Source organism: Podarcis pityusensis (assembly GCF_964106645.2).
Source record: "Podarcis pityusensis genome assembly, chromosome: 11".
Taxonomy (NCBI): Eukaryota; Metazoa; Chordata; class Lepidosauria; order Squamata; family Lacertidae; genus Podarcis; species Podarcis pityusensis.
Genome location: NC_138036.1, coordinates 62,465,981 through 62,577,818, shown reverse-complemented (window position 1 = coordinate 62,577,818; position 111,838 = coordinate 62,465,981). Strand labels below are relative to the sequence as shown.

At 44.2% G+C, this 111,838-nt stretch overlaps 2 protein-coding genes and 1 long non-coding RNA gene across 11 annotated transcripts; 1 reads left to right on the top strand and 2 right to left on the bottom strand.

The window, feature by feature from the left end:
* Positions 1 to 19,688: 19,688 nt before the first annotated feature.
* On the top strand, positions 19,689 to 92,699 carry SMC5 (structural maintenance of chromosomes 5). 5 transcript variants are annotated; one of them, XM_080972385.1, is made up of 25 exons: positions 19,689 to 19,888; positions 20,851 to 20,992; positions 30,543 to 30,595; positions 30,752 to 30,914; positions 31,911 to 32,045; positions 36,761 to 36,901; positions 38,829 to 38,990; positions 39,969 to 40,040; positions 40,982 to 41,237; positions 42,190 to 42,344; positions 45,959 to 46,072; positions 46,858 to 46,952; positions 47,296 to 47,428; positions 49,011 to 49,184; positions 49,524 to 49,693; positions 51,672 to 51,795; positions 52,290 to 52,412; positions 56,078 to 56,203; positions 59,007 to 59,102; positions 59,777 to 59,881; positions 60,695 to 60,814; positions 62,439 to 62,618; positions 62,699 to 62,794; positions 64,574 to 64,716; positions 88,035 to 92,699. In XM_080972385.1, the coding sequence occupies exons 1-24, from the start codon at positions 19,704 to 19,706 to the stop codon at positions 64,703 to 64,705; spliced, it is 3,252 nt and encodes a 1,083-aa protein (XP_080828511.1). In that variant the 5' UTR covers positions 19,689 to 19,703; the 3' UTR covers positions 64,706 to 64,716; positions 88,035 to 92,699. The 5 variants fall into 5 exon arrangements, with proteins under 5 accessions (XP_080828511.1, XP_080828512.1, XP_080828510.1 ...); XM_080972386.1 differs by lacking the exon at positions 88,035 to 92,699 and having other exon boundaries at positions 56,081 to 56,203; positions 64,574 to 65,459; XM_080972384.1 differs by lacking the exon at positions 88,035 to 92,699 and having other exon boundaries at positions 64,574 to 65,459.
* On the bottom strand, positions 85,190 to 110,309 carry KLF9 (KLF transcription factor 9). 2 transcript variants are annotated; one of them, XM_080973183.1, is made up of 2 exons: positions 109,230 to 110,300; positions 85,190 to 86,092 (listed from the first exon to the last, which is right to left on the bottom strand). In XM_080973183.1, the coding sequence occupies exons 1-2, from the start codon at positions 109,756 to 109,758 to the stop codon at positions 85,863 to 85,865; spliced, it is 759 nt and encodes a 252-aa protein (XP_080829309.1). In that variant the 5' UTR covers positions 109,759 to 110,300; the 3' UTR covers positions 85,190 to 85,862. The 2 variants fall into 2 exon arrangements, with proteins under 2 accessions (XP_080829309.1, XP_080829310.1); XM_080973184.1 differs by lacking the exon at positions 85,190 to 86,092 and adding an exon at positions 106,658 to 107,419 and having other exon boundaries at positions 109,230 to 110,309.
* On the bottom strand, positions 97,139 to 106,637 carry LOC308458344. Of its 4 annotated transcripts, none has more exons than XR_013977240.1 (5): positions 104,874 to 106,637; positions 104,327 to 104,407; positions 101,351 to 102,907; positions 97,781 to 97,857; positions 97,139 to 97,689 (listed from the first exon to the last, which is right to left on the bottom strand). It is a non-coding gene; the product is annotated as an uncharacterized lncRNA (long non-coding RNA). The 4 variants fall into 4 exon arrangements; XR_013977241.1 differs by having other exon boundaries at positions 104,942 to 106,637; XR_013977242.1 differs by having other exon boundaries at positions 104,962 to 106,637.
* Positions 110,310 to 111,838: the final 1,529 nt, after the last annotated feature.

Below are 111,838 nucleotides of genomic sequence, written 5' to 3'. Positions count from 1 at the left end.
AGTGACTAGAAGTGGCTAAAATATATTTTCAAACCTCACCCATGCACTGGTAACTTCCAGACCAGACTATTACAATAGGCTACTTTTGGAAAAAAATAATCTGGAAAATATAGCTAGCCCAGTGTGTGGCAGCTACTTTCTTAACTAGGGCTTGTTGCAATGAATACAGTCGTACCATGGAAGGAGAACAGAATCTGTTCCGGAAGTCCATTTGACTTCCAAAATGTTTGAAAACCAAAGCACGGCTTCTGAGAGGCTTCAGGAAGTTCCTGCAGCTCGTTGGACATTCGGCTTCCCAAAATAGTTCACAAACCAGAACAGTCACTTCCGGGTTTGCGGCATTCAGGAGCCAAAACATCTGAGAACTAAGCTGTTCCAAAACCAAGGTACGACTTACGTTTCAAGAACTTCACTGGCCTCCACTTGGTTTGCAGGTGTAATTCAAACTGTTGCTGTAAACTGTTGGGCGTTCTGGGAACACAAGACCAGCTATTCCTATATAAGTCTGCTTTCTGCGTGTTCCGAGACTGTAATGATCACTGCAGGGATTGGGTTTGGATTGGAAGGCTCTGATGAAGAATGAATAAATGGGGTGGAAGGAGGCACTAAATGGTGGGAACTTGGGTTAGAAAGGGGAAATTCATAGAATCATAGAATCATGGAGTTGGAAGAGACCACAAGGGCCATCGAGTCCAACCCCCTGCCAAGCAGGAAACGCCACCAGAGCACTCCTGACATATGGTTGTCAAGCCTCTGCTTAAAGACCTCCAAAGAAGGAGACTCCACCACACTCCTTGGCAGCAGATTCCACTGTTGAACAGCTCTTACTGTCAGGAAGTTCTTCCTAATGTTTAGGTGGAATCTTCTTTCTTGTAGTTTGGATCCATTGCTCCGTGTCCACTTCTCTGGAGCAGCAGAAAACAACCTTTCTCCCTCCTCTATGTGACATCCTTTTATATATTTGAACATGGCTATCATATCACCCCTTAACCTCCTCTTCTCCAGGCTCCCATTTCTTCCTCAACTTAAGCAACATCCAAAAGGGGAGCAGGAATGTTGGCTCTATTCCCCGCTTCCTGTGGAATGGGCTCAGTAGAATCTAGGGGGAGGCTTTGAGCAGTGGGAGGTGGGGGGGAAGCAGCAGCTGAGTAGGATGCAATATGGTGCCACCTTTACAGATGGAGCAGACACCCCACCCCAATGGAGTACAGGCAATTCTCGTTTTGCACGGGGGTTACATTCCGGACCCCCACACGCATCAGCAGGGCCCACATAAAGCCTTCCGCCCTTTTAGTAACATTTTAGAGTCACTTCTGGCTTGGGCGCCGTGAGCAATCATGCATCCATCGGCCACAGCATGTATGCATTTGCAATCCTGACATTCCCACAAGTAAGAATGCCACAACTTGTCTTTAAAAAGAACTTTTCAAACACCGTTATCACTTCCATCCCACTTACCTAGATGGAAGTAAGATCTGCTTGCTGCTTTTGGGGTGGGAGCCTGGGATGACTGAAGGCCCTGCTCTAATGGGAAACACGTAACATTTTAAGATCATACCTATTCCAGTGTAACCAGGAGAGTAACACAGCAAAGCTTCAGGATCTTCAACCTTTTCTGTTGCCAGCCATTTCAGAATTGATGGTGAAGAGAACTCCTTGCCCACACAGTTCAAAGTGAAGTGTTTCATTGCCTCAAGCCAACAAGACAGTTATTTACACAATATACATAGTTACAGGTAGGTAGCCGTGTTGGTCTGCCGTAGTTGAAACAAAATAAAAAAATTCGTTTCAGTAGCACCTTAGAGACCAACTAAGTTTGTTATTGGTATGAGCTTTATCTGAAGAAGTGTGCATGTACACGAAAGCTCATACCAATAACAAACTTAGTTGGTCTCTAAGGTGTTACAGGAAGGAATTTTTTTATTTTACTTCAACAATATACATATTTAGGAGATACTGGTGCATCATAGACTACAGACTAACTAAATAAGTACAGCAGAACTTTCCTAACTTTTCATGTTGGTGACATACTTTTTAGACATGCATCATTTCAAGCCACAGTAATTCAGTTTTACTAACAAACCAAAGGTTAAACTAACCCTTTTCCAGCCCCGGGAGGAACGTGGGGAGCATTCGCACAACACACCTACATTCTGCAGCCGACACAGTAAGGCGTCCTGACACAGTTTGGAAAGCTCTGAAGTGTTAGGATAAGATTTATTGCTTTATTGTTGTGGTCCGGCACACTTCCCTGCACCTCTGCAGGTCGTAAAGCAATTAGCAGAATTGCACAGCAGTTCGTGTAGAAAGGGCAGTAAAAGACGTCCCACACGTTTCTTCTTTCCTAGTAGCACTTTATTTGCTCAAAAATAGCATATTTACAGTCCATCTGATTCAAGTTGCATTTTGCGACCTGTCTCTCTCAGCAGCTGCGTAGCAAAGCTGCTTTCACTTTTCACTCAGCTCACAGCATTCCAAGCTGTTTTCGTCACGTCCTGGCTTACTTCCCTTGTAAGCGCCTCCTCTCAGCCTCGAGACACAGAAGGTTAACCCTTCACTACACCCAACACCCCCTCTTGTCTCGCGCCTGAGGGGAGAATCGACCTTTGGTCGTCCCAAACCCAGACCTTCACAAAACTCTCCATGTCTTTGGAAGGTGAGTGGCTTCGTGAACCCATCAGCTAGGTTCTTGGCAGAGGGACAGTACTTCAGCGCAACTAATCCCTCCTGAACACTCTGGCACACATTCCGAAAGCGAATGTCTAGGTGTTTCGTTCTGGCCTTGAACTGACCTGACTCTGCCAAACGCAGGCATGGTTGATTGTCCTCGAAAACACGTATTGGCAGACAATCCACTTCGCAGAGTTCCTGCACCAAGCAAGCATAGAACTCTACTTCTCTGCACATCTCTGAAAGAGCACTCAACTCAGCCTCAGTGGATGAGAGCGCTATCAGACTTTGCTTCTTGGACCTCCATCCAACTACTGAGTTCCCAAACTTCACCACTAGGCCAGACACAGACTTTCGATCCTCAAGATTAGCCCAATCCGAGTCCACAAAGCAAGTCAGTTTGACTTCTCCTTGTGCTGGCAACCTAAGACAAAAGTCTTTGGTCTCCTGCAAATATCTCAGAACTCTCTTGACGCCATTCCAGGCTTGCACACTAGGGTTTGATGCTTCCCTGCTGAGCAGATTGACAGCAAACGCTATATCAGGTCTGCTCCACTGGGACAAGTACAACAAACTCCCTAGAGCTGACTGAAACACTTCAGTATTTTCGAACGCAGCGCGTTCTGCTTGCTGGCTGTCCTTCACAAAACTAGTCTCCATAGGACTTCTTACTCCTGCACAATCACTCATCCTGAACTTCTGAAGCAGTTGCTCAATTTTACCTCTCTGGCTGAGCAAAAAACTTCCATCCTGTGCACGCTCAACATTGACACCTAGATAGGTTTTGACAGCACCAAGCTGTTTAAGCTTGAATCGTTTACCTAGCTCTTTGGCAAACTTCTCCGCCTGTTCATCTGTTTCTGAGACGAAAAGCACGTCATCAACCCAAATCAGCACCAGTTCCTGTGAGTCTCCTGATCCTCTAAAGAACAGGCAACTGTCAGCAAGACTCTTCCTGAAACCTAGCTTCTCCAAAGCTTCATTCAGGCACACGTTCCAGTTTCTAGCAGATTGACGTAATCCATAGATGGATTTGTGCAATCTCCACACAACATCCTGCCTTGAGTTCTCAAACCCCGGAGGAGGAATCATGTACAGCTCCTCCTGGAGATCTGAGTTAAGGTAGGCAACATCCACATCAAAGTGGTTTACCTTCCAGCCTCTCTGTGCCGCACAAGCTAAAAGCGTTCTCAGAGTCTCCGCTCGTGACGTTGGCGAATACACCTCCGTGAAGTGTATTCCCTTCCTCTGAGTAAATCCTCGAGCAACTAACCTGGCTTTATACTGCGGCTCTCCTGCGTCAGTGGGTTTCAAGCGGTAAACCCATCTGGAACTCACAGCCTGCTTCCCCGGTGGCAACTCTGTGAGTGAGAACACACCTAGATCTTTCATGGACTTCATCTCTTTGTCCATTGCTCTGTGCCACTTGCCTGCTTCTTCCTCAGGTAAACTCTGAATATCCTCGAAGGATTCAGGTTCACATCTTGCAGAACCTACCCAGACGCCTGAAGCGTCGTACCGATCAGGAGGCCTCCTTGTCCTCGCTGATCTCCAGTGTGACTCCTGGTGACCCTGCCGCTTCACTGGGTCCAGCTAAATCATCCTCAGTGTCTTCCCCCTCTGACCTGCTGCGCCTCTTGGGCCTTACAGCTGGTCCAGCAGGTGAAGAAGGCTCACTCTTTGGCTCAAACTTGACACTTGCCTGAGGAGGTGTTTTAGGTTCCCCCCTCTGAGGGATCCTGAGCTGTCCCTGCCTTGGACTCTGTCCCTCTGGACCATGGTCCCCAGCTCCAAGTTCCTCCTCCTCCTCGTCTGAGTCATAGAACTGCTGTGGAAGCACGTCTGGATTAGCGTGCAGACGTTTCCAACCAGCTTGCTCACAGAACTCAGCGCTATTGCTGATAACCAACCTAGACTGGTCTCCACTTGGGTACGCAAACCTCCAGGCCTTTGAGCCAGGCTCATACCCTACAAAGATCATCCTTTTAGATCTTGGCTCACCTTTCTTGCGTAGAGCCTTTGGAATAAGCACCCAAGTCTCGCAACCAAACACACGAAGGTAGTGTACCTTGGGCTGCCTTCCATGAAGTAAGAAATACGGTGTATTTCCTACACTAGAGTTGTACACTCTGTTCTCGGTATAGACCACATATCTCCAGGCCTCCGACCAAAACTTCTGGGGTAGCCCTGCGTCCCACAGGATCGCAGACACAGCTTCCTGCACCGTCCTGTTCTTTCTCTCTGCGACCCCATTCTGTTGCGGAGAGTAAGGAGCGGTCAGTCTGTGGCTAATCCCCTTCTCCCTAAAGAAATCCTGTAAAGCAGAACCAGTGAATTCAGCACCTCTGTCACTTTGAAAACCACGAACTTTGGTGGAAAAAGTTACCTCAACTGCGGTGATCCAATCCCTGATCATTTTAGCCGCCTCCCCTTTCGTTTTCAGAGAGAAGGTCCAAGCAGACCTTGAAAAATCATCAATCAAAAGCAAAGAATACTTCGAACCTCCCAGTGACTCAACAGACATGGGCCCACACAAATCTGCATGAATTAATTCAAAGGGTTTTGTGGTCTGCCTCTCTGACTTTGGATATGAGCATGTCACAACTTTCGCCTGTTTACATGCATTGCAATCCAGAAATTTGTCACAAACATTAAATTTGCACCCTTGTGTCAGCTCTGGCGCTTTCTGGAGAAATTTCCAATTTAAATGAGCGAAGCGTCTGTGCCAAATATGTAAACAACCATTGTGGGGCGCTACATTCACACATTGGCCCTTCGCATCTTCGGTGTCATCCTCTCCTGTGGAAAAAGGCACATTTACAGCAAACAAATTATCTTTAGACTGCACTGTGTACACGTGTTTCCCATCCTTGGAAAATTCACATTTGTCACCTGCAAAAGAAATTTGAAAATTATCAATCAATAGATCATGCACACTTAACAAACAGTTAGTTAAACCGGGCACTGCATAAGCTTTGACTTCATGCTTAAGGAAAGGACAAAAGAACAGTCCTGTTTCTGTGAGTCTTTTTCTGCTCCCATCTGCAAATGTAACATACTTCTCAGTTTTTACTGTCCTGCAATTCCTCAAAAGATCAGGAGATGGCACTAGCGAGTTTGAGGCACCAGAGTCTATGATTATAGTGAGAAATTCTTGTTGTTTACATTCCTGGGTCGCCAGGGCAACAATCTCCTCGCTACCCCCCTCCTTGGGGCTTCTGCAGATGTCCTCTCTGGTTGTCACGGCAACAGACTCCCCCCGGCAGGAAGACTTGCCCACGACCTTCACAGCTTCCGTAGATGCAACTCTCTTAGTTGCCATGGAGACTGGACTTGTCTCGGCGTTCCCACACAACTCTGAAGCGCTTATCTCTACTTGCTGCAGGTGGCTGACCTTGAAGCCTCTAGCCCTTTTCAGCTTCCCAGGCTCCGACTCACGACGTAAACAACTCTTGGCAGCTTTTGGAGAAAGAGGCTCTGAGCTTTCACTGCTCATAGCCCCCCCACTGCTCACGGGGTCTCCAGGACGTTTTCCTGCACCCCCTCTGAAGGGTAAAGGGCTCTCAACACTTGGCCTCTCTTCAGGCTTCTCACACAGACACGTTGCAGCATCCACACAGCTCCCAGGCTCAGCAAAAGCACAAGCAGCAGTGCTAGCAACAACAACAACAGCAACAGTCCCTTCGCCCCCCTGTGGGGGCTCACAGCACCTCCCAGCTGTGTATCGGCTATCAAGAATGTGGCCGGCGCCATCTTGCCTCTCCACTTCTCGGCCCTTGCTTCCCACTCCAGCTCCACAAGCTTCTTGGAGTGCTAGCCAAGCGGCCTCTGGCTTTCTTGCACCCAGGACAACAGGCACCAGATGAGCATCCACACTTTCTGCCAAAAAAGCAAGCACACGCTTCTCCACTTCATTTTGCTCTGCAGCCCTCTTAGCCTCTGCTTTCCCAGCTGCATTCTGTGTGGGGTGAATTACATTCCACAGCTGCTCCCCCACCAGCAAAAGCTCCACTTGAAAGCTCCACTGCAGCCAATTCTCCCAATTACTCCCATTGAGTCTCTCAAAGGGGATATTGAAACTCTCAAAGACTTGTCCCTGGGGCTGAGCCATTGCCTCCCTTCTGTTGGCTTTTCCCAAAGGTACTCACTCAGCCAAACTGGGCACTCCGGACGTCATGGCTCTTGGCTCCCACTCTCCCGTCAGCCTCCTCCGATCTGCCTCTTTGAAGTCTCCGGCAGTCGATCAAGCTGACGATCAGCAGATAAAACTTCAAAGCCCTTCCTCACACGCTTCACGTTGACCCATAACCATGTTAGGATAAGATTTATTGCTTTATTGTTGTGGTCCGGCACACTTCCCTGCACCTCTGCAGGTCGTAAAGCAATTAGCAGAATTGCACAGCAGTTCGTGTAGAAAGGGCAGTAAAAGACGTCCCACACGTTTCTTCTTTCCTAGTAGCACTTTATTTGCTCAAAAATAGCATATTTACAGTCCATCTGATTCAAGTTGCATTTTGCGACCTGTCTCTCTCAGCAGCTGCGTAGCAAAGCTGCTTTCACTTTTCACTCAGCTCACAGCATTCCAAGCTGTTTTCGTCACGTCCTGGCTTACTTCCCTTGTAAGCGCCTCCTCTCAGCCTCGAGACACAGAAGGTTAACCCTTCACTACACCCAACATGAAGTACAGTAACTTGGTCTTAAAAGGTTGTGGTAAAAATGGTAAAGAGACTCAAACTGGAAAGAGATCCATACAAAACTGCTGGATGCTGCTGGTTATATGTAAGACACACACACACACACACTTTGGGTAAGAAAGCGGGGGTGGGGGGATGAGTCATGCCAGAAGCCTGTGGCCTTGAGGTGTTTCAAGAGGCCCACCCCAGCTGGCGTCCTAACCCTGAACAGAAATCAGACATGGGGCAAGGCAACACAAGAGGCAAACCAAAGCATTCCATCAACGGTGTCTCTGAAAAATTTTACACATCACTTGGGGAGACAGGCAAACTAATATCAGTGTACTGGAAGAAGCAAAGATCACCAGTGTTGAAGCAATGGTTCTTAAACATCAACTTCGTTGGACCGGTCATGTTGTGCAGATGCTTGATTATCGTCTTCCAAAGCAACTACTCTATTCTGAACTTAAAAATGGAAAGCGCAATGCTGGTGGTCAACGAAAGAGGTTTAAAGACTGTCTCAAGGCAAATAATAATAATAATAATAATAATAATGTGCTCAATATATTACAGTATAAAATATACTACAGTATAAACACCAACAACTGGGAAACACTGGCCTGCGAGCGCTCCAGTTGGAGAACAGCCTTTAGCAAAGGTGTCATGGGCTTTGAAGACACTCGAACTCAGGACGCAAGGGAGAAACGTGCTAAGAGGAAGGCACACTTGGCAAATCCACACCGTGATCAACTTCTGTCCGGAAACCAATATCCCCACTGTGGAAGGACATGTGGATCCAGAATTGGCCTCCACAGCCACTTACAGACTCACTTTTGGAAAACATGTTTATGGAAGACAATCTTACTCAGCTACGAGTGATCACCGAGAAAGAACAAGAAGTGCAATTAACACCAACATTTAAATTGCACTAACAGAAATGAGGGAAACAGGGCTTATTCTGTAATGGTACCACAACTGCCTGGCCATCCCTCTCCTTTCTTTTAGATTGCAGGTGAAAACAATCTGGGAGAGGAGGACAAATGGTTCAAGGAAGTGATTTGTTACTTGGAATTAAATATATTTAGCACATTTTGTTAGTTGGTGTTCAGAAGCAGGAGAGAAGGCAACTCACACAATCAAACTCTCATTCTCCCATCTGTATCTCCCCTCTTATCTGTGTCTCAGGACAGAGAACTCTTGTAGTTGGAGAAGTGCAAGGGCACAATCTGTTGAGTGAGCTTGTAATCTATTTCCACAGCACTGAAATTGATGAATAAATAAATGCATTGCTTGATTGTAAAAAAACCACCCCAACCACTCAGGGTTGTTTACAAAAAAGATAAAACAATAAAACTATCACTAAGGAATATCAACAACGATAATTGAAGAAAATCCAAAAATTAAAATAAAAAACTGAAATTAGAATCCACTGGATCCTAGGACAGAGTAGTAAAAATTACATAAAATTACCTAACAACCATCTAAAAAAAGGGGGGGGGGGAAGGCAACAGCAGCTGCCATTGCCTAAACATTCAACTTTCCCTTCCGTTTGACCAATGCTCAGGATTGGGCTTAGAAGATGACAGCGGGCAAGTGGCCAAAGACAGTGTGAGAAAGGAATTGGGGTCCCCTTAGGGCAGGGGTCTGCAACCTTTAAGACAAAAAGAGCCACTTGGACCCGTTTCCGAAGGAAAAAAAACTGGGAGCCGCAAAACTCGTCATTATAAAAATAACTTTTTTGTCACTTTTTTATTATTTCTTTGTTTGACCCCTCAGAATTACTCCTCCTCATAAAAATAAACATTAAATTAACAAGTTACCTTTTTTGTGTGTGTGTTCTTCACTCCCCTTCAAAACAGTGACCAGCGTACATGCCCCTTACAATGTAGCGGGCGGGCGGGAAGGTGACGTCGGGATGGTGCGTGACTAACGCACGCACCGCCCCCATGCGACGTCACAGCCAGTACAGCGCCCGCCACAGTGGGGAGTGTCGGGGCGCACAATGCGCCTCCTCCCCTCGCTAGTATCCGCCCCAGAGCCGCAGCAAAGGTGTAAAAGAGCCACATGCGGCTCCGGAGCCGCGGGTTGCAGACCCCTGTCTTAGGGCAAGAAACCCTCCCTGGAGTTAGAAAATCAAAGTAATTATTGGCCATTTGCCAATCTCCCCTTCTCGTACAAGGTTTTTGAGCAAGTGGTTGCAGAGCAGATCCACAAGCTACTGAAAGAAACTGGTTTGCTAGATCAATTCCAGTCTGGGTTCGGCCTGGTTTTGGACAAGAAACTTCTTTGGTCACCTTGTATGATGACCTTTGTTAGGAGAGACAGGGTAAATAGGTCCTTGTAAATTCACAACCTCTCAGCAGCTTTTCATACCATCAACCATTGTATCCATCTGGAGCAGCTGTCCGAGTTAGCAACACGAGAATGGGCCTTTTCTGTGCTGGCTCCCCACTTGTGGAACGCTCTTTCCAGGGAGGCTCAGGCAAAATCATCCCTCTTCTCCAGGCCTTTGCCTAATTAAACAATCTGTGGGCTTTTAAACTGGAGGGTTGGGATTGTTTTTGTTTGTTACTATGGTATGTATTTTAATACTGTAATCCGCCCTATGATCCTCAGATGAAGGGCAGTATAGAAATTTAATAATAGTAATTATTCTGATCTTAGGTGAGACCTCTCAGAATCTTAAATTGAAGATGCTCCTGAGAAAATAGTTTCTGGGCTAGAATGTACATTGAAAGCAGTAGTGGGCCAAGACTTTGAGAGTTCCCTTGCCTCCTGCTTAGGTTTGTGCTACTGCAGCTAAAGTCGGACCCAGCATATACAGCAAGTGGGGAAAGGTCAGCCACAATGGGGAGGAGGAGCATGACTGCAGTGTGAGATGTTATAACTGCTGGCATGTGTCATCTTTTCTCATCCAGTCCCCCTAACAGTTTTGCTGCACTGCTGAGTTTTATAGTTTATTTTTTATTTATGTACTTCCTGCTATTTTGCCAAGGAATTCAAAGTTGTTTACAATTTAAAAATTTTAAAATACACACTCTCCCACACCAACCGACAATAAAGCAGTATTTGGTCAGGCAAATATTACTTATTTTCAGGAGCTGAAGGCAAGAACTTTAAGGTCTGGGCTCCTCTTAGTTCAAATGGTCATTTACTCATTTGCTGGTTCTGGGTGGCATCACTGGTCATGTCTCAACACCTATTCAAGAGAACAGTTCCTATCTCTTGTACTGCTTGACAAAAGGAGACTGGTAGGATACAGAGAACCATTACTGCAGCTTATATATAGTAAATCATTCAGTAAGCTGGTGGTCTATATCATCTTGCAACGAGGATTTTGCCTGGTCAGATGTAAAATGGTCAGGCTTCCAAGTCACCATCGTAACTTCAAAGGCCGATGCTCCAATCATAGGCTATCATGATATGATAGCCATGTTCAAATATATAAAAGGATGTCACATAGAGGAGGGAGAAAGGTTGTTTTCTGCTGCTCCTGAGAAGCGGACACGGAGCAATGGATCCAAACTACAAGAAAGAAGATTCCACCTAAACATTAGGAAGAACTTCCTGACAGTAAGAGCTGTTCGACAGTGGAATTTGCTGCCAAGGAGTGTGGTGGAGTCTCCTTCTTTGGAGGTCTTTAAGCAGAGGCTTGACAACCATATGTCAGGAGTGCTCTGATGGTGTTTCCTGCTTGGCAGGGGGTTGGACTCGATGGCCCTTGTGGTCTCTTCCAACTCCATGATTCTATGATTCTAGGCACCATTATCTGGAGTACTACTGAACTCAACAGGACTTACTTTTAAGTAGATAGATATACATAGGATTGTGCTGTAAGCTATGATATTTTGAATTAAGATGAAACAATGGAGTTTGTTTCAAAACCAGGTGAAGTGTCTAATGAATTATTTCTACTGAACTTCTTCCTTTTCTAAGTGCTTTTTCATTCCTATGTTATCTGCAATAAGCTTACAAAGAAAACTGAGAATTTCTTAAACTATGTGTTCATCAGCACAACTTGGTGAGCATCTTGGTCAAATACAGAAAATGTTTATGTGAATTTGGGCCTTTCCAATACATATCCATCCATTTATCCACTATTTCTAATGACTATCCTTTTGATCCTTGATATATTTTTCTATTGGTTTTGCTACAGCCATTCTCTGCACTAGTGACTTCTTTTCTTAACTAAATTAACTCAAATACATTTATAATAATAATAAAAAATAATTATAAATTATTATTTATACCCCGCCCATCTAGCTGGGTTTCCCCAGCCACTCTGGGCGGCTTCCAACAGAATATTAAAATACAATAGTCTATTAAACATTAAAAACTTCCTTAAACAGGACTGCCTTCAGATGTCTTCTAAAAGTCTGGTAGTTGTTTTTCTCTTTGACATCTGGTGGGAGGGTGTTCCACAGGGAGGGTGCCACTACCGAGAAGGCCCTCTGCCTGGTTCCCTGTAACTTGGCTTCTTGGAGCAAGGGAACCGCCAGAAGGCCCTTGGCACTGGACCTCAGTGTCTGGGCAGAATGATGGGGGTAGAGACACTCCTTCAGGTATACTGGACCGAGGCCATTTAGGGCTTTAAAGGTCAGCACCAACACTTTGAATTGTACTTGGAAATGTACTGGGAGCCAGTGTAGATCTTTCAAGACCGGTGTTATGTGGTCTTGGTGCCCGCTCCCAGTCACCAGTCTAGCTGCTGCATTCTGGATTAGTTGTGGTTTCCGGGTCACCTTCAAAGGTAGTCCCACATAGAGCGCATTGCAGTAGTCCAAGCAAGAGATAACTAGAGCATGCACCACTCTGGCGAGACAGTCTGCAGGCAGGTAGGGTCTCAGCCTGCATACCAGATGGAGCTGGTAGACAGCTGCCCTGGACACAGAATTGACCTGTGCCTCCATGGACAACTGTGAGTCCAGAATGACTCCCAGGCTGCGCACCTGGTCCTTTAAATATATAGAAAAGAAGAAAAAAGAAAAGAAGAAATACAAAAGAGAAAACAATACAATACAATATATAAACAATACAGAACACAACATTAACATTAACACATTAAACAAAAGCAAATAAAATTAAAGAAAGAAACACACATCATACCATCTCAATATCCTCTCTTTCATTCCCTTGTTTCATCGACCTCCTCTCACCTCCCTTTTTGTATTCCATTTCTATTAATTGTTTCAGCAAATCCTTTCCATCTTTCTCTATTTTGTCACGTAATTATCTTAACATATTTTAACCTTATTTTCCATTAATACTATAATACTTATTTATGCTTAATTCCTTAAGACATTTCTAAAGCCGTATAATTCCCTTCCAACATTTTTCTAACACTGATTAATTTTACATTATTTCCATATATAGATTTTAATGTTTTTCCAATATTCTTCCACCGTCTCTTCTCCCTGGTCTCGGGTTCTGCCAGTCATTTCCGTCAATTCCATATAGCCCATCAACCTGGTGATCTTCTGTCCGAGGCTCTTAACTCTTTTCCAGGTCCCTTCTGCAAGTCTTCTTCATATTTATACATGCACTTTACTTTGTCTTCTCCTGATCTTGTTCTTATTTTCCTTCCTTTGATGCTGAAAAGTAGGTCTCCGGGGAATTCCCATCTAGCAATGTTTTTATTCCTTCTCGACAAGTCGGCCAAATCTCCATAGTTAGAACTGAAATTCAAAAGATATTTCCAGGCATGTTTCAAAGTTCCTCCAAGTCTGGCAGTCCCCACAACTCCAGTCTCCTCCTGACCCAAGTCCAGGTCCCAAAGGTCAATAAACCCCTGCATGAGGGGATCTATCCAACTTTCTTTCTCCAGTCCAAGCGGGGCTCCAATCCTAAAAGTCTGACTTTCTCTAAATTCAGTCTTGGAAGGCATCAACTTATAATCATCAAATTGCAACTGTAAGGCTGGGGCTCTCTCCCTCTCCACTTGTGCCACTTTAGGTTCCACAGCAAAAACTTTCTCCCCCGCCTTCCCCTCAATTTGCCATGTCAAAATAGATCCCTGTATCGATTCCTGAATAATTTCTGTATTAATATTGACTTTTTGTGCCAAATTAGTCACTTTTTGTTCCAAGTTATCAATTTTTATAGTCCTCACATCCGTCTTCTTATGAAGCTGTTCCAGTGAATCATTAATCTTACAAAATGCAACCACTAAGGCTTCTTCTGTCAACATTCTTAACGGTCCAAGGTCAATCCCAGATTCTCACAGTTTTATCTTGCAGGTGGAAATTCCCCCAGCTCAGCTCTTGTAACAATTTCAAAGGCTTCCTCTAGGGGGAAACAATTTCTATTTGTATCAATCCTTTTAAGCACAGTTCAAACAATAAAGTGGGTTTCAATTTCCAGTTACTTTTACTCCTTTTTAAATGCAGAAGGAGACAATGGAAACAATGTATTTCTCTTCTTTAACCTACTGTCAGCAGACGATCTATTCACAGTCAATGAGCATATCCAAAACTTCAACCTTACTAGCAGCCCGTTTCCAGGTTCAGAGCGGTGGTAATTTGACTTTCTTCACTCTCTCCTGCAGGCTTACGCGATCTTAAAATTCCCCCCTCTTCTCCTGCTTCCAAGGGGGGTTTGATGATTTAACCAATGGAAGTTTAATCCTTTATGAAAGGCTTTCCAAGGCTTTAGCTTGCAGCCTCTTTGCTTCAATCTATTTACAAAAGGGGGAGGCGGACTTCCTGTTTGAAACCTCCCCGTTTCAGTGCCAAATTAAGACATTTAAGAGTCCAATTTTCCGTTCTACTCACGGGTAGTTGTTTTAAGATCAAATTGTCCACAGGAAAAAGTCAGCGCTCTCCGGCAACAGCAATGCGGCTTCAATCCGTGAAAGAAGCAGTCGATTCGAAGCACTGCGCCACTCACCCCACGTCGCTCCGGATCCCCGAAACCGGGTTTCCCTGAGAGTAGGGGAGGCGCAAAAGGTGCCAGCCGAATCCCACGTCCACAAGCGGCCAGACCCTAATTTCCACGGAGCGGATTCCTCCCGATCAGAGGAATTCCGCCATTGCTGGAGGCGCTAACAGTAGCTTTTTTCCGCACCTGGTCCTTCAGGGGCAGTTACCCCATTCAGGACCAGGGAGTCCTCCACACCTGCCCGCCTCCTGTCCCCCCAAAACAGTACTTCTGTCTTGTCAGGATTCAACCTCAGTTAGTCGCCATTCATCCGCCAACCGCCTCCAGACACTCACACAAGACCTTCACCGTGTTCACTGGTTTTGATTTGAAAGAGAGGTAGAGCTGGGTATCATCCGCATACTGATGAACACCCAGCCCAAACCCCCTGATGATGTTTCCCAGCGGCTGCATGTAGATATTGAAAAGCATGGGGGAGAGGACAGAACCCTGAGGCACCCCACAAGTGAGAGCCCAGGAGTCTGAACACTAACACTTTCTGAACACGGCCCAGGAGGAAGGAGCGGAACCACTGTAAGGGACGTGGGTGGCGCTGTGGGTTAAACCACAGAGCCTAGGATTTGCTGATCAGATCAGAAGGTCGGTGGTTCGAATCCTTGCGACAGGGTGAGCTCCCGTTGTTTGGTCCCTGCTCCTGCCAACCTAGCAGTTCGAAAGCATGTCAAAGTGCAAGTAGATAAATAGGTACCGCTCCGGCGGGAAGGTAAACGGCATTTCCATGCATTGCTCTGGTTCGCCAGAAGCGGCTTAGTCATGCTGGCCACATAACCCGGAAGCTGTACGCCGGCTCTCTTGGCCAATACAAGTGAGATCAGCGCCGCAACCCGAGAGTCAGTCACGACTGGAGCTAATGGTCAGGGGTCCCTTTACCTTTTTACCAATGTATAACAGTGCCCCCAGCCCTAGACAGTCCAGAAGGATGTTATGGTCGATAGTTTCAAAAACTGCTGAGAGATCCAGCAGAACTAGGAAACAGCTCTCACCTTTTTCCCTAGCCTGCCAGAGACCATCGTCCAGCGCGACCAAGACAGTTTCAGTGCCATGATGAGGCCTGAAACTGGAAGGGATCCAAATGGCCCGCTTCTTCCATGTGTGCCTGGAGTTGTTCAGCAACCACTCACTCAATCACCTTGCCCAAGAATGGAAGATTTGGGACTGGGTGATAGTTGGCCATATTGGCCGCATCTAAGGATGGTTTTTTAAGAAGCAGTTTGATAACCACCCCTTTCACTGGGTCTGGGAAAGCTCCCCCACAGAAGGAAGCATTCACTACCCTGCGAAGCCCATCACCCAGCCCTTCCCGGCTAGCTTTATAAGGCAAGGATCAAGGAGACAGGTAGTTGGTTTCACTTGTCCAAGCAGCCTGTCCACATCCTCTAGCACTCTCCTGCCCCGGCCCTGCTCCCACGGTGGAGTCTACCTCATCCCAAATCTGAGCGACTTTATCTGCAAAAAACTTTGCAAAATCATTGCAGGAGATCATGTGGCCCGTACTGGGCCCCAATGTAGCAGGTGGTTCCACTAAATTGCGAACCACCTGAAAGAGTCTCTTGTTGCTGTTTTCTGCAGATGCAATAGAGGCGGTGAAGAAAGTCTGCTTTGCTGTCGCTACTGCCACTTGGTAGGCTCGACACTGAGCTCTACCCTGTGTCTGGTCAGCTTCAGAATGAGTTATCCGCCACTGGCGCTCTAGCCGTCTCAGCGATTGTTTCATTGCCCTCAGATCCGTGGAAAACCACAGGGTTGTCTAGGCTCCATGCAATTGGAGAGGGCGCTTTGGAGCCAAACAGTCAATAGCCCTGGTGAACTCTACATTCCAGTGGGCCACCAGGGAATCAGCTGAAAGGCCATCAACATGGGATAAAGCATTTATATTTCTATGTCTGCCTTTGTGGACAGATAAAATATTCCAGTATCTTTTTTCCCCTCTGAACAAAATGGTATTTAAAATTAAGTCATAAATGTCTCATCAATAGACTTGTAAAATTCTCTTTCCTGTAATGAATATTATGCTGACCTCTGGTGGAGACTTCAAGAATATCTAGAATTCACAAGATTATAGGAATGTCTGCTGCTATGGAGTTAATAGAATGCAGATCAAAGGTCGAAAGGGGGCAGTTAGGAAACAGCAAGGGAAAAGAACTTGGGAGTGTGACAGTTGGAGAAGAATAAAAAACTGGATAAGAGAAAAAGAACAAAGGAGAGGGAGAAACACAGAAAAGAGGAAAACTGCAAGAACTTTCTATGACAGACTATAAAGTCAGTGATGAGTAACTGACACTGTTGTCACATGACAGTGGTTTGGGGCTGGGTTTATGTTGTTGCTTAGCTAGTTGTGTTAATTATTTTACTCTATTATTTTTATTTCTAAAATAGCATGTTGGGTTTTAACATTGTACACTGCCCTGTTATTTCATTATAGTGTGATACAGAAACACTTTAATATCAAGGGGTTAGGTATCTTAGTACAGTGGTGCCTCGCAAGACGAAATTAATTCGTTCCGCAAGTCTCTTCGTCTTGCGAGTTTTTCGTCTTACGATGCACGGTTTCCCATAGGAATGCATTGAAAATCAATTAATGCGTTCCTAGGGAAACCGCCTTCAGACCAGGTCCGGGGACAGTCTGTCCCCGGACCTCTTCTGAAGGCTGGGGGGGGGGGGACAAGGGCTTTTCTTCCCACCCCCAGCATTTTAAAAAACCCCGGGACAGCGGAGGACTTCTCCGCTGTCCGGGCGATCTTAAAATGCTGGCGGGCGGCATTTTAAAATCGCCCCGGGACAGCGGAGGACTTCTCCGCTGTCCGGGGCGATTTAAAAGCGCCTGGGAAGGCGGGCAGGGGGGACAAAGACTTTCGCCCCCCGCCCACCTTCAGAGGGTGTTCCCGCCCCCCGCCCCGCTTCGGAACAGCGTTCCGAAGTGGGGCGGCTGGGGCAGGTGTTCCCGCCCCCCCGCCCCGCTTCGGAACAGCGTTCCGAAGTGGGGCGGCTGGGGCAGGTGTTCCCGGCCCCCCCGCCCCGCTTCGGAACAGCGTTCCGAAGTGGGGCGGCTGGGGCAGGTGTTCCCGCCCCCCCGCCCCGCTTCGGAACAGCGTTCCGAAGTGGGGCGGCTGGGGCAGGTGTTCCCGCCCCGCTTCGGAACAGCGTTCCGAAGTGGGGCGGCTGGGGCAGGTGTTCCCCCGCCCCCCGCCCCGCTTCGGAACAGCGTTCCGAAGTGGGGCGGCTGGGGCAGGTGTTCCCCCGCCCCCCGCCCCGCTTCGGAACAGCGTTCCGAAGTGGGGCGGCTGGGGCAGGTGTTCCCGCCCCCCGCCCCGCTTCGGAACAGCGTTCCGAAGTGGGGCGGCTGGGGCAGGTGTTCCCACCCCCCCGCCCCGCTTCGGAGCACCGGGAGAAGCGATCTCCCCGCAGCCCCTTGCTTCAGAAGAGGTCCGGGGGCAGCGGGGAAGAAGTGCTGCGCTTCCCGCTGCCCCCGGACCTCTTTTGAAGCAAGGGGCTGCGGGGAGATCGCTTCTCCCCGCAAACCCTTGCTTCAAAAGAGGTCCGGGGACAGCGCGAAGCGCTTCCCGCTGCCCCCGGACCTCTTTTGAAGCAAGGGGCTGCGGGGAGATCGCTGTCCCCGGACCTCTTTTGAAGCAAGGGGCGGTGGGGAGAAGCGATCTCCCCGCAGCCCCTTGCTTCAAAAGAGGTCCGGGGGCAGCGGGAAGCGCTTCCCGCTGTCCCCGGACCTGGGGCTGCGGGGAGATCGCTTCTCCCCGCCGCCCCTTGCTTCAAAAGAGAAGACCCGCTGTCCCCGGGGCAAGCTTCGTTTTGCGAAGCAAGCCCATAGGGAAATTCGTCTTGCGAGGCAACTCCAAAACCTTTCGTTTTGCGAGTTTTTCGTCTCGCGAGGCGTTCGTCTTGCGGGGTACCACTGTACCATTTAAAAAATCCTTTCATAAAGGTGTTACACTGCAATACAGTCGTAACTTGGAAGTTGAATGGAATCTGTTCTGGATCACTTCCAGGTTTGCAGCATTTGGGAGCCAAAACTTCCCAAGTTCCAGGGCATTCGGGATCCAAAGTATGACTACCAACTTTCAAAGACATCCACTTTGAGGACAAAGAACCGGGGGGCAGAAATAGGCAGATTCAAATACAGACAAAGCATGTTTTATTCCAGCAAAAATGTAAGCCACATTCCCTACTAATCTAGGACTCTCTATTCTAGTCCCAAAGTTTGTTTTTGTGTGTGTGGCATTTGCATTTCTTTTCCCCTTTGTTTCAAGTGACTGCTGCCTTAAAATGATTTAATGGGTCATTCCATACCAAGTGATCTGATATGGTCAGATATATCTTGTGTCATTCAATTTTCTTAATATTTTGTATACTTTTTGAATGCTCAAAACTAAGTTAAAATCTAAAATGTTAATTTTTAAAATCTCATTTTTTTAGTTATGAGGGTTTGAAATTTCAAAAAAATTGACAGTTTTGGCCTTCAAAACTAAAAATACCAATCTCATTGTATTTTTCATGGGCTTAAAATATGTCATATGATGGACCTGCTTTAATTTCAAAGTTAAATTCTAAAATGTAATTTTATTTAGAAGTATAAATAATATTAACATTTCCCAAAAATATTATTTAATTATTTCTAAGAGGTGCCTGATCTAGAGGTGTCAATGAGATCACAATTAGAAAAAAATACTTCGTACATACATGTCTGCATTGTTGAGTTCTACTTAGAATAAATGGGTCTTCTTGGAGTAGAATTTAACAGAATAAACAAGACTTCAAACTTCAATTACTTCAGACATTAGAAAATTATTCAATTAAAAATTATCTGAAGGGGAAGCTAGTTCCTGGATCCAAGCAAGGATTCACCTTGTCAAGAGAGACAGAGAGGTCATGGCCCTCTCAGAAGGAGCCCTTCAGGCGCCGAAGGGAGAAGCAGGGCTTCCTGGGGCCCCGCGGGGAGCCCCTCCGCCGAGCCCGGAGGAAGCCGGAGCCCGAGAGCCCTCCCGGGACGGGGCCTCGTCTTGGCGCCGCGCCAAAGGCGCCCCTCCTTCTGCACACGTCACACGACGGGCGCGACCGCTTCCCGCCGAGTCACGCGCAGCCCGAGCCCGCACCCGGCCGCCTACTATTGGCCCTCTGTGACGTCGCGCAGAGAGGCTCTTTACATATCATGCCCCGCCCCGTCGCTCCCCACCCAATGAAAACGTCCGCTTCCGCCGGCCCGCCCCGTGGAATTGACCCCATTGACTGCCCCCCCCGTGCGCATGGCCGCTCTTTCTCAGCCAACGGAAATGCTCCCGAGGCAGAATGTCGTCCCCGCCAATGACGCGCGTTCCCAAGCCGACGTAGAGCCGCGGCGACCAATGGGAAGCGGGCGCGCGCCGCCGGCTGGCTAAATCTTCGCAGCGCCCGAGCGCCGGGAGCGGCGGCAAAATGGCGACGCCCGCGAAGCGCCGAGCGAAGAGCCCTGAGGAGGAATCGGAAGGCGGGAGCCCGGGCAGCGGCCGCCTGCGCCGCTGGAGGCGAAGAACGGCCCCGCTGGCCGCGCTGGCCCCGCCGGAGGCCGAGCCGCCCTTCGTGGAGGGCTCCATCCTCAAGATCTACATGGAGAACTTCCTGTGAGCGCGGCGCGCGCGGGGCGGGAGGATCGGGGCCTCGTGGGCGGGGCTTCCCCGCGAGGGGCGGGGCTCGTGGGCGCCGCGAGGGGGCAGCCCCCCCCCGGAGGACCCCCGTCCTGACCAGGCGGCAGCGGGAGACGCGGGGGCCTCCAGCGCCTGCCTCCCAAATGGCCCTCCGGGACCCCCCCCCTCTCCCGTCTCGGCTGCAGGGAGGGCGGGAGCCCCGAGCGGGCGGGGAAGTCTCTTTCCGCGCTACTTGGTTCGTGGATCTTCGACTCGAGGCCCAACAGCACAACTTCGCACGTGGAGACTTAGAAGAAACCCGCAGCGCCCCCCCCCGGAACTCAGCGGAGCGGCGCTCGGGACCTCCCTGCTGGGCCCCGGGGGGGGGGGCTGACCAGCCTCAGCAAAGGCCCGCTGCCCCTCCGGCTCGCGAGGAGACCCTCCATGGGCTCCGGGGAGGCGCAGGCAACCCGGTGGCACAGCGGACTGGGAAAGGTCTAAAGGTCCATCGAGGGAAAGGGAATATACAGAGGCTCAATATTAGCAAGGTTTCTGGTCCCTCCTAGAACTCCACTTCTGTGAATATCTTTTTGCCTTCCATGTCCGATGCTGCTGTTTTCTGAAAGACCCTGGTTATCTGGCAAAATTACATTTTGTAATTCTGTTGTCTAGTCACAGGCTATGTTGAATTAATGCCACATTCCAATCTCTGTCAACCCAGAGTTCTTACATTAGTTTTGATTTCAAAATTCATCAGTGTATAGAATATGGGGTCTGCAGATATTTACTCCTAATATATTCATGGGGGGGGTGGTAAAACACGAAGGACTGTGATAGTTTTGAAAAACATTGGCAAACTAAATATAATGAACTGGTGTTATAATAATCTGCATTTGATTATTCAGATTCCTTGATTTCCCGCTTTCTAAACATTAAATTATAATGGCATTGCCTTTCAGTACTTACGATTCCTGTGTGGTGCTTCCAGGACCCCATCTAAACATGATAGTTGGAGCTAATGGAACAGGTAAATCAAGTATCGTATGTGCCTTATGCCTGGGATTGGCTGGAAAACCTTCCTTCATAGGACGAGCAGACAAGGTGAGGATAACTCTTTGCAATCTTATAGAATGGTATTCTTATGGTAATATGTTTAAAGTGTGGTAACAGCTTAAAGACTGTTTAATATGTTGGATGAAAAATAGAGGGCAGACTTTTGTAGAAAATGCATTGGGCTCTTTTCTCAATTTGACTTCCATATTTTGTGTGTGTGTTAAGATACCTTTCTTTTCTAAAGCTTTGATATACTCTGGTGATTTTTATGTACTGCAGCACCCTGGAGAATGAATATAAAATTGCTTACTAATTTTGTGTGCAGCATACAGCACATAGGGAGCTGATGGTTGATATTGAGACGAAAGGTTTCTCCTGATTTTCAGTGAGCTATCCCAAAAGACTGCAGTTAAGCCTAGAGACGATTCTAGCAATAGTGTAACTAAATAGGAACAACAATTAAGCCGACTACATGCCATAGTTTAGAACATAATACAAATACGCTCACATTTTTAAGGAAAGGTAGTTCAGAGCCAGGAAGAATATGCAGGGCTATCCTTATAGGCCTATACCATCTTAGAATGTATTTGGTGGGTCACTTGTTTGAAAGATCTTTGTGGGAAAGGTACTCTGCTCTGGGAAAGGCAACATAGTAGGGAGGAACTAGCCTAGAATGTATTCTGAGTTTAGAGGCCCATGAATGTCAATATCATATGTCCTTCCTGGATATTTTAATTGACTCTAAGACAGGGGTCCCCAAACTTTTTAAACAGACACTGTTGGGGCCAGACTATAATTTGAAAAAAATATGAACAAATTCCTATGCACACTGCACATATTTTATTTGTTGTGCACAAAAAACAGGAAAACCAATACAATATTTAAAATAAAGAATGATTTTAATCAGCATAAACTTATAAGCATTTCAGTGAGAAGTATGGGTCTGCTTTTGCCTAATGAGATGGTCAATATTGCTAATGCGCATTCCTACAACCCAGCCTACACATGGATCTCCCTCACCCCCATGGCCCAGTCTACATGCAGGCCTTCCATGCCCCCATCCCCACAACCCAGCCTATACACGTTTCCCTAACCCCCTTCCCCACGACCCAGCCTATGCATGTGCTTCCCTAATCCAGATCCCCACGACCCAGCCCGCACTCGTGTCTCCTTAAGCCCCATCCTCATGACCCAACTTGCCTGCGCGTCTCCCTACCCCCCGATCCTCATGGCGCAGCCTGCCCATGTGTCGCCCGTCCCCACGACTCCAAACTCACTGCTGGGGGGGGCCAGCTGCAGGGCTGGGCCACCCCTCCTCTGGAAGGCGCCGTTGACGAAGACACCGTTCTTGCCCAGGCAGTGCAGGTAGAAGTGGGGCGCGTGGAAGGTGAGCTCGAGGTGGTGGCGCAAGAGGATGCTGGAGCAGCCCATGTTCATGTCCACAGCACTCTGCGACGAGTTGTACCTGATTGTCATTGTCGCCTGGTGCATCACAAACTCCACATCGCTGCCCTGTAGGCGCACCAGAGCTGACAGCATGGCCAGGGTGAGGCGGCGCTCTCTCTGGCCGTGGGTGGCTCTCCTGCTCCTCACCATCCCGGACTCCTGCAGGGGGCTTTCCCCTCTCCCCAAGGCAGGGATCCCCTCCCTCTTCTGTTTGGCTGTGGTGGCTGGGCTGGGCTTCCCCTGAGGGGAGGAGTGAGCAGAAGAGGTGCTGCTGCTGCTTAAAGAAACAGGCACCGCCCGCCTGCCCTGTATGTCTGGCAGCAGTAGCAAGAGCGAGCAAGCACGGTGTTTCCACCCACTTGAACTGGAACCATTTCCCCCCACTTTTTTTTTTGCAAAAGGCAGCCTTGCAGTTCAGTGCTCTGCCGCTGCTGTTGTTTCTGCTCGCTGGCAGGGGAGAAAAGGCTGTGGTCTTGCTGCCCCACCAGCCCACCCCTCCTGCTCCTACTGCAGGGCAATGGGGCTGCGGCTCTTCAGCAGCAGAGGCATAGCCCGGCTTTGCCTGCCTGGGCACGAGGACTGAGCCATGTGGCGGGGCAAGATGGCTTGCATGAGTCTCGGGGCACACAAGCAGCCAGCGGGGAGCACTGCCGGCGGGAGTCTTGCTTGCTGCTGCCGCTGCCACTGTCGTCTTGCCCCCCAGCGGCGCTTGGCGTTTTCCAGCACGCTGATGGCTTCTCGACGTCACTAGTGACTGCTGCCTCCTCCTCCACCACCATCAACACCCTTCCCTTCTTTTTTCTTCCTTCCTCCTCTTTCTACGGGTGGCGGAGATGGGGAACATGCTCAGTCAGTCCCTGCACGGTGAGGCTTCTGCGGCTTCCGATTGGCTGCAGGAGCGGAAGCCACGGAAGCCTCGCTGCGCACTGAGGTAAATGCGGCGAGGCGTTTCTGTTGAAAAGAATGTGCGCGTACGAACGTTCTTTTCAAGGAAATGCCATGCTGTGCTGGGCTTACCTCAGTGCGCGGGGACTACTCAGTCAGTCCCCACGCGCTGAAGGGGCATTTCGGCTGGTGGGCTGGATTTATGAGCCTGTAGGGCCACATCCAGCCTGTGGACCATAGTTTGGGGACCCCTGCTCTAAGCCGTGGGAAGACCTGTGGGTTAATTTGAAATGTATTGCCATCTTTCCATTTAATTCATGGTACCCAGAGATTTCCCTCAAGTTTCTTGTCTTCTTTTATGTCAGTTCTGCACCTAGTGAGAGTACTCCTGCTACAGTTGCTTCAAAGCAGTTGCTGAGATCTGTGGATCTGAAGGGAAGCCCACCCTCTTGTGTCATCAGCTAGGATGGGTGGGGAGCCTGAGACTCACATGCCCCAGGCCCTTACCCCCTTTGTGGATCTTCATATAATGATTTCCCCCTCTGCATCTCTTTCGTAGCTCTATTTTTATAAGTCCTTTATCCATAATTCAAATTTATAGTAATTTTTTTACTGAATTATAAACTTTCCCCATTCTTTGTTTAAGTCAGTCTCTTCCTGGTTTCTAATTCTTCCTGCATGCCATCTTGGCATAGTTCATCAGTTTTATCTGCCACTCTTCCTTGGTCAGAGTTGTGCCATCTTTCCATCTCTGGGCTAACAGCATCCATACTGCCATGGTTGCGTACATGAATAATTTCGTTTGCTCCTTTGGGATCTCTGGACCTAAAATACCTAAAAGAAAAGCTTCTGGTTTCTTAGAAAAAGTTATTTTCAACATTTCCCCCAATTCATTATATATCATTTCCCAGAAATCTTTTATCATCTTACATGACTGTCAGGACTGGTCGTTGTCCTCTTCAGATCACCACACAAACGCTTCTTGCTCTTTTATAAAACTTTTTATTGTGTATTAACAAAACAATCTTATAAACGGTTCTTAACTATTATTCCTCAGAGTCACTTATTTCAGATACCTTCTGAGCTCTGCTTCTCCATGACCAGCCACTCTCAAAATGGCGAAGGCGCCCTTCCCTTCGCTTTCCTGCTCTTTTTTCTAACCTCCTGGCTAGAGCTGGCCTGTATCTCCCCTCCTCCGAATCTGAGCTAGAACTTAACCCTTGCCTTTCCTGTGAACAGCCGGTCCCTCCCTGTTGTTCCTCTTGCTCTCTTCTGTTAGATTCACTGCTCTCCTTCCCCCCTTGGGGAATGCTTTCTCCCTCTGAGAAACTGGAAACTTCTAACTCTTCCCTGACATCACCCCCTCCCCTAAGCCCCCCTTCCTCCTCCTCGCTCTCCTCTGTTTCTGAAGGACCGAACCCTATGAACTCCTCTTCCTCGCTATCTGTCTCTTCAAAAATTTTTTGAAGATGCCAGTTATGGGGTTTTGGCTTGTGGGGATATTTTCTATGAAATTCTCTCTGCAATTCTGGAACGTTAATTTTTTCTGCTGGTTCCCATGAGTTCTCAGATTCATCTAACCCTTTCCATGCAACCAAATACTGTAATTTCCTCCTACTTATTCTCGAATCTAATATCTCTTCCACTTCGGTCTCCTCTTCCCCCATCATGGTGGGAAAAGGAGGTGGTTCCCTTGAACTTTGATACTTATGCGCTGGTACAAACACTGACAATAAAGATCTATGAAATACAGGGTGTATTCTCATATTTTCAGGTAAATGAAGCTTGAAAGTGACTGGGTTAATTTGAGCCTTTACTTGGAAAGGTCCCAATCTCCTTGGTTCTAGCTTTTTACACCTCCCTCGTATTGGTAGTCCCTTGGTAGACAGCCATACCCAGCTCCCTACTTGGATTTCTTCCCCAACTCGCCGGTGCCTGTCTGCAGCTTTCTTGTAAGCCTCTTTAGCTTCTTCCAAATCCTCTTTCAATATCTCATGAATGCACCTCAACTCCTCTATCATTTGTTCTGCTGCTGGTACTGCTAACTGCTCCTCTTGACCTGGGAATGCCCTTGGGTGCAAGCCATAGTTTGCCACAAATGGGGCTCTGCCCGTAGATACATGCATTGCATTATTATACGCAAACTCTGCTAGACTCAACTTCTCTAACCACCCGCTCTGCTGATAACCAGCATAACACCTCAGATATTGTTGTAGTGTTGCATTCGTTCTTTCAGCTTCCCCATTGGTTTGCGGGTGTCTCGCCGACGTGAGGCTTAGCTCCACATCTAGTAACTGCATTAACCTCCTCCAAAATTGTGATGTAAATTGGGCCCCTCTATCTGAAATGATTTGTGATGGCATACCATGCAACCTAAAAATATTATCTAAAAACATCTTTGCAGTTTCCTGTGCGGTCGGAATTTTGGTACATGGTATGAAATGTGCCATCTTGCTTAGCATGTCAACCACCACAAAGATCACTGTTTGCCTATGCGATGACGGTAGATCCGTTATAAAATCCATAGACACCACATCCCAAGGCCTTCCCGGCGTGGGCATAGGTTGCAACAACCCTGCGGGAGCTGCTCTGGGTGCCTTGGCTCGTTGGCATACTTCACAACCTCTTACATATTGTGTTACTTCCTTCCTCAACTTTGGCCACCAGAACTGCCGCGTGATCTGATACAGGGTCTTTTCTCTACCAAAATGTCCTGCAGTCGGGTTATCATGATGTTGCCTCAACACTTTACCTCTTAATTCACCTGCAGGTACATACAGCACCCCTCTCCTGTACAACAATCCATCTTTTTCTTTGAAACCTTCCTCTTCCCCTCTACCTTTTCTCAGTTCCTCCATTTTCTTTTGTGCAAACTCATCTGTTACTGTCAATCGCTGGAATTACCTGCCGTCCACTACTACGGCTGCACACCCCCACTGATCCGATCTCAGCATTTCTCGCAACTTGGGAGGTGCTTCCCCTTCCATATACTCAGGTTTGCGTGATAGTGCGTCTGCACGAACGTTTTGATGTCCAGGTATGTACTCAATCCTAAAATTAAACCCAGCAAAAAACTCTGCCCACCTAATTTGCCTTTGGTTTAGCTGTCTAGCAGTTCTCCAATACTCTAAATTCTTATGATCTGTTTGTACCACCACCTGATGTGACGCCCCTTCCAAAAAATGTCTCCACATTTTAAAGGCAGCATGCACAGCTAAAAGTTCCTTATCAAATATGGTGTAGTTTTGTTCTGATTGATTTAATTTTCTAGAGTAGAATGCACAGGGTCTCCAGTCCCCTTCCTTGTCCTGTTGCAGCAGAATGGCCCCAATAGCCCTATCAGAGGCATCAGTTTCTACCTTTATACGCTTACTTGGATCTAGGTGCATAAGATATTTTTCTGAAGCAAACACCGCCTTTAATTTATCAAAGGCCTTCTGTGCTTCCTCAGACCATCTGAATGGCCCCTTGCCTCTTAGACAATCAGTCAGTGGCGTTGTGATTTTGGAGTAATTACCTATGAATTTACGATAGAAATTATCAAATCCTAAAAACCTCTGTAGATCTTTCTTAGTTTTAGGTGCCTCCCATTCCACCACTGCCTGAACTTTACTGGGGTCCATGTGCACCCCTTTGTGGGAAATGCAATATCCCAGGAACTCCACCTTTTGTGTGTCGAACTTATACTTCTCTAACTTCACATATAACCTGTTGGTCCTCAATCTCTCTAACACCTGTGTGACATGTTCTACGTGCTCCTCCATACTTTCACTATATATTAAGAGGTCATCTAAATAAGAGACACAGAACTGATCCAGTATACCTGCCAAGACGTGATTGATGAAGGTTTGAAATACCCCTGAGCCATTTTGCAAGCCAAAAGGCATTACCAAGAATTCAAATGCACCATACTTAGTACAAAAACTGGTTTTCCACTCATCCCCTTCTCTGACCCTTATCAGATTATATGCTCCTCATAGATCAAGCTTGGTAAAGACTTTGGCTGACCTTACTCTCTCTAAGAGGTCATCTGTACGTGGCAGTGGGCACACGTGAGGCTTCATTTGACTGTTAAGGATTCTGAAGTCACATACTAATCTTGGTGCCCCTTCCTTCCCTTTCTTTTTGACAAAAAAGACGGGAGCACCCCCAGAGGCTGTGGACTCTCTAATAAAACCTCTCTGCAAATTCTTTTGCAGGAACTCCCTCAATGCTGCAGATTCTACTTCCGACATGGCATATATCTTGCTTGGTGGCAACTGTGCCCCAGGGACTAGATCTATCTTGCAATCATAGGGCCTATGTGGTGGAAGTTTATCCGCTTCTTTTTCACAAAAAACATCCTGATAAGCCATATATTGTGATGGAATCTCACTTTCATTCCCTATCAACTTCCCTTCTACCTCTGTTCCCATTACTTCCACCGAGATTTTTCCCTTTTGCCCCAAACAATGTGTCATACAATATATCGAACCAAAAACTAAAGACCTTTGATGCCAGGCAATCACCGGATTATGACGATTGAGCCAACTCATGCCCAGCACCATCGGGTGCCCAGCTAGTTTGGTCACATGAAATGCCCTGGTCTCTGAGTGATGACCCATATCCATTCTCATTGGTGGAGTCTCATAGGTCACTTCTCCTGAAAGTAGCGGTCTGCCGTCGATTGTTTTCACTCGCAGTGGGAAACTTAAAGGTAACAAAGTGATTTTGTGTTCCTGTACCAATTTCTGGTCTATGAAATCTGCTGACGCTCCTGAGTCTAACAACGCCTCTACCTGGACGCTGTGTCCATTGGGTAGTTGTAGTTGCACCTTCACCGTTAGTCCTGGAATAGGTGGTTCCGCGTGAGAGCCTTCTATTGCTTCTCCACCCGGCTGCAAGCTCCCATTTCCAGCCGGGGACATTCGTTTCCCTGATGCAATTCCTTCGGGCAATTGTCTTCTCTCATGTCTGCTCCAGATAGAGACTCCCATCCTTTACGATTGTGACATTGTTGTGCTAGATGCCCTGGTTTTCCACAGACAAAGCAACGCCTCGTGTCTCTTCCTTTCCCTGCATTTCCTCTTACCATGGAAGAGGTAGTAACTGGGAGGGGTCTGGCTGCTCCTAATTCAATGGGCTCTGGCCGCTCTCGTTCTGGCACGTTGCCCGCTCTGCTCTCTGTACTTTCAATAATATTGTTTTCCTGCCACCGTGGTCGCCATTGTTCCTTCTTTTCACTAGCCCTCCGTTCCACGCGTAGGCTCAATTGCAGGCACGTTCGGACCAGAGAGTCCAAGGAACTAGGTTCTGGCATTTGGGCCAATTGGTCTAAAATCTCATTATTCAATCCTTCCCTAAAAAGGGCTGCAACTGTTGGGGAATTCAGATCCCATTTTAATTTCTGCACCAGCAAACTAAAGTTGGACCAATAAACTCCCACAGTGTCTTTTCCTTGTCTCATTCTCAACAGCTGCCTAGCTGTGGTTGTTTCATGCGCAGGGTCTAAGAAAATCGTGTCTAGATACTGCAGAAAAATTTGTAGATTTCCTAGGGCGGCATCCCTTCGAGATATTAGGGGTATAACACAGTCCTTAGCCCTCCCTTCCAAGAAATTAATCACATAAGCAACCTTCTCTTGCTCAGATTGAAATTCTTTATCCTTTATCTCAATTATGTAAGAAATTTCTGTCCTGAAAGCCATGTATTCAGAGCTTTCTCCCTTGAAGCGACGCGGACGTACAGTAAATGTTTTACTCACTCTGTCTCCCCGCGTCGCTTGCAACAGGGTTCTATGTTCTCCCAGTGCTGCCGATAGTATATCGACTTGACTTTTCAACTGTAAATTCTGTTGCCATAAGTCCTGTAATGTTAGCTGGAGTGCTGGGGTTTCTTCTCCTTGCCCAACTGGTGCCACAGCTCCCTCCATTTTGGCTTCTCCTTCTTTACTTATAGTGAAGAGGCACAGAGCAGAAGGTATTCTGTCAGGCCTGGTCGTTGTCCTCTTCAGATCACCACACAAACGCTTCTTGTTCTTTTATAAAACTTTTTATTGTGTATTAACAAAACAATCTTATAAACAGTTCTTAACTATTAGTCCTCAGAGTCACTTCTTTCAGATACCTTCTGAGCTCTGCTTCTCCGTGACCAGCCACCCTCAAAATGGCGAAGGCGCCCTTCCCTTCGCTTTCCTGCTCTTTTTTCTAACCTCCTGGCCAGAGCTGGCCTGTATCTCCCCTCCTCCGAATCTGAGCTAGAACTTAACCCTTGCCTTTCCTGTGAACAGCCGGTCCCTCCCTGTTGTTCCTCTTGCTCCCTTCTATTAGATTCACTGCTCCTTTTCCCCCCTTGGGGAATGCTTTCTCCCTCTGAGAAACTGGAAACTTCTAACTCTTCCCTGACAATGACCACCATATGTAATAAAACGTGCCCTTTCTCTATTTATATTTCCAACATGTTTTAGACTTTGATTTATACATTTTAGCTAATTTATTAGGAGTTAAGTACCAACAATACATTATTTTCATATAATTTTCTTTCAGGCTGTAAATTTTAATTCTATTGTCCTTAATCTTTCCCATGCTGCTAATTCAGTGATACAACCAAAATCCTTCACCCAGTGAATCGTAACCGTTTTGACCTGTTCGTCTTTCGTTTGCCAGTCTAATAGAAGTTCATACATTTTAGAAATTAACTTACCGGTAGTTTTATTTTCTAACAGTTCCCTTTCGAACTGGGAGGTTTTGTTTAGAAAACCATTCTTTTTATCCATCTTAAACACTTCATTGGGTTGATATTGCAACCAATCGGTTACTAATTCTCTTATGTCTTCAAACCTCCTTAACTTTAACTCTTGATCTACTTCTGTTAATGATTCTTTATATGTTGGCCAGTCATTTCTCATATTTCTTTTTTTCCACCAATATTGCTTCAAGAGGAGAGAGCCATCATGGTGTTTTATCTTCTAATAATTTTTTATATTTATCCCATACTTCATACATCGGTTTCCTTATAACATGATTCAAAAAAGCTTTATGAACTTTAACCTTAAGTTAAGCGTGTCAACCAAATCTATTATTGCGTCGTTCAAGATCTAATATGCAGCTGTTTCCCAATGATATCCATTCCTTTAACCAGCAAAGAGAAGACGCTTCAAAATATAATCTCATATATCCGGCAGGGAGAATTCGCCTCTTTCTTTAGCATCTATCAGTAATTAATATTTTATTCTTGGTTTCTTCCCCTGCCAGATAAATCTAGTAATATTTGTTTATTTTAATTTTAGGTTGGTCACTATGTGAAGCGGGGTACTAACAAAGCAGTTGTTGAAATTGAGGTGTGAGTAACAATCTTGTTTCTGTTTCTGTTTGGTCTAAATGTTTTAAATAAGTTATCTTACTGGCTTTTTTGCAGGGAGAAGCTGCCACATACCAGATTTTTAACCAGCATTTCATGGCTGGTTTTTTAAAAAACACTTTCCCTTCTCTTTCTTAGGTTTAAGAAACCATCCAAACTTGTTATCACACGGGAAATGTCTGTATCAAACAACCAGTCTGCTTGGTTTATTAATAAGAAACCGTCCACTCTCAAAATGGTAGAAGATCAAATTGCAGCCTTAAATATCCAAGTAGGCAATCTGTGCCAATTTCTTCCACAGGTATGTAGTAATTTTTATGAGAGTGTATTGTTCTCTCTTCATTTTAAATTCTAAAGGATCGTATGCTAAGGGAAGAGCAAAATTATTGTGGTAAAGTAAAATTAATGTCAGAGATGCAGAAAATACATATGGATTTGAACATGGCTTTTGTTTGATGCAGTGATGAAAAAATTCTAGTTCTTTATGATCATGTACAACTCATCAGAATTGTTTCAGACATTTAAATAAATGATTTTGCTTTATTTGTCTACTTCCTTGAAGTGATAGAGCCCTAAAATCAGCATCTGTGCCTTCAAGAATTATTCTTTGAAATTCTGCAGGACAAAAATTGTGGGTATAATCTTGTGCTCTGTAAGGGTGGGAAATACACAGAGGTGTATTGCAGTCTTCCCTCTGAACAACTTGCCTCTGTTGTTCTTCTGAACTTTATGAGACCTGAGAAGGCCATTCGGTGGCAGTTGAAGCTGTCTTTGCCTCTTGCATACAGAATTCTGTTACTAGCTTTTCTCCAAGTTCTTGTGCACACATTCAGCCCAGAAGTAGTGGTGGGTGGAGAGTTGGCAACAGGTTGCTGCTGGTTAGATGCTAAAGGATTTTCTCTGTTACCAAAATCCCCTGCCTGAGTGAAAAATGTGCTCACACCAGGGGAGGAAGGTGCTTGTAATTAAGAAGCTTTAGTAATAGTACAATTGATACAGTGGTACCTCTGGTTACGTACTTAATTCATTCCGGAGGTCCGTTCTTAACCTGAAGTACCACTTTAGCTAATGGGGCCTCCTGCTGCTGCCGCGCTGCCGGAGCCCAATTTCTGTTCTCATCCTGAAGCAAAGTTCTTAACCCAAGGTACTATTTCTGGGTTAGTGGAGTCTGTAACCTGAAGCGTATGTAACCTGAGGTACCACTGTATTTTACATTGGTCTGAAAAGTACCTTTTGCTACAAAGTGTATTACATTATTACACAAAGCACCATAGGTATTTGGATTCTTGCTTTGCAGGACAAAGTTGGAGAATTTGCAAAATTATCCAAGGTTGAACTACTTGAAGCCACAGAGAAATCTGTTGGTCCTCCAGAAATGTACAAATATCACTGTGATCTGAAAAACTTTAGACAGCGAGAGCGAGAACTAGAGGTACGTGGCTGATATTTATGAGAAAGTTTTTCTCACTCTTTTTTACTTTTAAAATAAATTCACAACAGTTTTACTGTTCTAAGAGGAGAATGTGATAGCAGAAGGCCCCTTCCTTAGGACCAGAGGTTAGGGGTGCTGCTTTCTGATTTTAGTCAGAGCAAAGGTGCTATTTTTGAATTGGCAGCCCAGTCCATGCTAAACATGGAGATGCAGATACTATCTTGCCCATCCTGCTTTTTCATTCCTTGCTACTATTATTTATAATTTGCTTACCAAGGTTCTTATTTCTCATCTCTCTTTCTCTTGAATTTCATATGTCCTGCTTTTCTATCTCTTCTTAGAAGAACAGACTGGAGCTTCAGTTTTAGAAACTGACTAAATAGGAATTATACTTCCTTTTGGAACTGGCTGTGTTGATATTTCAATAAATTTGTTTGGGTTTCTGTGTCCCCTTTATCTAATCAGTGTGGCAGAAATCCATGGTAACTGCAAGAGACAGTTTGAGCAGAAGTCTGAGCAGCAGCCAGCACAGCTGAGAGCAGGGAGAGGCATTTGGGATTTTTACATCTGTTTGTTGGTTTATTTTATAAAATTTATATACTGCTTGATGGGGGGGACCCCCACAAAGTAGTTTACACAAAGATAAGACAGAGAAAAATTCACAAGCATACTTTAAAACATACAAAAGTTAAAATACAAAAACATATTAAAATTACCTCAGCTTTCTAGGCATCTGGGTAGGCTTGTCTAAACAAGAATGTCTTTAGCAGGTGCCAAAAAGAGTACAGTGAAGGAGCCTTCTTGATCTCAGTAGGCAGGGAGTTCCAAAGTGCAGGTGCTGCCACATTACCAATGTGGAATGGCTATTGGGTGTTATGTAGCACCTGTAGTAGTCCTAGTTCTGCCAATTGAAGAGGTCAAGTGGGCACATGTGGGGTAAGGTAATCTCGTAGGTAAACTGTTCCCCTAATATAGTAGAGGCAAACTTTCCCATTTGGCTTGCCAGATTATTTTGGCCAAACCATGCCCAACTTGCCCAACACCTGAGCTCATATATGATGTCAGGTGTGTGGCAGGTAAAGTTGCAGCTAGGCCAAAGGGTCTATGCTTGCAAAGCCTTATGCATGGCATTTTGCAGCCATCAACAACCAGCCAGTCAGCAGAGCTTGCACATTGCTTGGCACCAGGCTTTGGAAATGCCAGCCACCAAATGTCCACTCTTGGGGCTTGCACGGTGCTGTGCTTTTGCCTGCGCAGGTCACCTGCTATAACTGTCATGTGAGGAGATTGACAAGGTGGCAGTCCCACCCACTTGTCAAACTTGGCCCACAGCAGGTGGGGGAGATAAGGATCTGACTCACTGCCTTTCTGGAAGAACTTCCTTTTTGATTTTTAACATATTTTCTTGCTTCTCTGAATTAGTGACTTTTATTCCTGTAATTATTTATCACCTACAAAACATCTGAAATGTTAGGAGAACTGTAGAGATTAAAAGGTGAGACAGTCCCTGTTACAATCCAATAAACTTAGCAGTAAAGAAAACAGAACACAGAGGGAGGAAAGCACTGGAGCAGCTGCTCTTCCTGGCCCCATCTGTTAGCTAGATCTGTTAGCTCTTGCTCTGTTCTTCCTGCCAGACAGACAGTACAGCCTTCTTATGGCCTCTGGTATCCTGGCTGGTGGCAGAGGTATATTACAGCCCAGTCCTATGCATGTCTACTCAGAAGTATGTCCCATGGAGTTCATTGGAACTTCCTCCCATGTAAATGGGTATGGATTTCAGCTTCACTGGCAGGCAGAGCAATCCTATACTCCAGTGTGGGGAGGATGAGGCAATTTACACCCCCACTAAACCAACAACTGCCTTTTTTAAAAAAAGGTTTTTTTAATTAAAAATTTTCTTGGGTAACATAAGTACATAAAGCGTCTCTGCTTTCAGTTCAGTCCTTTCTACAGATCAGTTATATTCAACATGAGACAGTAATGGTTTAGACAATATAAGGTTGGGGGAGATGGGGGGGAGAAAAGGGGGGTAGTAAACTTCCCTTCTTTTACATATGTATGTGCCAGGGTTTTGTGTCAGCATCACGTGGGTAGGTTTTCTTTCTGTTCATTTCTTGGTTGTCATGGGCAGTGAAGGGGACTGGGGGGCCCAGGGCCTGGTTGGTTGCCTTCAGCTGACTGCAGTGAGTTTTGTTTGCATGTTTCAGGGGGAGGGGTTGTTGGGTCAAACTAGCCATGTTGATTCGAATGCTGTCGGTGGGTTCTTGTTGTCTTGTTGGGCTGTGTATGTAATAAAGGGGAGCCATACTGAGGTGAAGGCATTCTCTTTTGCTTATCCCCACTCTAGTTTGAATTTGTTGGTTAGCTTTTCTAGTGTTATGATGCTCCTGGCTGCTGAGAGTAGGTGGCTTATGAGTTTTTTGTGGTGTGAGAGTGCATTATTGTCTTGGAAAATATTCAATAGGTTCAGTTCTGGGGTGGCTTCTAGTGGCTGTTAAGTCCCCAAAAATATGCAAATTAACTTATGTTCAAAAGGGTTGGGCTTGGGGGCAATCCCATTACATGTGGAGGTATGTGCCTGTAGAGTTGCAACCTCTCCAGCATTTTGGTGAGGTTCTTGGGTGTATAAGCGCCATCTTTTGTAGTGTTAGGTACTATCTATCGATAAGCTTCAATGTGAGCTTCTTTCTTTTAGCTGAGATGGATTTAAAGGGAGGTTTAGACCAGTTTAGTCCATTGGGTTGGTTTTTTTTTTAACCCTATGTTGTGCTCCCATTGCTTTTTGATTGAGATGATGTGTGTGAGATTCTGGAGTAGTATTTTGTATATTGTGGATACCCTCCTCTTGCCATGTCCCTTTACTGTAAGGAGGTTTTTGAAGGTGGTCAAGGGCCTAGTAGTTGCTGCTTTTACTGCCGGGTTATTTAAGAAGGACCAACAATGGCCTTATCCTATGTTTTCAGCCTGGGAGGGTAGGGGAAAACAAAGCTTGAAAAATCCCCAAATGGTTTTAAAATGGCAGATACAGCTACTTAATAGAAACACTGTTAAAGTCTACCAGTCATGGCCAGTGTGCTAATGTTGCACACTGATGTCAGCTAGAAGGAGAAGACAATGCACTCAGGCTGACAGACACCCCAATTATGCCCTCCTATCCCCAGCACCAAAGCTGCCGGATATGATTATCCCATAGCACCATCCAGTGTGTGATCCTCAATGACAAATTTATGGAGACACCAGGCATCACTGCATGTTGTTTAGTTTTTCTACCTCCTAAGTGCTCGCATGAATTGCTTTTAAGTAGAACAGCTGCCAGCTACAAATGGATTGGTTCTTCCACGAGCCAGCATGTTGTTTTTGGATGCCCTGGCAACCCAAGGGATCTTTCTTTTAGCCTACCCCCTGCCTAATATGTAGGCTTCTCAGCAGCACCTCTTGCCTCCCTTTCTACCCTCTGCTAACTGAGTGCTTCGTACATCCAGGAAGCAGCATTGATGAACTTGAGATACCTGCCCCATCCCCATTCCCAATCTGAGTGATCAGGCAGTGGTTGGGCCCCCAGCCTCCCTTTCTCACCACTGGGTCTCTTTCTGAGGCCAGCTGAAGCCAAGTCAGTCTGGGGTTCCCTTCTAATTTGCCTTCTAATATGCCTCAGCTCAAAATCAAAAGTCTCATTTGTGCAGCATCTGGGATGGAATGGATCTTGAAAGTGAAAGACACTTGCAGGGCTGCAAGTGTCCCTGCTGCTGGCATGGCGGGTACAATTCCAGTGGCATCTCGGAAGTTCCAGGGGCATCTTTGGCTTTCACTGTATCCTACAGCTTCTCATCTGCAGATTTCAAGTACAGTATAGGATTGCTCACTGAGGTTGTTAGATATACTGTATTTTGCTGGTGAAATAGTCGTATTGTGTAACTGAAATGTTGTTTTAGGTTTATTGTTTGATTAGTCATTTATGAGTAGTTCAAACTACTTTATTTAGTGATTGAATTATTGTGTGTATATAGATTCTGATATTTTTGTATTTATTGGTATGTACTTTTGGTTAGCCACTTTGCCTAGCTTTAGAAAAGAAAATTGGGGTACAAATATTTAAATGAAATTTATATACTTAGTGTTACATTGTCTTGATTGTTAACGAGGTTCAGGCTAACCAGGGTTCATGCTTTAACAATTTTCTGACCTGATTCTCTGGTTTCAAGTCCTTCTCAAGTGGGAACATTGTGCTGACAGAAATGTTAAAGTCCCAGTTGTTTTGTCTACACTGTTCATTTATCTACTGGTTCTTATAGCTGAATTATGAACCACGTTTGATTCCATATTAGGAAAAGGAAATGCATAGTTTAAATATTCAGCAACAGCAGCAGATATCACTGGAACAGAATCATAGTTAAATGCTGTGGAATACCTCTTTGCTACCCTGCTATCTCCCATTTGCAAGGATTGAGAGGACCTAATGCAAAGCATATAACATTTCATTGTTTCTTGATAGATTAGATTACTACTGATACCAAACCTTCATTTTGTATATGGGCTTCTGACTTGCACTCTGACAAGTAAGATCCATTTTCCATTAGAGAAGTGAGGTGCTAATTTGATAGAAATACTAATTCTTGTGTGTTTGAGTTTCAAATAGGGCACATCACAATTACAAAACAAGTTACTTTTTTAAATTGAACCAACTGAATAACTTGAAATACGTATTCTGACAGAATTCATGTAAAGAGAAACATAGCAACCTAGAGAAAATGAAGCAAACAAATGAAAGGTATAAACAAGATGTGGAGCGATACCATGAACATAAACGCCATCTGGATTTAATTGCAATGCTTGAGAGAAAAAGGCCCTGGGTGGTAAGTTCTTTTTTCTTTTCTTTTAGACTTTTGGGGAAAAACAAAAACAAATGTAATGTAACAAGTGTACTTGAATGAATTGTAGAAGTGGATAGAAATAGAAGAGGAAAACAAATAAATCACAATTATTATAAAGATGACAAGATGAATTGCATTTTACATTATTTCTTTATTACTGTTATTAATATCTTTGCCATTCAAGATACAGATCTTTCCAAGGCAGCGTACAAGTAACATCAGTAGCGTATTAAGAAATCTTTAAACAGCAATAGAACAAAAAACCCAGTCAGATTTGCAAAGGCCATAGAATGTATATATTCTTTAAATTTATATAATAACCTCTTTAAGGATTTGTCTTCAAAAGTCTAGCTGCTTTTCCTAGGAGAGCATTCAGGGCTATTTGTTTGCTGTAATTCTGTAGGAGTGCAGAAAAGGCTAAGAAGGAACTATTGGATGCGGAATTGATATTTCTGAAAATCTCCCATCTTTCCCCCCACCCACACGCTTTTTAAAGAATGCTTGTAGCCACTGGGCTAGTTTGTAGCCATTGGGTTGAAAACTAGTGGACAGTGGCCTAGATCAGAGAGGGAGGACCTGGGGTCCTCCTCCACATGTTACAGATTCCTATTTCCATGACTGAAGTCTTCCAAAGTGAGAATCCAAAGATCAACTGAGTAGCTACAGGATATTTAAATTGAGGGTTCAGGACTTATCTCAAGGACTGCCTCTTCCCACATGAGCGACCTGGACCTTGCAACCAACATCTGAGGCCCTTTTTCATGGGCCCCCTCCATGTGAGGTCCAGAGGGTGGCAAGACAGTGTTTGTGGACCCACCCAGTGTTTGTGGACTACTCTTTCCAGGGAGGTGCCTTCATCATACATCTTTAGCTGCCAGGTGGAAATGTTCCTTTTCAACCAGGCCTTGGGCTGATTAACATTCTAGGTTCTTTTAAATGTGCTTATGGGAGGAGAGGTTATGGGTTTGTTCTTGCTTTTTGTGTTCTTATTTTGTATTTTTATGCTGTGAACTGCCCTGAGTTCTTCAGACAAATGCTGCATACAACCCCACCTCCTATAGAAGAGGTGAAATAGTCACTATGAGTGGCAGAGGCAGCATAAGTCCACTTCAGTAGCTTGGAGTACTCCAGACTGTGTATCAAGCACATCTGAGCACAACCCCGAGGTGCTCTTGCTGCATAGTCTTTTGTTGGCCCAGGAGGTCTTAAACCTACAGACATGTCTGGACATAGCAATCCTGACAAAGACACAATTATTTCTCTTATTGTACCCGCCAGTAGTTAGTCTAGCTGTGAGCCATACTAGTGCCATACTAGGACATTATGGTGATACATTTTTATAGCATTCCCCACACCACACACTATCCTCAATTAGAATAAAAGAACAAAATAGAAATTTAAAAGTTAGGCTAGGTATAAGGAACCTGTTGCCCTCTGGATGATGATAGACATCAGCTCCCATCAGCCACAGCCCATATTGCTAGTGGTCAGGGAAAGTGGGAGTTGTAATTCTGCAACAAGTGGAGGGCCACAGGCTCCCATTCCATGAGATAGACCTGCCCTCCTTAAGCATAGATGGACAGATGTCAAAGTAGTTGCCTGGAACTATTCACCAACTCCAATCCATCTAACAGGGACATGTTTGCATTTCATGACAGGTTAAATGGTGAACAAAGCAGAAACTTCAGACGACTTGTTTGGGCTATCGAGCACAGAGATGTAATGTCCTCACAGGCAACATCAGGGCCTGTTCATTCAGACTGCTGCCTCCTCCATTTTACATGTTATATAATTTCTTAGTGGTTTATAATTGTAAGCCACATTGGGTGCCTTGGCAGAAAGGTGGTATATGAATGCATTGAATAAATAATGTAAATTAATAAATCTGTTTGCTTGCATTCCTTCCTAGGTATATGAAGATGTCCGCAAGCAATATGAACAGGTGAAACAAAACAGAGATCGTCAAAAGGAGGAATTAAATGTACTAAGAAAATCACAATCTCCCATGACACATCAGATCCAAGAGGCTGAGAAGCAGTGTGCAAGTCTGAATAACAAAATCCAAGAGAAAGTATGTATTTAAGAGTTCCTTTGTAAGTCTCATGGACATACAAGTAGTTTAGACATGTAGCTGAAGGTACCCTATGTAATGTAAAACGAAAACACTTTTAATGAGCAAAGAATTAGAAAGGAGTCAGTGGAGTAGAATCAGAACAGAAAGTTCTACATAGTCTAGCTTCCTGACACCATCTAAATCACAGTATGCCTCACAAAGAAGGCAGTGCAATGTCTAAGGACATCCTAACTTGCTATTTCACCTGGGGATAACTTGCAGTCCAAAATTAGGTCTTCAGAGCTTGGGCTCTGTCAGGGCCTGGCTGGGGTTCTGGCTTTTTATTGGAATTCATTGAATTTTTCCAATTCAGAGTCCATGAAGTCAGTGCCTTAAGCTGGAGAACCTGAAATGCAGCAAAGAGAGAAATAATGTCTCTCTTGATCTATCAAAGGCAAAGGCCAAACTCCTAGTATTTATGCTGAGATTGGCCAGCCCAGAGACTTCATATTACCTGCCAATAGCAGGGCCTGATTTTGTATACTCCTATTCCCTTCAGCACCTGAAGTAGATGAACATATAGAGAGCCCAGGACCAACCACTGAGGTAGGTCTCATCTTCAGACTGAGGTTCTTCGTTCAAGCTGCAGAGCTCATAATGAGTGTGGCCAAACATCATTCCCCTATCCATCCACCCACCCACCCATAGGGAGTGGTTTGAGTTTCATTGATCTGTAGCCAGCCTTCGGTGCCTTTATATCAAATCTCAAAAGTTGATTCCATAAAGCTGCAGTTATTTAAACTGCCAACTATATACTTGTTAACGGTAGTGTGTTCAGCCTTTAATTAAGAGGCAACGATTGTTCTCCAGAAATAGTTGTTACAATATGCAGTTTAATCCATGGTGTAGTAGAAAAGTCGCCTGTCCATACTGCCTTAGATTCTTTTATTACAGTTACAGCTGATTTCTAACTTTAAAAATGCTTTTGGTATATAGGCTGCAGCTATCAGAGAAACATCTCAGAAATGTAAACAGCATCAAGATGCTTTGGAGTCAAAAGACAAAGAAGTAAGTTTTGTACTGTATTATATTTTGCATTTAACTCTCTCTAAAACTTTAGGGACGCGGGTGGCGCTGTGGGTTAAACCACAGAGCCTAGGGCTTGCTGATCAGAAGGTCCGCGGTTCGAATCCCCGCGATGGGGTGAGCTCCCGTTGCTCAGTCCCTGCTCCTGCCAACCTAGCAGTTCAAAAGCATGTCAAAGTGCAAGTAGATAAATAGGTACTGCTCCGGCGGGAAGGTAAACGGCGTTTCAGTGTGCTGTTCTGGTTCGCCAGAAGCGGCTCAGTCATGCTGGCCACATGACCCGGAAGCTATATGCCGGCTCCCTCGGCCAATAAAGCAAGATCGAGTGCCGCAACCCCAGAGTCGGTCACGACTGGACCTAATGGTCAGGGGTCCCTTTACCCGTTACCTTAAAACTTTAGTAATTTGAACCCATTGCGTTTTTCCCATGTGCTGATTTTATAACGTTTAATTTTCTGACAGAGGCATTCATTTTATTCCAAAAGCGTAAATGCCAATATTGAGGATTCTGTAATAGTGACCCCTGCCTTTCTTACTTGCTTAGATTCTAGCATATTTCCAGGTAAATAGTTGCAGTCATTAGCGTCATTTGCTTCTATAGCACTTTAGATATAAAAGGTCATGACCTTGTAAAACATTATGTAGACCAGCAAGTAGGCATCCCAGAATTGGAAAGTGCAGGTAACCTATGATCAGCAATGCAAGCCAATTGGATTTTGTATGATCCTGTTTTGCTTCCAAGCTAATAGGCCAGGGGTCACCCAAGTTTGGTACTAGAGAGAATGATAATGGCTGGTGGGTTTTTGGGTTTTTTTAGATAATAAATAACTTCCATGTTATCTTAGCTAGAATATTCTTACTTTTGTAAAAACTTCTTTTTGTTATTGGCATGCTTGAGAAATGCTTGTGTGTGTGTTTTTTAGATTGAGAGAATTATGCAGGCAATGAGGATGAAGGAGGAGGTAGAAATGGACCGACAGAAGAGAATACAAAACACTCGTAAGATGATAGAAGACTGGAATAATGAGCTAAGAAATACAGACAGTCCTGAGAATATTCAACCTCAGATGGATTCAATTAATGCTGAGCTTAACCATTTGCAGGAAGAGAAACTAAATATTGGTGGTGAATTAAATCATCTGACAGGAGAAAAGGAGAACTTGCTAAAGGAAAAAGATGGTAAATGGGCTTAACTCTGTGCTTGCTGTTAGTACTGCAGTAAGCCCACAACTTACATGGGGGTTACGTTCTGGGGATTGCGCCTGAAGCCAAAATCATGCATAGTCAAAATACATTGGGTTCAGTGGCAGGTGGGATTGCTAACGTCTTTTTCCCCCAGATGCCCATCCCTTTTTATTTACTTAATTATTTTTGCCAAGTGGTAAAGCTGAATTTCACAATAGGAAATTGGCTTTGATAACTGACAACCAACCCAAATCCCCAGCCCTGAAGATATCAATTCCCATTGACTTTCTTTGTTAACATGACAGAGAAGGGGTCGGAAGCAAATGTTCTCAATAGGCTCTTTGGATCCTAGCCTTAGTTAGGTGTGTTCAAACATACCCCCTCCCAGGACTCCCCACCCCCCAGGCAACTCCTAAAGCTGTATGTTGATGCTGATCCTGAAATTCTTCCAGTTTTGGTGAATGGTGTCTGGAGCCGGCTTAGAAGCTCCACTGTACATGTGGGCCTCTTGTATAATGCTCTGAATCCTGGCCCAGATTTCCAGCGAGGATTTATTCTAGTATGGCAGGGAATTCAGCAGCTGAATTCAGACTGGATGCTTTAACAAAATTCCACTTAGCTTTCTCCATGGGCTGCTTGCAAAGATTGGAAAGTATATGCTAGGAATTCAGCTTTGCATTGTGATTTCTGCTCGCCCTCCAGAACAATCTCTCCTCTCCTCCTCCTGCATGCTGTTCTGTGCGGTTGCAAGAGGGAGCAGGGAAAGCCTGATTGCGCTAGTGGAAGTTCTTGCATGCGCTTCTGCTAGCAGAAGCAGTTAGTTGGATATGCGTCAAGGGTCTAGCTATGGGTATTTTGTGCAAGACAGCTCTTCCCTCTATAGTGGCTGTAGTTGTGATCATGAAGCCCTGTGAACATGGCTCCTAAAGCTGTCTCAAAATTACAGGAGTAATGAATGGCATTGTGCAGTTTGAGAATATGATGAAGATGAAGGAAGAGAAGCTCAAAAGGAGATTTCAAGACACACACATTGCTCTTACGTGGCTAAGAGAAAACAGAAACCGGTTCAAAAGAGAAGTCTGTGATCCCATGATGCTTGCAGTAAGCTGATTTGCCTGACTATTGTGTGACTTAGTCATCACTAAAATGTAATACCACTACTGCTTATAAAACTATAATCCATTGTTTTAATGTGAATAGTCGAGCTTGGCATACAGGTACCTTTATGTATTGAATTAAGTCTGTGGTGTGAATCTTGCCTTCTGCGAAAGTACAGAATACAGTCGTACCTTGGCTCCTGAATGCCTTGGGAGTCGAATGTTCCGGCTCCCAAATGATTGAAAACCAGAAGTGAGTGTTCCAGTTTTCGAACGTTCTTTCGAAAGCTGAACGTCTGACGGGGCTTCCGCTGCTTCCAGTTCAATCTTTGGAACTTTGGAAGTCGAACGGATTTCTGGAACGGATTCTATTCAACTTGAGGCTTTGTATTTTGAAAAGTATGTATTACGTAGTTCATACCATGAACTAACAAAGACATGTGACCAGCATATTAAAGTTAAAAGGTCCAGGGTGAGTCCCCACTCTTGCTGGGCTGCTCCAAGAAAGTCCCCCCGCCTCACCCTTTCCTAGTCTTGCCATCAGTGAGCTTTAAGAGCCTTCCAGAAAAGCAGTGCCTTGTTAAAGGATGGGAAAGTTATCATACAGCTTGTGGGGCCTTTAACACCTTCATTTCTAAAGCTAATTCTGGATCATATAATCAGATCTAATCACTTATTTTGAATGGGTTGTTTCAAACTGCTTCTGACAATAACCTTTTTGACAAAGTGCAGTATTTTTATCATTTTCAGTTAGTTTCATTTTGAAGTTACATGGTGGTTATTAGGTCAAACGACACCACTTCCAAACTTCGGCTGGCTCCCCCAGGGTGGGAAGTATGGGGGGCAGACTTACTGCATTTTCTCATTCTCTCCCCAGACCCATTGGTTGCAATGGAGAGAGGGAAATTAGTTGTACCAGCTTTAGGCTGGTAATGAGGAGGACCCCAGCAAAGGAAAGCAGGCCTCCAGAACACTCATTTTGGAGAATAATGCTGGCTGCCACCAGGGAAACAGCACCGCAGGGACATGCCCTTCTATGTGGAGCCTTCCCCTGCAGATAGAGAGATACTTGACCTCAGTCCTAACCATCTGACCTGCCGGCAGATAGGAGGAGGAGGGCTAATTTATTTATACCTCACCTTTTTCTGAGATGGGTTACAGATAAAAACAAGAACTATGAAAATGTGGGGGGGCGGGGCAGGGAATGTTAATAGAATAGAAGCTATATACATATGTGTAAGATTGTGGCTGGATCTAGACACGTCAAAGAAGTGTTTTACTTAAACGTACCCTAAACTCATACAGGGAAATCTGGTTGGGAAAGACGGGACTCCACAGCGCCCTCTGGTGTCACATCGTTATATTGCATATACAATACATATAAAACACTTTTTCTTTACCACTCTAGCTGAGTCCTAGGATTACTCTGTCCATCCATCAAAAGTAAATTTACTTATTAAAAAGCATGCTGCTCAATAAATTTCATTTTAAGAGGTTTTCATAAAAACAATAAAAATTCATCAGCAACATTCAGTAAAACTTGATAAAAGTGTGCATCACGAATAAAGCTTAGCATTGTACAAAACAAAGACAGTTTTTCAGAATCTAGGAAAACATTGGTGAACATGTTTTAAGAGGCTGACTTACTACAGTCTCCACTAGGGCTGGGCGATAACTGTTTTTCAGTACTGCAGTATAACACCAGTTAAACATCATGATATGTCAATATATCACAGCATCTGAAATAAGGAAGGGGCTATGCAGAGGTGAATAGGACAGTGTCTTGGCAACTGCTACTACTTAAGGGTTGGGCTTGGCTACCAAGTGGTGGCATTCAGGACAATCCAAAATACAGTGATGCACCATAGTGAATACAAATAATCTGGGACTCCCAGATGGCAGGCAGGCCTGCTAGGCGGCAGAAGCAGCAGCAGCCTGGCGGTGGCAGAATCAACAACTGGGGGGCGGGCAGAAGCAGTGGCAGCCTGGCAGCAGTGGCACAATAAGCAGCCTGCAAAGCCCTGCCATGACGGTGGGTGCTGGCGGCAGCCTGCGAGGCCTTGTGGTGACAGCAGTAGTGGTGGCCTGCAAGGCCTTGCAGCAGTGGCAAAAACGACGCCTGCCTGCAAAGCCTTGTCATGACGTTGGCAGTAGCGGTGGCCTGTGAGGCCTTCCCATGGTGTCAGGAGACAGTGGCGGAAGCAGGGGTGACCTGTAAGTGACTATGATTCATTGTCGGGGTTTGGATTGTCCTGAATGCCATCATTTGGTAGCCAAGCCCAAAACCAAAAGTCCTGTTGGGATGCATTTTGGCTTGCCTGCTGATGAAACAAACTGTATGTATAATGTTGTCGTTTATCCATTTTAGACCTCTTTAAGTAGTAGCAGTTGCCTGGACATTGTCTTGTTCGCCTCTGTATAGTTCCATCCTTATTTCAGACATTGTGGTAGTTGCAGTGTTGAGCTGGTGATTCTGTGAGGTTTAGCTGTTGATGACATTTCAACATTTAGCTGGTGAGTTATCGTGATACTGAAAACCAGATATTGCCTAGCCATTACACACATTGTGATTTGTGATATATTGCCAGCTCAGATATTATGAAACAGTTATCACGATGTGAACTTCAGACCTGTTTTGGACAATATATTGATATATCACCCAGCCCTAGTCTCCACCTCATGGATTGTGTGAGGAACGGTATTCTGGAGGTTGGGTTCTATCCACAAGAAGCCCTGCTTCTGCATTGTCAACAAGTGACAATCTACTGGTTGTGGAACCACCAGCCATGTCTCCTTGGAAGTTTTTAAGATCAGCCTGCTCTGTACTAGGGGAGGCAGTCTGCTAGGTGCCCTGGTGTCAAGTTGTTCAGGGCTTTCAATACCAACAACATCAACCTTGAAATTGGCTCTGCAGCTAATAGGCAGCTAGTGCAGATCTTTCCACACTGTTAAAATATATGCAAAGCTGGGTGTCCCACTAAGCACCCTAGCACCTGCATTTTGCACCAGTTATAGGAACAAGGCATAAGGTGGCCCACACACAGTGTGTTACAGTAGTCTAATCTTGAGGTTACCCTCAAGAAAAAGTCCTCATTTGGGCTCCTCCCACATCACCTGGGACTTACTAAGTTTCCAGGGTGCATCCGGATGGCACCATACTGCAGCATCTCCTCTCCCAGGAAGATAACGACAGGGCCACAGTGTTACCACCAACATATGAATTAAGGTACTTCTAGAATAATTAGCCACAGCATAATGAGTATTGAGCCATTTTAAAGAATAGAGCACATTTTATTTTATTTCTTGATGCCCATTTAATGTAAGTCATACTTGAAATATATAATTTCATTATAAGTCATTTAAAACACACTACACCAACGATGAAAAAAGAAGTAAGCTTCATTGCATTCAGTGGGACTTGCTCCCAGATATTTGTGCACAGGATTTGAAGCCTCAGTCAAATATCCGTCCTTAACTACATTTGGAAATGTACTTGCCGTTTATTTAGAACCCAAGTATTATCTTACTGGCTCCTTTGCCTTCATGCACATTTTATTGTTCTTTTTCTACTAATTTCAGCCACCGTTTGTAATTGTTGGATTTTTTTTTTCTGCACAGATCAATATGAAAGATCATAAGCATGCTAAATATGTAGAAAATCACATTTCATCCAACGACTTGAGGGCCTTTGTCTTTGAAAGCCAAGAAGATATGGAAATCTTTCTAAGAGAGGCAAGGACCAATTCCTACATTAAAAACAGATTGGTATTGAAGTCCAGACAACAAAAAGCCTAATAAGTAGGCTCTTGATTGCGTCTCTCTCACCACACTGGTAGCATGAAGCACTGCTCATTTTTCTTTTCTCCAGTGCATTTCCAGCCGCCAACTAAGAGAAGCACATGAAATGTTATATTTTTTAGAAGTCACCTTGTTGAGCGAAAGAGGGAAAAACCTGCTCTACTGTTGCCTGATAACAGTGACTATATGAAGATTCAGTTTCTTTATTCTTCTGATACAAAGTTAATGGGGGCTAGGCTTTTTGGAAAATTCACTTAATAAACAGGGTACAGATAATTCAAAAAAGAAAAGTCTGGCACTTCTTAACCCTGTCCTTAATTGATTGAAATGGCTTTCAGATAAGGAGTTGTAAAAGGTAAAGGGACCCCTGACCATTAGGTCCAGTTGCGACCGACTCGGTTGTGGCGCTTTATTGGCCGAGGGAGCCGGCGTACAGCTTCCAGGTTATGTGGCCAGCATGACTAAGCAGCGCACGGAAACACCGTTTACCTTCCCGCCGGAGCAGTACCTATTTATCTACTTGCACTTTGACGTGCTTTCAAACCACTAGGTTGGCAGGAGATGAGGAGTTGTAGGTGGTTCTGAATTAAAGATCCTCTGAAATACTCTCTAATGTTACTATTGTTACCTACTCAAGAGAACTGTTAAAAAGCTCAGTTCAAACATTTGTCTTAAGGCAGCTAAGAGTGTTCTCTTGGCATTGATGCAATCTTGTTTAGGTGCGTGATGTTCAAAGGCTCAGAGTGAATGCTGTGTGTGCACCAAGTGAATCTTATGCTGAAAGCAGACCTTGGAAACCAGTTGAAGAACTGTTGTAAGTTTTAAGCTATTTATCTTAAAACCCTACATTATAATAATGGGTATAAGTTATTGTGTGAAAGCAATTGTGCCGTGACCTAGCTGTTTTCACCACAATGCCCAGCATACTGAATCAAATTAATTTAGCTGATTAAATAAGCATTTACTATTTGCTCAATTTTGCCTGTCGTAAGCTTGCAGAATTTGGCTTTTGATGTTACAGAATCTTAATATTTAACCTCAGTTAAAATATGATTGCTCATATTTATTCATTTCTCCAACACTCTTGCTCTGAGAATTGATTATTCATCTTACTAATTGGGGGGGATTTATTTAACTGCCTCTCTTGCCTTCTTCAGCCGGTATGGAGTTTTCTCTTACTTGAGAGAGTTGTTTGATGCTCCCCACCCTGTGATGAATTACCTGTGTGATAAATATCGCATTCATGAGGTCCCTGTCGGCACAGAGAAAACCAGAAATATGATCGAAAGGGTGAGGCATGTTGACTAAGAGAGATAGAAATCTGTAGTGTTTAGAAAGACTCTTGGTGTGATGCTGCCGCCTTTCCCTTAGAAGCAAGCAACACCAGATCAGGAGGCCATGAACTTGTCATACTTTATATAAGCACATTAGCAAAGCACAGTAGCAACAAGCAGCTAAGAAAAGCACATACAATCAAATTACACCTCTCCTATGTGCTGTTCCTCTGTGTCAAGATGGGTGGTCAGTCTTTTTGCCCCATTGGCAGAGATGAGTTGGGTTTCTTCGAACACTGAAAGTCATATCTGTTCTTTGTTTCCCAGCAGCAGTGGAGAGAAAGTGGTGCTTGATTTTTTGGGGTGATGGTTCTGTAGAAGTCACCAGCCAGATTATTAGCTGGGATTAGAAGGTCTAAGCACAATATACTGATTCTGGCTGAACTGAATACCAGTTAATTTATGGGCTCAATTCAGAGAGTTTGACTTGACCTATAAAGCCTTATGTGGTTCAGGATCCCAGTTCCAAAGATACCTCTCCTCACGTGACCCAGCCTGGAGGGAGATGTAGAGGGGGTGTTCTTCAGGGGTGTTTACTCTCCACCCCACCCCCATTTGTGGAATCTAGTCTTTTAGTGGTTAAGTCAGTCTCTATTGTGTTGTTCATCTTCGACTATTTAGTGTATTGTTGGATAAACATTTTGATATTTTGTGTTAAATATATTTTAAACTTGACTTATAACTGTACTTACCTGTATGTATTTTTCTTGTAAAGTTGTTTTGAGACTTTTTAATATATAAAGCAACTAACAAATGCAAATAATAATAAATACTGTGCTTAAATTTATAATCTGCTTTCCTATCAATTGGATCTCAACTGGCTTACAATAAAATATAAAACAGATAAAGTATCCTAAAAACAATCGTCTTAAAACCACCTGTACACACGCAAAACACAAGCTAAAAAAGTGGAAACGGCAGCAGTTAAGACATCACTTCATTTCTACCTCACATAAAGTTCAGCTCCCAAAGTCTTAGAAGGCCAGTAGTCCCCGTCCCCCCCAGTCGCTTTAAAGTTCAGGCCTGGTGAGCTGCCCTTAATTTGAAGGGAGGAAACAAAGGAGCCTCCTATCTTGCACTCCCAGTCAGAAGAGGTCTTAAAATGTGCTGAGATAGAAAGCTTTCTTTCTGGGAGCTGTATGTGGCTGTCCCACATCATTGGTTCCTGAGCCCTGGGGAGCCCCAGGTTACTCATGGTGCAAGGGGAGAGGGTAAGGCTTCCATCCAGCCACAGTGCACCAACATATCTCAAGTAATGATCACAGTCTGTAGTTTCTGCTTTTCACTTTATTTCCCTCTCGCATTGCTGCCTGCAACTCCACTTCCGCTATCCCGCTGCCATGTGTATGTATTCATGCCAATTTAGGATAACACTGCATGCATCTGATGCGAGTGACTGTAATCCACTAAAATGTATGCTGTAATAAATTTGCTACAAATTATTTGAATTTTTTGTTGCAATAGACTAACATTCGGGATGTTAATAGCTATCCCTCTGGAGTTGATATAATTGTAGTGTGGTAATTTTGTGTGTGCAGGTCATAAAAGAAACCAAACTGAGAAGCATCTACACAGCAGAAGAAAGATATGTGGTAAAATTGTCTTTTTACACAAATCAGACCATTACCAGTAATACATCACTGAAGCCGGCACAGTTCCTTACTGTCACAGTGGATGCAGACGAAAGAAGGCAGTTGGAAAATCAACAGAAGGTAAGCTGATTTATCGTGATGGTTTAGGAAAACAGCAGTTCATGATTTGAAATGTTGGGACTTATTAATCCTGTAAAGTCTTTGGTCAGCAATTTTGGCTGGTGTTTTATATCTGTTTTTCACCACATTTAACACTAAAGCTACAATTTGAAAGTCACTTTCAAAAATATCACAAGAATATTTGCACCTGAACTTTAAAATGCTGTGCACCTTCTTAATGTAATTAACACTGTTAGCATTTGGGGGGGGGGCAGGGAATACTCCCTGTTTTTAAAATGGTTGCCTGTGCACTATGAACACATTATACAATGGGATTTTCTTCTGCACTTTTTACTTTAGGAAATTGCAAGGCAGCTGGAGTTGCTGGATTCTAAAATGGCTTCTCTCTCTAAACAACAAAAACGTCTGGAACGCAGAGATAATGACCTCAGACAACAGAAAAAGTTGCTATTGGATAGAAAAAACAAAAGGAAGCAATTGGAATCAAAAATTAGTATGAAAAGTGACAGGTATAGCTATTTTATATATTTATTATGTAGAGAAACAGCACTCAGAAAACTGAGCCAAACCTGTATCAGAACTGCTTTGATAGTCCATTGATGATCATGGAGCCATTTAAATGATTAGGAAAACCTGTCATCCTTCTGCTGAGTACTGTGAACTTCTGACTATGATAAAATGGATATGAGAGATCAAGTTGGAAATAGGGGATTAATGATTTACAAGTCCAGTTAATCTTTCCACTCTTTTTAAAAGACTTTAAAAAGGCAAATAGAAATGTCATTAGAATGTACATAATATTTTGTTTATATTATGTATTTTATATTTTATTTATATTCATATTCATATTTTTGCCCTTTAAGTCCTTAGTCCCCCTCGGTTTTTCTTACTTTGCTTACTTGCAGGGTTTGGACAGTTCCGTTCCCTTTGCCCTAAACTTTGTTCTCTTTGCTACACTGTTACCAGGGGGCAACCGCATAAGCGCATACTTGCATGTGCATTGTACGGTTTGTAATTTAAACATCAGCTGTAAAAAAGAAGGCAGTATGGACAATCAAATTTAATTACTTGGCTTATGAAAGTTCTATAAATATTGCATTGCCGGGGGTTGGATTAGATGGCCCCGGGGTCACTTCCAATCCTACAGTTCTATGATTCTATTAAATTGTGGGGAAAGTAAGGAAAGGTATGTGCTGAGAATTTGAAGTTCTGTGTGTGCCTCTTAAAAAATTGTTGGGTGATTTTTCTGTAAGTTAATGTCCACATACTTGCCGAATTACCCATTGGTGCTTAAAAACATGGAAGAAGAATACTTAGGCAGGATTCAGCTAAATGTAAGCACTTTCAAATCTATTTGATTTTAAATTGGAAGTGTTCGGCATATTCTTAGATTTTCCCATTGAAATCAGTGGCTTAGATCCAAAGGTGATCTTGTGCAAGTGGAAGGTACATCGACTCCTGTGAAGGGCTCACCCTCAGCTTCCACCAATTCCCCCTGCAGCCCCAGACATTTTTTCTGTGCTGATCTGGAGGTTCCGTTAACCCCCAAGAGCGGCTTTCCAGGTCCTGCCGTAGGGAAATGGAAATGGAAGAGAGCATCCTGCAAACATAATTCCACTTGCAGACCTTTGCGTCCAGACAAGAGGATTTAAAAATGCTATAGGTAAAGGGACCCCTGACCATTAGGTCCAGTCGTGACCGACTCTGGGGTTGTGGTGCTCATCTCGCTTTATTGGCTGAGGGAGCTGGCATACAGCTTCCGGGTCATGTGGCCAGCATGACTAAGCCGCTTCTGGCGAACCAGAGCAGCGCACGGAAATGCTGTTTACCTTCCCGCCAGAGCGGTACCTATTTATTTACTTGCACTTTGACGTGCTTTTGAACTGCTAGGTTGGCAGGAGCTGGGACCGAACAACGGGAGCTCACCCTGTTGCGGGGATTCAAGCCACTGACCTTCTGATCGGCAAGTCCTAGTCTCTGTGGTTTAACCCACAGCGCCACCCGCATCCCCCCCCCCCCAAAAAATAATCCTATACTTTGGCTGTATAAATAACTTCTTTGGTGTTCATAGAACCTGCTATCCCTTTGGTGGGCAATTTGCGTAACATGACAGCTAGGATTTCAGGCCTGACCCCAAAAATGGTTAAGAGTTGACAGAATTGAGCTTGAAGAATTGAGCTAATGATGACAGGCATCCCTGTTTTCCCCTGTGCTTGTTAATGTCAGTCAGGACAGAGCTTGTTAATTGAATGATGGGGCAGATGTGTTTTAGAGGCACTATTGAAAATTAGGTTTTTATTTATTGTGAAAGCTTTGTAGACTTTACTCTCTTAAGTTCTTCAGCTTGCACAGGATAGTCTGATTTTCTGTACTTTGAAAGGCAGTTATCATGCCTCCTCATTAAAACATAAATCTAGCCTTCATAGGGTTGAACTAGGAATTTTGTAGTAATTCAAACAGCATTGCCCATAAATCTTCCTTGCACAGTTTGAGACAAATGGAACAAGATGGCGTCAACTTGGAAGAAGCGTCTGAGCAAGCGAATATTGCAGTAAAACAAATTAACACTGAAAAAGTAAAACTCGTCACAGAATTTATGCAACTAATAAAGGTAAACACACATCTCTCAAAGGCTGCTGTTGGTACTGTTGGCGTTTTATGAATTTATTCAAATAATGATGAACTCCTCCCTTCCCCAAAACGAAGACCTAATTGATAGATGTATTGAACATTTTATTTCTCAATTGCTTGTCACCTAGAGGAGTCCAGTTAACATCAATGTTGTTATGAGCCTGATGCATGACAGTGCAAATGTTCCAAAGGAATAAATAGTCTACAAAAATGCCCACTCATAAGTATATTACAAGGTGAAGGGTGGGATATAAATTTTAATAATACATAAATAAATAATAAAAAGTGCTTTGCACTATCATTCTGGCAGGTTGGAATGAATTGTTACTCACCTGGGAAAAGCAAACTTTATTCTCAGTTGCCAAGTGTTTGATCAAACAGAAGAGGCATTGCATCTGGATAAACACCAGATTGAAGAATAATAAATGCTTTTCTTTTTAGCAAAATCTTCTAAATGATGCTTGTTTTCCACAGAGTTGTGTGACCTTGAACAAACAGAAAACAGATTTGGTTCTACAGAACATGAAAGCAGCTTTCCACAAGAGCAGACTTGAGGCTGAATATAAAGCCTGCGCTGTCCAGCTACGAGCTGCAGAGGTAAGACCTGCACTCTCACACTTGTTGAATGAGCTTGAAAACCTACTTTTACATATGGAATGCCGTTTAGGGGATGGGCCATTGTCCTGTGTGAGAGGACATGCTCTTCCTGCAAAAGGTCCCTCTCTGAAACGCTTGGAGAGCTTTTGCCAATGGGTGTCCCCAATATTTGCCAGGAGGGATCAGTGGTCTTACTTGCTGCAGGACAGCTTCCTTGTTCATGAGTATATTCAATCAAGATGTGCAAAATAATATGAAAAGGCACAATGCTTACCTAGGGCACCAGCATTTCACATCCTTTTTACACACCCTGACAGATAGGGAGAGCAATTTCCCTGATAGTTTCCCTTACCTGCTAAAGGAAGCCTATCCTTGAGTTTTGAGGACTGCAAATGCAGGTAAATAGAGCATCATTAATAGCAGCAATTAACTTCTTTTGTTAGTGAACTGTGCTGATGGTCTTTAAAAAAGGCTTTGTACAAGCAGTGGCAGACAGGCAAAATCCAATTGAGCCTTTTTCTGTGGGAGACAAATGCTGCATATGTGGGTTCTGTCAGCACAGTGATTCATTAAGAAAAGTAAAACATTATCTCTTAGATTAGAATATGTTTTCCTTGCTAACATGCATGAACATTTAAAAATGACACATGCACATTAGCAGATTTTATGTGCTTTTCTTGTTCAGTATAGCACCTTAGATCAAGAACTCTAATATTTATCTTAAGCAATTTTGGTTATTTAATTTTCTTAATGAATGTGAGAGGCAAATATGTGTTTATGACCCATATGGAACAGTAGGGAGGATTGTTAGCCCCATCTGCTCGTCAGATAATTGGCACAGCCACCTCTGTGTTTGACAACTGTTTTGAGAGAGACTTGATAATTGTCTTGTTTGGATTAATTGATTTTTATTTTATTTTTTGGAACATGTACCGTGGCACATTTGGGGAGAAAAATCCACCAAGTACTGTTCAGAACATACATTGCAGTATTTATTTTAGAATGAATTTTAAGAACACAACAATCATGTTTTCCTTCTGTGTTATTTTTCATAATTAAAAGTTTTGGAATACTGTTAGAGTGGCAATCTTTTCAGCTCAGTTCTGCATGGAAGTGTTAGTCACTGGCTACTATTTTTCAGTAGACTCCCATCCTTTTACTCCTAATGGCGTCAAATAAAGCATATGAGGAAATACCAATACTCTGCCAAATATCTCTTTCTGAACAGGCAGAAAGAATAATTATCCTAAAGACTAAGTTTATCATTATTATTTTAGATAGTCCAGCATGGTGCATGTTTTACCCTTCAGAAAATTGTTCTTTTGGCAGATAAGAGAATTTCTCTGCCCCTGTTTCACTAGGAGCAGCTCACAGGGAGGGGGCTGCATGTGCCCGAGCTCCTGCCAGCAGCATCTCTAGTGCGAAGGGCGAGGCAGAACTCCTGCCAGAGTGTCCTCACAGCACTTACTGACTCCTGATTTCCTCTGTAACAAGAATGGTATACTGAAGTCTGGTAGCTACCATAGTGCATTGTTTGTTGGTTTGTTTGTAGCATTAATACCAGACGTAGCTAACCTGAGATCGTCTAGACTCCAGCTCCCATCAGCCCCAGGCAGCGTTGCCAGTGAGCAGAGAGGATGGGACATCTGGAGAGACAAACGTATTAATAACTCCCGATTTGTAACCTGCTTTTCAGCCCAAAAAGTCTTCCAGAGGGGCTTTTGGGAATCCATAATTATACAATCCCTGCCCTTGGGCTTACAACCTAAAAGTCATGACACAAAAGGAAACATGATTGGGAGGGAAGAGGAAAAAAGCAAACTCGGGCACTATTTCTTAGTTACGTATTTGATTCACTCCCAACAATCGAAACAACTTCTGAGAAGTGGCTGAACCTTGATGTTGTCCTTGACTGTTTGGAGCCTAGCAGAGTTCTGGCAGTGTCTCATCAGTTCCTCCATGACCTGAATGGCCCCTCCCCCCCCCCCCCAGCTGATGGCCCTGCTGCCATTATTCACAGCAGAGTTCTGGCGGCTCAGCCAAGCTGCTGGTAAAAGCAGGAGCAAGTGGGGAAAGGGAAGATGGCAGCTCCTCTTGCTGTGAGCTGCTTCCTAACCCTTGAAGCTTGGGCATTTTTCTCTCTCCTGTGATTCTGAAATGCCTTCTGTGGATGAATATGTTGCCGTACAGAGATTAATAGATCAGACTGGTCTGTGCCTTTAGGTTTATTGATTTATCTATGGCATTCATAGCCCACCTTTCCTCCATTGTTTTCTTCTACTCCATTTTATCCTTGCAACAGCCCTGTGAGGTTAGGCTGAGACACAGCGAGTGGCTCAAGGCCACCCAGGGAGCTTCATGGACTCTTTGGCCACTACACCCCACTGGCTCACTTTCTCACAGATGAGAGATAGCAAGGGGGGAAAGGAGGGGAAGAAAAGTAAGCAAACGCCGTGCCAATGCCTGAAGTTCCTGGATATTCAGATCAGATGGTACTTGTGGCAAATTGGCCAGCTCTCTTGGAGTACACACAACAGCCGTCTTTCCCCAGCCCAGGGTGGGGATCAGCACGGGTTTCCCTATTGCTTTGCCATCCTAGGGTGGCTGCTCTTGGAGTCTGGCATTCGCTTTGGCAGCTCCCTGCAGCTGCTGTTTCTCTGGTCAGCAGGCGGGTCCCGGCTAGTCTTCCTCTCGCTTCTCTTCCTAGGAGGCTGCAATGGCAGCCTCCCTCACAGCGCTTGCTGTCTTGGCCTGGGGCAGAAGTCTTCGCCTTGGCCTGGCACTTCACTCCCTGAGCAACTTGCCAGCGACCACACACTGTGCAATGATTGTGTGCTATGAAACTGTAGCAGCCGCTGAAGTCCTAGGCCAGGACACCCTGGGCTGTGTGCGTATGCGTGAAATAAATAAACGCTGGAAATCCAAATAGATGTGTTTTCCTCCATTGAGATGGGTCTAGATTTTATCTTGTGGAAAAAGTTTGTGTGAGAAACAGCTTTGTGGACCAATTCACACAATTATTTTTAGGTTGTGAGATGTAGGTTGAATAACACTTGCAGGTGTTGAAAAATTATTTAAGGGTTTTATCTACAGTGCTACAGATGATGTATTTACTTAAGGCATTTTGTGCCCCACTCTTTAACCAAAAAGGGTCCTAGAATGGCTTACAAAAATCAGTCGTAGGACTGTCCCTTTTCTCAGGGTGAAAAGGCCCACCACACAAGGAAAAATGAAGTGCAGGAGGGAAAGAGCAAACTCAAGCGCAAGGTCTTCAAGGTCCTCTTCTTCTGTGCTGATTCTGGCTGCCCAGGCACACTTTCCTCCCTCAGAGCCGATCTGGGAGCAGAGCAGTGGACTCTGGCGGAGCAAGCCAGGAAGACAGATCCTGCCAGACAGTTCTTCCCTCAGACTTCTGTCTTGATGGCAGCTGCAGACTCCACAGGGATGAGCTGGATGGAGCTGCCCTCCCTTCCACACCCGGCTGGTGTCCTCCCTGGGCCCTTTCTACTTGTGGCTCCATTTTTAGTTTTTCAGAGTAATTATTTATTTATTGAATTTATAGCCTGCCCTTCCTCCCAAATTCTGAAGGCCTTGCTTTGGTCAACGTTTTGCTGAGTTTTTCATGAAAATAATAATACTGCCTCCCCCCCTTCTGTCTATTACAGCAGCAGCTTTTGGAGCTGGATGAAAGGAGACGTGCCCTCTTGGAGAACTGTAAAGGTTTAATGAGGAAAGCTATGCAAGCTTGCAACCTTCGTCCAGATCAAAGTATTCCAGAACATTTCAGCAACGTAAGTGCCACAACAAAGGACTGACACACAGGCACACACACAACTAAACCCCAGGCGGAGCCATCTTTTGTTGATGGAAACTGTTGCACAATCACATAGGGCCATTTTTGCTCTGTTCCGAAAGTGCCTGTTTCCTGGCCTTTATCTTTTAGAACAGTTCAAGAAAATGAATAGGAAAATGTTTTCAAAGTCATCAGTACACCTCATATTACCATATATTTGAAGACACTTCAAAAACTTATTTTCTAAAAAAATTATTTTTATTGAGTTTTACATAATCAATTTGAATTCAAACATTATACATCAACATCATCATTTAGGATTCCCTGAATCCTTCGACTCCCCTCCGCCCTTCCATGGTTACCATTATCAATCTCTTTCCCCCCTCCGACTGTCTCCCTTATTTTCTCTATTTGTTTAACAAAGAGTCCATTTTTACCATAGGTCTTTGTATATTACAAGCATTACTCAAATCCTGCCAAAGTTTTTAGTTGTTTACAGTGTTCTCTTAAGTACAGTCATACCTCGGGTTGAATGTGCTTCAGGTTCAGCACTTTCGGGTTGCACTCCGCGGCAACCCGGAAGTAACGGAGCGTGTTACTTCCGGGTTTCGCCGCATGTGCAGACGCTCAAAATGACATCATGCGTGGAAGCGGCAAAACGTGACCCGCGCACGCACCGTCACGTCTTACGTTCCATTCAGGATGCAAATGGGGCTCCGGAACGGATCCTGTTTGCATCCCGAGGTACCACTGTACATTGTAAATTTTCCCCATTCTTCTTAAAGTTCTTCTCTTCCTGGTTTCTGATTTTCCCAGTCATTTTCGCCGTTTCGGCGTAGTCCATCATCTTCATCAGCCATTCGTCTCTGGTCGGAACTTTATCGTCTTTCCATCTCTGGGCCGGTAATATTCGCACTGCTGTCGTCGCGTACATGATTAGTCGTTTCTGCTCCTTTGGAATCTCTGCACTTAAAAGACCTAGTAGAAAAGCCTCAGGTTTTCCCCCAAATGTTATTTTAAACATTTTTTTTAACTCATTGTAAATATTTCCCAGAATGCTCCTGTTATCTTGCACGTTCACCACATATGGTAGAACGTGCCTCCTTCTCCTTACATTTCCAACAAACATTTGAAGCAGTTCTATACATCTTTGCTAATTTTACAGGTGTTAAATACCACTGATCCATCATTTTCATGTAATTCTCCTTCCAACGCACAGCACACTGTAAATTTTAAATCCTCCCTGACACTTCAAAATTTTGATCCAATAGAGAACTTTATCTAGGTTTGTAACACTGAATGTTTAACTTGGTGAGCAAATTAAGACATGGCAAGGCATAAAGAGGTAACCCTGGGCAAAGCAGAGCCTTGGGTGCCTTGGCTTGTAGAAACCTTTCCCCCTCCCCACTCCCTGCATGCTGTCAGGTAACATAGCATATTTAATTGCATGAAATATTGCCATAATAGATTTCTAATACAGTTTAGTATATAGTATTGCATGATTATAAATTCATTAATAATTATAAATACTGATTGCCTATTTAATGAATCACGTTCATTATTATTAATCAGTGTATATACATTAACTATTGTACAGTGGAACCTCAGTTTTTGAACGTAATCTGTTCCAGAAGACCATTCGACTTCCGAAACGTTCAAAAACCAAAAAATGAAAGCAGAAGCCTCAATACAATAGGGAAACTCAAAACTGAAGACGCGTAGCACATTTGGCTTCCGAAAACCGAAGCAGTTACTTCCGGGTTTTCAGCATTTGGAAGCCGAAATGTACAATGATGGAGGCATTTAGGTTTGATTGTACCAGAATAAATATTTTACAATCTCAGAAAATTTTGGATCATCATTATATCTATAAATATTAGTTACAGTTAAAATAAAGAGCATAGTATCAATCATTGATGTAATTCCCAACAAGGCTTCCTTTATTATAATGATTTATTTTATTTATTAAACAGAATTTATGTACTGCTTAATTTCCAAAAAGTTTATGCGAAACAATATAGACTGCACTAGTTACTAGTTCCCAGGCCCAATTCAAAGTGCTGGATTTAACCTATAAAGCCTTAACAGTTCAGCAGTGCAATACCTCAAGGAACGGCTCTCCCCATATCAACCTACCAGGACCCTGAGATCACCCTCTGTGGCCTTTGTTTGTGTGCCTCCTCCACAATAGGTCCAGAGGGTGGCAACATGAGAACGGAGCCTTTTCTGCAGTGGCTCCCCATTTGTGGAATGCTCTCCCCAGGGAGGTTCAGCTGCCACCTTTATCATACAACTTTCGGCGCCAGGCGGAAACATTCCTCTTTAACCAGGCCTTTGGCTGGTTAACATCAAATACCCTTTTAAAATGTGTTGTGGAGGGGAGGGGTTATTGGGTTGTTGCAGACCTTAGAACACTCCAGGCAGCCTTTGGAAGGCACAGCCCATAGAATGCTTGCTGCTACTCCTGCTACCGGTGTGGCTGCATAAGGAGCTTACAGATGAGCTGAGAATTAAGGGCGTGTATAAGAAATGGAAGAAAGGGGAAATCACAAGTAGCCAACAGTTGTAGGGGGAAGGTCAGGCTGGCTAAAGCGCAGAATGAGTTCAGGCTTGTAAGAGAGGTCAAAAAGAATAATAAAAGGTTTCTTTGGCTATGTCCAAAGCAAGAGGAAGAACAAGCAAGTGGTAGGTCCTTTGCGTGGAGAAGACAGAGAATACATATGAAGGAACAATTTCTATTCAAATCCTAATCGAGGTTTTTGCAGGGTTGTTGGCATTGATACCAAGGTCCTTTCTTTTAGGCATTCCTTGCTCTTCCAAACACACTGGATGAAATTGACGCTTTGCTGAATGAGGAGAAATCAAGAGCTTCCTGTTTCACAGGCCTCAGCGCTTCAGTATGTATCCCCAGTATTTAACTCCCACACTGTACTACGTTGCTTAGTAATAACAACAATAATAAGCTAAGCAGCAGGAACAATGTGTTGTCAAATGCCATATTCTGAATCTATTAGAATTCTAAATAGCCTTTTTTCTCAGAGACCACTGTGTTCTGGGCTGCTTCTGATTTTTTAAAAAGAGGAAAGAAAAAAACAGCGATTGCAGGGGGAGGGCGGAGAGAATTAGCTTTGGCTCAAAGTACAGTTGATGATAATGATAAGACTGGTTTGGTTAATGCCCCTTGGTCTCTGGTGATGTACTGTGGGGAGCTGAGGAAAGGCGGAATCATTCACCTCTCCACCCTCATGCTCCCTTTGCACCTAAAAGGCAGGCCCTGCACCCTCCCATTTGTATATTTGATGGAGGCCAATCCAGTTTTAAATAAACAGCTGTGCTGCTATTGAATATTTGAGGTTCTCCCAGTTAGAAGTGCAGTGTGGCCTCATATTCTTTTCACTTGAGCTAGAAATGTATTTTGTATTGTGAATGTGTAACCAGGTTCCGTGTCTGTTTTCTATTTCAACAAGCAATGGGCTTTGTAGTTTTCTTTCTTTGGATTTGGATTGTAAAACGTCTGTATTGTCCACTTGGAAAATGTCACCTCTTAAAGAGAGTCATGTCTTCCTGCCAGGTTGTTGAGGAATGTAACAAAAGGACAGAAGAAATAGCAGAGATGACAGTGGAGCTGGAGGAGAAGAAAAAAGAATTGGATGACTATAGGCAGAATATTTCACAGGTATTATGTGTATTGGTTATTATTGCCATTATCCATAAGGCATTATAATATAGGGGAATGTATAAATAGCTGTTGGCCTTCTAATAAATCATCATAATAAGTACAGTCTACAAATCCATCCTTGCAAGAGGTATATGAATGGCAGTGGTACACGGAGGCAAGGAACTCACAAGCCGAGTACACACAGCCGCCGGCAGGTTCAGCCAGCTGGAGCACAGGACTAAGGACTTGTGGAACGCCCACACCCACACCCCCCACTGCCATAGCATGGCAGCACAGTCCTAGCACCCATCCATGGTAACATGGATAGCACATGGCATCCAGTCGCCACTGAGTAGCTTCCATGTGCAGTGGGGTGGCTTCATGCACATCAGCAGGTCTGTGTGGCCAATGGGAGTGAGGTTGGGAGGAGCATACTTTGTGTTTGACCTGCACAGGGGCTTTCAGCAACCAAGACAACTTGATCAGAATATCCATTCATGCACACCCTGCACATGCTGGCATTCAGTGCACAGGTCTGGTGTCAACACAGCACAGCCTCTGCCTGGCGCTCTTGTTTTCCACAGGGGGAGGACAACTGGCAGTGTAGCCTCCCCTCTTCATTTCCTCCACCCCCACCCCCAGTCCCTGGATCACAACTGGCGCAGCACATTGGTGCACATGCACCTTCTAACCCATATGTCAGATGGTGTTTAGGGACACCATTAATAAATAGCATATTTAAAACTTTAACCTCCTGATTGCTGCAGTACAAAGATGTGTATCTGCTGTAAAATTGCTCCTCTTAACATGAGTGTTTTTTTTTCTTTTTAGGCTAAGGAAAAGTGGCTAAACCCTTTGAAACAGCTAGTTGAGCAAATTAATGAAAAGTTCAGCGGCTTTTTTAGTTCCATGCAGTGTGCCGGGGAAGTGGACCTACATACAGAAAACGAGGTATGATTATCAGTGTTACATTTTGTCTAAGACTGAGAGGAAATCTCTCCATCTGGATATCTGAATCTTCACACCTATATTAAAGAATAAGGAAGTTGTTTTCTCATATTGTCACTTTTGAAACAGTTCTTAGAAGGTAGTAGCAGGCTTTCTTGGAAAGTATAAACTGTTTTGTTTCGAGACTGGCATTAACAATAATGTTTTATACCAAACCCTGCCAAGCAGTTCTATAAGTTTTATTTAAGTGTTTTCAGTTTGAAGCATCTAAACACTCCAAATGCATAAAAAGTAGTTCCCAGTGCTCTGCACGAGGAGCTGAGACCTTGAGTGGGTTTGTTTAGATGAAAGGGGCAGAACAGGCTCACTTTGGAGTCGCCCCAGAGAACACATTTGGCAATGCTTGGTTTGGAATGAGCATATGTAGGAGACCTTGTGTAGGATACAACTGAGAAGGAGAAAGCAGACCATCAACTCAGACCAGAAAACAGCAGGGGCAGTTTGACCGCAGTAGTCTTCCTTTCTCGCTTGCACTCCTATGGGGGTAAGTGAAGTGCTGTGTTTTGGGAGTCCCCTGTGGGGAGGTAAAGCCTGCCTTCTGGCCCGAGTCTCACTAATGGAAATCCCTGCAACCACATAGAAATGCATTACACATGCACACAAACCGTGTGTGTGTGTGTTAGCCCTGCACCCACCACCTTCCGTGTATCGTAATTGGCAAGTATTTTGCTAGTCACAATTTAGCAGTTGGGGAGCAGAAGGGAAGTGCCTGTTTGCTATTACAAAATGTTAGTGCTGGTTTGTGCTGCTGTGTGAGCACAGCCTTTGGCTTCCAAATGGTCTGGAAAAGATGTTGTGCAAGTGCCCCTTCCTGCCTGTTGAGTGGAAAAGCAGTCCCTTCCATAACAGGAGTATTGTCTTAAGGCTCAGTTTGACACTGCTGCAAGTGTGCTTGTGTTTTTTCATGCTAGTACTGGAGCATAGTTGGGATTGGGTTGTCAGATAAAGCTGAAACAAGACTCCGGTCCATGATTTAGTTAGTTTGGGGGGGGGGGAGTTGGTATTAATTGTGATTTGGTATGCTGTCTGAATGACAAACCATAGTTACATCTACCATATTTCTCTGCCTCCTGGAGACAGGAATAAATGTATGGCACTGAGTGCCAAGAAGATGGGAAATGAAAGCAAATAAGCTTTGATTTGATGTGATAGCAGCATTTTCTCTCTTTGATTTATTGTTCATGACTATGTGCCAACTTAGGGACATGGGTGGCACTGTAGGTTAAACCACAGAGCCTAGGACTTGCCGATCAGAAGGTCGGCGGTTCGAATCCCCGCAACAGGATGAGCTCCCGTTGCTCGGTCCCTGCTCCCGCCAACCTAGCAGTTCGAAAGCACGTCAAAGTGCAAGTAGATAAATAGGTACCGCTCTGGCGGGAAGGTGACCGGTGTTTCCATGCGCTGCTCTGGTTCGCCAGAAGCGGCTTAGTCATGCTGGCCACATGACCTGGAAGTGAGATGAGCGCCACAACCCCAGAGTCGGTCACGGCTGGACCTAATGGTCAGGGGTCCCTTTACCTTATGTGCCAACTTGCAGATCTCTTACACTGCTATCCTGTTATGACAGGAGGAATATGACAAATACGGGATTCGGATTAGAGTCAAGTTTCGCAGTAGCACCCAACTTCACGAACTGACTCCACACCATCAGAGTGGAGGGGAGAGAAGTGTTTCGACGATGCTGTACCTGATGGCTTTGCAGGAACTCAACAGATGCCCCTTCAGAGTGGTGGATGAAATAAATCAGGTACATATGCCAGCACATGAAAGGGTATACTGTATTCATTAGCAGGAGAGAAAATGTTAACATGTTTATTTCTTTTGCAGGGAATGGACCCAGTTAATGAAAGGAGAGTCTTTGATGTGGTGGTTGAAACGGCTTGCAAAGCGAGCACTTCTCAGTACTTCCTTATTACACCAAAGGTGCGTACTTATGTGGGTGCTATGTGTGACAGAGTAGTGATACTCTGAGTAGACCCATGAAAATCAGTTGCCTTAAAGTACGTCTGAGTATGACTTAGTTGGCTATCACTCTACGTTATTTACAATTCTTTATTCAAACAACAACAACAACAATTTATTATTTATACCCCACCCATCTGGCTGGGTTTCCCCAGCCACTCTGGGCGGCTTCCAACTGAATATTAAAAATAGAATCAAACACTAAAAACTTCCTAAACAGGGCTGCCTTCAGATGTCTTCTAAAAGTCAGGTAGTTGTTTATTTCCTTGACATCTGATGGGAGGGCGTTCCACAGAGCAGGCACCACCACCGAGAAGGCCCTCTGCCTGGTTCCCTGTAACCTCACTTCTTGCAGTGAGGGAACCGCCAGGCCCTCAAAGTTGGACCTCTGTGTCTGGGCTGAACGATGTGGGTATAACCTTCAGGTATACTGGGCCAAGGCCGTTTAGGGCTTTAAAGGTCAGCACCAACACTTTGAATTGTGCTCGGAAACATACTGGGAACCAATGTAGGTGTTTCAGGACCAGTGTTATATGGTCTCGGCTGCCACTCCCAGTCACTAGTCTAGCTGCCGCATTCTGGATTAATTGCAGTTTCTGGGTCACCTTCAAAGTAGCCTCACATAGAGCACATTGCAGTAGTTCAAGCGGGAGATAACTAGAGCATGCACCACTCTGGTAAGACAGTCTGCGGGCAGGGAGGGTCTCAGCCTGTGTACCAGATGGAGCTGGTAGACAGCTGCCCTGGACACAGAATTGACCTGCACCTCCATGGACAGCTGGGAGTCCAAAATGACTCCCAGGCTGCGCACCTGGTCATTCAGGGGCACAGTTACCCCATTCAGGACCAGGGAGGAGTCCACACCAGCCCGCCCCCTGTCCCCCCAAAACAGTACTTCTGTCTTATCAGGGTTCAACCTCAATCTGTTAGCCGCCATCCATCCTCCAATCGCCTCCAGACACTCACACAGGACCTTCAATAACTTCCCTGATTCTGATTTGAAAAAGAGGTAGAGCTGGGTATCATCCGCATACTGATGAACACCCAGCCCAAACCCCCTGATGATGCATAATATTGATGGGAACATTTTCTAGAACATCTAAAACCTGTTTTAAATCAGTCTATTCATTGACATCCCAAGTGCAATCCAGTGCATAGGTATGGTTTTATAAAATCCTTTATGCTTGGGGATTTTCATACTGGAAGCAGCATCATAACCCTTTGATTGCTTCTGTTCTTTGAGACTTGTAGGCAGCTCTGATTTAATTCCATCTCTTTATAATATCAAATAAAGGAGGTTGAAGCAGGCCCTCCAATTTTGGCCCTGGCCCCATGGAATTTCCTCCTGAGGGGGATCCTAACCCTACAAATATTAAGGGGGAAAGTTAGTATTTTCATTTAGGCAAGCATTTAATTATGCTGGACTAGGATCCAGAGATTCTCTTCCTTTGGCAGAGGGAGTTTGCCTATGGAAGGACTTCTTTTGATAAAAAGGAAACCTTTGGCTCCAACCCATTGTGATTATTATGTTTTAAGGTCTGAAACGTTAAAATGCAGTGTTAATATATAACTACCAAAATGCATATGTGCCAAAAAGGAGAAAGTAAAATAGCATTTTGTTCCTGAGAAACGGACTATGGCTGATGTGGAAAGTACTGGTGTATATTGACTAAGAAACAAATGTGATTGGCAATGGACAGACTCTTTGTAATGGAGCCTTCTTTCTTGATTTGTTGACAGCTCCTGCAGAACCTCACTTATGCACAGAGGATGTCGGTGCTGTTGGTCTACAATGGATCTTCTATGCTAGAATCGAACAAATTCAGCCTGAAGTGCTTCCATAGGAGACGGCTGCGATTTCTGTGTTCATAAAGGTCTTCCAGGTGCCTTTTGAAACTTGATCAAAAGTAGTTGGAAAAGTCCAAATAACTTTTATTTATTTTTATTTTATTTATTTACTTAAATGCACAACTCTCTTGAAGAGACTTACATGAGTATAGTGTATACGTCCTTCTACCTTACAGGTCATTGTCCTCTGCAAGCACTTTTAATACTGGCCACCTTTCAGCCTGCTTTGGGAGTGAATTTGTGAGGGAAACACCCATGTAGTCTTTCACAGCTTTGTAGCTTTGCTGTATTTAAATTCTTTTTATATGTCTTTTAAATGTTCAGACATAGCTTTGGCAGTTTTTGGTGAACTGGTAAAGATTTCACCAAATTTGTTCAGCAGGAAAATATAACTGTTTTCACTGCCCATGGTTTTGAGCTAAAAGAGACTATGCAAGCTTTTTAAAGATGTGATGTATGGAATTAATGCAAAATGCTCAACTATAAAAGTACTTCACAATTGCTGCTAAGGTACTATCTTAATTTAATTGTGCTGTGGGAGAGGATGAGAGGTTTCAGACACTTGCCAAGAATATAAAATATCCAGTGTGGTTTTTTTCTTTGTCTAATCATAAACTATTTGTTTAATTGGTGGTTCTCATTTTGTACAATGAACTATACTTAAAAGATGGGATGTGCTTAAATTTTAACCCTGTAAACCTTTTTATGTAAAAAAAAAAATCTTCTGGAAAAAAGCTACCAAACTATTTTTTGTATAATAAATTTATATTGGAAATGATTCATTACATCTTTGCTACTTGAATCATTGTGCATGACTAAACTAGGAAACTTAACTCAATATTTATATTCTTTAAATATGAGAAAAATGCAAATAAAACTACCATGATACTCATGTTCAAAATGGGATGAGAAACATTTTCAGTTGTTTGTTATTATCTTGGTCAGCAGATTTCCTCAGACATTAATTTTGTCTTTGTGAAAATGAGATGTAAAGTTTGTCCAAGACAAACAAAACTGGAAAGGGTGGAATAAGTTTGTCATTCCCAGTCTGTGATCCTTGGAAGGCTGTCTCTGGGATCATAGGATATATTAGAGCTCCCTTTCTGACACAAGATGAAAATCTGGTGCCCACTCTGGGCTGCCGCAAGAATATCTGATGGCCTGGCCCTGCCAGTGTTAGTCAGGCTGAAGGGGGTGTTCTGAGAATGTCAGGGGTGGGCTTTGGAAATAGCTTGGATCCAAAGTCCTCCTCCCCTGGCATCACCACTTAATGCCCCCCCCCCCCGAATAGATTTAGTTCAGTTCGGGTTATTATTTCTAGTAGGCGGGAAGGTACTTGAAACAACAAAACAAACGTCAATGGAGAGCCTGGCCAGGCTCTGGAAAAGGCAGCTGAATCACCTTCCGTTCTCCCCACCCTTACGTGAGGGGGTCAGCCAAATTGGATACAGTCATACTTCTCACTTTTTTGGGTACTATTGTTTTTAATCCCACTACACAAACAAGAATGACAACAACCCATATTTTGCTGGATCTCTCAGTGGCCTTTGATACCATCGACCATAACATCATTCTGGACCGTTTTGAGGGGCTGGGAGCTGGGGACACTGTTATATAGTGGTTCTGCTCCTTCTGCCTCCAGAAAGTGGTGTTCAGACCCCTGGGCTCTCACTTGTGGGGTGCCTCAGGGTTTTGTTCTCTCCCCCATGCTTTTCAACATCTACATGCAGCCGCTGGGAGAGATCATCAGGGGGTTTGGGCTGGGTGTCTTCAGAAGACATCTGAAGGCAGCCCTGTTTAGGGAAGTTTTTAATGTTTGCTGTTTTATCCTATTTTTAATATCCTGCTGGAGGCTGCCCAGAGTGACTGAGGAGGCCCGGCCAGATGGGTGGTGTACAAGTAAATAATAATAATAATAATAATAATAATAATAATAAATTTTTAAATTATTATTTATACCCCCTCTACTTAAAAACAGAGATGCTGGAACCACAGGGATGCCCAATGTTTCGTTTACATAGAGACTGCCAGTGTGCCTTACTTTGCTAACTATGTTTTTCTGCAGCTCGGCAAATGTATAAAACTTACAAAACTAAAAAGATTAATGTGTTGATAGGAAAGAGGGAGGTTGTTCTTTTCCCCCTCCTGATGCTGCAGGTATAGCTCTTCAAAGTACTTTGATTTCCATGGCAAAAACCAAACAGTGACCTTTGAGTAGGGGAGGCCATGCTTTTCTCCACTGTCCTGATTTTGAGAATTCTTCTGTCAACATTGGTACAATGGGCAACATTAGCTGTTGCTTTCATCACTTCCCTTAACTTGGAAGCCTCAAAAACACTTGTTAGTAGTATGTATACAGTATGAGTCGTTGCAAAGCACAGTGGGTACCTTTGCAACAGAGCTTTGCAACAGTGTTCTTTGCAACTACAGAGCTCGTCTTTGGGGAAAAGCTACTGCTGAGACCAAAATCCTAACCAAATGGTATGCCTTACAGAAAAAACAAGCTCCAGATCATCACATGCACCACCAGAGGCCACTATAATACACAGTAATGAACTGCTGTGTGGCTGTTTCACCATGCGGGTGATGAGAAGTGCTTGAGAAGGGGGAATACATCTTCCACTTTATATTTGAGTGGGATGTTTGTGTCCCTTCTCAAAATAGTTTTGAGCCACACTGTTACCCCACAGTCCAGAAGTCCCTTGGTAAGCTGTGTAGCATGCAGAATAGTAATATGGATGAAGGGTGCCTGCATGAAACAGCCAGGAAAAAAGAAGAAACAGGCATTGGAGATGGAGAGAGAGTAAGTTCAGCCCGGACTCTGAGGTCCAGCGCCGAGGGCCTTCTGGCAGTTCCTTCACTGCGAGAAGCGAAGTTACTGGGAACCAGGCAGAGGGCCTTCTCGGTGGTGGCGCCCGCCCTGTGGAATGCCCTCCTATCAGATGTCAAGGAAATAAACAACTATCTGACTTTTAGAAGACATTTGAAATAAACAACTCTCTGACTTTTAGAAGGCAGCCCTGTTGAGGGAAGTTTTTAATGTTTGTTGTTATTGTTGTTTTATTATTGTTATTGGTGTTCTGTTGAGAGCTGCCCAGAGTGCCTGGGGAAATCCAGCCAAATGGGCGGGGTATAAATAATGTGTTGTTTTTGTTAGTATTGTTGTTGTTACTGTTGTTATTGTTATTACTGCTGCCACCGCAGAATTGCATATAAGGGGTCAGCTGGCTGTCTTCAATTTTTGATCCTAGTGCAGAGACTGAGTTAACTTTCTGTTTAGAATAAATAACATTCTCCCACACCCCCATTACAAACATTTTGTGGCTGGTGCCCACTGGTCAAAAAAGGCTGGCAACCCATGTGCTTAAGAGCCCCAGCCAAAATGGTCAATGGTCAGGAAGGATGGGGACAAAGGCTTTTGTATTTGGGGAGCAGAGTTTATTGGGAGGAATGTGCTTGGGACTTGGTGTTTTGCAGTCACACTATTTCCCCCCCAACAAACCTTTACTCTTGGAGTGCAAAACAAAAGAAGCTCAGACTTGTCACATCTGCTGTCACATCTGCTTTCCACGTTTGGAAAGAGTTTGTTTTACAGTGGTACCTTGGTTTTTGAACAGCTTAGTTCTTCAACTACTTGGAACCCAAACACTTCAAACCCAGAAATGAGTGTTCCGGTTTTGGAACTTTTTTTGGAAGCCGAACATGCTCCAGTTTGACTGCACACTTCCATTCTGAGCGTGCGCCGTGGCCCCAGTAGTGGCTGCCGCACTTCCTTCCCTTCCCTTTCCTCTGCTGGGAAGCGCCTCTTTCCTCAGTGCAAAGTGGAGTTGGGCGGCTCCTCGGAATGTAAGTGACTCCGAAGTAGGGAGACTTGGAAGTTGGTGACTTTTCCCCAGCGCGCAGAGAGACGGTGTTTGGGGGGGGAGCGTGTGGTGGGGGAACTATGCTGGGCAGGTTGACCTTCCCACCCCCTCACCTTCCCTCCCCCATCCCAAGCCCGACCCCAAGCAAGATCCAGGCGAGCCAGCGCAGGCGCTGCATTCACAAGCTTGCACTGCACGCAGGCTCCAGGCCACCCGGCTGAGCGGCTGGGGGCACAGCCTGGGGCTGCCGCTTTGTAATGTTGCCCAAAGAGGAGACAGAAGCCCAGGTGAATGGGGAGTGTGAGCAGATGCTGGAAAACATGCAGGGGAGAAAAAGAGAGAGGGGGGCTGGCTTGGGCAGGGGAAGAGAACTTTTTTTTTTTTTTTAAACAATTTATTGGGTTTTACAATAGAAATAAACATAATAAACAATATAACATTTGTCTTAACATAATTTCACATTTTCTTTGGACTTCCTCACATCTCCCGCTCCCACTTTCCTCGTTATAACATTTTGTCAGCAATTTATCATCTTATTTACATTCTTATATCCCTTCTATGTTTCATAATCTTATAGTTCTCAAAAGGAGTTAAATTTTCACAATCTTACTTATTTTCTTAAAAACCTCTAAATTTAGTGGTGCTCAGTTATTTTGGTCTAGCATCTTATTTAGCATTCACTCAAATTACAATGTTTTTGTAAATAATTCTTAAATTTCTTCCAGTCCTCCTCAATCCTCTCTTCTCCCAGGTCACGAATTCTGCCGGTCATTTCAGCCAGTTCCATGTAGTCTATCAGTTGCATCTGCCATTCTTCCAGTGTGGGTAGATCTTGAGTTTTCCAGTGTTTTGCGAGAAGTATCCTTGCTGCTGTTGTTGCATACATAAAAAATGTCTGGTCCTTCTTTACCACCCCTTGGCCGACAATACCCAAAAGGAAAGCCTCTGGTTTCTTAGTGAAGGTATATTTAAATACCTTTTTCAATTCATTATAAATCATTTCCCAGAACGCCTTCACTTTAGGGCAAGTCCACCAGAGGTGGAAGAACGTTCCCTCACACTCTTTACATTTCCAACACTTATTATCAGACAGGTGGTAAATTTTTGCAAGTTTGACTGGGGTCATATACCATCTATAAATCATTTTCATTACATTTTCTTTCAAAGCGTTACATGCAGTAAATTTCAATCCATTACTCCACAACCTTTCCCAGTCCTCAAACATGATATTATACCCAATGTCCTGTGCCCACCTTATCATAGCCGATTTAACCGTTTCATCTTGTGTATTCCATTTTAACAGCAAGTTATACATCCTTGAAAGTACCTTAATCTTTGGTTCTAACAATTCTGTTTCTAGTTTCGATTTCTCCACCTGGAACCCTAGTTTCTTATCATTTTTAAAAACTTCTTTAATCTGAGCGTAATGTAACCAGTCTCGCACTTTGTCTTTCATTTTCTCCAAACTCTGCAATTTCCAATTATCTCCATCCTTTTCTAGTATTTCCCAATATTTTGGCCATTTAGCCTCCATATTGGGTCTTTTTCGGGCCTTAGCTTCCAAAGGTGAAAGCCACCTTGGTGTTTTATTTTCCAGCAAGTCTTTATATTTTGTCCAGACATTAAACAGTGATTTTCTGACAATATGGTTCTTAAAGGCCTTATTTGCTTTAACCTTGTCATACCATAAATATGCATGCCATCCAAAAGCATTGTTGAACCCTTCCAGATCTAACACATCAGTGTCTTCAAGAAGTAGCCAGTCTTTTAGCCAGCAGAACGCTGCGGCTTCATAATACAACTTTAGGTCTGGCAGGGCAAAGCCCCCTCTTTGTTTTGCGTCAGTTAGTATCTTAAACTTAATTCTGGGCTTTTTGCCCTGCCAGACAAACTTAGAAATATCTCTCTGCCACTTCTGAAAGCACTCCTTTTTGTCCAAAACCTGAAGTGTTTGAAATAAAAACAACATCCTTGGCAATACATTCATCTTGATAGCAGCAATTCGGCCTAACAAAGAAAGTTTCAATTTTGACCAACTATCTAAGTCTCTCTTAATTTCTGTCCAGCATTTTTCATAGTTGTCCTTAAATAGACTTAGATTTTTTGCTGTTATGTTTACCCCTAGGTATTTTACTTTTTTAACCACATTAAGTTCCGTCTCATTCTGAAACCGTTCTGACTCTGTATCATTCAAATTTTTCCCCAAGACCTTAGTTTTCTGTTTATTTAATTTAAATCCAGCCACCCGACCAAAGTCATTAATCAATTGTAATACTCTTTTCGTACTAGGCTCTGGCTTCTGCAGGGTCAAAACCAGGTCATCTGCAAAAGCTTTTAATTTGTATTGTTTCTGTCCGACCTGAATTCCTTCCACCAACCGATCCCCTCTAATCATGTTCAATAGCACTTCCAGAACCGAAATGAATAACAAAGGGGAGATAGGGCAACCTTGTCGTGTCCCTTTTTCAATTTTGAACTCTTCTGTAACCACATTATTAACTATCAATTTAGCTTTCTGTTCTGAATATATCGCCTCAATCCCATTCTCAAAACCCCGTCCCACTCCCATCTCTTTTAAATTTCCCATCATAAATTTCCAGGAGATATTGTCAAAGGCCTTCTCCGCATCTATAAAAATTAGAACTGCTTTTGTATTTATATCTGTTTGCAAAAGTTCCAAAATGTCAATAATGTTCCTTGTATTAGCAAACAGATGTCTACCTGGGAGAAAGCCGGCCTGGTCCTTATGAATTACTTCATTTAAAACTTTTTTAAATCTACTTGCCAAAATGTCTGCAAATATTTTGTAATCCACATTTAGAAGGGAGATGGGACGGTAGTTCTTAAGTTGTGTCTTTTCAGCTTCCGACTTTGGTATTAATGTGATAAACGCTTCCTTCCACGACTCCGGTGCCCTCTTCCCCTCCATAATTTCATTGCTGACCTCCATCAAAGGTTGTATCAAATAGTCTTTTAATGTCTTATAGTACTTGGAAGTCAGCCCATCTGGCCCTGGAGATTTGCCGAGTTGCATGTTCTGAATGGCTTGTTCAATCTCCTGTCGTGTTATTTTAGAATTCAGGATTGTCCTATTTTCTTGTGACAATTTAGATAGTCCATTTCTTGCCAAAAATTGTTTAATCTCAACTTCGTCTTGCGGCCCTTGGGTGTATAGTTTTTTGAAGTATCTCTGGAAACACTTTCTAATGTCCACTGGATTCTGAATGTTTTTTCCATCAACCTCTAAGTTTGTTACCGTATTTAATCTTTGTCTTCTCTTCAACTGCCAGGCTAGCAGTTTTCCACATTTATTCGCCGACTCAAACGTTTTTTGTTTCATTAATTTAACCTTCCATTCGATTTCCTGATTTATCAGTTTAGAATATTGTGTTTGATAAAGTTTAATTTCTCTCAGAGTTGGCTGTGACTTCGGATTCACTCTTAATTTCTTCTCTAATTCTTTTATTTTATCCAAGATCTTATCTTTTTTCTCATTTTGTGTTCTTTTCTTTACTGCATTCTGTTGTATCAAGAATCCCCTCATTACAGCTTTGCTTGCGTCCCAGACGATTCTTTTTTCCACCGTAGTATTCATATTTATCTCAAAATAATCCTTCAAAACTTTTTGGGCCTTCTTAGTAATTTCCTGATCTCTGAACAAATTGTCATTCATCTTCCATCTAAAGGATCCAGTTGGTAGTAATGTCATATCCATCTTTACTGCATTATGGTCGGAACAGGTCTTTGGGCAGATTTCCACTTTTCTGACCTTAGGTGCCAGGCCTCTAGAAATCCATATTTGGTCGATTCTTGTCCAGGTCAGTTGGGCTTCAGAAAAGAATGTTCCCTCTCTTCCTAGTGGGTTCTTTGTCCTCCAAACATCAATCAAATCCATATTGTCTATCATTTCAAAAAAGGTTTTAGGTAGTCTGCCGTCTTTTGTAACATTTTGACTTTGTGACTTGTCCATGTTAGTTGATACGACCCCATTCGTATCTCCCATCATTATGATGTTGTTGTAGTCCAGATAATCCAGCATTGTCTCCTGCAGCTTCTTGTAAAATTCCGATTTCCCTTCATTAGGTGCATAGATTCCTAATATCAACAGTTTCTCTCCTTGATATTGTATCTCAATAGCCAAAATTCTTCCATGTTCATCTTTAAATAAGAATTTGGGTGACAGGCTCTCTTTTGCATATATCACCACGCCTCTCTTCTTGACTTTATCCGACGATACAAATTCCTGGCCCAATCTTTTATTTATTAACACTTTTCTGTGGAGCCTCGTCACATGTGTTTCTTGTAGACAGATAATGCCCAATTGTTCTTTTTTTAGTATGTGAAATATTTTCTTCCTTTTTTCCGGAATGTTACAACCATTAATATTCCAACTCAGCAATTGCAGAGACATCCTGAATTAATCTGGTTATTTCTCCAGGGGTGGTATCTTCTCTGGATCTTCAGGTTCCCCAGGTGCTGGTGTTGATGCTGGCGTTGCCCCAGGCCCAGAAGGTAATTCAATTCCTTTTTGAAGGTCCTCTCCGTGTGTAGCCAAAAATTTGTCTCTCTCTTCCAATGTTCTAATTTTGACCTTTCTCCCTCTAAAGGTAAAAGATATTCCTTGGGGAAATTCCCACCTAAATGGAATTGCGTTGCTCCTTAGTAGTTTAGCAAGTTCAGAGTAGGCGGCTCTAAGATCCAACAGCTGTCTTGGAATATCTTTGTAAATTTCAATTCTTCTATCCAAAACCTCCAGTGACTTTCCGTAGTGTAGGCCCAAAATCTTGTCCCTTTCCTCCTTTGATCTCAATGTTATCAGACAGTCTCTGGGCCTCTCCTTCTTTGTGAATCTTCCAAGTCTGAAAGCTGACACAATTTTAAGATCCTTTTCTTCCAAATTCCAGAACTTGGAGAATTCTTTGGTCAAAAACTCAGTTAGATTTCCTCCTTCTGCCTCTTGTAGTGATCTAATCCTCAAATTATTCTCACGATTTCGCAGTTCTATCATAGAAAGATAAATCTGATGTTCCCCAACTTGTTTGGTGAATGGTCTTACCTCTTGCTCTAAATTTTCCAATTTTTGTCTGGTATCCTCAGCCAATTTCCGATTTTCTGCTGAGGCCTCCGTTAACTGTCCAATTGCTTGTGTATTCTGTACCACTTGTATAGTTAATTTATTTAGACATTCTGTATTTTTGTCAATCTTTGCTGATTGCACATCTACTTTCTTGTCCAAAGCTTCCAATTTTTCAAAGATTTTGTCTAGAACAGAAACAGATGCTCCTGAGGCCATATCTTCCAATTGTAACTGCTCTGCTTCACCCTCTCCCTCTTTTGCCTATGACAAGGCAACTTCTTCAACTTCTACTTCTGAGGGCAAAGTAGGTACAGATGATCTGCGTGTCTGCGAGGCTGAGGTTAGAGTTGTTAAAGTTGTTTGTCTAACTCTCCCTCTTTTTCTTGTGCCACTCATTCCAACGTTATCTATCAGTCAAGGTCACACTGAGTTATTCCCATGGGAATAGAAAGGCCCAGAGCAAGCAAACAACAAGGGAATCGAAAGTAAATGTAAATGTAAAGTCACTGTTTTAATCCAATCCTCTAGAGGGAGCTTAAAATGTCTTTCAGAGTCTAATTTAGTATCCAAGAACCTTCAGATACAAATGTTTAGCAGAGTTGATAAATAGTCACTTTGTTACAGACAGTGCTTATTTGTCTCCAAAAAGAATGTTTCAAATTTAAAAGGTCTCAATACCCTCAGATTGTTGCAAGTTCCAATATACAATATCCAAATCTGCAGTACTGACAGCTCAATCTCTCAATGCTCAGGCAGCTCCGGACCCTGGGTTTCACCTTTTAATTGTAATCCAATAAAAGGAGGAAAGTCAAGTGCAAGTAATAATTCCAAATCTTTAACTTAGAGTCTTTACTTTAGGTTGCAAGTTCAGTGGATGCTTAGATCTGTAAAGTTTAAAATCTCTTTCTTTCAGCCTCCACTCCTTCAACTAGTTGCTTTTTTCAAGTTCAATGGCAGCGGAAGACGGACTTCCTGTTTCCACGTCTCTCCGCTTTCAACCAAGTTCAAGCAAATTGAGATTTTTCATTTAAAGTCTCTAATTTCAAGTGATTCAGTCTTTACTCACGAATAAGTTGCTTTTCGTCCGAATCCAAATTTTGACAGGAAAAGGGATCAGCGCTCACCGGCAGCAGCAGCGCGGCTTCGCTCCGCAGACTGTGAAACAGCTCTCAGCGCCGCAACCCCCCTCCACGCTCCGGAGCCCCTTACGGGGTTCCTTCAGCGTTTGGAGGGTCGCTTAAGGCGCCCACCGAGCCTCAAGACCACAGGCTCTTGCTGCCTGTGGTTTTCCGAAGTGGGTCTCCGCTTCGCCGTAGCGGACGACCCGTTGTCTGTGGAGCCTCCTCTCCCGTTCAGAAGAGGACCGCCATTGCCGTTCGCGCCGCCCCCGGAAGTTCTGCAGGGGAAGAGAACTTTTGCCTCCCTTTCCTTCCCTCCCGCTTAAACTCCCCTCTCCTGCATCCAGTTAGCCACCTCCTTCTCCATGCGCGCTCCTCGCCCCTCCAGTTTGAGTGTTTACACACACACACACACACTTAAACTCCCCCCTCCCACCTGACCCTCAAATGGCAATGGGTAGATCACTGTTAGTTTTGATCCTGGGTAGTAGATTCCAGCCTGGTTTCTTGCTTTCATTTTATGGATCAATGGTCTCATTACATAGTAAAATTCATGTTAAATTGCTGTCTTAGGGGTTGTTTTTAAAAGTCTGGAACAGATTAATCCATTTTGTATTACTTTCTATGGGAAAGCACGCTTTGGTTTTAGAACGCTTTGGTTTTAGAACAGACTTCAGAATGAATTAAGTTTGAAAACCAAGGTACCACTGTAATTTCAGCTAATACCGGATTCTGCAGCTCACCTCAGGGGACTAGGTGATGCTAAGATTTTTAACTGGTTCTGTGGCAATTGTACTGGCTTCTCAGCCCAATTCAAGATAAGACACATTGGCCTCTAAATCCCTTGTTCCTCTTGGAGACTTCCCATCACCCTGCCCTTCCCCCTTCTATATTTTAAAATCATGGGGAGAGACCCTACTTAGGGATTATTCAGTGAACCAAGTTAAATCTCATAAAAGGCCATTTTGAGGTCTATCCCAAAGCTCTGTAACTTATTTCCGAGTGAAATTCTACTTCGTCCTTAGAAGATTCTTGCTTTTTTACAGCATGAGGTGTTTTTGGAGGAGAGAGGTTGTAACCCTATGCAGTGTTGCATAAGATCACTCCCGACTGACTGCTGTGGAGCTTACTTCTGAGTAAGCATGCAGCAGATCAGTCTGAAGATGACAACGGTGAGGTAGATAGACTGCTGACCTCAAGTTGTTGTGAATGGTGGTTGCTGTTGATTTTCTAGCTGCTACGAGTTGAGATGCTTGCTCCTTCTGCATTTATTGCAAGGATTATATTTATTGTTAGGTTCCATGACTGTCTGTATGGGTAAGCCTCCTGGTTTCTAAAGAGAGAAGGCACAGCAACAAATTCTTAAACAAACAAACATTGAGGTCTGCCAAGGAACACTGGGAAAGGAAAGGGAGCAGAACAGCTTTTCATTACTTTAAATAAGCAATTCTGGTGAAACCTTATACAAAATATGCAAATGGTTATTTTATCACAGACATTTAGGCAATGAGGAATGTTCAAGTTTTGCCAGTAACTTACAGTTAACTAAAGTACAGCTTATTTTAGCACTGTGTTTTTGAGGATGCTTGCATTATAGGTAAAGGTAAAGGGACCCCTGACCATTAGGTCCAGTTGTGGCCGACTCTGGGGTTGCGGCGCTCATCTCGCTTTACTGGCCGAGGGAGCCAGTGTACAGCTTCCAGGTCATGTGGCCAGCCTGACTAAGCCGCTTCTGGTGAACCAGAGCAACGCACAGAAACGCCGTTTACCTTCCCGCCGGAGCGGTACCTACCGGTATTTATCTACTTGCACTTTGACATGCTTTAGAACTGCTAGGTTGGCAGGAGCAGGGACCGAGCAATGGGAGCTCACCCCGTCACGGGGATTCGAACCGCCAACCTTCTGATCAGCAAGTCCTAGGCTCTGTGGTTTAACCCACAGCGCCACCTGCGTCCCTGTGCTGGCATTATAGTAGCAAATAAATTAACAGACGCTCCCACAGTGCCCACCTTTATTCATTAGTTGTATCTTGTGGTCTCTCTTCCTTCAGCAGCATGCCTGCAAAAGCAAACATTTCCTCTGTGCCTAACAACTCTGCCGAGGTGGGTGGTGGTTTGCATTCTGACTTCCCCTGACACAGGCAGACAAAAATAAATCAAAAAATATCCTGCTAGGTCACCTGCTAAGGTATCTTCCTTATTTCCAGTGATGTAAACATTCAGTGCATAAACCTGTTTCATCTAGGGGAAGTGTCCAGCTACAGCTCCATGTTCCCTGATGGTCCTCCTTGATGTCCGAGATCAGGCAAGACGGTTGGAAACACAACACAGCCCAGGACAGATGGAGGCGCTGAGCAGGGTGGGCTGTGATGATGAGCGCTTCTTCAGAAGCTATGGAAAGCATCTTGTTCTTTCTGATGGGTCAACAAGGTGCTTTTGAAGGGGCAACATTAGCAATGTCCTTCTGGGCCACTAGATATAACTTTGCCACAGTTGAGCAGCTGTGGATCTTAGACACTTACTTGCCAGCATAAGCACCTTCTAGGTTTAAGCCTTTGTCATTTTGGAGAAGTTGACCTTCAAATGCTTCTTCAGTTTTAGTTATTTCAAACTTTCAATACATTACAAATTAAACACGTGCTCAACCCTTTCAAATATCTAATCTTAAAATATATATAAAATTCACCGTTATCTGCTAACCTTTAAGGTTGGTTTACGCATTCTGTGTTCATAACTTGACTCCTCCTCCCTGATTACAGTACTTGCAGCTGAACATGCAAATTAACTCCATGGCATCTAAGGTGGTGATGGGGGCAGGGGCTGGAAAAATACTCTGCCTGATCTGTGATGCTTGTTCACACTTGCTTGGTCTGTGATTCACACTTGCAAATCACCAGTTAATGCTGTAATAATTAGATAATTAACATGATGTATGAACCATTCCCTAAATAATTTGGCTCCGATTTGGACCAAAAGTTGTATTTTAAACTTCAAGCAAACCAGACCTTTCAAACAAACAAACAAACAAACAAACAAACAAACAAACATAGCCAAATGGTTGCAAACACACATGGAAAAATGGTTTAATAATGAATTAAATACGTGTTTTTCAGAATGAAATATTTGTCTCTAGCCAGAAGTGCCCCGAGAGTCTTCTGGCATATTAAAGACAAACATACTTACTGTAGAATTTACTTTCATAGACCTACTTTTAGAGACCAGCTTGTCAAATATGTTGACTGATGCGTATGACACATACATTCACAAGGGTACCCAAGAGCTTAAAGGTCATGAAATAGAAGAGGTGCAGTAGGTCTGCGGCTTTTCTTTAATCATTGTAAACCTATTGGTTGCCTGCATTTCATAAACGTCATACACTTGATGGGTACTTTATACCTTTTGATTATGTCAGAATGCTCAATTGAACTCAATGGGACTTATTTCTAAACATACTTGTGTAAGATTGAGCGGTAAATCTATTCGTCCAAGGTGTTAAACACGTTAGAATCATTGGGACGCAAGAGCCTGCTGGATGAGGCCAGTGGCTCCCCTGGTCCAGCCTCCTGTTCTCACTGTGGCCAATCAGATGCCTGCGGGAGAGCAGGGCCTGAGCGCAAGAGCAAATCTCTGTCCTTGTGAATCCCAGCAACTGGTACTGAGATGCAGGCTGGATGACAGTGAATGGAAAACAACCATCCTCTTTTAACGCCATTCAAGTCCATGGTTATCAGTACGTCTTGGGGGAGCAAATTGCATAGTTCGGCTACAGAATATGCCGCATGAAGGAGGATTCCTTTTGCCTGTTGAGAGGGTTTGCCTGCCTTAAGCCATTTATTCCTGCACCAGGCTGGCTGCATGCCTTTCATCATGACTACTACATATAATAACTCAATTTGAGTTTTGTGAGTACAGCACAAAAGTTGCATCCCATGTTGTGTTACCTCAGTAGTGAAGCAACATGTTCTTCACAGCCTCTATCAACCAGTAACTTCCATGGATAGGAAGCCGGAAACTCTGCTATAAAATGGGGGTGGGAAACCTCTGCTCCTCCTGATCCTGTTGAACTCCCAACTCCCATCGGCTTCAACCAGCAGGTCCAATGGTTAGGGGAGCTGTAGTCCTCTGACATCTGAAGGGCCATGGGTTCCCCACCCCTCAAGTTCTTGTCACAGCAGTTTATATCTGATTCTCCTCTTCTTGTGTTAGTACTGAGCATAATTTGATTAAGAGAAAACAAGAACCCTAACTTGACCCAGGAGTGAAAAATTAAGTCAATGAAAAATTATTCCTAAGGGAAGTTTTTTAACAGTTAGTAAAAAATATATGCATCATTAAGCAGATAAACTGAACTTTGTTGATTGGAAGTCAGTTTAAGGAATTGTCTAGCCAACAACCTGATGCTCAAGTTTACATAGTGTCCCCCCCCCCCTTTCTCTTCAAAAGCTTGCATTCATTTGTATTTGGTCGTCTAATCTCTTTATGTCAAATTAGAAGTGAACCTTTGATTTCCATTTCCTTTCAATATAACCACATACAAATTTTATAGGTATAGTTCTCACCCAGGTTGCCTGATGAATGGGCTTAAATTTTGCCGTTGGGTGTTTTTGCGAGACTGAAGTAGTTGTGAATGATGTACACACTATATGTTTAAGGCAAATTTTCCCTCCAAAGAATCCTGGGAAGTGTAGTTTACCCCTCACAGCACTACAATTCCCAGCACCCTTAAAAAGGATGGGATGTGCTTTAAATGTTTGGTGCGTACTCAGCCTTGCTATATACAAACAACGACTGCTGATTTGCAAGATTGCTCACCATCTTGCCAAAATAAAAACCCATTAATCCAGACAGAGTAAAGGGCTCATCTTTGTATATAATCACCCGTTTTGTTAGACCAAATGGCAAGAAACAGACAAAGACCATTTCAACCTGCACAAAGCAATGGTGATTGCCTCTTTCAACCCATTCAGCTTCAAAGTGGTAATAGCATCTAGATGGGGTTGTCTTTTCTGAAAGGATGGTATCTGCAGCTTGAGTTGTAGGACAATCCAGCAGCTGAGACTGATGGACCAGCTGCAGCCTCTCCTGGGCAAAGGCAGCCTGGCCAGTTGTCCATGGCCTAGCAAAATAGACATGGCCATAATTTCAAGGTGTTCCCTGCAGCCTTCATTTGAAGACTGTTGAGAACCAGAATCTTCTGCTGGTGCAAAATGTGGCTGCTTGGATATTGACTGCAACTAGTCAGGAAAATATCTCATAACTATCTCTCCTTTCCTAGTTTTTGCAGAGCCACTAATCCTACTTAACAAGGAAAACCCTCTCTTTGAAGCACTGTCAGAGGACAGTTTGAAGGAGTGTCTGGTGCAGTCCAAAGGGCAGCCGTGGCCTTGACGGTGCCCATCAACGAAATATAGGGGGAAACAGACAGAGCAGGTGCCAGGCTCACCAGACCACCTCCCCTGTGAGCATGAGACATTGTGCAGAATTTTTCAGCTTTCAAATGCCAAAAACAAGGGGTGGTAAAAAGTTGCAACATGACTTGGGAACTCAAAATATATTTTAGTTAAATTAATATAAATTAGTTTTGCTGGTTAAGTAAAATGTGTGCAAAATTGCATATTTTATTTTATATAGCATTAATATTGTGTAGTGGTATTTAGCATTAGCTGACATTTTCTTAAGGCAAAATTAAATTCTTTGGTTTTCCTAAAGCAGTTTATGTGCTTCTTCATCAGACATAGACTTACCAAAATAAATGTTGTCCAATCACAAAAATAATAGATTTGAATTCCTCACACCCAAAAACATATTTTAAGACCCTTCACTGAAGAAATTTGCAAAATTTAAGTTTCACCCCCTAAAATGACACACTCTGGTAACACAATGTATTTCTATTTAAATTGTAGCAATAATATCTAAATTCGCATCTATACATATCAATCCGCATATGCAAATCTATGTCCATTTTTTGTGATGCTTACATGGCCAGCCAGGTGCCCTGCAGGTTTCCAAGCACAATTCAAAGCCTGAGGGGCAGCCAAGGCGGTTCCCTTCAGGTGTTCTGGACCACAATGTTCATCCTTCCTAACCACTAGGTATGCTGGCTGGGGCTGGGGGGAGGGGGCCATCTTGGCTGTACCTCTAGGACTTCAAAGTCCTCTATGACTTGGAGCCTTCAGAGGAAAGGTGGATCAGCAGCTGGAGAAAAAGCGGGCCCAGTTTGTGGCATGGCCTCCCCACAAAGACTTCCATGGCACCCTTGCTACTGTTGGGCTTCAGGGGGCAGGTTAAATTTTTGCCTAGGCGGTTCAGTTGAGAGGCAGTGTGGTGTAGTGGTTGGTACTGGACTAATTACTACAGGGAGATCAGGCTTCAAATCCCCACTCAGGCATAAAGCCGACACTAAATTCTGTGCAGTCATTCATGGATGCAAATCATTCCAAGTAACATGTTTGTTTTTATTTGTTTTATTTTTTATTATTGGACAATTTATATATACATATGTACAAAAAACACCTATGACTACTTTTTTCTTTTTTACAATTTCATGTGATTTACAAAAACAGGACAGGAAAATAACTTAGAAAGGATACGAATACTGTACAAAAATAAAATGGATTAAACTTGTAAAGGTTGGTATTTTACAGTGTTACAGATTGTTAATCTGTAGTAAAACAGCATTTGAAGAGTATGTCCGGTTTGGTGCATACTGGGCTAAGTCCATCAGCAAACAGAAAAGAGACCTGTATATAAGTCATCAAAATTGTTCACAAAAGATGTTGTATAGCTATAGTTTTAAAGCCATGGCTTCTCTAGAATGGTCTTTCTGAAGTGAGGAGAGGAGCCATCTTCACGTCAGCACTCCTAAGAATTTCCAGAGTAACGTGGCAAATGATGTTCCCAGAAAACTTGATCTTTCGTTCTTCTCAACACCTGCAAAAGTCTCTTCCTAAACTCCCTTTTGTTAAGAACCAATAATAACTGATTTTACTGCATTGTCAAGTTTGACCATGAAATTTACTGCTTGCTTTTACACCGAGAGAGACAAACTTTTCCTATTTTTCATTTAATTTTGTTAGTGGTTAATAAACTTTGGGTAGCTTCTGAGGTTACTTTTGGAAGACTCCTAAGAAGCAAGACTTGCACCCCAATGCGAAGCATATTCAATTGGAATCAAGTCCCGTGGATTTCAGTGAAACTCGCTTTCAAGTGTGTTGAGAAGCACAGCTGAAGAAGCAGGCCTCTGCTTCCGACTCTGAGGCTTGCCATGTGTGGGCCTTTTCTGGGGCATGAGCAGGTTCAATTACCTTTCTCACAAACCATTCTCATGCATATTTGGGTCTACATACGCTTGTCAGCAATCACAGGGCCAGAAACTCTTATTACTGCTTCTCTGCAGCAAGTGGGAGAAGGAATAATTTGCAAGGAAGAAACAGGACAGCAGGTCCCTAATCCTGCCCACTGATTTCCTCTCTAAGCCACCACACCCTAGTTTCCCCCACGTGGCTTGAGGAGGAAAGAAAGCGGTATGGGGGTTAAAGAGAAATCTTTGCAAATTATCTTTTTCTCTTGAATCACGGCAAAGAAGCAGAATCCTCAACTCTAAAACATGTGGATCCACCCTTTTATGACCTTCTCATGCACACCCATATCTGCTCAAAGTAACACAGGAAGCATTCCCACGTCCATCTGTGGTCCAAGGACTGGTACAAATTATGGCCCTGCTTGATGTGGGGGTGGCAACTGCTCCCCCTCAGTGCAGCCACGGTGGCTCTTTGTGGTGCCTGGGTTGTCTGTTAGCAAAAACTGAAATGTTGCTTGTTGCTGCTCAACACACTTCAGTGCAGATGCTGTGGTGACAAAACCCTTCACCTGCAAGTCAGACAACCAACCCACCACAAACTGGTGGCCACACTGACAGCTGCCACCAATAAGCTGTCATGCATACGTCACTGCAGTGACAATGAAGGGCTTCACAATTTTTAAAAATATAGATGGAAGATCTATTAAGAGAACAAACCTAAATTTAAGATTATACATTCCACGGTAGGCTTAGCACCCAAGAATGTTTTTTTTAAGAAAGAACATAATTCACATGTTGGTTTTGTTTTAAAACATATTATGCCTAAAAGCTGTGCGAAATTACATTTTAGGGCACAGCAGATGCATCATTAGACCCTGCTTGGCTGATGTGGTTAAGGCAATGCCATTTCTGTAACCTACACATAGGAGCAATGGGAGGAATTCAGCACAGAGCTAAGCTCCGTCTGCACAAGCCTATCTGCCTCTTGCACCTGCCTGCCAGCTTCTCGGGGGGCTCCCCTGAACCAATGCAGGGCCCACAGGGGGAGCAGAGGGGAGCAGGGAAGTCCACGGGTGGACTTCTGCTGGCAGGACTACTTAGCTGAATGCAGGCCAATGCTCAGCCACCATAGACTTGCCAACTCAAGGGTCCAGACTATAATCTTCCTGGTGGGCTATGTAGTGTGAGATCAAGGAAATGAACCCACACCCGTCAGAAAAAGAGGCAAGTGCCCTAATCACTCTGCAGCCACACGACAGTTTCTCATGTGCCTAAGCGACCTGATCATTTGTCAAGGAGGGGATGTTCATGTGCCTGTGGCTTTGCAGTCAAGGTGAAATAACAGCATTCAGCATCCAGGCGCTACTTCGCTAATACTGCATTTGTCCTACCTCAGAGCAACAGCAGACAGTTCTAGTGACTGCTGAAGGAGTAGGACTAACTGAGAGCAGAGGCTCTTGAGAACTGGTCTTGGCTAGAAGGGGAGGTTGGCTGGAATAATCCCATGTTGTGAGTGGCTGGCCTAGCGCATGATCCTCACCCCCATCAAACAAGGCAGCATTAACAGTACTGGAAAAGCAGAATACTTTTTACACTAGAGCGATAGAAATAGCCAGGCTACCTGTTTTTATAAGGAAGAACAAACATCCCTATGATTTATTTTGGACACCAGAAATTAATTTTGGTTTATCGTAAAATAAAACGTTTCAAAAAGCTGAAACGGAGGTAGAAAGTGTGCTTGGTTTCCTGACATGTCTTCACTGAAGAAAACTCATCCCTTTTTGCTTTTGAAATCCCATAGATTGTTCAAGTGCCCCTAACACCTTTACTTAGAAGCCATTCACTTCGCATAGACAAGAGTTTGTTTGTTTTTTTTATATAATGAACCACACAGGTTAAAAATGCTAGATGCATACTGAGTTCTAAGTGCTGGAAGCCACGGACGATTGTAGAATACTCTACTCTCTGAGATGTTTGTTTATTTTTATTTTTTTCTAGGAAGCTAGCTTTTTATCAGGTGAAACAAGAAGATTCTGCCATTGCAGGTGTACTTTACAAGAGTTGTATGTACAGATTCTTTACAAAGATGGGGCAAATTGATCCCAGTATAATTCCACTGGCTGCAGGGTGATTATGTCAGGGATGAATCTGGCCCTAGATAGGACAGTTGCACCTCTCTCTCCTTGCGAAGGAGGAGTAAAGAACATAGAACCAGTAGAATGTTTCTGGGTAGCGGGGAAAGTCTGTAAACATAATTCTCCACCATTACAAGAGATGGGGGAGGGAAAGTTCATGCTTTAACATTGACGAAGATGGCGGCTTGGCTAGATGCAAGGGGTTCTCCCAAGGACGCTTTCACTCCTGTTTTCAAAGAGCAAGCCTTAGCATTAACGGACGAAATATTGCCATTATCATTCAATGTATCAAGCCTAACACACAGGGTAAGATCACAAGGTACATAGTGGCAGAGTTCATGTCCTAAGAAATATTTTGACATACCCCCTGTGTGGTAGGTTCAATTACCTCGTTGTTGTTGTTGGTTTGTTTGTTTTCTTCTCATATTCTGTACAACAGCTGCAATTTATGAAAAGGTAGAAGTCTCTTGGAAAGTGGTTTTAAAAAACCCAACAAGTCTTCATTGTCTTGTCTCTGTTAGCATAGAGAATGTTGTGTAAGGAGAGAGAGAAAGTTTTGTTCCCTCCAGAAATGCACACAGTTCCCACTGGCTGACAGGAATCTGGCAACTGGATGAAGAAAATGCACCTTTCAGAGAGAGGGAGACATAAGGAAAAAACCTTTACAAAAGTGGTAGCTTATAAGGATGGTAGCTGCTGCTTATGCATCCATTCCAATGAAACGCAGCAGAATAAAGCACTGTTAGTGGTATTTATAGAGTACAGTACGGTACATCGTTTTCAGATGAAAGTCAGCTAGAAGTGGGGGCACTGCTGTTAGTCTCATACCTCTCCCACATTCTCTACAATGACTTTTTCACAAATATACCCAAATGGCAAATGAAGAGCAGAGCCACAGAAACACATGATACAAGCTTATATCTTCTTTTCCTTTTTGCTTAGTCATTGGTTTGTATGCATGATTTCACTCAAAAAAAGAGCAACATATAATCAAAAGTGTAGCTCATTTTTTAAAAAAAAACAACAACCTGGATATACAGAACAGTTCTTCTTCAGTATAAATTTCACCTCCTTGTTTGTACATCAATCAGCTAATAAGAGCAACAGATGTAATGGTTTTTTTCTTAACAGTCTTGAACAGGATGGACCACTGAGAGAGACACACACAGAGAGAAGTGAATCTTCTTCTAAAACATGTGCTATGGAGTTGGGTTTCTGTTCTGTTTCCTTTACTTGAGAAATACTTAAGTGAGCTGGAAAGTGGTTGTACTAAACTTTTTTTGTCGTTTTTGTTTTCATTTAAATACAAGCAGCATTACATTAGTCAACAAAACATGCCCATGACACAGCAATCACAAAGAGCTTGGAATCACTACTGTGGTGTCACAGGTCAAACCACCAGTCAGACATATATACACCAGTGTCAATTATTTAAACTACAAAAAGAAAAGTTGCATTATTTCTGCTGACCCCCCCCCAACGCCCACCCAGCAGTGACTGATTTAAGACTGTTGTTGGTAGCATAGCAGGGTGGAGAGGATGAAAATGTTAATCTTCCGGCTACATGTGCTTTAAAAATGCAAGTAGGGGAATATTTCTGTACACTGGCGGACGTATTTGTGCTGATCAGTTATGCCTTTCTCGACAATGGTTGTCTCCCCACCCCCCACCCCCATTGTAGTCTGTTATTCAAAAGGAGGCAGAGCTGGCCTTTTTAGATCGCTTGATCATGCTGGGGTGGAACTCAGTGTGGCGACGCGCATGCTTTGTCAGGTGGTCGCTCCTCATGAACCGCTTCTCACAGAGGGGGCACCGGAACTGCTTCTCCCCAGTGTGGGTTCGGTAGTGTCGCGTCAACTCATCAGAGCGGGAGAACTTTTTAAGGCAATCGGGCCATGTGCAAGGGAACGGTCGCTCACCTGCGGGAAGGGAAAGAAGAAACAAAGCAGTTAAAGGAAGCAAATTATGATAACTAAGGCTGGTTGTTTAAATCCTAGCATTTGATTCCTTAGAAGAAGTGCAGGGAACCTTTGGCTCTTGCCCAAGATGTTGCTCAGCTACAACTCCCATTAGCCCCAGCAAGCATGGCCAACGGCCAAGGATGCTGGGAGCTGTAGTTCAGTAACACCTGCAGGGTCAAAGGTTCCCCCACACCTGGCTTAGAAGGTCATCCGATATATTTGAGTATTTCAGCACAAGCAATACTTTGAGGATGCTCCATTAAGGTAAGTAGGTGCTGTGAACAAAATAAGTTCGGTACCTCACAAATTATTGCACTATCACTGCAAAAAGTGTAGCAGGAATCAAAAGCCTGAACTGCAATAAACCCCAACAATGGCACCTCCAGTTAAAATACGACTGAGAGACATGGAACAGCTGCTTTGCCTGGCCAAGAGGCCACACAGCCCTATTCTGCACTGAGTTCCAAACTGTCACGCCAAGAGATGTATCCCACTCTCTCACTATCTTAAGCTGCTGAGCAGCTACTTGTATCAGATATTAAAAATATGACCTCTACCACAGGGCCACAGCTTCTCTCATCCGCACTCAGATCCATAGCATTTCATTTCCAACACAGTACTAAGAGATACCCAAAGTGATTATCTCGTACTACAATTGGGCAACGCTATCCTATACAGGTCGGTGGGAGATCCCACAGTGGAGGAGCCATCACATCCTAAGCTCTGCCAGGCTCAGGGTTGGTGTAGTTTTATGACCATGGGGTGGTGGTGGTGGTAGGGAGAACAGAAGGGCTTTATGACTAGCTCCAGAGCTTCCTCAACGCACCCTCAACATGCCCCTTTTCACCTCCCATGCTGCCAGAGCGCTGATGGCAGTGGAGCAGACTTCTGCCTCTGGTGACAGGAAGGAAATTCCAGGGCAGCCGGCCTTCCCCAGGAGCTTAGGATTGCTGTCTTAACCTGCAAATTCTTGGCAGTTCTATGTCAGTAGGGCATGATGACCAAGGATCTTACTGTGACCTAATTACTTTAAGAGACAGGAAGCCAGCAAGCCATGCCTAAAAATGGTACTCCAACTCTTTGTCATCCTTCACAGCAATTTCAATTTGGAAACCACGTATGAGAAACAAAGAAACACCTTGCAATTTTAAAAATAATAAGCAAACAACTTATCCTTCCTTATTAATGTTTTTCAGTTTGTGTTTTGGTTGGGTCTGGAGGCATTTGCTTCCTTCCCTCGCTCCCACGCCCTGCAAATATGTATTATTAAAAATAAAGGCAAGTATGAGTCAACTTTGGTCAGACACACCAAATGCAGACACTGTTAGGTCTTCAAAGAAAACATGAACAAACTGAGTCCATGATAACTCCTCCAAGAAGAGCAATCCATCCACATTATGGATTGCCACGAGGTGGGCTTGTCCTCTATGCTTGCTCCTGCAAAAGCCCTTGCTGGACCCCGAGGTGTTTGACAGCTTCTGCCCAGTCTCTGACATCTCCTTTGGGCTCAGGAGTGCAGTGGCAGCTCCGCTTCAGGCACTTTGGAGGAAGCAGATTCTCTGCACTCATTCCCCTCAGGGTTCATGCCCTGCTCCTCCTTCAAGGAGAGGGCAATCCGACTGTTGCATCTCTCGGGGACTTTGGGTGCCATTGCCACCGCCATTGCTTGGGAGTTGGAGCCACTGTAGTTTTGCTCCTACCTGCATGGCTGGTTCCAGAGAACAGCCCTGGGGAACTACATGTCTGCATTTGGGCAGCTGGGGAGCAGGGTGCTGCAAAGCATAACTCCATCCCCCACACTATTTAGCCAATGAAGCCTCTGGGAGATCCCTTCAGGAGGTTTGGGGCACAGTGACATTGGTATGCTGATGATACACAGTTTTTCTATTAAATCCAACAGGCATAAGCTGAACCAGTGGCTGGATGCAGCGATGGAGAGGATGAAGGTCAGCAGACTGGGGTTGAATTCTGCTTAGACAGAGACCCTTTGCGTAAGTGGTTCAGAAGCCTGAGAACTGAGGAGTCTGCCTTTTCTGGGAGATGTTGCACTCCCCCTGAAAGGACAGGTATGCTGCTTTGGGGAGCTCTTGGAACCATATTTGCCCATGGAGGCCCAGGCAGCTTCTGTGGTGAAGAGCGCCGGTCAGCCCTTTGTCTTGTGCATGAGCTGCACCCTTTTCTGGCCGCTGTGACACGTGTTGGGAACCTCACCTCTGGATTACTGCAGTGGACACTAGGTGGGGCTTCTCTTGCAGCCCAAGTGACGAGTGACACTTCTTATCAGGCACATGCCACGCAACTGGGGCAGTTTTAAGGTTCTGCTGCTGACATGCAAAGCCCTAAATAACTCTGGCCCAGTTACATGAAAATCCCTCTTCCCCTCCACTGCCCAGTGAGAGCACTGCATTCAGCTAATGGAAGCCAGTTAGTTTTGCCGCCGCCTGAAGAAGAAGAAGAAGAGTTTGGATTTGATATCCCGCTTTATCACTACCCAAAGGAGTCTCAAAGCGGCTAACATTCTCCTTTCCCTTCCTCCCCCACAACAAACACTCTGTGAGGTGAGTGGGGCTGAGAGACCTCAAAGAAGTGTGACTAGCCCAAGGTCACCCAGCAGCTGCATGTGGAGGAGCGGAGAGGTGAACCCAGTTCCCCAGATTACGAGACTACCGCTCTTAACCACTACACCACACTGGCTCACACTGAAGCTTCTCAGCTTGTGGTAATGCCAAGATGGGCTTTTCCACTGGTGGCCCCCATATTGTGGGGTGCCCTCAATCATTAGGGTGACCATTCTGGAGGCTCCTGAAAACAGACCTGCTCCAGCAATCATTCCCAAGAACTAAACTTCTGATCTTATTGTTTCAACTGTGCTTTCACTGTTTCAATTGTCATACTTTTTCACTTGCCTGGGTTGTTGTACATTTTAATTAAGGATGTTTTAATGCCTTGCTGGAATCCTTAAAGTGTGTTTTAATTATGTGTGGATCTTATGATTGATTTTATAGTTGTAAAGCACTTAGAAGTCTTTCTGGCATATAAGTGGTATACTGTATAAAAAATAGTAACAATTAATTATATATAGGAGGACAATCCAGGATTGGATGCAAAGTTTTTCCTGTCCCAGGAACCTTTGGGTCTATATATCCAGCCCTGGAAAAAATATTAAGCTAGAAGCTTGAGAACAGGAGACCTAAAAAAACAGCTCACCTGGTGTGGACAAAATGATAACCATAATGTCAGAACACCCATGAAATAAACTAACAGTCATAGATTTCAGTAGCATTGTTATCACCATGACACAATTTCTTACATCCCATACAGGAGCATCTTCAACATTTCAATATTCTGTACGTATTAAGAATATTGTGAAACGCACTTCTTAGATTCAAAGATGTGAAACCAGCCAAATAATATAGCTGATAGAATGCTCCAACACTGTACTCCAGTGTAGTACATGAAACATGATTCAAATAGACAGGCCTATTATTTAATTAAAGTATATACCACTTAATGCCAAAATAGGTGCCCAAGTGGTTCACAAAGTATAAAAACCAGCTACACTTATATTAAAATAATAAAAATTCTTCATTAAAATACACAATAAAGCCATCCCTTTAAAACAATACAGCAATTATTCAGCGCAGAGTTATGGACAATGTCTGCCCCTGCGATTTCTATGGAACTTAAGTGTGCATAGCTGGGCACTGATATGTGGCTGATGGAAGGAAACATCTATTGTAGTTCTCAGACTGCAATGCTCTGCACACCTCCCCACTGAGACTTCCTTTGGAGCAAATATGCACAGGACTTCTAAGTTAAATGTGCTAAAGGGGGGATTATAGATGTATCCCAGAAAGATGGCCCTCAAAACTGTGCTTGGGACCCTGCAATAGTTAGTTGACCCTCACATATGTGGCAGCTACCAAGAAAGTCAAACTTCTAAATCCTTCCATGCTCTATTGACTTGTTTTGTTTGGAGCACTCACTCAAATAGTGAGATATTTTCCTCAATCACTGCCAAAAATGAATGGGTTTTGTTGTTAAACACAGAAGTGGAATGGAATGTTGGTCAGAATATCATTTACTGTAAGGTCTTCCGAACATTCCACTTGGATGGATGCCATGCAGTGCCAGCCAAAGACTGCGAACAAGGAGAGCTTAGTTTTCTATGAATCATCTCTACAAACCTGTGCTGATTTTCTTCCCAGCATCTCTTTCATGTGCACCAGCTGCTTGTAAGATGTAGATGTGATTAATTATTTCTGTATTTATGAGCTGGTTGACTGTTCCTCACTTGGCATCTTAATAAAGTCAACCGTAGCTGTGAGGAATGAGACTAAAAAGGATTCCATATCCCAACTACATAGAGAAAAATAAATCTGCTCTATCTATTGCCCTGGAGGATTTGATTAAGTAAATTGAAGTGCCCCCCCTCCCCACCAATCACCTTTGACACATCAACAAGGACAGATGTGATTGAGGGTGTCAAAGCACATAACTAATGACAAATGCTACCCAAACCATTTACGGGAAACAAACAACCATTAGAATAGCTTTTACTCCTACAGACTGTTCTCAGAGACACTAACATTAACATTATGAATCTGTGATGATATAACCTGCCAGATATCCATATCCACTCGCTGCTTCCAATCCCAGCATTTAACAAGATCTCAAAATAACATTTTAGCCTCTCAGTGAGCAGCAAGCTGAACCTGTACAAAGAGAGTGCTCCTACTTAGGCCTGAACTGTCCAGATTCTATGGCAAAGCAAGATACTGATTTGTATCAGGAAACTTCATATTCTGCTCTCAGTATAAGTTATGCAAATCAGACTACGTACATATGCACATTTGCTTATTTTTCTGAACAAATGAACACATGTAGAAGTTAGGCAAGAAGTTGTTGATTTTTAAGGGCAGAGAAAACTTGCAGAGGGCAAAAAAGAGTTGTTTACAGTTACCTGTGCCGTTTCAGAGCTGCGTTGGCACAGCAATGTACACTCGGAGCTTCAGCACATGTGGACTTTCCAATTAAATTCAACAGCATGAGGAGATCTGCACATGTAAAGGGGTTTGTGCACAGAGCCACACCTTCTTCCCTGTCAAGCTGGGTGTGTGCATCACGGTGTCCCTGTATCCACAAAGGATCACTGAATTCAGATGACGACATATTCTCAAATACAACTCTAGAACCCCATGGGCTGGAAACGTGTTTTCCAAAAGCAAAGCAAAACCAAACCACAAAATGCAAACTGTGACTATTAGGAATCCAGGAGCTGCCTCAGACATCATGCTGTAGCCTAACTGAAATCCCAGACTTGCCAGTCATGCCAATATAAGCAGATTGTGTGAGAGAAAAAGCATCACTAGGTATAAATGAAGTAGCAAACAGATTCTTAACAATAACAGCAAAGGGCAGGTTGTTATCCAACTCTGAAAGTCCTATCGAGTCCCAGGAGAAATGCAATGGGGATTGGTGGATGTTTCATTGAACTCCAACATGAAACCCCCTAAATATATTGTATTTATGAGTGAAAATGGTTTTAAAGCTGAAGGATGACAGCTTTGAGCCCACGTGCTCAGAGAGGTGATAAACCGAAGAAGCAAAATGAGAGGCACTGTTACTGAGAAGCTTGGTTCAGCGGGAATTGTGGATTCCCCCCCCCCCCCCCACTCCAGACTCCCTGCGTCATCAGGCTTTGCCCTGAGTGGTGAGCATCATTGTGGTGGACACAGAACACCCCTCTTGGGTGAGTCAGCAAGAATCCCAGCACATGATGGTCACAAGCAGGAAGCTGCACATTCCCCCAATTCAATCCAGTGCCACATCTAATGCAACAAACAACTGGCTGAATTGTGGGTATCTCCCACTGAGAGTAAATCCTCTCATCCAAATTAAATTAAGTGTGTTCTGAGAAGTCCATGTCCATCCCCTTTCAGCAAGGGTTAATTAGGTCTGGAGTATTCATTTTTACATTACAGGAAACCTTCATGCCTTTTCAGTAAAGACCATGGTATCTTGCTAAAAATGGATTAAGAAAACACACCTTTATGGCTGGGCTTTCACCCTGTGGCACGGCAGTTAATGAACTCAGGATGTCCCAGGAACACGCCACTGGTATCTATTGATGTGAAATACCACTTAGGTACAAGCCTGGAGCCTTTGTGAAAAAAGCCCCCCTACCCAAACATACAATCAGGGTGAGGCAGTAAGGTATGGTTTTCTCCACATAAATGGGTGCACAAGGCACCCCACCTTCTTGAAGTTGCTACACACCGCTCTGGTCCAGTCCTTGCACACAAGCTGTTCCAAGCGTCTCCACATCTCAGTCTTTCTGCTGCTTTGCAAGGGCTACACAGACTCTTTCCAAGATGCACTGGGCCCCAGGATGAGCCTCAGGAGCAGGCTCCTTCCTTCCGTGACCTAGGCTGTAGCTAGACACCCCTTACCTTCTCTCTCCCCTCATTTCCCGGTTTCCAAGCCACATTTATTGTTTTCTTTCGGGACTAGACAGGAACCCTCTGTGGAGAGAGGTGCCAGCCAGTGCCCTTCTATTTCTGAACCAATTTAGTAGGGTTCAGAGAATTCAAAACAAAGTCATACTTTGGTGCAAGGGCTGCATTGCTGGCCCCTCACCACTGCCTGGAGACAGATTCATTTCTACAAAGTGTGAGCAAAATAACATTGGAGAAGGATTCTGTGTGCTTTTGCCCCCTTTTGTGATGGAGCCCCCACCTGTTACAGCTAGAAGGCCTAAAACTTGAATCATCACCCTATTTTTGTTTTCCTTACCCAACCGCTGCATCTCCACTTTCCTGTTTTTCCTCTGTTAGTTTCCCAATTTTTCTCTAATCTGGCATTACATTACACATTGGAAATAACACTTTGAAAGTAATATTTCCCCAAAGCAAAGCTGGATCTTTCAGACTTCACCTCATTGTTCACTTTAGGCCACTTTTCCTCTTTAGTCGCTGCCATCTATCTCCACAACAGTAGTTAAGAATGTGGGAGCGCCTGCCTGGGAATGCTTCATTAACCCTTCCCACCACCCCCTGTGTTTCTGGAGTGGCCACAAAGCAGCTTTTGCTGCTCAATGGGCATGCTATCACCCTTCAGCTTTTATTAATTTAGAAATAAATATCACAGTTGCAGCAATGGTGCTGACTCACTGGTGCAAACTCACTAATATTGATCCATGCTAAAGAGAAATATAGTTAGGCGCGTCCATGCAAATATGTACTGGCAGGCTAGGAGACCTGGAAAAAGACAAAAAAAACACAACATTAATAGATATGGGAGGATCTAAACTTCATTCCCCATGAGGCATCTCTGAGGGCTTAGAAATAGGAGAATGATTGTCTAATCATTGGGCGGGATTCAACACGAGTCCCATCAGCAGAAGCCCTGTGCAAGGGTCCCCCACTTACTTGTGCAATGGGGCTTCCCCCCTCCTTTCCCTGCATCCCACCCCCCAATTGGATTGGGGGGCAAAGCACCCCCAGAACAGTGTGCAGGGAAAGAGGAGGGGTTGCTCCATTTGGAAGTTAAAACGCTTGCTTAGACAGAACGATCACCTGCATGTGATATTGAATTCCTCCCATTATTTCATAATGGTAGTATTATAAAAGATGAGAACACTGGGAAACACTGGCCTGCGAGTGCTCCAGTTGGAGAACAGCCTTTCCCAAAGGTGTCATGGACTTTGAAAACACTTGAACTCAGGACGCAAGGGAGAAACATGCTAAGAGAAAGGCACGCTTGGCAAATCCACACCGTGATCAACTCCCGCCCGGAAACCAATGTCCCCACTGTGGAAAGACATGTGGGTCCAGAATTGGCCTCCACAGTCACTTACGGATTCACTGTTAAAACAGTGTTTATGGAAGACAATCTTAATCTTACTCAGCTACGAGTGATCGCCGAAGAAGAAGAAGATTATAAAAGATGAACTGGTAGCTTCAGAAGCAGCTAACAAATCAAGGAGAAAACTAAGGCATCTCATTATGTGGCCAGACAACTATTATAGGCAGAAGCATGTTGGTTTTTTTAAGTGTTCTCAAACAGCATCATAATGTGGTCGCCTGGGGATACCTCAGAACATTTCTGCTATCCAAGTCCTCTCTTCTGCTGACCTAACCAAGGCAAAGTATTGAGAAGCATATTGTGGAGCCGTATCCACACTTGGGCCCAACCTGGGAGTCAAACAGATGAAGCAAAAAATAGTGACAGCTTGCACGGATCTGGAACGCCATTTGTATTACTGAGAGAGCATTCACTGGGCAGGCCACTCAGACAAGCTCCAATGGAGATCCAATACCCTGTTTCAGCACAACATGTTCAGAAACCAGATTCTGAGCATTTCATTTGTCACCCTAGGACCATTTAGGTGATCTTAACAGCACTTACAAAGCACTCCACCCGCCTACAAAATGACAGCACAATCCTCTCTATACGTGCCTACTCAGAAGTAAGTCCACTGAGTCAAGTCTGGATAACTTCCAGCTCAGTAGGTGCAGGATTGCAGCCACTTTTCACTAACTGCTGCATGGGGGGGAAATAGCCATCAGTGTATTTTAAGCTCTTCTTCCCTGAGAGTCAATAATCAAAATGCCTCCCAAATACCATTTATTTTAATTTCAATTTATTTAAGACATTTATATACCACATTTCTTAACAGTAGACATAAAAACATTCCACAGAAAATGGAACAATAAAACAACAGAAAATATCATAAAACCAAACACTACCTTAGTCATATGTCCAAAGTCCAGAAGGAAGGTCCCTGTCTTATCTCATCTGGGAGGGAGTTCTACTGAATGAACAGAAGGCAGCACGTGGTTTCTGGTCACTTTCAAGGGAAAATAACAAGGACTGGGCACACAATGCCCTTAGGCAGATGTCCTTTGAATTCTGGGCACTCGACTTTCTATGGACAACTCCAAGACTAAATTTTGCTAGACAGAATGGGGTGTGCAACAAGCCCTCTGCTAGAATAAGTAAGCCCGCATTATGCTGTGCTTGAGGGAAGAGTAATATTATGTCCCTGACGAACTGAATCCAAGAATGAAGCACAATATTATTTTAAAGAAAGAATGGCAGACTTTTCTCGTAATGAAAGACGTCTGTGTCAGATCTACCCTGACTCCTGCTTATGCAGATAGGTGAAATAACACAGACCTTGGGTGGGGGGCAGTGGAGAGAACCAAGGTGAGCAATGGGCTGGAAATCATCAAGGGCTCAGGGCATTCGCTCTGTCAGAATGTACACGGGCAATAGAAAGACTCTGCATAACCCACATGTATTAACCAAACTCCACCGCCAGGAAAATACTATGATCCAAGTTCCGACTCTGTTGTGGTGCTTACAAAATGGGTCTTCACAGCTGCTTCCATAAACAGCAGCTAACGGAAAATGGATGTGAGCTGTGGGGATTTTCTGTACTCTTCTTTATGACTAGCAGGATTCTCTGAAACACAAAGCAAACAAACTACCCTTCTCTTCTTAAGTCCTCATTGACCTGCTGGAAACTGTTGGATGGTAGTTAAAAAAGATAAGCAGAGTACAGTGGTACCTCAAGTTAAGTACTTAATTCATTCCGGAGGTCTGTTCTTAACCTGAAACTGTTCTTAACCTGAAGCACCACTTTAGCTAATGGGGCCCCCTGCTGCTGCTGCGCCGCCGGAGCACGATTTCTCTTCTCATCCTGAAGCAAAGTTCTTAACCCGAGGTACTATTTCTGGGTTAGCGGAGTCTGTAACCTGAAGCGTATGTAACCTGAAGCGTATGTAACCCGAGGTACCACTGTACAGCGGGAAGTGGTTGTATTTCCCACACAGGAATGTTATTGGACAATAACTCTCTTCATCCCTGACCACTGGGCAGGCTGGCCATGCTTGGAGTCAAACATCTGGAGGGCCACAGCTTTCCCCATCCCTTCCCTACAGAACAGACTGAGTTAGTGGATGGACCCTGCTAGGCACTGATTTTTCCCAAAACAGCTGGGCATTCCAGGCACCTGCAAGTTCACTGGACTCATGGTGGGCTAAGTGCACACGGCATTAAAATGTCATGCCTCTGAGGACCACTATTCCCTAATGCCAAAGGAAACACATTGCCTTCCTTTCCCTGCCCTTTGGATTTCTCCTCCCTCTTCTTCACAAAATAACCCTTTTTCTCACCACCTAAAGACTTCAGAGTCCCATCAGAGCAACAGATTACTGAGGGCAGGGAAACCATAATGGAAAAGCCCAACCTCAGCTCACAGTACAAAGGATATATATACAAAAAGAATGGATTTATACAAATCCCATGGAAAGAACTGCATTCATTGTGCTACATGGGGTTATTATTGAGAGACTGGTACTGGTTAAATACCAAGTACAGTGGTGCCTTGGTTTTTGAACGTAATCTGTTCCGGAAGACTGTTTGACTTCCAAAACGTTCGAAAACCGAAGCATTTACTTCCAGGAAACTCAATACGGAAGCCACATGGCACGCTTGACTTCTGAAAAGCGTTCAAAAACCAAAGTAGTTACTTCTGGGTTTTGGGCGTTCGAAAACCAAAACGTTAGACTTCCAAGACGGTCGAAAACCAAGGTACCACGGTATTAGTAACTCGCAGTCTCATATGTCTGTTGCCCTCTGCAAATCTGTGAAAACAACTATTACGACAGACTTTGAAGGTCCAAGAAAATATGCCTAGATACTCTAGTAGTGCCATGTGGAAATGTAGTAAACAGAAATATTTCTGCAAATATGAAATAAGCCATTATTAATAAGGACATCTTCATTCTATGGAAATGGTAGGTGGAGAGAATAACATTGCTGAGGTCAGAAACCAGGGTGGGTGGGTGCCTGGTGTTGGTGACCATTTATATATTTAACAATGGTGGTTTTCATGTGAAGTGGCAGAAGGATAATTTCAAAAGACAAATGTATTAGCAATATGAGTTTTGAGATATGATGTAGTAGAGCAGTATCTGTAACAGATTCAGAGAGATGACCAGTACCCAAAAAAAATTTATTTCGAAAAATACGATTACATGGGTCAGGTGCAAAAAGCAGGTGCTACCATATTTACTTCCTGGGAAGTTCACTCTTTGCTCCTTGAGAAGAAAGGAAAGCCATGAGAAAGCACAAACAGACAGGATGCAGCAGCCCAGTGACCATTCTGTACCTGCGTGGATTTCTAGGGAGGTGGTGAATCCCACATCCACACCAGTGTCAGGAGGTAAAAGTGCATGTTTTCATTAGAGTCCTGTGAAACTCCTGCTGCTGACACCTCTTTTAGATACAATGTTGGATAGATTCTGGCAGCACATTGCTTTCCTCTAGCTTATACAAGAAAGCTTATCTAGATGCCTTCATGAATGTAGAAGTCTGCCAAACTGTTCCTGCCATATTCTCTGAAGATTTAAGAGCAGAGTTTTCTATTTCATTCTACTGAACTTGCTCGGGTATTTGGCCATCACAGCCAACCTTTGCTTCTCATTGTGACAAGTGCCCAGGTATTCAGCTTCCCTTCCAAACCATTTCTGGTATAACAGTGATTTCTAGGATGAGAAATGGAGGCAGTTAACAGGATTATTAATAGTGCCCACAGAGTAGCAGAAAATCCAATAAAATGAAACAACTTGCATTCACCTTCTTGCACATATCAGCTTGGTAAGCAAGGTGTCAGTTGCTCTGAGAGTTCAGCTTCTGCAGAGGGAAAATGGGTCCTATGTGGAAACAGAAATGGGGAGCAGAAGACAGGGAGCAAGTTAACAACGGTCCTGAATTTTGCCAGGAAACACTGTTGACCAAGAGCTCAAGATAGAGCACAGATGGGGAAATGTGTGGCTCTCCAGATGGTCTTGGACTCCAGCTCTTTCCAGACGCAAGCAACATGGCCGATGGTCAGAGATGCAGGGTACTGGAGCTCAGCGACACCTGGAAAGCTCCATGTTGTCTTAGCCCTACTCTGGAAGAAAATAAAAAACAGAGCTACAGAGCTCTATTTCTATGGATGGAAACCAAACACATCCAGACCCTAGAGTATAATGTTCTCTAGGGGCAGAGGAAGAATTAGCCATACTGTACTCACAAACTTGCAGCGATGGAACACTGCTGTTCCTAAAACTTACAGAGATTATGCCAGTGGCCTGCGGTAAATTACTGCCGAAGAAGGTCAGTTGTTTGTCTTGTATGTACTTTACTATCCTGCAGTTGGCTGGCTGGCCTTGAATCTGCCTACTTGGCAACAGTTTCAGTAGATCAGCTGGAGGGAGGCCTGTAAATTAAAGTGAAGTCCAGACACAGAATCCCTGCAAACAAATGGCTGGTCTGGCAAATGCTGTGATGCGTCCACGTGGTAGGAGTATACTACGCAACATTCATTTTATTACAGTAGTGTACTCTAAGGGCACAGAGATAAGGCCTGAAAAGGGGGTTAAAACCAAATCCTCTTGACAGCTGATACTCCTTGCTTCCATACCTTGGCCATTTAAAAAGTGCACTGCACATAAAGTAGTGCTTTAAACTTATTATGCTGCCAAATAGGCCGCTTTACTTACAAAAAAGTCCAAGAGGTAAATATAGAAGTTACAATCAAACACTGATAGCTAGATCCTCCACATGAGACCTGAAACAAAATGCTGCCCTGCTTCCTCTCCCTTTAAGGGGGGAGCTGCTCTTCTCAGGCTACCAGCAACCAGCCTTGCCCTCAATGGGGCTCCAGCCGGCCAGCTCAGTCCCTTTCCCTCTCTTAGTCCATTTCACTTTTCAAACTGACACTCCATATTTTATGGCTCCTGGAGGCGACTAAGTCCTCATTGGGCTCTCTTTTTTAAGGGGGGGGGGAGGTAGGGAGGAAGGCTGATCCCTTTTGTGTTTTAAAAAAGGTATTGCCTTGTGAATACTGTTTCTCAGTGGCCTTGCTTTGGCTCAAGTCTTTGCTGATGGTCTTCAACTACCTGAGAAGGAGTGCCAACTACATTTTAAAAATTGTGTTTGGGTGTTTATAATATTTGTTGTTGTTGTTTAGTCATTTAGTCGTGTCCGACTCTTCATGACCCCGTGGATCAGAGCACGCCAGGCACTCCTGTCTTCCACTGCCTCCCACAGTTTGGTCAAACTCATGTTGGTCGCTTCTATAACACTGTCCCACCATCTTGTCCTCTGCCATCCCCTTCTCCTTGTGCCCTCCATCTTTCCCAACATCAGGGTCTTTTCCAGGGAGTCTTCTCTTCTCATGAGGTGGCCAAAGTATTGGAGCCTCAGCTTCACGATCTGTCCTTCCAGTGAGCACTCAGGGCTGATTTCCTTAAGAATGAATCGGTTTGATCTTCTTGCAGTCCATGGGACTCTCAAGAGTCTCCTTCAGCATATAATATTTAACCAGCAGTAAAATTAAGAATTAAAATATTCCCCCAGAATGCTAATAACTTTCTGAACTAAAAGAGGGTTGGGCATCTGCAGCTATCACTGGAGAAGAAATTCTATGGAAGTGTAGGAGCTTCTGAAAAGGCCTGGCTCCCACTCCCAGCTCTCTCAAATGAAATTGGGGAAGCCGCTCCCAGCCCATCTTAATTGATAGGAATGATAGCCAGTGACACTGCGTAGCCACATAGGTTTGACAGCATAGGGAACAAGCCAATGCCCACCTAAATCCCAAATCCACACCCAAATCCAGAGACCCTAATCTGAATCCCAACCCTGGCTCACTGGTCAGATCCATAGAGAGTACATGCCCACATTCTGAACATGCTCTCCTCCCTCCTTCGTGGAGTTCCCTCTTCAGAGGGGGCCCAGGGCCATGGGCATAGCCGGGGGGGGGGGCATGGGGGCAGCTGCCCCCTAAATAAATAAAATTCAATAAAAATACATAACAAACTGAGGTTCTGCCCCCCTAATAAAAGGCCTGCCCCCCCAACAAATATCCTGGCTACACCCATGCACCTTAAGACCCAAGAGCTTCTTTCAAGCTCAAAAAAGAGAGGTGGGGGTGCATTTCCCTTTGAAATGTGCATCCCTCACACATATATACCCCTTTTGGGACTTGGGGGAATTTAAAGAGCAGTTTCAGGGATAAGGAGGGCGCCTGCCACTTGGGAGGGGTGAAGGACCTCCATATGACTCCATATGACACATATGGAAGGCAAGTGTATGCTTCTCTATATCCTTGTCCCCAGCTGCAGCCTTAATGTTACGAGTCATTAGGATACGGATTGAAAAGGAAATGAAAACAAAACAAAACATGCATCATAAAGCTTTTACAGACATCTAAGGTGCAATCACATTTGGGATACAGGTTACATTTCTAATTTGCACCACAAAAAAGGGCTAAAGCATTTGGAGCTCTTTTATAAAAAAGATGAATTGGAGCATGTATGGTAGACAATTTTTAAAAAGTGACTAGTTTGAAGAAAATACAGAGAACTTTCTCTCCCTTTCATAATACTAGAAACACAGGCTCACACAAAAATTAATGATTTACTGTGAATGTTCGAATTGCTGCTCCCTGCCGATGGGCAGCAACAAACCACAACCCTTGATTTAACATTACAGATGCGCCATGGATTGTGGTTTGTTTTGCTCATACAAATCACCTTGACTTTGCAAAGTGGCTTGTTTGGAGCAAAAAAAATCACAACCCCCAGTTGGAATATCAAACTAAATCCTGTATCACTGTTTGTTGCTCCCACTCACTAGCAAGGAGTAGTGAAGTGGGAGCAATCTGTGCATTCAAGGTAACTATTTACTATGGCTTACCATGATGTATCACTGATTGGCAATAGGTTCAGGGCAGGAAAGAAAAGAAAAGTAGTATTTCCTGCAACACAACCAACTTATAGAACTCAGCATATAACATGCTACAACTATTATCTGTGATAGCTAAATGGAACCTCAGTGCTTCAGCAAACAGCAGTGGGTGAGTGTCCTTTGCAACCTTAGGGTGGGCTCCTCAGGGGCCTCTGGATGCCCACAGTTGCAAACAGAACACCGGGATCCTGCAGATGATTTACTGTGCTTCCATTTACTGTTGCGCGTCAGCCTGAGGCAGCTTTTAAACAGATAAAGTGAAAACTAAGAAAGGAAAAATGGAGCTCTTAGAAAGGTTGCATTCACCCCATAAATAAAAGGGGTATAGGAAGAATTAATGAATGTCCCCACAATCCCCAAACTCAAAAATCCAGTTACCACAAACAATACAAAGAAAACACTCTGAAATACCTTGCATTCCTCTTTGTCTCCCAAGGCCTCTGGAATGTGTGGCATTCCTGCTTTCTTCCGAGAGTGCTTAGGGTCTTCTGAGCTCTTGCGCTGTCCAAGCACCCGCCCACCAGCTTGCATCAGCACAAGGATATGCAGTTCTTGTCAATCTTAGCCAGAGATGTATCCAAATTGCCCAGAAATGACTGAAGTCTCAATGGATGGGTGAGAAGTATAGGAATGTGTCCAGAGCAGGATTTCTTCCTTGTTCCAGAATGCTGCTGTTATCCCCCAATGTTTGGCACTGGCCATGCTACTCCTTCATTCTTCTTCTGGCATGGATTATCCCAAGGAAATGATTCCTGGCTGGGCAACAGAGTCTGAACACCCAGTTCCAAAGACTCAAGATTAAGAATTCCACTCTCACTGAATCCTGAGGTTTACAAGCATCTGGATACTTCATGGCCAGCTGGCAGCAGATCTGCAAAGCATCATTTTCCTTCATATATGTGATAAACAGTCAGCTTGTTAGGAAGCCACAAAGATACTGATGCTGGTGAGAAGAAAATGCATTTAGATCCACAGTATGTGCATTTCTAGAGGCATGGTATCTGCTTGCTAGGAAAACACGGCCCATAAAGAAGAGTGATTAGACCAGAGAAGCCACTGAGACACAAAACAGTAGCTTCATAGACTTTAGCACCGATATCTCAACTTTAGCAAAATTGTTTTTCTTACTTGGAAGAAACAAAGGTAATTTGAACAGTGCAGGACAGCCAAGCAGCAAGAATGGAGGACAAGGTCTCTGGATTACTCAAGCGTGGATACAGCATTTGGGTTAGGTATCTACCTGTGCCTGTGAGACATTTCTGTTGCTGCACAGCTGCATTTTGTAATCTATACAAGGAGTCATGAGTCTCCTGTATTAAAAACCACAAATTTCAAGATGGCAAGATGTTTCCATTTTTTAGAAAATTGATATACTTAATATGCTTGCTGTTTTCAAAAGCCTCAAACTTGCTTCTTTCTTTGTTTTTACTGATTTACAGAATTGAGAAAGCTGTAACCATTTTTCTTTTCTTTTTGTATGGTTAAGAAAGAGAACCATAACCCACTGACTTTGCAAGATGCAATGAATATGCTGCAGATTGCTGTTCTGGCTCAGAAAGGGCAGGGTGACATTGGCTGAGCCCAAACATTCCTAGGCATTAACAGTTTACATATTATAGGAGCCAGTCTACATATTATATGAGTCAAATATTTTGAAATATTAGGGAATGGGCTCTTTGCAAGCAATTGGAAAATGGAAGGTCCAGATATTAGAATCTTAACTTGATTTCCAAAGCCATTGCAGTCTTGGGATGGCAGTTCAGTTCAGCAAATACTTGCCTTCTTCCATATGTTCTGGTCATCATCTCCAGATCTCTTGACCCCATGAAATACGACGGATGTTAACCGGTGGCAGGGCTTTTTCCGATGCCCAGCCTGTGGAACACTTTGCCAACTGAGATATGTTAGGTCCCATCACCTTATTGTTTTAGTCAGCCAGCAAGAACATACTATTTAACACCTGCCAAACTAGTGAAAATGTTGAAAAAGGTAAATGCAATGAAGTAGAGGGATCCTTTTCCCACATGTGGTGGTCCTGTAAAGTAATCAGGGAATTCTGGGAAGTAATTTACAATACATTAAAAACGATATTCAAAAAAAATTCCCCCCAAAGCCCGAGGCATTCCTTTTGGGAATGGTAACAACAGAAGTCCCTAAAAATCAAAACAAACAAACAAAATATTATATGCCACCACTGCTGCTAGAATCTTATTGGTACAAAGGTGGGAACAAATACAGTTCCCACCAAGGAAGAGTGGCCGTTTAAAATGTTTGAATATGCTGAATTGGCAAGCATAACGAACAGGGTAAGAGAAAAAGATGATAAAGAATATAAGGATGATTGGAAGATGTTTATTGAATATTTTAAGAACCAGTATAAACAAGTAAATACCACCTAGCAGGTCTTGAGTAAATCCAGCAGGAGTTAATAGAAGAAGATATTCGAAGATTAAAATTTTTGAATAAGCGATGGGGGGGAGGAGAAACCAGGAAAAGGGTGGAAGGGGAGTCACCAGGTATTTAGTCGTATGTCGAGATTGGTATGAAAGCTGTACAACTGGGGGGTGGAGGGAAGGGGAGGTGGGATGTGTGCCTTTTGTTTCTCTCTCTCTCTCTCTCTCTCTCTGTGTGTGTGTGTGTGTAAGCTTTTAGATGGTTTACAGTTAACACTGCTTTAATTTGATGGCTATTTTAGAAATTATTATTGTGGTTAGTTCATGATGTTAATAGTTTGGTTTCAGGACTGTGCCAAGGAACAGGAACTGCAAGATATGCTTTAAAAGTTGTGTAATGCTTTGATTTGTTAGCTGCATTGAGTTTCTTTTGGTGTTTTTAAATTTGGTGTTTTTGAAAGTTAAAATATAGAGAGGGGTGTTTGTGTGTGTGTATCTGTATATTAGCTATATAGATATAAATAAACAAATAATGTGAATATTATACAGTGCTACGGAAAAGTAATGTACTTCATTTTCTAGAAAGCACAAACAAATACAGAACATGCTCTTTTCTGCAAAGGGACAACATGGAGCAATAAATCATTAATGCTGGCATTTTCAGAATGTCCATTTGTGGCAATTATAGTTACCAATTTTGGTGTGAAAGAATGAAGCTTATGAGTAACTCTGACTCTTATTGCTCACTGCTTTCCTCTTCAATATGCATTTTATCCCCCTTAGGATACAATATGTGTGTTTTATACTTGAGATGAAGAAGAAATGAACATTAGAAAACAAAGTTTGTGAGTAATAGAAACTGATCTTGCCATTTAATCAGGCATTATCAATATAGTATTAGAGTCAAATATAATGCATTTCACTATTCACACAGTATTTTCACTAGCATAAGAGTTTTAAAAATAAAAGGATTCTTGCAAAGAGAAATCCTTACTGTCGCGCCAGTCACCTCAAGTAGGCATTGTGTTCACAAGAGCATATCCTCAATCCATCCATTCACACACTGCATTTCTCCCTGTGAGTGAATAATAGGTGAAGGTTGGGACTTCTGATGTGGAAGACACAACTTATTGTGAGAACTTTCTCTCAAACACAGGATAGATGTTGAAACCACATGTAACTTCCATCTTATCCATGATAACTGCAACACTTTGAATTTAATTACCATCATGGATTTAGACCCAAAGTTCTATTAAAAAAATACCAATGTTTGCTTGTTTTTAGTGTGTATGCTAGAGACAAGAAACTTACATGGAGACCTCAAATGGCACACATATAATCAACATCCAGAGAGGTAGCTGTGAGGCTTTCTAGATGCTGCTGGACTGCAACATCCCTGAGCACTACCAGGCTGCCTGAGGCTGAAGAGAGCTGCACTGGAGATTGAGTGGCAATGACATCAAAGAGTACCACCAGTAATAATTCAATTATAATTTAAATGATTTAAGGAATTGCCAAGGTAGTTGTATAAGTTTAAATACCAGTAGAAGGATAGGAAACCATTATCTGTATTGAGATCCAAATGACACGTATTGAACTTCTCAATTACTTGTTATTCCACAGTTTTACCATGGAGTCTTGCTTTGAAGTTCATATCCATTGCTAACTTTGCGATTTGGGGCTTTGTTTGTTCCTTTGTTATGTCACATGCAGCTCTCAAAGCAAGATGTACTTCTGACCCCAGAAGGGAGAAAGAGCCTGTTTGGGAGACAGCTGTGATTATCATGGTTTACAGACCCATAAATGCTTTTTTTTTTAACTCTTTCACCTTAACTCACACACTATGACCTTCCACAACTTTCAGAGAGATTTTCAGCATGGTTAGGGTTACACTGAGGCAGATTCCCCACAGCACGGTTAGAAACTCCTAATGGCTCCTTAAACCAAGGTTACAGTCCCCAAACAGAATGTCTAGTTGCCATTTGGGGGCAATATGGCTCTCAAGTCTTATTCTTCAAATGATGGGCTGACTGTGATTGATTCTCAGTTAACTATCTGGCCAGTTCAGATGACAACCTGAGCTCAGTTAAGAGCTTTGAGAACTCAAAGAGGAAAAGTCACATTCCACATATATATTGGCCTATTCCGATATTTTTTCTTAATGGCAACTGCTCCTGTTCAGACTGCACAGAAAAAGCATTTTGGCTCCAGAAATTCATTCTGAATGTGCAGATAAAATATAACTGATAGAATTCTACAGGATGGAGTATTAATGTGAGAGAACAGTCCAGATCCAATGATTCCCAGCCACTTGCTGCCAGGTGGTGGAGATGTCAGTTGCCATCCTGGCACCCTGGAATCTTTCCTTGATCGCAGGTGGTTGAAAGCCAGGTGCAAAATGTCCACAGTGTCCACAAGGACCATGCAAGTGCCTCCAGGCCCCCCTCCCACTTGGACATGGAGCAGATACACCCTAAATTTGAGGAAGCCCCTTCAACTAGAATAGTATGCCCTGTGCTCTGGTAAGTTGCTCAGTACAGCTGCCCTCATAAGCTACGGCACAGACTGCTATGACACCTGTAGTTTTGCACTGTATAATGAATAAAAACTCACTGAAAAAACATTTTACTTGAAAGGGGGATTGAGCAGGATTCTGACACCGTTCTTCAGAATAAAATGTGAGAGCATGCATTAAAAATGTAAGACAATGGAGCAGCCAAGGGTTTACCTGCACCTTCTTTACACAGTGGCTGTGAAAGGCTGCATGGGAAATTGGACTCGATGGCCCAGAAAGCAAGTTCCAATGAAGAAAAGGGCCTATTTAAGTATACATTAAAAGTTGTACGTAATAAAAGCAGAAATGTGCTTTTTTTAAAAAAAGAGATCCCCAATGTCCAATGGGAGCCAGCCCATGGAGTGGGGGCAGGCAGGTACCATTGAGGAAATGCCACCATATAGCTACGGAACACACAGTATATGCCATGGGCCTCGCGGGGTTTTAATCAGGCAAGCAAGCTTTACACTCAAATGTAGAGCCCAAGTGTTTTGTTTGCTAAGGACACAGACTTAAACCTTTAAACAAGGCTCCTTTGATTTTCTCATTACTACAATGGTATTCTCTCCCCCCCCCACTATAAATAAAAATAATTCAACTTTACACTAGAAAATGTGGGGGATTTACTAGCAAAAGGAATAACTTTGTATGGGGTGGGGATATTTAACCACTACAAGCTATTACTAGCTGTAAATAACTCAGTGATACAAATGAATTTCAAAGAGCAAAACAGAGCATAGAGTTTATTATTTCTCACATTGGTGGGAAGTAGAACATAAGTTTGAATGTATGTATGTATGTACATAATGTATGTACATAAGTGCATGTATGTACACACCTAGCAGGTCAATTAATAATGCAAGTAATTTGCATTCCTAACTTGCAGACCATTGAGCAGATGTCATTATCGGTAGAATATAAACCAGTGGCAGGTAGGGATTGGGGAGAATTTCAATCCAGTACACATTTCAAACCAAATCTATTAAATCCATACTTTGCAAAATGATATGATAACTGAAACATTTTAATTGCCAAAAGCACATAAATCCAATCCAATCCAACTCTGATGTTACTGGTTCAGCGTGGGCACCAAAAGCTAGTGGGACAGCCTCAGGTGATGGACTTCTGTACATTCACAAATTAACTGGAACTCCTGCTCTACTAAGGAAACTGGCTGGTGTTGCTCTTACTCTTTTCTTTCCTATGTTCTGTGTTTTAACCACAGGAATCACTGCTGAGTGACACACGACCCTCCTTTTCCTGTTCATCTTCCGTTCTGAACTGCATACGATGCCAGTTCTGTCAGCAGGAAAGCGGCACTGGGACTCCCTCCCACAGTAGACAGAACTAGGCCAGAAAGACACTTCAGCGGGGAGTTCAGCCAGAATCCACATTCTGCCACTCCCTCCAGGAGAAAGATACTTTAGTACACGGATGTTTGCAGCACTACTGGTCTTGTGTCAGTTCCTAAAACAAAGATCTCTTCCTCTTCCAGTTGGCTTTTAAGGGGGGAAGTTGTGGTGGGAAAATAATCTACAAGAAAAATGCTAATATTGAGCAACATGAGTTTCTCTCTTGCCTACTCCGTCTCTCCCCTTATCAGGCCAGCTTCCACTTTTAAAAAGCCATGCAGATTGTATGCATCATGCAGTGCTCTCAGCCAAACCTTAAAATCTAAAAACACAGCTTTTAGAATTTAGAATTAGGATTTAATTGCTAAAACAGACACCTTTTTATATTGCTAGGTTAACATGCTGCAAAACTGCTATATCATCCAACTCAGGGCACAAAATATCCTGTTTTATGGATAATTAGGGTTGTGAATTCAGCATTTACTTCCCCTCTCTCCCAGTCCATAGACACTGCCAAGGCAAGTACCAGTTGAATGTAGGGTACACCCATGTCTAAGACTAAAAATATAGACACCCATTTTCTTAGGACTTGAGTCCAAATGTATAACCACATAACTATGAAAGAGCCATGTTCTGCCACTGCCATACCACAGAAATACGTAGCCCTGTGTGCTATCATACCATTATTAGAAGCTGCCAACACATGTGCGCACACAAATGGATAACATGTCCTTTGCTGGAAAAAGTGACATTCACCAATCACTTGGTCTTCCACAAAAGCTTTACTTAAATATGCACTTGTGAAGCAATTCATTTTTCTTTTGGCGATGCACATTGAATACTGCAATGAAAAACCAGCTGTGTTCAGTAGCTGAGGGTGTGACCCATACAGTGGGTTGGGTTCTACACTGGGAATAAAACAGTAAGCATTCCCCTAGAAGTAACACTTTACTGAAGACACACTCAACCGCTGCCTAAGACATCAGGCAGTCAAAGAGGCAGTCAAGCAACATGTCTTCATTCAAATGTCTCAAATGAAGATGGCTACTGTATTATTGAGGATTAAATGAAAACTGAAAGTCATTTCAAATGATAGATGGGAAAGTTTCCAAAGACAGAGACTTCACACTCTTATCCTTCTCTGCCCAGTCAATCATACATGAAAATGCAGTGAACATCAGGATCACCCATGCGTCTTTTCACAAGAGTTCAGAAAGGACATCATCAATCCACAACAACTGCCAAAACCAGGCCACGCCCAGTGAGTTCTATGGAACCAAGATGTGCCATGGAAGCCCAAGCAAATGCAGCTCTAGAAAATATGCTATTTGAGGAAACAGCTGAGGAGGAATGAAGTTAGCTTGCCATTCTCTATTTTACTTCACTGAAATACAATTCTAGACAACACAATACAAGATCTGCAGGCAGACCCCTGGACAGATGCCCTGGCAAGAAGCAAAGAGTCATCATGAAATCAGATGCATCCCTTAGAAGCTCTAGCAGCGCATACATAACCTTAAGCATGCCTCTCTCTCTCCCTCTCCCAGCCCTTGCATTCCTTCCATCCTCAAATAAGCATTTTTGGACTAAACAGCTCCTCTGCTGGCCTGAGCTTCTCAGTGTAAGCACACCTAAGCGAGAGGGGAGGGGGAAACCCGAGGCTCCGGAGCTGACAAGCCCGTGAAAACACCCTTTGCTCTCCCTCCCTCCCACCCACCCACCGCCTTGACGTGCCGTTTGCATCGACACCCTGTACCCAAACGGAGCCAGGCTGCTCTCTCGAGCGCCGCGAAGGCGGAAACGGGCCGGGAAGCCCAGGAGAGCGAAAATCACCGCCGCATCTTTAAGAGGGTTCAAACGAGGACAACCGACATCTTTTTTTTAAAGGCAAAGCAGCAGCAGCGAGAGCAGAGCCCCGCTTGCCTTTATGTAACGGAAGCCTTTCTGTAAACAGCTCCAGCCCCGACCCCCCCCCGGGACCCCCCCCTCACCTGTGTGCACTCGGTAGTGGGCTTTCAGGTGGGACGACTTGCCGTAGACCTTGCCACACCCGCTGTAGGGGCACTTGTGTCTCTTTTCGGCGGCCAGCTTCCCTTTGGCGGGCGCCGCGCCGCGCAGCAGCGAGAGCGGGTCGGACCCGCCGCCCGCCTCCTGCCCCCCGGCGGGGCTGTGCGAAGGGCTGGAGCCGGACTCGGTGGTCACGTCGCTGTCGGATCCCGCGTCCTCGTCGGGGCTCTCCACGCTGTCGCTGCAGATGGAGGGGGTCGGCAGGGGCCGGTACTTGTTCAGGTCCAACAAGCTTTTGGCAATGGTCACCAAAGTGCAATAATCCTTCCAGGCGTCCCGGGGGTCGTTCATCTCCTTGGTCACGGCGGCGGCGGCGGCGGCCTCGTCCTCCTCTTCCTCGGGCATCTTCAGCAGCTCCGCTTCCCGGGTCACGTCGGGCTGGGCCGCGGAGCGGTTGGAGATGGACACCAGGCACTGGGCAGCCACGAAGTCCATGTACGCCACCGCGGACATCCTGCGGGCGCCGATGGGCCACGCTTCCCGCGAGCGAGGCGAGGGGGGACCGGGGGGCTGCGATCTCCGGGCGGCTCCGGGCGCTGCCTTCAGGCTGCGGATGGCGGGGGGAGGCGCTCACGCCGAAGGATCCACTTCCGCGCCTCCTCGGCGTTTACATAACCACGAGCATCCGTGACCGCCGCCCCCCGGAGAAAGCGGGAGAAGCGCCGCCAGCCCCACCTTTTGACCTGGCCGCCCTCGCGCCCGCCGACGCCGGCCAACTCCGGGAGGGAGCGCGGGCTGGGCTGCGATCCTGGCGGCGGCGGCGGCGGCGGCGGCGGAGGCTGCTGCCTCCTCGCCAGAACAGTGTCACAAGTGGCGATTTCAAGTAATTCAAGTAGCACCGAGGGGTGTTTCCCCGCTCGCTCGCTCGCTCGCTCGCTCTCGCGCCTCCTCCCGCCCGGAGAGAGAGAGAGAGAGAGAGAGAGGCAGCTCCCCGTCAGGCGGCGCCCGGCCGGACCCTCAGCCGCAGCCCGCGCTGCCCGCCTCTCGCTCGGCGCCCGCGTCGCCCAAGCCCATCCCGCGGCAGCAGCGCCTCCGCCTCCGCCGCCGCCTCCGCCCCGCCCGCAGCACCCGGGCGGCCGCCAGAGCGAGCCCACTCTGTTTACCTTCTCGCGCTGCCACTCAGAAGGCCTTTTGGCAGGGGAGGCGGGACCGCCAGCCCGCGCCGCGGCCAATCCCGGCCTCCGCTCGCCAAGCCTCGTGCTGCTCCGGAGACGCGCACACCCCGCTTAAAAGGGCGACGCGCGCCGCTCTCGCCCGCGCCGGCGTGGGGGGCGGGGCGGGGCTCTCCCTCCCCCCGGCTCGCCCCCCCCCCCCGCGGCGCCGCGCCGCGCCCGCTTCGGCCCCGTTTCCCTCCCGGGGCAGCTCTCCCCCGTCCTGCCCCGCGCCCTGCGCAAGAGCTCCGAAGTTTGCACTTTCGGCAGAGATGGGGTTAACTGGCCCGCCCGAAGTCCTTCTAGTCCCAGCAACCAGCGGGCCAATCGAAAGTGATGGGGTTGATGTCACTCGCCGTGGCTCCGCCAATCAAAAATCCAAGCCGAGCAGTTCTCACTTGTAAACTAGAGAGGTGGGAGCAAAGGCAAACTTCAGAGAGTAGCTTTGGCGGGGAGTGGGGGGGGGGATTATGTAAGCACGAGCAAGAGCCTGTTCCTGGCGTTCCCACAGATGGTGTGTGGAATGAGTATTTTATTAGATTACGTGGTAGGCCTTCAAGTCTCTGGTTAAAAACAAAATCTACCTTACTCCCAAGGTATTTGCTCAGGGCATCCTTGTGGAAATAGGTGCTCCCTGCCTTCATGAAGTCACTGCACAAAACCACTTCGAAAATGATGCAACAGGTAGGGAAAGAACCAGTTCATGCCTAGTGGACAATTAATATTTCTTCTTTACATAGGTCTACCCACAGTCATTGCCTGGGCAAGATACCTCACGGAACTGTGGGAGTAGGCCACACAATTGCACAGGAATACACTGCCAAAGCCAATAACATCTTCTGTGAGGACATCCATAAAATCTTCCCAAGGTGAAGGCCCTGCCTCCAAGGCAATGGCATTCATGAATGAAACAATGTAGCACCACTGATATATGTGCCATGAGAACCATTTTAAGACCTTCCCCATGCTTTATTATTGATTTTCTTCCCTTTCTTCCATCATGGAACTCTAGGTATCTTGCATGTGGTTTGTAGGCAGTCTCCCATTAAGGTGATGATCACATCCAGACCTGCTTAGCTTCTGCAAACTTACCATTCAGGGAACCCACCTAGGTGCATTCTTGTGTCATTGGATGTGCATAATGGGTTGTGAAATGGTGGTGATAAAATGTGCGTGTCATACACAGCAACAAGAAGTCCTTTTTTCTTGAATGGACAAGTCTTCTAGATACAGATAAGTAGCATGTGCCCAAAGTTGCAAAAGTAACTCAAACGTAGTGGATGAAAATGTTGATCAAATTAAGTTGTGGGATTTCTGGTAACAAATGGCCTAAAGTCATTCATCTAAAGATGGGATGAATTGAGGTGGCCACATTTCCTCCT

Coding starts and splice junctions, on each gene's coding strand:
- SMC5 (XM_080972385.1), top strand. CDS start 19,704: ATGGCGACGCCCGCGAAGCGCCGAGCGAAGAGCCCTGAGGAGGAATCG. Junction 56,204..59,006: donor TTCCAGAACATTTCAGCAAC/GTAAGTGCCACA, acceptor CCTTTCTTTTAG/GCATTCCTTGCTCTTCCAAA. Junction 62,795..64,573: donor ACTTCCTTATTACACCAAAG/GTGCGTACTTAT, acceptor ATTTGTTGACAG/CTCCTGCAGAACCTCACTTA.
- KLF9 (XM_080973183.1), bottom strand. CDS start 109,758: ATGTCCGCGGTGGCGTACATGGACTTCGTGGCTGCCCAGTGCCTGGTG. Junction 86,093..109,229: donor CCACTACCGAGTGCACACAG/GTGAGGGGGGGG, acceptor CCCTTCCCGCAG/GTGAGCGACCGTTCCCTTGC.